Genomic DNA, 144,179 nt, shown 5'->3' on the forward strand with positions numbered 1-144,179 from the left:
AGGAGGAGAAAGAGGACATGGTGAAGGAGGAGGGAGAGGACATGATGAAGAAATAGGTCGAGGAGGGAGAGGAAGAGGAGGAGGCAGAAGAGTAGGGAAAGAAGGAGGACGTGGTGAAGGAGGAGGAAGAGGACATGGTAAAGGAGGAGGGAGGGGACATGATGAAAAAATAGGTCGAGGAGGAGGAGGGAGAGGAATAGGATGAGGGAGAGGAGGAGGGAAAGGAGGAGGACATGGTGAAGGAGTAGGAAGAGGAGGAGGACGTGGTGAAGAGGAGGAGGGAGATGAAGGGCAAGGTGACAAGCAGTCTCAGATGAAATTCAAGCCACTTTAGTTGACCATGTCCTGGTCCATGACTATGAGGGAAGCGGAGAAACGAGTAAAGCCTAATTTGAGTCGCTTCACAGTTGCCTCCATCTTCAGAGCCTTCAGGGAAGAAAACAGATAGATGTACTTACAGTAAGACTGCTCTGTACAGTAACTTTAGTGTGCATACACTGTTGGACTATGCTACTGGAATAAAGAAATGCATCAAATTGCCTTCCATACAGATCAACATATCAGTAGATGAATGCAAGGGGTGGATCAGGTAAGAGGATTTTACCCTTGATGTTTGGCTAGGACCAATATAGTCTGTGATGTCCCACTAAACACAGGACGTCGAATAGACGTGCAGATCGTGTCTATATTGGGTCCGTCGGTCCATGACCAATTCTGGACATCTATTCGACGTCCAAACTAGGTCCACTATTTGGACGTCCAACCATGACCCTACTTGGACGTCATATTTACGGGCAACATTTGACGTTTAAACTGGGTAATTTTTTGGACGTCATTTGGACGTCATATTTACGGGCAACATTTGACGTTTAAACTGGGTAATTTTTTGGACGTCATTTGGACGTCATATTTACGGGCAACATTTGACGTTTGAACTGGGTAATTCTTTGGAGGTCATTTGGACGTCTATGACAGGCCTATGTCTGTATTGCATGATTAGGCCTATAAAATTTTTTTTATTTACAAATATCAGCATTATTGTACCAACATGATTAATACTTACGAATAGTCTATATTATTTTATACAGTACTGTGTTTTCTGCTTTCTTTATTTATATACAAATTCATCTAAATGTACAATTAAAAATCTGTAATTAAATGCGTAGTTCGTTATATTACAATATATGATCATACTAACAATTTAACATGAAAAAATTCTCACCTGTTCTCATAATGTTGCGTTCGTGTTATGAATGCAATAAGTGTGCCTTATATACAAAATTAACATATGGCCTCGTGGCTGAGTGGTTAGCGAGATTGGCTTGTAATCCAGAGATCGGTGGTTCAAAACCCGCGGCCGGCAGGAAATGACTGAAGCGTTCGGTGTTGCAATGGATGGATGAAGTGCAGAGACAATCATTTCTTTTCGCTTTTTTCATGTCTTTTTTCCTTACACGGAGGTCCTACGGATGTAAACATTTAGACGTGCAGAAGACGTCGCAAAAAAGACGTCGTCTGGCGTTACAAAACAACCCCTTTTATGTACCGAATTCGGACGTCCAAAAATTCCATGAAAAAGACGTCATTCTGACGTCACTTTGCGCAGTGGGGTGGATGAGATTCTCTGGCCTGACCCAGAACTAAACGGGATGTTGAGGCAAAATAATAAAAAACATTACAGTTGTGCTGTGTATAGCACATTAATGAATAAAACATTTTATTAGCAAAGGCATACATTGATTGTGTCTTTTTGGTCATGTGAAAAGGTTTATGAGGGGGAGAACCACAAGCAACTTACCAGTTTTGGATATATTGTTTTGAATTGATTGCACCAGTGTGTAATACTATGTTGTAGTGTGTGGGTTTTTGAAAGCTTGTGTGTGTTGTCTGAGGGAAAAGTTTGGTATTTCAGTAAGAGTGAATGGTTTTGAGTGTAGAGCTTCATTTTGACCTGAAAATATGATGTTTGGAGTATTGTGTGAGACTTTATGGAATTGTCTTTACTGTTTTGAGAATATGAGGCATAGTTTCAAGAATTGTGTAAAAATGTTAGGTATAATGAAGATGTAAATTTTGCAGTAATTGTTGAACTGTAGAATAGTGGGTTAAGCAAAGGACATTGTATAGAAGTGTTGCACACTTCTTGCACACAGCAGGCTTTCAAAAAAAAGTCAGCAAAAAATGGGGGGCCTGTGCCCCAGTAGAGCTTTATATCTAGCAATGCCCATGAATATATGCATGTGCTATGTATGTATGTATGTATGTATGATTTAACAATTTATACTTTCCAAATTAACAACTGTGCATGGGATATAGCCTAAAGAAAATATTGAAGACAAAAATCTGCATTACACAAATAACAGTTTTATTGAAACTGCAGAGACCTTCCTTTCATTTTCTACGTTTGTCAGTACTCTACTCAGCACCCACTGCTTCAACCAGAATGCGTGCCAAAGGCGATGGAGCATAATCCCTTGAGTAGGAAGCTGAGATTCAGGCACGAGGAGAGGACAGGACACGTAAGAGACACTAGCAACAAGGAGGCTGATAGGTCCTGACCTATAGTCCTAACTCATACTCCTAATCAGTAGGTGGCGGTACTGCACCTAAAAGTTGTTTGCTAATCACCAGTAAAACTCGAGAAGGAGACTGATCGTTGGCATGCTCTCAACCCAGGAAAAACTTCAAGCTTTACAAGGTACATAGTTTTCAGAGGTGGTGCTTTCCAGTTTTGATTGCATCTCTTCCAGGAGAGATTTTTGTGAACCAGAGGGGAATGAGTGAGAAGGGAGAGAGTTATCATTGTTGTTTTGTTCCACAGATGCTGTTTTAAACCAGTTTCCACGGCCAAAGCTGATGTTAGAAAATCCATCAATAGTAGAATATTCAAGCTAAGACACCAGGTGAAGTGCAAAAGCATGGTAATAGAAGTCATTTAAATCAGTGAAGAGCCAAGATGGACTCCTAATCAGGATAAAGGCCTGTTCTTTTGGCAATTTATTTCTTTGCTTTTCCATGTTGCCAAAGCTCCTTGAAAGTTTGTTTATTATTTATTTATCTATTTTTGTTTGTGCATTTTGTTTATATTGTATTTTTAACTGTATAACGGCACTGCTGAAGTTTGAAATAAATATTGGTAATTTAAATTGCTTTAATTTATATTTTGTATATTTTTTGTTTAATGTAACTCTTTTAACATGTAATTTATGTAAATGTAATGCAAGAAATTTATGTAATGTAAAGCAAATCACATTGTCTGACCATGTGCAAAACCTCTTGTGGTTGTAATAGTTCCCTTTCAGTCGGTCACTACGACGTCACGTCGTGACCGACGAATTGGGAACCGCTTCGCGGGTGACCTATCTACTTCGAGAACTATCAGAAACGCCAATGAACTTGGCATGCAGGTATTTGCATAATGCCGGCGCCGCCCCGCCAGGTGCGTATACAAGGCGCAGGTGCATAATACCAAATCAGCTTTATTGCTTCGAAGCCGGCAGGCATCTGCTCTCGAGAAGCTGTTTAAACTGATCTTCGTAGATCCTGTCTCTAAGAGGGAAAAGAAAAAATCTCAGCTTGCTGAAGTTGGTTGGGCAAAGACACCTCAGCGGAGGCTCGCAGTGTTTTCTCCACCCTTTCTCTCTCTCTCTCTGTCTCTTTTTTTAGGACTTGAGTTCGAGTGAGTGCGTTTGCCTCTCCCTGTGTGTTTCACCAGCTCGCACAAAAGAGTGATTTCCCTGAAAGAGCAGCACGTTTGAGCTTTGTGTCTTTTTAAAGACAGCCACTCATTCGTGTCACGGTCGGGGTCGTCTTTTTAAAGATGGATTTCCGTCCGTGCTCCGTTTCTGGATGCGGTGTGTTCATCGCCCCCCAGGATGGCCACAAGCGTTGTCTTTCGTGTCTGGGGCTCCAGCACACAGAAGCAGCGTTGCGTGATAGCTCATGCTCCGTCTGCGAGGGCATGACTATGGCGGATTTGCGGAGACGGGTGTCGTTCCTCCGGCAACGGCCCCCGCCTTCCAAGTCTGATACTGCTAAGGGCGCAGTTACCACACTTGCGAAGGATGATCTCCGTATAACGGTGCTGGGTCGGTCTGCTGGTTCGTCCAGCAGCTCCCAGCGCCCTGATCCGTTGCCAGCGGAGGTCCCGATGGAGACGAGCGGCCCGTGTTCTACGGTGTCCTCGCGCTCTGTCGAGCCTCCACCTGATGCGATGTCCACCGTAACGTCGGAGGGGGGGTTGTCAGCCTCAAACGTCGATCCGGATCCGCTCCCGCCTTCGGGCCAGGTTGCGGGTCCTGCGTTCGACCCTGAGATGGCAGCCATGCTCGCTCGGGCGGCGGAGGCGGTCGGCTTGGAGTGGACTAAACCTCCCCCACCTGAACCGTCCCGCCTCGATGATTGGTTCTTCGGGGGTGCCAGGGCTTCTCAGTCCCTGTCCGGTGATGCTTACAAGGCTTGTGGGGAGGCAGCCTCTGCCCTGCATGCCATGGCATTGCTGCAGGTTCACCAGGCTAAGGCTCTGAGGGACCTGCACGCGGGAGGTCACGACTCGGCGGAGTTCTCTGAACTGCGTGCGGCTACGGATCTGACGCTTCGTGCGACCAAGGTCACCGCACACGCCGTCGGGTGTGCGATGTCTACCCTGGTAGTCCAGGAACGCCATCTCTGGCTGTGTCTGGCGGACATGAAGGACGCCGATAAAACCCGGCTCCTGAAAGCTCCGGTTTCCCAGACCGGCCTGTTCGGCGAGACGGTCGAGGAGTTTGCGCAGCAATTCTCCGCGGCCAAGAAGCAGACTGAGGCCATCGCTCAGATCATGCCACGTCGGAAGCGTCCTGCGCCTGCCCCGTCCACGTCGGCGCCTCAGCCTGCTCCTCGCCGAAGGCGTCCTGCGGCAGCCGCCTCCGTTCCTCCCCGGGGCTCTTCTAAGAAGTGAGGAACCGGTCGTCAGCAGCCCGCCCCGCCCGCTTCAAAGGGTTGAAAAAGAAGATCAAAGCGGCCCTGAGACGGGCGACCTAGAGATGGAGGAGATCGCTCTTCGGGAGATGGTGAAGGCACCACTCCCCCCACCGGAGGAGGGCCGGTTGGGGAATCTTTTGTTTCATTTTTCTGTTCCGCCGACTTTTCAGTCGGCACCCACAAATTCACAAAAAGAGCGAATTCCACTTCCATCTCTAGGTCTTCAGATGAGCGCCGGAGACACGAGCTCTCCAACTTCTCAGGCGGTAGGAGACAGCTACGGGCTCATAACCCATCGTCTCCCTCCTCCGTCGCCAGAGGGTGCATCGAGTGGTGTGAGGTGTCTTCAGCAGAGCCTCCCTTACTCAACCACCCAGCAACGGACTCAGGTGAGTGTTATCACACACAACACTGCTGTCGGTGCGGCCGTTACGCACACACCGGCGATCACCTCCGTTGCGCCTGCCGCGGGTACACCGATCGTGCCTTTAGTCCCACTCGCACGGTATCTGGGGGCGTGGGAACAGCTTCCCAGCCCGTCGCGTTGGCTTTTACGCACGATTCGTCTCGGCTATGCGATCCAATTTGCCAGGCGTCCCCCCAAATTCTCTGGCGTTCGTTTCACTACGGTGAGAGCTGCCGATGCCCACGTCCTCCGTGCGGAGATCGCTGTCTTATTGGCGAAAGACGCGATCCAGCCGGTCCCTCCAGCCGAGATGAGGTCGGGGTTTTACAGCCCTTACTTTATTGTACCCAAGAAAAGCGGCGGCTTGCGACCGATCCTGGACCTGCGTTCGCTGAACCGTGCACTTCACAGAATGCCGTTCAAAATGCTGATGCCCAAACGCATATTTCCATGCATTCGTCCAAACGATTCGTTCGCATCTATCGACCTGAAGGACGCGTACTTCCACGTATCGATTCTCCCCCGGCACAGGCCGTTTCTCCGCTTTGCGCTCGAGGGGCGAGCATACCAGTACAAAGTCCTCCCATTCGGGCTCTCTCTGTCACCCCATGTATTCACCAAGTAGTGGAGGGGGCTTTAAAACCCCTGAGAGAGAAAGGTGTGCGCATTCTCGCGTATTTGGACGATTGGCTAATAATAGCTCAAACACGTCAGACGCTGTGCGATCACAGAGATTTAACTTTAAAACACCTCGCTCGTTTGGGTCTTCGGGTCAACTGGGAAAAGAGCAAGCTTTGCCCCGTGCAGAGAATCTCTTTTCTCGGTATGGAACTGGACTCGATCGATTTGACAGCTCGTCTAACAGAATCGCGTGTACAGTCGATTCTGACATGCCTGAATACATTCAAGAGCAAGAGCGCGGTCCCGCTGAAACAATTTCAGAAGCTTTTGGGGCATATGGCAGCAGCCGCAGCTGTAACTCCGCTCGGACTGCTTCATATGCGACCGCTTCAGCATTGGCTTCACGATCGAGTCCCGAGGAGAGCGTGGCTGCGCGGCATTCACTGTGTTATCATTACACCTGCGTGTCGTCGCACTTTCACTCCGTGGTTAGACCGTGCGTTTCTCCGAGCCGGTGTGCCTCTGAGACAGGTCTCCAGGCATGCGATAGTATGCACAGATGCTTCAGACACGGGGTGGGGGGCCACGTACGATGGGCTTGCGGCTTCGGGGGTCTGGATGACACCCCAGCTGCATTGGCACATAAACTGCCGGGAAATGTGGGCTGTATATCTTGCGCTCGTCCGTTTCAGCAACGAGTTACGGGGCAAAGATGTATTAGTTCGAACAGACAACACTGCGACCGTGGCGTACATCAATCGTCAAGGCGGTTTACGCTCGCGTCACCTGTCGCATCTCGCCCGTCACCTCCTCACTTGGAGTCAGAAGAATGTGAGGTCTCTTCGTGCCATTTACATCCCGGGCACGCTCAATGTAGAGGCGGATGCACTCTCTCGGGCTGCGCGTCCCGGCGAATGGCGGCTCCACCCCATTGCGGTTCAGCAGATTTGGAGACGTTTCGGCAAAGTGCAGATAGATCTGTTTGCTTCCCCAGAGACGACCCATTGTCGCCTGTTCTATTCACTAGCCGACGACTCGCTCGGCGTGGATGCATTGGCACACAGCTGGCCGCGAAACATGCGCAACTACGCGTTCCCTCCGGTGAGCCTCATTGCGCAAACCCTATGCAAAATCCGGGAGGACGAGGAGAGCGTGCTGTTGGTGGCACCGTATTGGACAACCAGGAGTTGGTTTCCAGAACTCTCTCTCCTCGCGACAGCCCCTCCGTGGAAGATTCCCCTGAGGAAGGACCTTCTTTCTCAACAAGAGGGCACATTATGGCACCCGCGTGGTGAACCTCCAAGCCCTGCCTTTGGAGGAGGCAGACCCAGCCATGGCTTTGTTATGCCCTGTTTGTGCACTACGTGTGTATATAGACAGGACGCAAAGTTTTAGGACCTCAGATCAGCTCTTTGTGTGTTATGGTGGTCAGCAGAAAGGAAAAGCTGTCACCAAGCAGAGGATGTCCCATTGGATTGTGGATACTATAGCCCTTGTTTTGGTAGGGATTCCCAATTCGACGGTCACGACGTGACGTCGTAGTGACCGACTGAAAGGGAACGTCTCGGTTACGTATGTAACCCTCGTTCCCTGAAGGAAGGGAACGGAGACGTCATGTCCCGTCGCCACAGTTTGCTGTTCCATTGCTGTTTTCAGGCCGGGCACTGTTGCTCGGCTTCTCAGCAATAATATAGCTGATTTGGTATTATGCACCTGCGCCTTATATACGCACCTGGCGGGGCGGCGCCGGCATTATGCAAATACCTGCATGCCAAGTTCATTGGCGTTTCTGATAGTTCTCAAAGTAGATAGGTTACAAGCGGTTCCCAATTCGTCGGTCACGACGTGATGTCTCCGTTCCCTTCCTTCAGGGAACGAGGGTTACATACTTAACCGAGACGGTCTGTTTAGCTCTCTACCTCAAATTGGTTTTAGTATGTGTGCCTGATTCAAAGAAAATAAAGGTGGCTTTTGATAGATTATCCATTAGTCTGTGTTAATATGTGGTATAAATGTGTGTACATATTTTTATGTATATATTTCTATATAATTTTAAAATATTTAAAATACATTCTACCATATAGTAAACATGCATGTGCCACTATATCTGTACATATATTGTTAATACATTTTTGCATATCAATCGGAATACAATATGGCGGATATTTATGAATATAATATTGCATATATTTTGAGATATATATAAACACATATATTATATTCACGTGCAATATATTAAAAGCGACAATTATTTATATCTATCAATATACTCCAATAAATTACATATAGAATATATCAACATATTACTCATGTATTTTACAATATACTGCAATATATTGCATACATTTAGAATATATTTATCAACATATAACGCCATATATTGTCAATATATACCACAATATATTACATACATTTAGAATATATGTATCAACATATTACTCCATATATTGCCAATATATACTGCAATATATTACATGCATTTAGAATATATGTATTAATATATTACATACATTTAGAATATATTTATCAACATATTACTCCATATATTGCCAATATATTCTGTAATATATTACATACATTTAGAATATATGTATCAATATATGACATACATTAAGAATATATGTATCAATATATTACATACATTAAGAAAATATGTATCAACATATTAATCCATATATTGGCAATATATACTGCAATATATTACATACATTTAGAATATATGTATCAACATATTACTCCATATATTACCAATATATACTGCAATATATTACATACATTTAGAATATATGTATCAATATATTACATACATTTAGAATATGTGTATAAATATATTACATACGTTTAGAATATATGTATCAACATATTACTACATATATTTCCAATATATTATGGGATATATTAAATTGTATAATGAGATGTATTTACTCAATATCTGAAAACGGCAATAATTGCAGTATTGTATAATATATTGCAATATATCACTTACATATATATAATATATTCTTATATAATATATCATGATATATATTACTATGTAAATTTCACAATATATGGAAACACGTGAAATATATTGTCATGTAATATATTGAGAAATATATTTTTGCTGCATAAGGGTTATTACCTCAACGTAGACGAATTAATACATATCTATCTTTTTTCAATGCGTGCACTGTACAGCGCGTCGTGAATGTGTTAGCATTTAGCCTAGACCCATTCATTCCTATGGTACCAAGCAGGGAAGCCACCAAACACTTCCGTGTTTTCCCTATTTAAAGACTGTTACATGAGGAGTTAGTAAGTATGGTGCCACAAAATAAAACTTTTTTTTGGTACCATAGGAATGAATGGGGCTAGGCTAAATGCTAACACATTCACAACACGCTGTACAGTGCACGCATTGAAAAAAGATAGGTATGTATTAATTCGTCTAGATCGAGGTAATAACATCGAGGTTTAATATGGCAAAAGGGTAGACTATTCCTTTAAGTTTGTTAGCCTTGTTTCTATGAAACTTGCTATGCTTATACAACAATAATTCAGTTTTAACTAAACAAACACGAGATCTGTTAAGGTTAAAGGTCAGGCAGGTTTTAGTTTGTGTTTTCTGTTCATAGTCCAGTAGTGTAATTAGATTCTCTTAAGTGTGTTTTCACATTTATGTAAGTTGCGCTATTTAGAATATTTATATTTTATTTGTATATTATTCTTAATGTTTTATATTATTTTGCTTTCTGCTTTTTTTACATTTTTATGTTTTTTTATTTTATGTATTTGTATTTTACACATTTATCCGTTTAGTGTATATTTATTTAAGTTCTGATATTTTGTGCAGAATTGTGTTCACTGTCCTTTGGCAATGTTGGGGGTAAATATTGTTGATTGTTGTCTGTTTTTATTCTAATGAAGAATTTCTGCAATTGAGAAGTATATATTTTTCTTTCACCTATGTTGTTTTAATAAAATAAAAATAAAACTGTTTGTGCAGAATTATTTTTTTTTTTTTGGGGAGGGGCTCTCGCAAGGGGGTGTAATTCCATGTAGAATCGCCACTGTTGACAACTAAGGTAATGTAATGAATCTACCTGTTAATGCAACAAACTTCGAGAACCATTGCCGCCACTCTCCAGAGAGCCGCCACAGATTGTGAAAGATTGTCCTGCAGAGTGGTCAGGAAAACACGAAGTGGATTACTGCAATCAGTGGATCTTTAGCTGTATGGTAATAGATGGGGCGGAGGGGTAGTGCCTGTAGCCACTGGGCCACCGCCCTGTGCATGGCCCTACAGACGCTGGGGAAAAACATGTATGCTTAAAAGGGAAACGAAAAGTGTTTCATATGTTCCATGTGCATTGAGTGATTTAGATCAAATCTAAGCTGTAGTTTAGTCATAGAGGCTGATCACATGGATGTGGCTTTTATATAACATTTATATACATTATTTGTATTTATAGAATTTACACTTCACACAAAATATTTTAAAACAGATAATGAAAGTGTGCAGAAGCGGAAGAGGAAATGTGGTCAAGAAAAAAATCAGGAAACAGAACAGCTAAGATCATAAACAACTTACAAAGAATGGAAATGGTTGCACTTTGGTAAATAAAAAACTTTAAGATTGCATTGTTTTGTATTCAGTTGTTTTGTAATTGTTATCTGACTTAGGCAAGGCAAGGCAAGTTTATTTGTGTAGTACATTTCATACACAGGGGTCATTCAAAGTGCTTTACATAGAAATGAGAAAACAAAAAAATCAAAGATACATAAATTTAAAATAGCAATTAAAAGAAAATAAATGTGATTTTAATAAAAACTGTTTAAATGTGTGAAAAAGAATAAAACAGGAATAAAAGTATAAAATAAGAATAAAATCAAGAGAAATAAAAATAATTAAAATAGTGCACATAAAATATAGTGCAATCAGTTCGGACGCGGCATAGTGCTCATTCAATAAATGCATAGCTAAACAGATGGGTTTTGAGTCTGGATTTGAATGTGATTACTGTTGGAGCACATCTGATCTCTTCTGGAAGCTGGTTCCAGCTGCGACTGGCATAATAGCTAAAAGTTGACCCTCCTTGCTTTGAGTGAACCCTTGGCATTGAGGTCCTAGTCCACTGAGTGATTTATATACCATTAGTAATACTTTAAAATCAATCCCAAATGAAACTGGGAGCCAGTGCAGCCACCCGAGGACCGGTGTGACACGTTACATTAAAGTATTTTAGATTCCCCTGGCAGCCCATCAAAAGTGCTGTACCACAACTAAAATGTTTTATTCTTGGAATGTCTTTATTATTCATTTCTTTTTTTGAAGAATATTCTTTGTTCATATGGTAATGATTTTAAAATCATTTTTCTCAGCAAGAAACAACTGTTATGACACGACAGACATACATCGATGCACGTGTTTTAACAGAGGAAGTAGTAGACTTCCTACATTCTTCGCAATAGAATGGCCTTACATATCTTATTTTTTTTTACTGTCGTTCTCTTCAGCAAAGGTACTGAAAACTATGATTCTATTCTTATAAAAATTCTAACAGATTAATTACTACTTTTGGGGAGAAAATTTTTACTGTACATTACGCTTTTCAGCCTTTAAAATGATATCTGCTTTTTGGTTTCCTGAGATGTGCCTTTGAAAGGAAGAAGCTAATGTTGTTTCACTGCATGAAAAGTACGATCTTCGTCAGTTAACAGCACTGTAAATTGCCATAGAATTGTCGGGAACTGCTAAAAACTGACATGGAATAGGCTTGGGGGTTGACATTCCCATGCTTCCTATCACATTGGCCTGAACCTTTTTATATGAAAATGACCAGAGTAGTGGGGGACTCACTGATCAAGAGTGGGGAAATTACCCCAATGTAAATAAAATGTCTTATTTTATTTTTAAACTTTTTGAGGTCTTTTATTTAAATTTGATTATCAAGAAAAGCATTTGACTATATTTTAAAATCTAAAACAAACGAATTCTGTGCCACTAGATCTAATGAAGAGTTTTAATGGGGTTTATAATATGTCTTTCCCTCTGTCTGTGATCAAATTTAATAAGAAATTTATTTTCAAATATATCCAATCTGAGACAAATGTAGTGAACGCACATGCGTGACATAAGCAGTTATTTTTATGGGGAGTTATATGCAAGTTGTCCACCATATTGGAATGTTCTAAGGCAGTATATAAATTAGTGTTGCAAAGTCTGTGATGTTCCTGTGGAATTGGATTAGACAGGGTGGCCAACCCTCACGCATTCAGCATGAGACTCATGCAACTGACCACATTCTCACACTCTCACGCCACACATCCTGACCAGAATGTCATGGCTGGGTCCTGATCTATCACGGCTTATTAAGTCAGAAACTGATTAATGGGCATTTCGTACATACATGGCCGTAGCCAGGGTTTGAAATTTACCGAGGTCCAGGGTGGGGTGTTAAGAGTTAACAAATGCTATCCCAGGTGAAAAAAGTGCACTTAAATATTATACACTTTTTAAGTACACTTAGTAAATGTACTATTTTCGTGCACTCATTTTGTGGCTTATATATCACATTTGTTTTTGGTACTCCTTAAAATTAAGTTAAGAACATCTAAGTGTTATTTTGAGATATCATTTATTTCAATAAAAATCTAGTTGGTACTGCTATTCTTACTTTTTCAGGTAAAGTGAAGTACTGCTCAAGTAGAACTTTACTTTTAATAAGTATATATGTAGCATTACTTTACATAACTTACAAATGTACTTACTAGTATATAAGTGGTTTAAGTACATTGAAGCATACTTTATTTTTTACCTGGGATCTAAAATAGTTTGTCTTAGCCTTAGCTTTGAGTACACACTCTGTTTTGGGCGATGGACTGGGACTGCTGGATTATTTATTACTTTTCATGCGGCAATGTTAATTTTTGTAATCATTTTAATAAGCAATATTATATAACAAAAACGTTACAAGATTTTAAACAAGAAAATGTTTAGTCCTCTTATTGTTTTCAGCATGAGTTTGTTAAAGGTTAACTTCTAAATTAAATGAAATAACAATTCTTAATGCTTATGTTTTGTTGAGATTAGCTTTACCGTTTTACGCTACGTGTTTTAACATTTGGAATATTTTATTTAAACCCAATTCTTCTACATCTTTGTACCAGAGTTATTTACTGTTTTTCGATAGTGTTGTTGATACTGTTGATACTCTTACTGACACAATTATGATGATTATGATGATTAATGTTTTATATTATTTACAATGATGATTACTGCTTTTATCTTACCGAATGTAGTATCAGCAATAACCTGCTCGCGCTGAATGATGCATCTTATTTGATAACTTTCAGTTTCCATGTTGCCAGATATTAGTACGAAAAACAAGCAAAAATATTTGGCCTTAAAAAACAAAGTTTGTCCAAACCTTTTATTTCAGAAATAAATCAGAGAAATCGCTAATATTAACCTACACCTAACAATCACTTTATAGATAATGTCAAAGTGTCACATTAATTGCTAAAACACTACGTCTAAAGAGGATTTTTACCAATAGGATCTGGCAACACTGCAAATTCTGTAACTTACCCGCGCTGTCGCAGCTTAAGCCAATCTTCGTTATTTTACACTAAACTATACAGTAAAGTGTCCAAACTTAATTATATATGCAGATTCGTTTTGAAAAACTAATTAGTCATTTAGAGAACTTCAAATTTTATTTTTTATATGAAAAAATTACAGAGGTCCGGACCTCTGTGATCTCATAGCTGGCTACGTATGGAGCGAGATATGCGTCTTTATTACATGCGATAAATTAAATGATCTGAGAGAAATAAAACAATTTGAAAGAAAAAGTTATCACATTGATAGCAAAGAAGCATTTCATGAGAAAAAAAAAGAATATTTGAGAGAAAAAGTTTTCATACCAATAGCAAAAAATAATAATATTTGAGACTAAAAAAAAAGTTTTGAGAGAAAGTATTTTCTCATGATAGAACATAAAAAATATAAATTGGAAATTTTTAAAATTATTTCTGAGAAAAAAAATCTCTCAAGTATATGTTTTTTGCTATTAGTGTGAAAACAAAGGTAAACCTAGCATGATGGCTAATTAGCGATTAGCAAGCTAATAATATAATACACATTCATTCATTAATAAGAGTACCATTTCATTTTTTAATGTTTAATCTTCAGTGCTGTGAACTTGCTCAGCCAGCTATCCATCGAGTTGTGTGTCATCATCTTACTCAAACATTAGAGTGTCCGTGCTCAACTAAAAGCAGAGATGGCATCTATCTAGGTGAACCGAACAACGGTGTAATGATTCAGTTCGATTCCCAAGACAAGACGATGCTTACCCCACTGGCCAATAGAAACGTGGCCCCGCCCATGACACAATTTTCACAGAGAAAGCAAAATCCTGAGAGCAAGAAATTGCATCGAGAGCAAAGAAAAGCGTTTTGATAGAAACACTTTTTTTTAGAGAAAATGTTTTCACACTAATAGCAAAAAACATATACTTGAGATTTTTTTCTCAGAAATAATTTTAAAAATTTCAAATTTATATTTTTGATGTTCTATCATGAGAAAATACTTTCTCTCAAAACTTTTTTTTAGTCTCAAATATTATTATTTTTTGCTATTGGTATGAAAACTTTTTCTCTCAAATATTAAATAATAAATAAATATTTTTTTTCTCATGAAATGCTTCTTTGCTATCAGTGTGATAACTTTTTCTTTCAAATAGTTTTATTTCTCTCAGATCATTTAATCAATGTAATAAAGACGCATATCTCGCTCCATAGCTACGGCCATGGGTATGCGGTAAGCGGCAGAATCCCCACATGACTGGCGCTTTTCTCGGCTGTAATTGTAATTGAGACATTAAGACCTATCAGACGAACACATACAAAACACTTTTGTGACTGAAAAAGAGTGGCTAAAATTGATGTAAATCTGAATTTATGACAAAATGAGCAGTAAGATATAACTAACTATTCTTAGCTTTTAAAACTCACAGCTCCTGGATTATGTTTCTTTAATATGACTATTAATATTTTTCTTTCTTCAGAGTGCATGACTGAGACCTTGTTTGTGCAGATGGGAACATCTATCCAACTGAATATATCCAAATTAACAGCAGAAAATAACACACTTTTATGGTCAAAAGATAAGTTAAATGTAGTCAGATATGAAAAGCCTAAAGATCCAAAAATTCCAGATTTATACAAGAATAAAGTGGTTTTCAATTCTACAAACCTATCTCTAACACTGATGAACATGCAGAAGAATGACAGTGGACCCTATAAAGCAACAGCAAGAGGAGACTCAGACATAGTTGTTGCTGAATACATTGTGTCTGTTATAGGTAAGTCTGATTGTGTGGGTTTGGCGTAAAATAGCTGAAAATACTAAATAGTTTGAAGTTAAAAATGTATTGTTCATGTGGGGCTATGGACAGTTTTTTTTTAATTTGCCTTGAAAAAATACCAAGTGAATAGGTATCACATGGGAATATTGTTGATGTCTGTTAAGTTTTGATTGCAGATTACAATCTTGTAAATATTTCAGATTTAATGATAATAATAGGGTAAGGATACTCTGATGTGTCCAATATTTTGTTATCATTGTGTGTACCAGATGGTGTGGATGCTCCTGACCTGACTGTCATCTCTAACTGGTCCAGCAGTGACTCCTGTACTGTAAACTTCACATGTAGAGCTTATGACCTTACACTTAACTCTAGCTATCAAAACAACAGATGCTCTGAAGGGAAGAAAACATCACTTGGAATCTCCACTCTCATCCTGAATTGTACAGAGGATACCATCATCTGTAACCATAGCAACCCTGTTAGCTGGAAGATTGAAACACAGAAGGTTAAACAATGTCCCTCACATAAAAGTAAATGTCCTACAAACTAACTAATGCACAAACACACAATCTATTATTATCTTTTATGTTATATGATTTCTTCTGATATTTTATGTGAACAATATGAGCACACATGAATGCTGTTTTTTTTCTAATTAAAACTTTTATATGGCAGAGAGATGGCACACCATTCCCTGGGTTCTATTACTTTGCATTGCGGTGTGTCTCCTATTCCTTTTCTACAGGAAAAGAGAGGTATGTCGATCTAATCTCACATTTACTGATGTAAGCTATTACCTTTACCACATTTTTATTTGTTCATGGTCTCTGTGAAGGTAAAACATACTACTATGTTTTGAAAATGTCAACATGGGGCTACTTGTCACACTAGGACATTGTTGCAATGACTGCTCGAAATCTCTATTTTGTAACTTTAAGGTTAAAAGTAAAAAGAGCAGTCACAACATAATTTCTCTAGCAGAGGATTTGATGGTTTCAAAAGCATGTTTCGAAGCCCTCAAGAAAGAGACATTTTTCTGAGTTCTATATTCAATGGGGCCAGACTAAATGCTAACACATTCACGACACGCTGTACAGTGCATGCATTGAAAAAAGATAGATATGTATTAATTCGTCTAAGTTGAGCTTATAACATAGTTTAATATGGCAAAAGGGTAGACTATTCCTTTAATACGTACTAACCAGCAGAGTTCTGGTAAACGTGGGTTCGTTCAGACGTGAATGCGATGCGCATTGCGTCTCTGCCTGTCGGATAATTTTTTTCTTTTTTAAACCTTCAGCTGTCTCTAACCAGTAATCAGACACTGAGTGTCTGCCACGTTTTTGCTGTATTTCATAAAAAATAAAGGTAGTAATTAAAGTTAGTGTTATAAATATTACAAATTAATTATTAAGCTACACACACACACACACACACACACACACACACACACACACACACACACACACACACACACACTCTCTCTCTCGTCAGTTTTTTTTAAGTCAGCTGGCTCTAACCAGTTTTTTTTACTTCACACACTGAGTGTCTGACACTTTTTTTTGCTGTATTTCATAAAAAAATAAAGGTAGTAAGTTAAAGTTAGTGTTATAAATATTACAAAATAATTAAGCTACACACACTCTCCCTCTCTCTTCCTTTCTCTGCCAGTCATCTGAGTTTTTTCATTTTAACCATCAGCTGGCTCTAACCAGTTTTTTTTGTGTGTCTGACACTTTTTGCTGTATTTCATAAAATATAAAGGTAGTAGTGGTATAAATAATACATAATATTACAAATTAAGCTACACACACAAACAAACACTCTCTCTCTCCCTCTTATGATCAGTGATACAGAAATATAACAATTTCTGATCAACCCATATATTAATTGCATGCTTAAAATAACATACCGGTTAAAGCCCCGCCCATTTCAAGACAACCCCCCTACTTCCGGGTTAGGCCACACCCACTCCGAGTACAGATACAGATAATTCATATGGTTTACAGATACAGATAATGCTGTACTCGCTCATCCATAGGTCTCAGCATAACACACAAACTCAGCCTGAGGGTATATCAGGCTCAACTTTTTTGTTATAACATGCGCAGAAGGCAAACCGACTAAAACAACAGCAAGACCTCAGGGACAACCTTTATGCACATTTTAATAGTATTAAATACACCACATTTTTTAACCCAAATTAATTTGTTAAAGACTACTTTTTTACTAAAATCTGACTAAAACCTTTTTGCGTTTTCATAGACTAAAACTTGACTAAAACCTTTTTATGTTTTCGTCGACTAAAACTTGACTAAACCTATTGGGGTGGTTTCCCGGACAGGGATTAGACTAGTCCTAGACTTAAACACTTTTAAGAACTCTCCAAACTGAAAACAACTTGCACTTACATATCTTAAAATACATCAGTGCCCTTTGTTTTACCTTAAAATGCACACAGGTAATGTTTTTTGTAAGGCATGTTTGTTTAAACTAGTTATATTTCCTAATTAAACTAAGGCCTAGTCCTGGATTAAGCTAATCCCGGTCCGGGAAACCGCCCCATTAAGTTTATAAGTGACTACAATGTGACTAAAACTAAAAAGCATTTTCATCCAAAAGACTAAGCCTAAAACTAAAAGGGCTGCCAAAAACAACACTGTATGCTCTTTGTCCACAGTGCTGAAAATTTGGCTTTAGCACTACAATATACAGACATTGATTCTATATAGACCAGTTCAAATGATGTGAACAACACTGGCCCAGAAACACTTCCTGTTACAGTTTGTGACCGTTTTTGTGACCGTTTTTTTTATTTCACATATATCATTACCTTTAAGATGTTTGTTTTACTTCAGTTAATTCAGTTCTGTATGTTCTGTTGGTTTATTTTATCCCAACGTTTATCTAGTGTTAAAAAAACTGAAACAGGAAGTGCTTCTGGACCAGTGTTGTTTACATCTTTTGAAATGGTCTATAAGATGCCAGCCATTTATTAACCTCATTGTTCACAATTTGATTAAAGGACAAGTTGGGTATTTTACACTTAAAGCCCTGTTTTCAGATTGTTTATGATGAAATAGAACGGTTTTGACTGAAATTTTGACATATGCGGCTGCCCCGAGAATTTTCGGGTGTTTGTTGTTTCACCTCCCACCTCTACAATGGGTGTATAGTGGCACTGGAACAATCCTTCCTAAAATGCATTAAACTTTTGTTTACAAAGATGTGAAACTCGGCGAGTGGTCAGGGGTGTTCACTAGGGGTGGAACGGTACATGTATTCGTTTCGAACCGAATCAGTACGGGGGTCACGGTTCGGTGCATGAATTTAAACGGAGAATAAAAAAAAAACTTTCGTGCAAAATAATTAATGTAATGCGGAACTACTGTTAGATACGCGGGTTCTTTAGGACAGCTAATCTGTAGCCCGGCTTTAGCTCTGAAGCTCTGATTGGGGCCGATGCAGCCGAGCTTCGCCTATGCATGTGCTCTGTCAGAGCCCGTCAACATTCTCTGGCACTCTGCAGTTTTTTGTCAGATTGACGGACGGTCTAGTGAGTGAGTCAAATAGCAGCGACAGCGAGTATGGCAAATGGTGGTGAGGATCCGCCAGCCTCTTTAAGATCGCAAGTTTGGGAAAACTTAATTTTTCCAGTTAGTTACAGTAGCACAGGCGAGAGAGTGGTGGAAAAGACGAGGACTGTGTGTCTGCGTTTTCAGCAGTTGTTGGGTATGTGAATTACGTCTAATCAGGTCTCTCAAGTCTCACGCATTCACCATGAGACACACGCATTTCAGTTAGTTCAGGCCACACCTTGTATTTCTCACGCGGAGATGTAAGAGATAAATTGTCCTGCTATATACAATTAATGGACGAAGCGCAGGCAAATGCAGGGCAGTTCTGTCGAGTTCAGCTGCTTTCAGTTTTTAAGCGTGCTCAACTTTACGCAGCGCCATCAGCGTCAGAGTACCGCGAGAAATCTTGCGTAGGAGGCTGATTTCAAAACGCTCTCGCGTTACTCTGACGTCATCCAGTTGTCGTTTCTTGCAGCTCCTCATGAAGTCGTACACACCTATTAATGCATGCTACAAGCCTACATTTTTTGTTCTTTAGTACATTAATATGAAATAAATGTGCTAAAATGTAATTTAAAAATATATTTAGGTAACTTGTAATACATTAGAAACGCATCTTTGTATGAAAGATGAGTACAAGTTTATACATTTTTGTTATATGATATAGTATGTTAAATGCATTTCAGTTCATATTCATGACATCTCACAAAAACACAGATAAGGACACCTATGTTTTTAAGATTATCTTAAGTACAAAAAAAAATTGCCTTCTGCATTGTTGTTTTGCTTTTCCCTCCACTGTACCGAAAGTGAATCGAACCGTGACGTCTGAACCGAGGTACGAACCGAACCGGGACTTCTGTGTACCGTTCCACCCCTAGTGTTCACTGATAAGCTCGCACAAAAATCGCTGCAAAGGATGCTTTCCAACAGCTGTTTTAGCATTCGTTGTAAACTTGTGGATCTATTTTTCAAAACGCCTCACACCTCCGCTGAGAGCTTGAATAATAATAAACACTCCAGCCCAGTTGGTGGGGATAATCCGCCTTTGTCAATAGCAAGAATAGAAACAACGTTCCCCGTGCGGAGTAATACCGTACCTCACACAGCACATCTAATACATGTCAATGGAGTTTGCAAAAACTACGATAAAACCTGTTGGAATGCGTCTTTTGCAGCATTTTTTTTGTGTGAGCATATCAGTGAACACCCCTGACCACTCGGTGAGTTTCATGTCTTTGTAAATGAAAGTTTAATGCATTTTAGGAAGGATTGTTCCTGTGCACCTATAAACCCATTATAGAGGTGGGAGGTGATACAAGAAACACCCGAAAATTCTCGAGCCAGCATCATATGTCCATATTTCAGTCAAAACCGTTCTATTTCATCATAAACAATCTGAAAACAGGGCTTTAAGTGTAAGATACTGAACTGGTCCTAGCTGTGTGGGCTGTGCATTTATGGTGGGGAGGCAGTACACATAGCTTGTGCTGCGCATCATCATTGTCTGTGTTAAAGGATTAGTCCATTTTCTTAAAAAAATCCAGATAATTTACTCACCACCATGTCATCCAAAATGTTGATGTCTTTCTTTGTTCAGTCAAGAAGAAATTATGTTTTTTGAGGAAAACATTCCAGGTTTTTTTTTTTTTTCATTTTAATGGACCCCAACACTTAACAGTTTTAATGCAGTTTAAAATTGGAGTTTCAAAGGACTCTAAATGGTCCCAAACGAGGCATAAGGGTCTTATCTAGTGAAACGATTATCATTTTTGGCAATAAAAATATGCACTTTTAAAGCAACACTATGTAGTTTCCATGTAAAAATGACTTACAGCTCCCCCATGTGGTTGAAAAGCGCAACAGTGCCTGGTAGACACTCTTCTGCAGGCAGGGGGAGGGGCGGGGCTGTGTGCTCTACCCTCCACCACCACTTTCAGAGTGTGCTTGTAGCAGCTAGGAGGTTCCTCGGGTTGCAGCAACAGTACAATTTGTCCAGTTAAAAGTTGTTCTATCACTGAAATAATTTTAGAGACATTATTTAAAGGTAAAAAAACTACATAGTGTTGCTTTAAACCACAACTTCTCATCTTCTCATCTATTTTTCTTATTCTATATAAAAAATCTTTTTTATTCTTGCCAAAAATGACCATCATTTCACTAGATAAGACCCTTATGCCTCATTTGGGATTGTTAAATGTCCTTTTTAAATGTAAAAAATGTCCTCTAGCCCTGTTGCAATTGTGTCGTACAGTATGTGTGTCGACCCCTGAATCTTTTACAAGCTATTGCTGCCTACTTTTGTTTTGAGATATCTGCATCAATCAAATGAACAGTCACGCCCCAAAAAACGTTGTTGTTGGCACTTCATATTGCTGCTGTTGCTGATAAATACTTGTAGACTTGGAATTAAGCCTTTTCCCCTTATTATTTGATTCGCGGGTCCGGACACCAATTGTCTTGCCAAGAACAAATCTTTAATATATATATGTCAGGAGAGAAACCAGTAAAGATGTTCTATTTATGACAGCCTATACATTTCTTTAATTCTCCTTCCTTTCACCCCGTCATCCCTTAGTTTCTCTGGGGTGGTACAGTAAGGTTTGAGCTTTTATAGTTATACCCCGTCAAGGTCACTGAGGTCTGGGGATCAGCTTCGACTGATCGTGCCCAGGACCAGATTGAAGACCAGAGGTGATCGTTCTTTTACAGCAGTTGCTCCCAAATTATGGAATGAGCTACCACCGCACATTAAAGCTGCCCCTACTCTCCACACTTTTAAATCTCGTTTAAAAACGTATTTTTATTCCCTGGCATTCCTTGCACTATGAAAGCTATTGTGGTTTTTGTTGTCATTGTCATTGTTGGTGTTATTTTATTATTTTAGTTGTATTTGAATTGTAAAGCACTTTGGTACCCTTGTGGTTGTTTAAACTGTGCTCTATAAATAAAGTTGGATTGGATTGGATTGGATTTATACATCACAGAAAGACTTCCTTGTAAGGTAGAAAAACATGTTGCTTAAGCATCTCAAATATAGAACATATATGTCATGCTAACACATGGCACAGTCCACTCCTATATTAAGATACTATTCTTAGTGTATACTTTTGTGGTGCTTTGCAAACTGTACACATCTGACATGTCATTTTCAATATGCGTATTACCCTCTTTCAATCCCCTGACATGTGATCCATACTATCTATAGTCTCGTGCATTCAAACACATGCATTTAAAACTTCATAAGATAACACAACTGATTATGAATATAAAGAATAATAATACAGATACATAATATATAATAATAAAATCATATCAAAATAATAAATTTTAATAAAAGAATAAATTTAATAATAAAAGACTAAATTTTAAGTCTTCATACTGTTGTGCTTCGATTGTTTTCTTCAGGTTGTTTTCCATGTGAGCATATACCTTATCCAATTTCTTGGCAAATGTCTGTCTGGCAAGACATTAAGAAAAGATACAAAGACATTAACATGCTGTTTATTCAGTGGAACAATTTACATTAAAATTTCAATTTTACAAACTCAAGATTATATACACATTTGACCGGGTGTTTGTAGGAAAAGTAATTGATCTAAAATTTTTACATTTATAGTATAATAGGGTTTTAAGGGATATTTTTGTCTGCAATAATCTGGCAATTTAGCTTACCTTGTCATTAACCATACTCACATGCACCCTCATTATGCAACTAAAATAAAATGTTTGCAATATTGTGACTATACTTTACCTCATGTAAACACAATACTTCAATAAAAAATTATGCGATTAAGCTAATAATCGCGGCAAGTATAATTGTATTAAAACAAGTGGCATACGCCGTTTTTAATCACAGTATGCGGCCATGTAAACACTTTAAAGTGCACCTATTTCATAGCTAAAAACAAAATTGTTTTGTGTATTTTTGCTCAAAATTTTGTGTTTTTGAAGAAACCTGCTGCTTCCTCAAATCCATTCCACTTGAATTTAGAGGTCCATATATTTAATCTCCATTTCGTGTTTTTGTAAATTTTACTACTTTCACCTGCTGCACTCCATGCTGCGAGACAACAAGGTAAACTAAGCTATAAAAGCAATTATTTAATAAAAAGTCACCTGAAGTCAAGAAAGTAGCCTTGACTCCAGTAAATGTTTTGGACCCACCCACACTTTCCAACACCCATGAATAAACATATTCAAACTGACAGGATCACAAATTTGACACCTCATGAAATGCTTATAGGTAGGCCAATGCCTTTACCTTATTTGATAGGAATCTTCAAATTGAACTGAGAACATACATGAGACAATTGGCTGAACCAGTTTAATCCGCTTACCCGCTTCCTATCCCTACCGTATCTACATGTTTACATATATTAATTTCTCCCAAGGTTTTTGTCCTTCTAGGAGTTTTTCCCACCGGGTTTTTTTTTCCTATGGGGTTTTTAGTCCCAGGGAGAGTCAGCCAACTTTGGCTTAGCTTAGCACTTTACTGTATATGTAACAATATTAATACGCTTGCTTGTACGGTTTAACCTTAGCCGCTATGTTCTACTGCTTATATTATCTATTGATTTTCTGTGTTCTCCTTTACATCTTCTCATGTAAAGCTGCTTTGCAACAATTAACACTTGTGAAAAGCGCTATATAAATAAAATTGAATTGAATTGAATTAATTGCTTCACATGATGCTATATATTCACAGGAGACAGGAAGTCCAGGCACACATAGGAGACCATCAGAAAGAGATTCTAAAAATATTGTGCCTGCTAAAATGGACCCTGCACCTGGTCCTGTGGAAAAACAAATTGCAACAGAGGATAGAGCGAATGGCTGCAGTAAAGAACTACATGTCCAGGATCTCAGTGGGAAGGGTGATAAACGTTCCAGCACATCTCAGGAGGAAACTGAGACACATTTTGATGAACCTGCTTCAGAATCTGACACTGACAGAGGGATATCATCAGAGCAAACACTGTCTGCAGACTCCTCAGCACTCACTGATCCAGCCACTGAAGAATGCAAGGAGGACTCACCAAAGTATGAGAAACATTGCAGTCCATAATGAATGCTATAGATGTTTTCATCGGACCCATGTGCGTTGCTGTTGTCTGGACAGAACTTAACTTCCGGTCTATGTTTATTTAATGGTCTGACTAATGGCTAACCTGAACTGAAATCGATAATTATGACCCATGTATTGTATATGTATTTTTTACTTTTTCTAAAAATATACCCATGTGACTTACTCAGCAGAATTTTGTTGGCTACAGATAATGGAAGTACCGTAGCTCTGGTCCTTTTAGACCTCAGCTCAGCTTTTGACATGGTTGATAATACTATCCTTATCTCTCAACTGGAAAATCTTTTAGGCTTTCATGGTACTGTTTTGAAGTGGTTCCAGTCTCTTTTAACCTATAAATATACTTCCTCAACTGCATGCCTCTCCTGTGGTGTTCCACAGGGATCCATCCTGGCTCCAACACTGTTCTCTTTAGACTTGCTGCCATTGGGTTCCATTTTTTCCAGATACAGAGTATTATTTCATTTATATGAAATAGGCATCTTCAAATGGTACAAAATGCTGAGGCCAGACTTTTAGCTGGTAATCGGAAATGTTATCATATTTCTTCAATTTTAATTTCTCTGCATTGTTTACCAGTGAAACTGCAAATAGAATATAAAATTCTAGTATTTGTTTTTAAAGCTTTACACAGCTTTGCACCAACATATCTTTCTGATATTTTACATTACCATAATCCTCTTAGGTCCCTTAGTTCAGGCACTTTTGGATTGCTCTCTGTTCGTAGATCGAGGTTAAATCATTGTGGAAACTGAGCTTTTAAAATAGTAGGCCCTAAACTTTGGAATAGCCTCCCAATATCGATCTGAATGGTGTCATAATTTTCTTCTTTTAAATCAAAACTTAAAACAAATTGTCTGAGTTCTTAACGTATTATTTTACTGTTCTATCTGTAATGTTTGTAATGTGTGTATTTTTACTTGATCATTCTAATTTGTACAAAACTTTGGTCAACCCTGGGTTCTTTTTAAAGGTGACATAGAATGATTGAACAGAGTATTTATCCTTGTTCTGTGATGTGACATGTAGACAATTTTTTTTGTTTGGGTCTGTAATGCCTTAGAAGCTTCCTAAAAACCTCTCTCAGATAGCTCTATTAGGGTGGGGGATTTTAAACAAGTGGTTTTGTACCTATTTGGCTCCCCCTACTGGCTTAACTTGCAATCTCATTACTGATTGGCTGACTTTGCTGCCACTCAAAAAATGTAGCCAATTATTTTAAAGGGGAAGGGCAGGGAGATGCCTGTGATGTCATAAGCATCAGTTTTTCAGATTGGGCCGTTTTCTGGCTGACATTTCTAAAAGAGAAATTTCTATGAGACTGAGATGTTTAGCATGTCTAGAACTTTTTGTATGTTTGTGAATGTGGGTAGAGTACCATTATTTAACAAAGACAAGGTAAAAATGGTTTTTCAATTTCTTTCCCCTTTAAATGTGCTTTTATAAATAAATGTTATGGTACTGTATTATTGCAAATTCTTAATGTAATGTAAAATTACTGCTATCAAAATTCTTTTTGGAAAGGCATGTCTAGTTTATAGTCTTTTACGATTGCTATGACAGATTTTTCAATACTAATCTATTTTGTTTCTATTTGGCCACATTTTCTTGTGAAAAGCATCTTGTGAAGAATATTTTGCCATATCTTATCCACCCCTGACAGTGTTCAGTTGTGATATCTGGGAATGCACCACCTATTGCATCCAGGTGGGGCTGGAGGAAAACCTTCCCCTTGTCCTGGTGGTCTTCCGTTGACTTGTGCAGACATATATCTTTGTGTTGCTCATATTGTTCCTTTTCCAAACAAGATTGACCTAAAGAGGTCCTCCTTTACTCTATTGTATACCATAGTCATGCAATTGAAAGAACCTGAGTGTGTTTCCTAGGTGGGAATCAGCAGTGATTTATATATTTGCATTGGTTCAATCAGCTGTTTTTCTCAATGTAATAAAATACAGGGTATATTTGTGTTTGAATTCATCATATGAATAGCTGTTTGTTTGGACTAGTCAGGTTTAGCACATAATGTTATCTTTTATTTTTGTCTTGTTTGAGCTTGTGTGTAAAAGAAGTTCAAGCATTTTAAATTTGTGTTACCGGTAATTATATGCATTTTGTGTTAAAGCAACAAGAAATGTGTTAATAGTATAGGTTACACAGGCAGATGTAATGCTAACTATGTTAAGAGTTTTGGAAACTTGTTAAAAGTATTGTAAAAAGTAAGTCATAGCAATCGTAAAAAACTGTAATATCAAGTCTTCCGTTTATCATATTAATTGACTAAACGTCTCATAGTCGAAAGAAAGTATATAATAGTATAAAACAGTATAAACCAATATATAAAGTGATATTCTAATGCAAGCACCCTAAACCGAAGCGACATTGGTTTAAAAATAGGAAAAAGCAGTTGAGGAAAATTCGTGATAATATTACGAAAAAAGAATCCAAAAATTACGTGAATATATCATGAAATGAAACTACAAGCACTACAAACATGAATGACAATACAAATCTTCAAAATAAGAGACTCAAAGATAGGACTGGGACAGTTCTCCTATTTCTATGATTTATTTCCGTGTAAAGCTGAATTGAAATGTAACATTGTAACAAGTGCTATATAAATAAAATCAATCTAATCTTAAACGTTGAAGTTCATATTCTTCTAATCAGTATGCTTTCTGTTTTGGAGCTCTCGACAAGAATGTTAAACTAGCATTAAGAAAGTTGTTGACTTTTTGCCTGCAAGTTCAGCCAGGAAGTGATGTTTGGTTTCTGTAGTGCTGCAGAGTTGAAGTGAGAAGATTTCATGCTTTTTTTAAACTGTGATTTCACCTGCAGCTCACAGTCTGAGTCATATCCGGACTGAAGTGAGAAGTACACAACTCAAGAAAGGATGTAACGGTCAACTTTATTTTAACAACATACTAAAAATTAGACTGTTAAAAGCATTACATTACATTAATACTAGGGATGCACCGATATGGAAATTTTGGCCGATACCGATAACCGATAACTCTTTAAATTTGGGGGCCGATAACCGATATTTATAGGCCGATAATTATTCATATTATTTTCACAATGAAAAATTTGCAGACCGCGGACATCTTGTCTTTCCGCTAGACTAGCATACTCTTCTTAAGCCCGCAACACGTGTCATCTTTGTGCTATGTCACAGAAAGCACCAATCAAAACTCCACATGGCCAGCAATGAGCAAGTGAAGTGGTTCAACAAACCAAAATAATCCATAATTTATCGGCTTTCATTTATCCCCCTAATTTTGCTATCAGACCGATAACCGATAATATTAAAATAAGCAGTTATCGACCGATAACGATATGTCGGCCGATATATAGTGCATCCCTAATTAATACCATACACTAAAACAAGGTTAAATGTTAAAAATCCTAGCATATTAAAAGTCGTTAGACTCACGTAAAAAGTGTCCACCAGTGTATATATATAAGAAGTGTTTTGTCCAAAGTCCTTGTTATGTGTCTGGGAAGGTAAATCCACAAAAACAGAACTAAGCTAACCTAACAATGTGCAGTCTTGCCAACTATTTTGAATGGAAAGTAACTAAAGCAACTGAAAAGTAGTTAAATGTTGCTAGAATGTGTCATCACAAAATAAGCATATCAGCGACATCATTTGGTATTTGCATTCTGATTAGATTAACACTTCAGTAGGAGTTTTGTGCAACAAACCTCTGTATTCTGCAAAACACCACTTCCGTTTCAAGACTTTCACATGTGCTTTATTAAAAATGGATGTTTAACTCAAGATGCTATCAAAGAAGCTACGAAAGATAAGCATGACTATAACTGATGTCCATCACATGTCTGTTTAATTGTTTTTTTCTCACTAACATGTGGATACTAAAACAGAATAAATGCAACAACAAACAGTGTCATCTGAATGTATGACTGCTAAACTCACTGTACAAAGAGCAGATGCAGAAAGACAAAGCAAGACTTCACACTCGCAGGGCAAAATGTCAATAGATTTGTCTACAGCTCATCCAAAAAGTCCCTAGATTTGTCGTTTGCCATTTTCTCGTACAAAAGTCACCGAAGGGGTCTGAAAAGTTGCTAAATGTAGCAACAAACTCAACAAGCTGGCAACACTGATAAAGTGCTTCTGTTGCTTCCTTTTACTGTATTCTTGCTCAGACATCCCAAGTCTCCCGGATATTGATAGCGACTCCCTGATGCCCGCAAATTAGTTACAACCTCCAGGAATCTTGAGCGAGTCAGCAAGAACAACAACTCCTTAGACCTGTTTAAAGTTGCAATGGTATATAAATAAAAAAGTTTACATAAATAATATAAGCAGCTCATATAAATGGTAAAAGTGATCTACATATTTTAATATAATTAACAAATAATTGTGTAAGACTTTACAATAAGGTTCATTAATTTTACTTCATTAGTTAACATGAACTAACAATGCATTTTTTATCTAACGTTAACCAAGATTAACAAATACGGTAACAAATATACTGCTCATGGTTAGTTCATGTTAGTTAATACATTAACTAATGTTAACAAATGAGGCATTACTGTAAAGTGTTACCATATAATATAGAATGTAATATTATGCTTTTATATCTTGAAATTTCATATTGCGCTTTAGGATACCTCCCTGAAATGACATTTTGCAGGTTGGGATATCTACTTGCTGCTTCCATTTCCTGTCATGTGACTACTCACATGGACCAGATAAAATAAAAGACATTAGTTTTCTAAACAACGTTTGAGTTTCAACGTGTCCCCCACGACGTCTCTGATTTTATATACAGATTCGGACGGGATTAAAATCCTCAGGCTATTCCAGAGATGGGAGTGTCTGTTTCATGCGTTTGGGCATTGCAGAATATCACTTGGTCTGGATACGCGTGTGTGTAATGTTATTTTGCTTTAAATGTAAAATTATTACAGAACATGAAAATTATAAACAAATCAAAATAACTTATACAAATCCTGTGTGTTTAATATAACTGGCTGCTTATAATAAACCCAAAGAAATAATGAGTAATAACAATTTATTATCTTTATTAATTACCATTACTATTCCGGAGTTGAACAAAATAAGGTTGAGTTTACCTTATAAGTTAGTGATGTTACAGTGGCCAGTCTTAACAGTGTATGATATTCAGCTCGACTTGATTTAATTATTTTATTTCGCTGAATGGAAAAAAGCATCCATATCTGAATGAAAGGGACTCAGGAAGTACAATATACGGCCATCAAACCTTACGGCAGATCACGTTGGCCAAAACACGACAAGATCCGCGTTTTCAGAAGATATTGCAGGCAAAAGCCCTATTCGGACGGGATTAGTTGTACAGGGGGGACTTCTCAGAGGTCCTCTGTGTTTTTAATCCCGTCCGAATTGGCCATGTCTGTGTTTTTCTCTGACGACCTCCGTAAAAATTCCAAAGCAATTTACCTACTGTTTTTCGCCAAACTCAGAGGTCCTCTGAGAAATGTAATCCCGTCCCGTCTGTGGTTGCCCGCAATATCTTTTGAAAACGCGGTTCTTGTTTTGGCCAACGTGATCTGCCGTAAGGTCTTACTTACGCACGTATATTGTATTTCCAGAGTCCCATTCATTCAGATATGGATGTTTTTTCCCATTCGGCGATATAAAATAATTAAATCAAGAGGAGAATCAAACACTGTTAAGACTGGCCACTATAATATCAGTAACGTTATGAGGTAAGAAACTCCGTTCAAAGTTGTTCAATTCCGAAATGGTAATGTTAATTACAACCTGATCTCACAAATTTCCGTGGCATAGTCACGGAATTTTGTGCTCATTTTTCCGTGGCATTCTCACGGATTGGTTACTCAACTGTTTTGTCCTATTTTCTTACCATTGTCGCTTCGGTTTAGGGTTAGATTTACATAAAATGACATCCCTACCCAAACCCAACTCTAACCCCAATGCCAGGTGACAATTGATTAAAGTTTAGAAAATATAAAAGAATACATCAGAAAAAATTGTATAAACCAATACTTACAGTGAAAAAGTAACGCAAGCACCAAATCTAACCCTAAACCGAAGCGAAAATGGTTTGAAAATAGGAAAAAGCAGTTGAGTAACCAATCCGTGAGAATGCCACGTAAAAGAAAGTCCGTGGCAGGGCCACGGAAATATGCGGAGATCCGTGAGAATGTCACGGAAAAATGAGCACAAAATTCCGTGACTATCCCACGGAACTTTGTGAGATCATGTTGGTTAATTAATAAAGATATTACATTGTTATTTATCATTATTTCTTTGTGTTTATTATAAGCAGACAGTTATATAAAACATGTAAACTAATGTTTCTTTAGTAGGATTTGTGAATTTCATTTTGATTTGTTAAAATTAAATCAATAAATTACATGTTCTGTAATAATTTTACATTTAAAGCAAAATATTAAACATTACAAACACGCTTATCCAGAGCACGTGCTCTTCTGCAACGTCCAAACGCATGAAACAGACACTCCCATCTCTGGAATTGCCGTCCGAATCGGTACATAAAATCACAGACGTCGTAGGGGACACGTTGAAACTCAAACAAACTAATCCCGTCCGAATAGTGCTAAACACAGACATTTGCATCCAGACGGGATTAAATTTCTCAGAGGACCTCTTGAGTTCGGCGAAAAACAGTAGGTAAATTGCTCTGGAATTTTCACGGGGGTCATTAGAGAAAAACACAGACATGGCAGATTCGGACGGGATTAAAAACACAGAGGACCTCTGAGAAGCACAATTTTCTCAGAGGTCCCCCTGTAAAACTAATCCCATCCAAATAGGGCTTAAGATAGTTAATTTCGTCTTTTTTAGCAAATGTCTGTCAATTAGCTTATTTAACCTTTAACGCAGGGCGTCACAGTGGCTCACAGCAGGTTAGAGCGGATAAATTAGGAACATCTAATCAAAGAACACTTACATAACATCACTTCCTGATTACGTACACGTATTACATATCACAACAATGTGTAGATCAACCCGTTCTCACTATGAATAGCCATAGATGGAATTAAGAATGCATAAATAATAAATATAACCTTCAATGCATATCTCAGAATGTTGGTACTGCATAAGTTTAACATTGCATATTTTTGACCTCTTTTTACTTACATATAACTACTGAGAAAGTTTAAAGATCAATTCTAAATTAACAATCTGAGTCGTTAAAGACCCAAATATATAATAATGTTTTTATTGAAACATTCATGCATTAAGGGTTATTACTTCATTTTAAAAATATATTATTAAACGTATACTACATCAACAGATCTATGATGTACTTGGTGGGAGGGGGTGAATGTGGTTTTAGCTGCACAGCTTCCTCTTAAATCAAGCCACTGGTGGACGACACAAAGACTATTCATGTCAATGACCGGCAATGGCTTTAGCAGTCATAATCTTCACTGCTCTTTTGGTCACCAACAAAGGTACTATAGTACTGTATATGCAGTAAATGTTTTGTATTTTATTGCTTATTAAATTTTCTATTGTACAGTTGTAATGGTAACTATTAATGAATGCACCATGAACTAACATGAATAACTGTATTGACATTCATTTACATTAACAATACTTAAAACATGCTGAAAACTTTATTGTTCATGTTAGTTAATGCATTTATTAATGTTTACTAATACAACCTTTGTAAAGTGTTACTGTTGTTTTGTATGCTGGGGTTTATATTTGCCTAAACAAAAAGCACAAATAATTGTTATTATAAACAAAAGCCCCCCTTTATGGTTCAGCCATTTTTAAGTGTTAAGTGCAAGTTAATTTATTATCTCATATTTACCTTGTAAAAACAAATGAAAATGGTTGCAACCCCTTACCACAGCAGTATTTGATGTCTGCTAATGGCTGTAACTGGACTTTAACGAGAGACTAAAATCTATATTAACCCTCTGGGGTCTGACCATTTTGGGACACTGGCAGAGGTTGTGACATGCTCTTACATTTGGTCTTTTTTCAGTTGCTTTAAAACATATTAATGGCAAGTGTCTCATTTAGCAAACTGGGCTAAAATATTATATGAGCTACATGTATGTACATGTTTGTATTTTTGAGAGAAAAATGTTTATGCGTGGTTTTTAAAAAAGCTAGTAGTCTAGAGTTTTTTCTTTAAAATGATGTGAAAATCATTCTGCCTACTCATTCACATAAAACAATATATTGATTTAGAAATTGTAAGACACTTTTTGTTTAGAGGGGCCGTATGCGAGAAGGATTGATTGACAGCTGAGGAAACAAAAGACTTGCATAAAGAGCTGCATAATGAGCCTTTAGGCAGGAATGTGAGAGGAAATTACAGTAAAGAATGTGAGGAGGACAAATAAATGTATACATGTTTGTTTGAGGTTTATTAAGAAGTTAACAATATTATCAAAATAGAAATGAAGGTCAGTGGGACATTTTCAGTTTATTTGGAAACAAATGAAGAGTTTCGTTGCAAAACGAGATAAATCAATTTTTTAACATTTTTGTCAGAACATGTTTATTATTATGTTATCATGTTATTATTTGGTTTTATGGTGGTACTTAGCTGTATTTTTTAAGTTATGAAGGTTTAAATCAAAACAAACCAACTGCAGTTGCATTGAAATTAATTGGAATGCAGAACCTAAATCAAAACAAACCAACTGCAGTTGCATTGAAATTAATTGGAATGCAGAACCAAAAAACGAGATTTCTGAACAATTAACAAAACGGTGGTTATCTCATTTTGCAACGAAACTCTTCAAATGCTATTCAAAAACTTAACTTGTATAAACTAAGATAATTGATACACAACAGAGCTGTAAACTTCATGTGGCTCATGTTACCATATAACTTTATGTCCAAAAAGTGTTTTCCACTTCATAGTTTTGTACTGATGAGAGAGATGCAGACCTGTAAAAGATTTATAAACAGCTGTTAGCATAAATTGTCCACAACATACCCTTACATACATAACTGAAGAGTAAATATCACTGATAGAGAATTTTAGAAAAAAAGAGAAGGGACACTATCGGGAGAAACTAAATGCTACTTCCAAAAAACTTTATTTAGACAAATAAACAACCTGATTGCGGCAGGCAAACCACGCGATCCGGTGTCTTTTCATTAGCTCTTCCATCGGCTTCCCTTGTTGTTTTTTCCAAGTATGAAAGCTGAAAAAACGTATTCCGTTGTTCAGTTTCCTCCCTAAACGATCGTGTGACCTGCTATGGCAATCCAAACACAACCTCCAACACACACAAACTCAAATACGGAATAGGACGCGATCCTGCAAATATGGTGGAGTACCCATAATGCAGGGGTGTCCTGCAGAGTTTAGCTAAAACTTCCCTCAACACACCTGCCTCAAAGTATCTAGTCTGCCTAGTAAGACCTTGATTAGCTGGATCAGGTGTGTTTGATTAGGGTTGGAATAAAACTCTGCAGAGACACCGGCCCTCCAGGAGCAGGAGTGGACACCCCTGCCATAATGCAACAAGGCATGACGACACCTCCACATTCCCTATAATATATATCTTTGTTATATATTTTATGTATTTTTTTCCTTGTTCATTATTATTGCGTACGTGTGGTCTAAGTTGTTCTTACATTTTTGCATACATTTGAAATAAATTTCAGTATGAAAGTTTTAGTTGAATCATGATTTGTAAGTTAAAACATCCATATTCACATTTTATGAACAAATTTGTGCGTACACATGATTAGTGAATGAAACCCAATGTTTGTTGTTGCACTCTCTTAGATTGATGAAGTTTTAGATGATTAACTCGAGAGTGGCCTACTTTAGCTGATCTTCACCCTAGTTTTCAGGTACAAACTGTGATTAAAGTAATCAAATATAAATTAACCCTACATAGTTTTTAATGTACTGAATAAATATAATCAGGGTTTACATTTAACAACAGCCAACCTTCCAAATGTGGGTAAAAATCATTTTTGCAGGTAACGTCAAATCTATTTGGCAGGTTACTTTATATAAGTTATGTTCAATCGTTAATTTCCTTGTAAAGCTCATGTAAGCCAAATCTGCACAGTTTTAGCGCAAAATCAAATCACCACTGCGTCACAACAGATATTTATAGGCTACAAGCTGAAACAACAGTATGAAAAACATTTTTATTCTGCTTCATACAGACAAAAACAAAGTAAAAAAGACAGTTGCTAATACAGCATTAAGATTAAATAGAAAATCTATTTAGTATATAAATATATAAGTAATGGAATTTATTCAAGGCTTTATTTGATGTTCATTGTACTGTGTTGATTTACTTCCCTAAAAGAAAGTTTTGGTAAAAAGGACAAAAATATTAACACTTTACAATAAGGTTCATTAGTTAACATTAGTTATTGTATTAACTAACATGAACAAACCATGAGCAATACATTTGTTACAGTATTTATTAATCTTTGTTAATATGAGTTAATATAAATAAAGTTTTTAATTGTTTGTTCATGTTAGTGCATTAACTAATGTTATCAAGATTTTAATAAAGTATTAGTAATTGTTGAAATTAACATTAACAAAGATTAATAAATGTTTTATAAGTGTAGTTCACAATTGTAGTTAACTAATGTTAACTTATGAACCAGTGTTACCATAAATGTTTATATATAAAGATCCAACATATTTAATCTGGTTATTTTCTTTCTTTCTTTTTTTGACTAGTAGAAGATTAGAATTGCTGTTATCTTAAAAATGTATCAGCCAATTTAGCTGTTGAGTGAAAAAGTAAATTTCGCACCCTGAATGTAATACAGACAATCATTAGTTTGCCTAAATTTAAAGTTTACAAAATAAACAAGATACAAAAGTGCCACTTTATCGAGTGTCTTCCTGCACTTGAATATTTAAATCGGCAAACCTCAAAAACACATGATACGATAAGCCTACAGTATATTTCTCAACTGTCCCGAGCCTTTGTTTATGTTGGCCACAGCTTACTCTAAAAAGAAACGGTGCCAAATAGCACTAAACGTGATTTACTGGCTCGTAATCATAGGGGAACTATATTGTGCTATGTAGAACCATATGTGGTAATATAGTGATGCTATATCAACCCTGTATGGTTCTTCATAATCATAGGTGCTATATAGCACTAAAAATGGTTCCCCTATATGATAACAAACTTTTAGTGCTATTTTAGTGATATTTAGCACCAAATTCTTTGACATCTATTTTAAATAGTTACTGTACTTCTAATTTTGAGTGTAGTACTAATTTTATATTAATGTTTCACAACTTATTTGTTTTAAGGTAGACTTATTTAAGCAATTGTTGGACTCAAAAAATCTATCAAGGTACATAAGAGGGAATACCAAACATTAATTTTGCATTAAGATTTGCTTTAACAATCAAAGGAAAGACAGGTGTGAAATTTATTTTCATTTGTCTTTTCTATTTGGGTTATGGTCACCACACTGCCCTACAAAGCCAAAACACAGTAAATACACATTTGGTCAAAATTGAGTTAAGGGTTGAAATGGGCTTTGTGAGATCTGTTGTGTCTTGTGACAAAGTCTCCTGGTTCAATTTTGTCCCATTTCAGAGAAACGTGTGTGCCAAAATTGCATGCAGTAACATGTTTGACTGGCTGGTGTAAAAACTTTAAGGGCATTTTTCTCAGTTTCAGTGTTTGCGTAGTTACTGCACTTAGCCTTTGGAGGGCAGTATAGTTATGTGTTACTATTATTGTGACTGGGTAAAGCATTTGCTACTGTGGATCATGCAGTTTGAGAATCAAATATTCTCATCTTCATACAAATTAGCATATATATATATATATATATATATATATATATATATATATATATATATATATATATATATATATATATATATATATATATATATATATACACCATTTAATGAAGTTTATTTAACAAAGTTCAGCAGGACCATGTTCTGTTACCCAACCAATCAGGTCTCTACATATGGCTGTCCTTCACTAAATTCCCATGACAATTTTTTTTTGCAGCATCCCTCCTCTACCCCATCACCTCAGGGGGGAGCACTCTGAGTTCGTGCTAACATTCTGAGCTCGCAGCCCTCCCCTCAGACAGCATGCTGAATATGCTTTATTTCATGTTTCATTACATGTTAATGTGAACTCGTAAATCATTTAATTTTGGAAAAAAATTAGTTTTTAGAAAAATAAAGTTCTTGTAGGGTGCTTTAGGTAAACCAGTGACATGTAAACCTTTACCTGTGTATTTATGTGTATTGGTGTGTATTTGGGATATAACTCTTCAACATTTTTGTGTATCTTTTCAGTGTTCAGTATTGAAAACTCTGTGTTTGTAAAGACGGGAGGTTCTATTCAACTGGAGACACGGACACAAGAAATACCAGACTATTATGAATTAATCTGGAAATTTGGTGAAACAAAAAATATAGTGACATATAAAGACGGGGAAATCAAGTGCACAGTTCACAATTCTTACAAGAACAGAGTTCAGTTCGATACTGAAACATACTCTCTTACATTGATGAACATGCAGAAGACAGACAGTGGAGTCTACACATTGATAGCAAGTGGGACAGAAGATATAGCCGTTTGTACTTACAACATTTCTGTTATGGGTAAGTCTGATCTATTTGCTTGAGCTATCAAATGTTGAGACTGTCTTCCAAAAACATAGACCTCATTTAGTTTGTGCAAAGAGCTTATCATGGTGTAGTTTTGTGTTGAGTGCACCCATCAGCTTAATATAACCTGTGGATTCATTTCAAGGTACTCTGCCTTATGCGTCAGATTAGACTGATTTAATTTTCTTCATTTATGTAATGTGGAAATTGTTTTATAAACATCCATGGTTTTAAAGATATTTTGGCATCTACCCCAGCCCTACCCTGAACACAACCATTTCTCAACCATATACAGCACAATATGGAAATAAAAGTACAGTCACATGTATTTATTGCATAAATTGACCAAAAAACAGTATAAAAGTATTACAAACAACTTGCATTGCAAATCTTGCCAACTGAATAATATCACCTTAGGCTTGTTCTACTTCATGCAGCGCCCGAAAAACTTACAGGAAGATGTTGTCAAAGTAAAGCAAGAAATATTTTACCTTCATACCTTTATGGCAGGGTGGGAATTCCTGCTCCTGGAGGGCCACAGTCCTGCAAAGTTTTGCTCTAACCCAAATCAAACACATCTGAAAATCTAATTAAAGGCAGGATTACTTGGAAATGGCATTCAGGTGTGTTAGATCAGGTTTGGAACTTTGCAGGACAGTTGCCCTCCAGGGCCAGAAATACCCACCCCTGCCCTAATGGTACTTTGATGTCATCCGCCTGTCGGTTTTTGTGGCGCTTCATAAAGTCGAACAAGCCTTTATATGAAGGACTCTGTCTCCTTCAAATATAAAATGTAACATAAGAGCATCACGACTGCCAATAGTGGTTCACATTCCAAGCTGACGTAAAGATGCTATCCATCACAGGACACATGAGAGCCAATGCTATTTCACAATCAAAAATTACGTATCATTGCTTCTTTGAGGCGGCAGAATGAGTGCACACACCAGATCTGAGATTTACAGCAGATGGTGATCGCTTTTGATACTTGTCCACATATAAATCGATCGTGTGACCTTATTAATTTTATTTCATTAATGTATAAAACTAAAATAATCCTGGCTGTTTAAATTGAAAATCATATCCCAATACATGTTATCATCGCAAAATTGTACACCAATATAAATTTTCATATCCAAATATGTTAAGATTCACCTGCTGCCAGTATAGGCAGTAACACACCACTGGAGTAATGATGTACCATGAGGCTGAGGATCCATTTGCAGTCTTTATTGTCTCTCAATGTAAAACAGAACAAGTTATACACCAACAACACAATTCAAGGGACAGGCAAACTCATAGTCGTATAACAGGCAGGAAATAATCGTAATAATGGATAAACAGATCAAAGTCACAAACCAGAATATAAACAGACAGGGAACCGCTCAGTAAAGACAGCCGTGACAAATCAAGACTTCGCACTGAAAGAAGTGGAGTATTTAAAGAGTTCATGATAGGATACACGTGGAGTGTAATCAGTCCCGGTATGTGGAATCATGGGAAATGAAGTCCGAAATGAGCATTAAAACTCGGGGGATGGCTCCCTCTGGTGGTGATCAGGGGACGAGGCGGTTGCCTCATTCATCAAAATTGGGTCGTATTTGGATTGGAGGATAGGTTGAAAATGTTTCACTGCATGATTCAATACTGATGGTTGTATTTATTATATTACAAATGGAACCCATACCTGTTAATATGGCCCTCTATTATACATTGTGATCTTGAAATTTATACAGAAAATAATTACACTGAAAGAAAAAGATTAATTCAATTTGGTTGCAATCATTTTACTTAAGCTACATTTAGACAAAAAAATAGTAAAATAAAATAAATTAAAACTTTTGTTTAAATGTAGCTTAAATACATTGTTTGCAACCACTTACCCTAAAAAATTGAGTAAATTGAACTAATAATTTTTTCAGTGTATGCATTCAGTTCACTATTTAGCAGAAGAAAATTATGCAAATAAACCAGGCATTACAAACTTATTTGCCTGGATTTGTTTTGTGTGTTTGTGTGTGTGGATATGTTTCAGATGGTGTGGATGCTCCTGATCTGACTGTCATCTCTAACTGGTCCAGCAGTGACTCCTGTACTGTAAACTTCACATGTAGAGCTCATAACCTCACACTTCACTCCACTTATGATAACAACAGCTGTTCTGTGGGGGTAGATTCACTTGAAATCTTCACTCTCATCCTAAATTGTACAGAGGATTCAATCATCTGTAACCACAGCAACCCTGTTAGCTGGAAGATTGAAACACAGGAGGTTAAACAACTCTGTCCCCAATACTATAGTAAATATATAATCTTTAACACAATTTCAACCATGCAAATGTCAATTTTTTAACAAATTTAATAACTTTTTATCTGATTAACAAATGGTTTAGTACTCTTAAACGTAATATGACAGGACACATTTTCACTTTCATTTTGCATTTTTCATTCTGCAGAAAACCACAAACAACAAACAGGTTCTTTTAAAATACCTTGGTTTGTATACCCCTGCATTTTGGGTGCATTACTGATCTTTGGGCTTGTTTACTTATTTTTTCGCAACAAAAATAAAGGTATGTCCCGCATGCTACACAGGGTGAACTTGCACATAAAAACTAAAAAGTGTCAATCAATTCAAACATTAAAAAAAACTGTTATTTAAAGATTAGCTTAAAACCGAAATACAACAGACTCAACTACAGCGCCATTGCTACATCTCCGACACAATGTACTGTATGGCGCAAAAGTCTGTTGTTTGTGAAACACTTCCTGCTGTTCGTTGGTGACATTGTGACTGTGATGTACCTTTCCCACATTTATCTGATTAGACCCCATGACCAAACATACAGCTCAAGTTGTATCAAAATCTCTTGATGTATGATGGTCCTAAAATTAATAATTAGTATTTACTCAAGCTTTGCCTTGCCTATACATTATTATGCCTGTAATTAATGTAAATTGTAGTATTTTATACTATGCTTTTTGTTTTATGTTTTTTAGGTCTGAAACAACTTGACAATACAATTTATGCAGAAGTTGAGGTAAATTTTAAGGGGCTGTTTCCCGGACAGGGTTTATATTAATTTAGGACTAGGACTTAGTTACAATAGGACATTTAAGTTGTTTTAGAAACATAAATGTACAAAAAATACATAATGTACAAAAACATTACTGGCATCTTAACAAAGACCACAATGACCAACCTCTGAACAGAATGCAAGGTCACATATAGCTCGTGTTATAATAAATAATTAAAGTACCCAGATAATCTCACCTTTCAGCAAAACTTTAAAGTGCAGATCAATGCCCAAATCTAACATAAAGGTATCTCTCTCATTTATTTTGTTTTTGTTCCTTCATGTGGCGATTAGCACCTTATTTTTTTAATTCTTTTTTATCTGCCTTATATCAGCTCTGGTCCATAACTATTTTCTCTCATTGTGCTAACGGTCATGACTCTCATGTGTCAGGTGGTCTTGTTATTCTTGAGCACGTTTCAGCCCTGGTCTAGTTTAGTCTGTGAATTACCACCCTGCAAGTCAGCTTTCTTCTGCCTGTCTGCCCTACTTGGTGCTAACCTTCTGCCTAGTTACTGATTTGCTAGTCTTTTTTCTCCCCAGGGTTTTGGCTTACCCTGCCAACTGCTTGGCTATGACTGGCTATTACTGCTAACGTCAGATAATCTAATTCTGAGATTCAATCTTTCACGTGACATTACTCAGTCAATATTTAAGATATTAAGATTATTTTGACAGAATGTTTTTTTTTTTTACATTATGTAGGATGATTTTATGTAGAAAACATAAATCACAAAAAAATAATGACTTAAGATGTTTTTACAGACTGGATAACTTTTAGGATGTATGGGTTGTGCCCTTATAAGGTTATAGGGAGAGGCCTCATCATTAATTTCAAACATTATTCATGGCAACATAAACAGCTACAGACATCTCTCCATCCTTCACCCTAACTCCTAATAAATTGACTGATCCATTTCTGTCGTCCAGAAAGTTAGCTTAGTCTTGATGGAAGTTAAGAATTACAATCAAATGTGAAGTCACACTTAAGCATTTTCTGGTAGTCTAAATGTTATTTTATTTAAAATCACCAAAAAACACATTCTTACCCCCAAAGGCATCTGGACCCTTTAATGATAGCCCCCCCCCACATATACATATGCAAATTGGTGTAGTGGTGTCTGGCGTCGTGCCATCTAATAAAAAAGTGTATATTCTCCATATACCTGCCTATACCCTACACTAGACCATTGCATAAGCCAACCACGTGCCCTTACACATTTACAAGTGTAAGGCTGCAGTCACACCAAAAGCGTTTATGGCAGTTGCAGGCGCCTTTTTTGAATGATATTCTATGGGCAGGGCGCGTTTGCGCGCTGTTTATGCGCGCCGAGCGCCTTGCGGTTTTTTGCCGCCTGCCGCGCACGCGTTTTTGAAGGAGCGCTGAGAGCGGAGAAGCGCCTGACGTCATTTGCGTCTTCCATTGTCCAATCGAATCAGGGGAGAGGCGGGCCTTACGTTGTGGTGAGGGAAGTTTACAGTTGCTTTGAAGAACCGGACTCCACTCGCTCACTCTCTCCTTCGTGTTTGTGCACCTCTCATCCTCAAACAAGGTCAGAGCAAGCGTCCTCTTTTTAAAGTTTCTGCTAATATGACAGTTAACAGCAAAAGAGCGTTCACGCGTCAATATTTGATTGACAAGACAGCTGACTCGGTGGTTGCTTAGCAATATGAAAATTTGCGAATCAAGTCAAAACATTTGAGTCGGATGCCCCAGAAGCACGAGACGGCTATTTTGGAATGAACTACTATATTTTAATTCATGACGAAATTTGCAAAGAAACGCCGCAGGGTGTAACGAACTAAACTACATATTCTTCATTAAAAATATACTTGAGTAAGAGTAAAAATACTCACTTTTAAATGTACTCTAAAGAATACACAATTTCCAAAATCTAACTCAAGTAAATGTGATGAAGTAAATAACGTCTTCCCCCCTTGTTGTTACCCAACTATGGGTTGTAACAACCCACCATTGGGTAATTTTCAAATAGTGCATTCATACATAAGCTATACACATATAAAGAATTAAAACAATAAGTCTGTAAATAAATTCAAATGTAAGCAAAGTTTGCTGTACTCTAAGCTACTTCTGTATTTTTAAGCATTACTATTTTAAAGTTTTATTTTAAGTTTAAATGTCTCATCTCTTTCAAAATATATTTATCAACTTGTTATTGTTAAATAAGTGCATAACTTCAAGAACAGTTTGTCTTCAAATTTTCAGAGTCGACAAATGCAAAGTGGCAAGAAAGAATGTCATGTATATGAACTTCCAGAAATGGTAAGAATAACAGCAACGACTGAACTGAGAGAAGATGATTCAGTTTCAGACATTACATTTTCAGTTAGTTACATGGACATATTTCCCTAATTTGGGTTTTGTGGAAACTGTCCTCCAAAAATAATGACCTCATAGTTTGTGCAGCCACCTTTTTACTATGTCAAGGTACATGTGAGGAATAAAATCCCCTCCAGGGGCCTGTTGCTTTTATAACCTGTGGTTACGTTTTAATGTTGTCAGATTACACGTATTTAATTTTCTGCATTTGTAAATGTTGAAATAGTTTCATATACATTTTTGGTTTTGAAGATATTTCGTAGCATCTAATCCCCACCCTTAGCCTAAACCCAACCAGTTTTCAACCATATAAACACACCACGCAGGTAAAAGTTCAGTCACAGGTATTTATTGCATAAATTGACCACAAAGGAACAAGAGTATTAAAGTATTAAAAACATGTCACGTTGCGAACTGAAGCCATACGATCACTTTATATGAAGAGATCCGTGAATGCAACGCACAGTCAGATCTCATTCAAACATAAACCGGAACATTAGAGCATGACGCAGTCTGGCACTACAGCCAATCACGCTTCACATTCTTTAATTTATAATAATTTTTTGATGCAATAATGGTATTTCACAATCAACGATGGCGTATTATCGCTACTTCTGGCAGCAGTTTTAGAGCCAGTGTACACGCATCTGATATTTACAGCAGATGATGTTAACTTTTTCATCAGATTTTTCATATAAGTTGATCGCTTGACCTCGGTACTCGTATATATGTCCTTGGTACAATGTCAATGTTTTTTGTCAGTAATGTGCCTGAAAGGCTATTTTTGTGATTTTTCTCCTGTGATACTGAACAGTATTTTTCCCCAGACTAAGTATTATATGTTCACAGATGTGCCCAACGGTGCAAAGAGGTAATAATAAACCCCAGACCACATACAGCACAGTGGGACAACACCGAAAGCCTCACAAGAAAACACGGAAGCCCTCACAAGATGTTCCCACGGATAACATTCTTTCCATTTATTCTGTGGTGTCTAAATTGCCAGATGTTTAACCTGTGGATTGATATATTTTAAAGTACTGTTGCATGCTTTGTTTAATAAAAGCAGATGTTGAGTTTGTCTATATACAGTCAAAGACAAAATTATTAGCCCCTTTGATAAATATGAGCAAAGAAACCTGGGAAAATAAATCTGCAATCTTTCTCGTTAATATATATATATATATATATATATATATATATATATATATATATATATATATATATATATATATATATATATATATATATATATATATAATCAAATGTTTCATTGATGAAAAATATTTGAATGTGGGGGGGGGGGATTATATCATAATAAAATGTTTTTTTTTTCTAATACACGTTGGCCACAATTATTAGTATTGAAAGACTGACGAAACATGGACCTTTTTGGCAACATCTTTACAACATCTTTAATTCTTTTCTGGGGGAAAGAATTGTAAACCTAACTGAAGTCAATGGGACAGACAGAAGCCTTCCAGTTTTCATCGAAAATATCTTAGAATGCGTTCTGAAGACAATCGAACCCCATTCACACAGACCTCTGGTCCCAGAAAATACCCGTAAAATTGCCAGACAAGCATCTGTGTGAACAAAAACTCGTTCCGTTAATCTTCTGGGATCGTTGCCGGAAAGAGGACCTAGTAAGATATGCGGGTAACCCTCTGTGTGAACAAGAAGCCGCAATTAGAATGCCGTAATGGGCGTGTCAAAGTCATCATCACAACACAAGTTATGGTTCAGCTCCTTACAATGAGAGATAACATGCATATAAACATTCACCACGAGAAATGTTGCAAACTAGATTGAAGCAGTTATCAAGAAATTATATATGAGACGCATAAACAATGACGCACGTGCCGTAGTAAGGAGAAGAAAGTTGGTTCAACTCTTTAAAATGAGGGATTTACAACATTCGCTACGAGAAATGTCAGCAAACTGGACTGAAGCAGATATCAGGTAAGTTAGCTCGTTACTTACTGCGTTGAAACGGAGATCATTCAGCAGCATAAAAGAATATCGCGTCACATGCTCATTTCAGCTTATAATAAACAAAAATGCCCATGCGTCATCCCAACAAGATATATCGTTCAGCTCCTCAAAATGCGGGTTTTAAATGCATATAAACAATCACGATGAGAAATGTCTGAAAACTGTATCAAAGCAGAAATCAGGGAGCTCTTCAAAATATCCACTCAGAAGCTGAGATCATTCACCAGCATAGAATTGTGCATTCACACGCTCCTTTATCATAAACAAAAATGCACGCAAGTTTTTTCTGGAGAGAGAAATAATAAATAAAATGCAAACTTCAGACGCTGCGTAGAAAAGAGGGCAGGACTTTCAACAGGTCACGTGTCTTTCCGGGACCGTCACATGCCGGGTAAACTTGGCAGTGTGAATGAAAAAAAATCTAACTATTCCGGAAAAATCCAGGATGCATATAACATGTATTTTACGGAATTTCTGTGTGAAAAGGGCTTCGGAGGACTTGGTGGTTTAGAACGACACATGCCAAATTATCATTTTGGGGTGAACTAGCCCTTTAAGTCACTACTTGAGTAAACTCTTTTTTTATAAATTTGCTTATTGCCTAATCGGTTCAACTTTTTGGTTTAAGTTGACATTATTCAGTAAATTAAGTTTACTGAGCTATATCACCCAAAAGTTTAGTAAACTTAAAAAACATGCGCAGCAAGCCTTGAAAATTAAAGTTAAGTCATCTTTTTATTTTTTAAAGTGTGCATAGGTTAGGTTAGGTCAAGGAACTGGGTTGGCTGTGGTAGTATTGTTTGTTGATTTTGATGCTTGTTTTGAACCAATGTCTTGATGAAAGATTTAATCACGACCCATTATAAGATTTCTAGCAGAGCAAATCAGGTTTTGATCTTTCTGTCAGTTGGTATTTGATATATGTAACGTGGGCTGCTTACACAAAGCGAAAGAGAAGAGAAACCATGTGCAAAGAGGTTTTATTAAATAATCCCAGAAGGGCAGGCAAACAAATCCAAAACAGTAGTCAAATATCCAGGCAAGGGTCGAGGCAGGCAGCAAACAATCAGAATCCAATATTACAGGCACGGGTCGAAAACAGAAAGACACAGAACAGAATAACAGGATAAATGCTCAGTATGCAGACAGCCTAACAATACTTCGCCCGGGAATGTACAGATTAACCGGTTTATTGGAGAACAGACAGGAAGTACAAAGTGAAGTGAGACATGACAAGATTTCAAAATAAAAGCCCCATGAGGCAGTGCATCTTAATAAGATATCCAGAACCTCTGGTATAAGAGTAGGTCCACAACAATGAAGATTCTGAGGTATATTTCACTTTAGGCACTTTTTAATCCATGTCTGCACCGAAACCATATAGTGTTCCTGCTGCCAAAAATACTTTTTCGTTTCATATGGCCGCACCACCCAGTCCTGTTTTCCAGTATGACAAATTACTATGTTGGAGTTTGATTTTGCATGAGAGCAGAGGATTTGTAAGATCCCCATTCACTTCCGTAGTAGGAAAACATAATACTATGGAAGTGAATGGTGCTCACAAACTCAAAGCTCATATTATTCCCTGCTTATTTTATTTGTGTTTATTATAATGTGCCATATGAATACAGACTAACAGGGCACAAACACCAGTCATTCACTGTATAGAAGAAAGATGCTATATAAGGGAATGATGCTTTCAGCTACTATCATCTTGCCTAACATCTCCTTTAGTTTTCTATGGAAGATAAGAGGGTCATACGTATGTAGAATAACATGAAGATGAATAACTGATGACAAAGTTGTCATATGTTTTTTTACTTTGAGATCACATGCGTGTGGCTAAAGCAGGAGTCTGGTTTCTGTGTACTCTAGTGTAGTTTTACTTCTGTTTTTTATTTTTATCCTTCATTAACTCTGTTTACCTTGTCATACAGACTTATACACAGAAACTGTTGAGCATGAGTGGGAAGTTTATCTTTCAAATAAAACAGATGCTTCCCCCTGAGCCTCATTGATCATGTGATTCATGTCAGTCTTACCCTGTATTATAACTTGTAATATGTAGCATGCATTCAGTGTGAAATTGTGCAAAAGGTGTTCAAGAGGAAGGATGTGGTTCAGAGATTAAGTGTTACCAGCAACGTTTAAAGTGTTTGACTGCAAACAACTGTATGTTCTTTTATTATAACAACACATGTCATTAAATAACTTTGGGGAATTTTGATGTAAATGTACACAGTGAGATAAATGTAACACACACACCTAATGTAATGTATCATTATTTTCAGAGCACAAAGGGCTTTCAGTGGAATAAATCTTTCCATTAGCATTGGTCTTTCCTTTATTTGATGAATATGTCTCATTATTTCCGTCTTGTAAATTAAAGATCAGTGAGGCTGAACTGAAGTTCACAGGTTTGACACATCTTCTCCTTTACTAGTAAGTTGAGCCATTTCACTTTAAGAATGGCATCATCAGCTCATCATCTATTTCCCATCCTTCATACTCTTCCTTATTTCAAACACATGTAATAAACTATAATCATTGTACTATCAATAAATTATTGATCGTATTAACAGTGCTGACTGAACAATGCAATAGGATGTCTTATTCTACATTTTGTATTGATCAATCTATGATGTGTGTTAGCAGTGTAATATCAGTGTAAATGTTTTACTTTGCAATCCTTTTTGCTGCATATAATTTTATTAGATTTGTAAATTAAATGTCAATATGTTTCTTACTACTCCCTTTATTATCTCTTAAACTTGCTCTTATTTTTGCTTTCTTTTGTTTTCTCCAAATTCTGCGGGTTATTTTGTACCCAATACTAGGGTAAATATTGGACCGAACACATGTTGTGTTAATAAATAAACCTACAGTGTGCTGGGTTGTTTTAACTCATAAATAAACCCAGCATAGGTTTATTTATAACACAAAATGTGTTCTTTACCCAGCATTGGGTTAAAAATAACTCTGCAGAATAAGTGTATAAATTGTTTTTTTAATAGATGTTAAATTGAAACAGTAGAAATGTTTTTGTAACTAAATGTTTCTTATATAAAATGAACTGATAAAAACTAAAGGTTAAATATGCATTGCTGCATGTTGACCGTGTATGTCCGTGTTAAATGGGACATAATCTATTGAAATAGACAGATAATAACTAAGGTCTAGTCCTGCATTACTCTAAACCTGTCTGGGAAACCGCACCAGAATGTTTTTAAAAAACAACAACAGGCTGAAGGGGATTGCACACCGGCCACACAGCTCAGCGTCGCGCAGTGCCGCGTCGAGTCGCGTCTAGGACAACTCGGAGGTATTGTACAGGGTTCCCACGCGTCCTGGAAAACCTGGAAAACCTGGAAAATGAAAGACCAATTTTCCAGTACTGGAAAACACATAAAAAATGGGGGGAAACGTCAAATGTCCTGGAAACGCTTGCGTTGTCCTGGAAAATTATTTTCCCTCCTGGTAGGATGAACGCAAACGGGTTAAAAATGTTATGCATGAATGTCTGTTTTGACCTGCCTTTAACGTGTAATATTGGGCTGGAGCGTTTGTCTGCTTTCATTTCCGCATGTAGCCAGCACACCGCCCCACGTAACACAAACCTGCCAATGTACGCGTTTGCGTAGCAAGTGCGCAATTTGACAACATAGTACGCTGGTAGGACTTGCCCCTCTAAACTACGGACATGTGAGTTCTGTGGCAAATATGCACGTGCCGTACTCCTGTCTGACAACACGATTCAGCAGCGTGGTGAAGCAGTTTCAGCTAATCATTGTAGAAAAGCAGAGAATAACAAGTCTACTGAACCTACAACGTAACATTCCCGTCCCTCTCCTCCTCCCCTCTTCCTCAGCACCGCTCTACTCAATGGCACTGCTCTGCCTCACTCTCTGTACCCCGTTCCCCATTTGCTGCAGTTAAAAAGGTAATGTGTGTGTGTGTGTGTGTGTGTGCGCGCGTGCGCGTGCGTACGTGTGTGTGCGTATGTGTGTGTACGTGTGTGTGTACCTGCCAGCTTTTGGTAAATGTGAACCGTTACATGTAAGGATTCACTGTGAAAGCATTCGAGTCGAAGTCTAAGTGAAAAAATAATGTGTTGTGTACAGTAAGTATAATACATAAAATATAGGGGTGTGACGAGATCTCGTGCGATTAAATATGTATCGCGAAATTAATTATGTCACGAGATTTCTCGGGGAGGTCAAATGCTTGCCGTTTCTTAAACAAAATGCTGCATCCAGAGGTTGCATTTGTAGACTGCATACGTCATAAATTAAATGCATTATATTCTGTCTTTTACTGCGTTTGCTTTTTAAATCTTGCTCAATAATAACAGTGACTGTATCATTTCTACTGTAAAGAATTGGACTAATATTAAAGATTTAAATGGATTTAAACGTTGTTTGGCTAAAAGCATCCATTTAAAATTAAAGTAACTGAAGTGGGTAATTTACCGCCCCCTGTAGGCATTTGTTATAGTACATAATTCTGTTTTTTTAGGCTATATAAATGTGTTTACTAGTTTTGATACTTTATTTGGACGAATTATTATTGCATTGTCATTATTATGTAATGTTAAAGGTTATTATAAAGGTTATTATTTTATTACCAAAAATATCAAATTACTTCATTATCATTGTCAATTTGTCTGATTACTGGCGTGAAGGCCGTATTCCCAGAGGCCTACGCATAAAGAAATTCCCTTCATTTGGCTTAGAAGATCTAGAGTTTAAATCCAAGTGGGAGGCTATCTTAAATAAATGCTCATTGGACCTGATTCTGTTGATCATTGAGCATAGCAAAAAAGAGAAAGAAGCAATTCAAGAAAAACTTAGTGAGATTAAGTCACAAATCACTGGTATTAGTGATGACCAGCAAAAGTTACCTTTTGAAAACAAACTAAAAGATGATCTTGAGAAACTTACAGATTGGGTGAGACAACAGAAAATCAAAAAGTTTAAAAGAGACGAAAATGACTACAAAGAAGGAAAAGTCTACCGGTGGTCTCAACAAAACCATCGTGGAACACAAAGACAAAGATCTGTATCCTTCAATCTCACTAGCAGTGATGAAGAATCTACTTCTTTCTCTAATGCATCTTCTCGGGCTTCTTCTTTTGATTTTTTGGACGAGTGCCCAACACCAGGGAGATCCATTATAAGAAAAAAACAAGGAGGGGCAGGAGGAGAACAAGGATCAAGACAAATCCAACAACCACAGCGGATTCTCAGGGACCGGAACAGAAAGAAACGGTAATTAATCTATCCAAAACACCGTTATCTCCTGATTGTGTCAGTGTGTTGTCAAAAGGACTTTCTTTTTCCCCTACTTACCACACAAATGAATTCAATACCAAAGTGGATTTATTTCGATTTTATCGCAGTCTCCACCTTAAAGCTTGGTACCATCATTATAGCCAAAGAAGTGTTTCTACTGTCCAAAGCTCCCCTTTCAGACCTAAATCACATTTTATGCCCCCAGTTTCTAATCCTACACTGACGGCTTTTACAAAAAAGGTGGATTATGAAATTGAAGAATTGTTTAAGATATCTGTTCAAAAAACTAGGGAGAATCTGACTAAATCTGAAAAGTTGGCTATTGACTATTTAGCTAACAATGAGTGTATAATTATTAAACCAGCTGATAAAGGAGGAGCAGTTGTGGTTCTGGACAAAGAGCAATATGTTGAAGAAGCTTTACGACAATTGAACAACTTGGAGTTTTATGAAAAATTGTCTTCCAATCCAATTGACAGCACCAAAGAGAGATCAAAGGAAATGTTGTCCACCGCCAAGGAGGCCGGATGGATCCCAAAACAAGAACATGATTTCCTATTGGTTGCTCATCCTCGAATACCTACATTCTACATGCTTCCAAAAGTGCATAAGTCTCTTGAATCTCCTCCGGGGAGGCCTATTATATCTTCCAATGGGTCACTTACAGAACCAGCCTCTCAATTCATAGACTTTCATATCAAACCTCTTGCTCAACAGCTCCCTTCTTACATACAGGACACCACTCATGTATTAAAGATCTTAAATGATATGATAGTTTCTGATGACTCTTTTTTAGTCACTATGGATGTAGAGTCTTTGTGTGCTGGCATTGCTCATGATGATGGACTTAAAGCTTTACGTTACTTCTTAAGAAACAGACCTACAGATTCCTCACCTCCTTCAGATTTCATTATCCAACTCACTGAATGGACATTGAAAAACAATATATTTCTGTTCCAGGACCATTTATATATTCAGGTACGTGGTACTGCTATGGGGGCATGTTTTGCCCCCAATTATGCTAACCTTTTCTTAGGTCTATGGGAGAAGGATTTTATCCAGGGTAATATCTACAGTGATAAGATAAAATGGTGGGGGAGATATATTGACGATGTACTTCTGATTTGGACTGGTTCTTATGATGAATTGTTATTGTTCTATGATTTTTTGAATAACAATGATAGGAATGCAAAACTGTCCATGGAACACTCGAAAACCATGATCAACCTCCCAGACCCAACCATCTCCAAAGGCCAGGACGGCCAGCTCCACACCACAGTGTTTCGCAAAGAAACAGATAGAAATACTATCTTACGAGCGGATAGCTTCCATCCAGTTTGGCTTAAACACAACACACCGCCTGGCCAACTCCAACGTCCCAGACGCATCCGCGACGAAAACCAAGAGCACGAAAAGCAGGCCAAGACCACGACAAATCGTTCCACACAGAGGGGCCACAAAACAGAGGCAGCACAGACCGCCAACAAAAAAGCTCACTCTTCCTCAAGATCAGATCTGCCCAGAAAAAAGAAAAAAGAATCATCCGGTCAAGAGCAAGTTTATTTTGTTACTAAATACAGCAGTCTAGCCAATCCAATAAAACGTATAATTTTGTCGAACTGGAATCTATTGAAAAGTGACCCTATCCTTAGAGAAGTTTTTCGTGCGCCCCCCAAAATTAGTTTTAGGAGGGCCCCTACTCTTCGAGACAAACTAGTATCTAGTCATCTCAGCGTGAGCAAAAAGACCACTTGGCTTCACAGGGAGATATTGGGTACGTACAAATGTGGATTTTGCAACCAATGTTCAAACATTAAAGAGTGTAAACAGTTCATTGATTTTAAAACTAATAAGACATATAACATACAATCATTCATTAATTGCAATACCACTTTTGTAGTCTACCGTTTATCTTGTACATGTGGTTGCTTTTACATAGGCCGAACAAAGAGGCGTCTTAAAGACAGAATTTCAGAACATAAGAATGCTATTAAAAAGGCAAATTTTGATTACCCAATGGCCAAACACTTTTACAGTGCACATAATAGCAACCCAGATGGTTTAATGGTTGAAGGTCTAGAGACAATTAAAAAGAACATTAGGGGTGGTGATAGATTAAGAGTACTATTACAAAGAGAAACTTTTTATATATATAATTTGCAGGCTATGACATACCCAGGACTCAATGATGAAATTGACTTTAGTCCCTTTTTGTAATTTTTTTTTTTTTTTTTTTTTTGTGTCTTTACTCTTGTGTAATTGCCATCTAGTGGTCTTTTCTTGCAATGTTTTACATATGGGAATTCATTACCTTTGTGATGTCATTCAGGTGTTTGTGATTAGCTGACTTTTTAAGTGAAGATTGTTTGCTTGATCAGTATACCCTGAAGAAGGCTATCTGTGCCGCTACGCGTGGGTTACTGCCATTTAATGTTATAGCCATATTTAAATAAAGGCTTTTTACCTTTTGATATATGAAGAGTGCCTTGGATTCCCCTTTTTTTCACGTTTAGTATACCCTACACCAAAGAGCACCTAACTAATTTTTCCCAAACTAAAAAATTTTTTCAGCTATTTTTGAGCACTTTGGATTTTTTCTGATTACTTCATTATCAATTAGCAAAATAATTGTTAGGGACAGTCCTAGATTAGTTAAAACATTTCAAAATAATGTGATTTCAGTTTCCCATTCATTTATTTTATCATTGAGAATTTCTTAAAAATAAAGTGACATTGCTTTGTTTTATATTGACCTTTTTGCACCGCAGTATAGGATTTGAGTTTGATATTTATAGTTTTGATTTATTTTTGCAGTGATTTTCATTTTTACTTGAAGAATGCAGGGGCCCGTACCATAAAAATGGTTAAACAAACTCAGGGTTACAGGATTAGTTTCAGGTTGACAAAACCAAGCCAATGTGCAGGCCTTGTTGGTAAAAGCTATTTTCATGGTACCCAAAACCCAGGATTTGCACAAACTAATCCTAAACAAAGCTGGCTAACCAACTAAACCAGCTTCATGGTATAGGCCCCAGGTGTCAGATGCACTAAGTCAACTGTAAGTAAACAGTAAACAGATAAAGTAAAGGAAATTGTTTTGGTGATTTATTGAACATAAAATATTTTGTTGAGAAAGTACAAGAGAGACAGACTGAGATGAATAAACATTTTAAGCAATCTGGTTAAATGTACAAAATATAAGGTACAATTGTAGAAAATAGCAAAGCTTCTCCAAAGCTTGGGATATATGATATACTTCAGATCCATTTCATACACCAGTAGGCTAAATGGATTTTGCATTTAAACATATTTAGCTTTACAAAAGGTCTATCCATTTCAGCAATATAATTGACAAAACAGTTACAAAGATAGGATAAATCGAAATAATTTAGAGTCAAAAACACATAACTCATCAGTTTATGATATACCAGATGCGTAATGTGCCTTGGTGCGAGCAGATGCAATTAATTTAGAAGTCCGATAATAGTTAATATTTTCTAACGTTAGTGACTGATTGCGAATACAGCTTGACTGTGAGAGTTTGGATTTTTAAACTGATATCAGCAATGATGATATGATACTATCACTACTACCCAGCCTTAGTTGTGATAACTTGACTCACACTGTAGCAGCTGAAAATGTCCTGAAAATGTCCTGGAAACGTCCTGGAAAATCTTTTCAAGAAAAGAGTGAGAACCCTGATTGTAAACCGGAAGTGCACATTAAATAGTGCGAGCTTCGTCAGATAGCATCTACTTCAAAATGCAAAATATATGTTAGCAGCCAATGTTAATCGTTAATGATTTGGGACAAATATGATGTTAATGTTAAACTATGTGAGTGGCGCTGTGTGGCGTGACAGGGATTTGAACCACTTTCTTGAGTCAGGGGCAACCTGGCGGCGCCGGTGTGCGTATACTCATAGAAAACAATGTGTTCAATTTTTTTAGAAAGGTGCGGCGCTGAGCTGCGCGACTGATGTGCGATCCCCTTAACAGAATAGGGCGGTTTTTCAGACAGCTGCTTAAGCTAGTCTCCTACCAAAATGCTTTTTTGAGATATCTTAACTTAAAACAGCTGGAACTAACATACCTTAACATATATATCATATAACATATTTTGCCATTGTTTTGTAACAAGATTCACACCAGTAATGTTTTTGTAAAGTATGCTTGTAAAAACGAAATCTCCTAATATAACTAAGGCCTGGTCCTGGCTTAAAGTGACAATATGTCGTTTTTTAAGTATTTTATTAGTCAAAATTAGAGATCGACCGATACTCATTTTTTTAAACCGATGCCGATAACAAGTATTTGGATGCTTATGTGCCCGATAACCGATATGTTGCACCGATTTTTATTTACTGTTATACTTCTGTTTTTGACATAATAATTACTACAACACTACTGGACTGAACAAACCCTTATAATAATAATCATCATCACAATCCCTCCCTCTTTGCATACAAAGTAGGGAAGACCGGGGCTGGTTGTCTCACGGGTTGGTTGTCACACTGCTTATTCCAGACATACTACATGGCGCTGTGGTACAATTTTGATATCAATTTGTTAGCCTTTAATAGCTTACTCATTTGCACTGGAAATTTTGCTGAGCAGACAGAAAACATTGAGGTTAGGAGACAATTTTTTATTTTTATGGGTCAGAGTAAATTTTCATGTTGGTGTTGTTTTTGTGTTGAGATCTTGTAGGATATTAGTCATTCAAAAACAAAACATTCATTAAAAAGCTAAAAGTAGTAGCTTTATTTTGAGTCATCTTTTAGCGATCAATTTAAAGCCGTGTAGCAGCTAGCTTATAATGTTTGTCAAGAAGTCAGTTGGGGATGGTTGTCACATAGCTTGCGGGGTTGGTTGTCACATAAGAATATTTGACATGTAGACCTTTTAAGACTGTTTGTCTGATTGATTGTTTGTTTGTTTTTGTTTGCTTTTAAAATAAAATAAAGCATTAAATAAAGAGGTTTTAACACTAAAAATTATTTTATTTTATTTCTCAACACAGTAGACAATAGGCTTTATGCCCAGCTGCACTAATTCCTGAACTTCAGCCAGCTTCTTGTTTCCTGTCTGCCATTATTGGACAAACTGATTAATCCAGGTGTGCCTGACCTCAGTAGTCACAACAACAATAATCAGACACACCTGGATTAATCAGTTTGTCCAATAATGGCAGACAGAAAACAAGGAGCTGGCTGAAGTTCATAGTGCAGCTGGGCATAAAGCCTATTCAAGTAACTGATCACCCACTTTAATCCCATTGTTTAAACTTAAGGGGCATTAATAACAACTATCATAGGGGTGAATTTATATTAAAACTTATTTGCCGTTTCTAGCTTAAAAAACTAAAAAGTTACACATTATCTTTTCAGATCCCAATTTATCACTGAAATGCTATTGAATCACTATAGGGACAACCAACCCCATACCCTGTGACAACCAACCCTGTGATGGGGTTGGTTGTCACATTGTGTCAGAGTGTTTTTGATGGTTAATTACTTCCTGTTACAATACATTCGAAAAGTAAAAAGTATACACATTTAAAGCCAAGACTCCAAAGTTTCATTTCATGTAGGAATTACTGCTGAAAGATTTTTTGAAGATGAGCAATTCATGCATGAGTAAAAATTGTGACAACCAACCCCGGTCTCCTCTAATAAATAGAGGGGTCTGAAAGAGTGAAGAATAATATTAATTTAATGAATAATGTAGAAACTATATTCCCAATACATGGACCATTCCAAACACCCCTATCATAGAGAAAAGTATAGCGGAGTTGGCTGCTTGTTATACATAGTTTATAGAGTAAAACAGGTGGATTAAGTGCCTTTTTGGAATATAATATCGTTGTTTTGACCAGCAACCTGTAGCCTTCAGCAATCCAACCAGTAGTTAGCAAAGAAATTTTACAAATAATATCACTGACTGGAATACTACATTCAGGAAAGTAACAAACAAAATGGTTTATATATCACTGAATTTCTTAACTGGTAATGTTATTTGATGTCAGAATAATTAATATTTAGTTGTTTTAGCTTATGAAATGGCTGTAGACAGCGCTGTTTATCTATGCATTTACTCATGCATTAACTGTATCAAACTGTGACCGCTTGCGGAGGTAATAAATAATTAATTAATATCCACAGACATTTATTTAGATATTTTAGAAAAAATAATGTTTATATGGTAAATGTTAATATAACTTAGGGTAAATCATGTTAAAAGTGGTAGCTGTGCTTTAGCCTTCAATCCTGGTAAGTGATCAGCAATATGAACGTGATTTTACGATGCTAATGATAAGCATAAATAACAGAAAAACAAATTTAATTTAGCGTTTTTAATTGCACAAAGCAGTAATTCATGGCTGTTTTATTCATGCAAAACTACGTCGTTATTGGGACCGGATTTTATGGATCAGCCAGCGTGACTGTGAGTTCGTCTCTATTCTTGGACAAGCTGCATACATTGCTTTTAATATCAACTTATTTAACATAACATACATTAATGCACAAATAAGATGTGTTATAAATGCCTCATATGCAAAGTAAGTATACTCAAAGACCTTTTAATGAAGTCGCGTCACTACGCCGTCATATTTGCTGTGCACGCTGCTGCTGCTGTGAGATCCTCTCCTCAGATGCGTCCAGCGTGCAATTCTCAATTATCTCGTTTATCGGTCAATCCAATATAACAAAACCGATATCTGATAATCGGAAAATGCTCAAATACCGGGGAAAATATCGGAAAACAAATATATCGGTCGATCTCTAGTCAAAATCAATGTCTTTATTCATAAATATGTCCTCATTGGTGTCAAATGAACTCTACCGATGATCAGATTTTCTTTGTAAGCTTAGAATTTCTTCTCTTTATTTACATTGAATGGGTAAGTCCAAGAAGGATTCCATGTCGTTTCGCTGTATTGATAAACTATAATAGCAGAGAGGGACAAAAAGCACTAACCTACCGCAAGAACTTTTGACCCACTTGTGTGTTATTTTCATCCCAGCTGACAGGGTCAAAAGTAATAATGTACTACTTATGTTCAAAGTGAACTTCCTGGGCCTGTTGAAGTGGACACAACGGTCATTAGCACAATTCCTCCCACTTCTGACTCACAGCCTGTAAGAAGTCTTTGTTTTCAAACTTAAATAATTTACTACTGACTTTTTAAACCATGATTCAAACAAGAGTTTTGTGCAGTGCAGAGTAGCACTTGTTGTTTGTCATTTCTACGATCACAAATGCAGACATGGTTTTAATGTTTTAGTATTCTTATCTTACAAATCTGTTAAATTCTGCTCAAGCCGCGCTGGTAAAGTTAATCGATCAGCTTGCGCATCTGCATTGTCTGGATCAGATTCGGCTCATATTAATAAGATAGTAAAGACGATATTAACTCTTTCCCCGCCAGCGTTTTTAAAAAAAGTTGCTAGCAGCGCAATAATTTTTCATGATTTTCACAAACGTTTAATACCTTCCAGAAAATTTCTTTAAATATATAAACAAAAAATATATCAAATGAAAAAACCAACCTTCTGCTTTCAAACAAAAAAAAAACTGGTTCATTCTACCTTCATTAGTTCTCTTTTTGTCACCTCTCAAATATGTGTAGGTTTCTTCAAAAACACCCAATTTTGAGCAAAAAGCTGAGATAATTGCATTTTTGTGAAGGACTTTTAATAGAGATCAGATGCAGAGCGATCTTTAAAACATACACAGAGTTCTTTCTCTTTCACGTGAGACGTTACTTCAAGGTTGTTTAAGTTGCGGAAGTACGCCACCTAGTGGATTATAGCGGTATTGCAGAAATTTTCGTCATTGGCAGGGAAGCATTTTCTCTTAATTGACAAGTTATCTTGTCAATGGCGGGGAAAGAGTTATCTCATGTCAGACTTGCATTGTGAGCTAATCTTCCAGACATGGTAAGGAGCGTTACATTTCCAGCTAACGTCAGGGGTATTCAGGCCAATCACAATGTCATAACTCGTAAGCTGACCAATCAGATAAGACTGCACTTTTCAGAACGAAGAGCTTTATACAAAATCCATGCATTTCAGGGAGGCATGGCTTAGAGGAGAAACAATGTACGATATGTTGAAAATAATGTATTATTAATCATAAATATTACGTAAATATTAATATTTTTAACCATAAACCACACAAACACATTGTATTTGACCAAATACAATAAATAACGTTGTTTTTAGCAATTTAATAGGTGCTCTTAAATTATCCTCAGACTTTTACTAAAAACAATAAACTGTGTGGTTTTAAAGATTTGTTCATAGGTTGTGGTAAGCCTATTCAACACTATCTCATGGCTATTTTACAAGGTGGCTAATTCGTATTAATTCATACGACCACATTTGTACAATTCAGTGATGTTACGTTCGTGAACGAATCGTTCTTTTTAAACTAATCTTTTAGGTGAACGAATCGTTCTCGTTCACGCCATTCATTGACTCATATTTCTCGTTCCCTGAAATTTCCCTCCCTTCTTGAGGAGCACGGACAAATGAAGCGTGGCTTTCTTTCCGCCTTCAAAGAGTGACAAAACTACGAGCCAATGGCAATCGAGTATAAGCTGTGGCCGAGCATATGATTGGCTCAACGTACTGAATGAATACACCCTTCACTGACCGCGGCGCTGTTTTGAGTCTGAACGAACGAGAGAGAGAGTGAGAGAGAGATCACGTTCTTAAACAAACTGAATGACTGGTACAAGTTACAACCTAATGAATGAGAGAGATCATATAGAAAGCGAGTGCAACGTAAACAATCTTGTAAAAGAATCATGTGGTTTTATTTTAATAAAGTTATAGTAACCATGTTTAGGCGGACTATTTACATTAATACAAATGATAAGCAAGGTAATTACTGTTGAAAAATTTGGTATTTCTGTTTAATATAGTTTTATATATCTATATAGTTTAATCCACCCTTTCACTGAACTTAAATCAGTCATCTGCGTCTGAACGAAGTCTTGAACGACATGACCGAAATTATATGATTCGTGAACGAGGATCTGATGACTGACTGAACCAGAAGAGGCATGCACGGGAGTCTTTATTTACAACAAATCCAGATTAGATGTACTATAAATGTACGTGGGTCTTAAAGGAATAGTCTACTCATTTTCAATATTAAAATATGTTATTACCTTAACTAAGAACTGTTGAATCATCGCTCTGTCATCTGTGTGTGTGCACGTAAGCGCTGGAGCGCGCTGCGACGCTACGATAGCATTTAGCTTAGCCCCATTCATTCAATGGTAACTATATTTTATGGCGTAATAGCACGTTTGGGAGTACTTCGACTCGGCGCAGTAACACCCTCCCTCTCCCATTATGAGAGTGAGAAGGGGAGCGGACTTTTCAGGCGAGTCGAAGTACTCCCAAAAGTGCTATTACGCCATAAAATATAGTTCCTCTTTTAAATCCGCTTAGAAAAGCACTGCGTTTTATTTTGTACCACCAAACTTGCTCGTATAACTACTCGTCTTAAATAGGAAAAACGTTGATGTGTTTGGTCACTTCTAACTTTATCTCTAAATGGTACCATTGAATGAATGGGGCTAAGCTAAATGCTATCGTAGCGTCGCAGCGCGCTCCAGCGCTTACGTGCACACACACAGATGACAGAGGGATGATTCAACAGTTCTTAGTTAAGGTAATAACATATTTTAATATTGAAAATGAGTAGACTATTCCTTTAATATATTCTGTAGCTTGATAAAATTATGCTTAGTATTTCACAATTTGAGCTTTATTAAAAACTGAGTTTTTGCAAAAAGTCTTTCATTGTCTTATAACACATAATGACACACATCTTCGCCACCTATTGTCGTATTTATGTAAAATTAAGAAATGGTCACTGAACGAATCAGTGAACGAGTCTGAACGAATCATTTTGGTGAACGAACTGAAAATGAACGAGTCACCTAAATGAACGAAAATTTCCATCACTAGATTTGCTTTTCCCCTGTGATGTTGTTTTTTATTATAATGATGTTTTTGTACGGTTCACCTTTCTGTGATTTCTGTTCTTCTATCATGTAAAGCTATTCAGAAACAATGCAACATTGTGGAAACACTGTACAAATACATTTGTTGACAATCAAAAATAGCTTAAACAAATGTACGTGAACTGTCATGAGACATATGTGTTCATTGAATTGAAGTCAGGAAGTTTGGATTAACCTTCTGTATGACATGAGAGCCCAATCAAATGCCAAAAAAGCTCCTTGCTACATGCAGAATAAGAATTTTACTGAACTGTATATCCAAACAGCTTTATAACAGATGTCCACTAGATGGAGATCTTCTATTCCCAGAAATCCTGATTGAAAAGTTAAGTAATAGGTTTATATCTAGTCTCTATCGTTCCCAACGGGCATCTGCCCTGCAAATGACATGTAAGAGTGTAATACCCCCCACCAGACCCCCCCCCATTTCAGCATTGCTGAGTTCAGGGATGCCATCGGGCACTAGGCTGAGTTCAGGGAAGTGAGTGTGTCGGACAATAAGTTCTGTAGACTCAGAGAAGATTTCAGGACAGAGTTAAAAGAAGAGTATGCGGCTCTTCACAAGAGTCTGGAGGAAGAGCGTGCACCTTGTAGGCACTTGGAGAGCGAGCACGTACCTCTTAAGGAGAGGAGGACCAGCGCGCACACCTCGCAGAGACTTGGGGAGTGAGCATGCACCTCTTGAGGATGAGGAGAGTGAGTACAGGACTCTCTACGATCAGGTGAGCAAGCATGACATTTACATTTGCGATGATCCGGTGAGGTGAAGGACACAATGGCGACGAGATCATATAAACAAATAAACTTTAATAATAAAATAATAAACAGTATTTCCAAACACAAACGTAACATTAAACAATAACGTACAGTAAAAGGGAACACAGGCAGAGTGTATAAAGAAAAGCTGTTAAGGGTAATGGCTGGCAGGTGAAGATGATAGACAATGACGATAGGTGAAGGAGAGTGGAGGATCATGGCAAATGGAGTCTGTGGGTAGATGACATGGGAAAACAAAGGGAAACAGGCAAACTGGACTGTGACAGACATATAAAGACATCTAATCAGCAGCCCAGTTGTTGTTTTTTATTTGACATTTGGCTAGCCCAATAACATCTTTAAAAAAACTTTTCAGGCTCTTTGAGAGCATGCAGCGTTAGTGTGCATCTGTTAAAAAGTAAGAGACGATGGAGAAGCGAGTGGACCTGCGGTAAGCAGAGCTGCTTTTAAAACAGTGTCATTAGTGTAGATATCATCTTGAGAAAAGTCAGTCAACAACACAAGTCATAGACCAAAAGCTGTTTGCAAAATGGTGGTGATAACACTGCAATAAAATACAGTGTGAGCAGAATTATTAGGTAGGTAACTCGAAATTTTGAACACCTTTTACCAAAACCAAATTAATCTTAATAATTATCATTAATTTTGTATATAATCCTTTATAAGTAATATTAATATATTAATATTAATGATTGCTGGAGGAAAAAAATATTATTAAGGTGTGCAGAATTATTAGGCACATTTTCTTTTACAGCTAAAATGGGCTAAAAAATCCATTATTAAATGTCCGTTGGAGAACATCATGCTATAGAAATTGCAAAATTGAGGTGTGACCATTAGACAAGAAATCCTGTTTGTAGCAGGGTCACATAAAATGGGATGAAAGGATATATACAAACATTAATGGTAGCTATTAAGATTGATGTGGTTTGGAATTGCTAAATCAAAATATGGATGCACCTAATAAATCTGCACACACTGGAATTACACTCGTGGCTCCTGACAATAGCAACAATATAAACACACGCACACACACACTGGTGAGATGGACAGCAATGCTGAGAGCAGCAGCTAAAGTGGTACTAAGAAATATGAAGAAGTGGAAATATAAAGCTTATCAGTTTAAACTTTAGGACCCTCATGCACTGTAAAAAAATTCTGTAGAAATTACAGTATTACTGGCAACTAGCTGCCAGTTTCTTACTGTAGATTTTACATTTATGTTATTTACTGGCAACAGTTTGTTCAAAGTTAAATGAACATGAAACATTTTCAGTCTTTATCTTCTACAGTAAGTTACTGGCAACCAGCTGCATAATTACAGCTAATTTTTTACAGTGTGTGTTTCATCGGACGCACGTGATACACGTCTGGATCCGAACTTTACTTCCGGTTTCCTTTTTTTAATGGTCTGACTAGTTGCTAAACTCATCTCTTGAACAAATGCCTCGTCGAAAATAACACATGTTTTGGTGTCCTGGACCTATGTAATCTATGTGTTGTTTTTTTGCTTGTTATATAAATAAACTACTTTAAAGTACTTTTTTGTTATTTATTATTAGCGGAGTTTACCGGAAGTTACATGCGAACCGCGACAGCCGTTTGTTTATGTTGTTACTGCTGAAACCGTATATACAGGAGAACGTGAAAACGAACCAGATGAAGGGCATATATAATTCTCGCACTGGTGACTTTTTTTAATCATAAAATAACTATTAAAGTTCATCTTGCATATTAAAGGAATATTCCATTTTCTTAAAAGAAAAATCCAGATAATTTACTCACCACCATGTCATCCAGGGTGTTGACGTCTTTCTTTGTTCAGTCGAGAAGAAATTGTGTTTTTTGGGGAAAGCATTGCAGGGTTTTTCTCATTTTGATGGACTTTAATGGACACCAACACTTAACACTTAACTCAACACGTAACAGTTTTTTTTCAACGGAGTTTCAAATGATTATAAACGATCCCAAACGAGGCATAAGGGTCTTATCTAGCAAAACGATTGTCATTTTTGACAAGGGGAATAGATGTGCACTTTTGGACCACAGCTTTTTGTCTAGGTCCGGTCCAGCGCGACCTAACGTAAATGCGTCGTGACGTAGAGAGGTCACGTGTTACATATATAAAACGCACATTTGCGGACCATTTTAAACAATAAACTGCCACAAAGACATTAATTAGTATCATTCCACATACAACAACGTCAGAAACGGTCCTCTTTCAACACACTTGTAAACACTGGGGCGGAGTTTCGCGTTCGTCCTCTGTGACCTCTTGACATCATGACGTATTGCGTAAGGTCACGCTGACGCTTTAGGACCGGATCTAGACAAGAAATTGTGGTTTAAAAGTGTATATTTGTTATTTATATTGTCAAAAATGACAATCGTAACGCTAGATAAGACCCTTATGCCTCGTTTGGGATTGTTTATAGTCCTTTGAAACTCTGTTGGAAAAAACATTTACGTGTTGAGTTAAGTGTTAAGTGTTGGTGTCCATTAAAGTGCATTAAAATGAGAAAAATCCTGCAATGTTTTCTCAAAAAAACATAATTTCTTCTGGACTGAACAAAGAAAGACATCAACATTTTGGATGACAGGGTGGTGAGTAAATTATTTGGGTTTTTCTTTTAAGAAAATTGAACATTCCTTTAATACTGACGTATTGTGAACACTTAGATTAATACAAAACAGCCAGTATATCTATACAACCTACCTGTATGGTATCTTTTCTAAAGATTACGATATGGGAAGCCGGATTGTACTTGATTGTACTGTCCTGTAAAAATTTTCCTTACCTACTTATTTTTCATGTGTAGGCCACTGTAAACGGAAACAACACTTTTGTAAAAATGAACAATGCACAAACACGAGCCATGACTCTAAACAAAACAACAACGATGATGCGAAGTGATAGTTAGCATGCATAAATACTGAGATGGCTCATGATAATCATGGCACATTAGATTAGACTTTAATTCTTTCTTATGAATAATGCTCGAAAACTAGTGACGTGCATCTGTAATCTGCAACCATGACAGCAAATAAACACACCAAAAAACAAAATGGTCCCAAAATAGAGCAGAAATAACCAGTTTTCACTTTGTAATACAATTTGTGACGGTTATGACTGTTTTAAGCGATGTGCAAAATATTTATATATCTGTTAACATCTCAAAAAATGTGTTGTTGACCTTCATGACCCACTTATTATTCCACCGTTTTCATCAAAAATTGGAAGTGAAGGGTTTAGTTGACAAGAGGAAATTAGTTTAACATATTAATGTATTATTCATTTATTATTGGAATGGAACTCTGACAAGTGAACAAACAAAAAGGTGCTAAATTAGAGAAAAACTGAGTGGGTGCAATATCCTTGGTCTTAAAAAGTGAGTGGGTCTATTCCCACCCACATATGATGTTTCCGACACCCATGCCCACAGGTACGTGCTGCATGCAGGACACTTTTTCACACAATACACACTTTTAATGTGAACATTTCCAGTAGGCTATAATACAATGTAAAAGCATTATTAAGGATTTTGCTATTTTGTTATAACCTCAGATTGTAAGTAAACCTTGTATATTACTTTATTTGTTTATTATTATAATGTGTCATAAAAACACTGACCAACCCAAAGGACATTTTAGATATTGACCATTAATTTTATTGTATGGGAGAAAGATCCAATACAACTGAATGATGATTGACGCTGATGCTATTATTCTGCTTAAAGGCAGAGTGCACGATATCTGAAAACGCTTTGGAAAAGAGTCGTACCGACTACCAAAACACACTTGTAGCCAATCAGCAGTAAGGTGCGTGTCTACTTACTGACATCATTGCCTGGGTTGCGTATGTGTGGGGCGGGTCTATCAAAAGAAGATCATCTATCTATCAAGATTCTATTGGGGTAGGGGCGTGTTTGTTTAGGTGATTTCAAATGTCAACATTTGATTTCAGAGATCATGCACCCCGCCTTTAACATCTCCTCTTGTCTTCTATAAGAATGTCACAACATAAGGAGAAGTAACTGATGGCAGAATTGTCATATTTTGGGTCATCTGTTCTTATAAGATCATATGTGTGATGAAGGATTCAGTTTGGTTTCTGTGCATTCCAGTGTAGTTTTTGCTTTTGTTTTAATTTTTCATCATCCATCATAAATTCTGTTTAGTGCTTAACTATTCACACAGAAACAGTTGAGTATGAGTGGGACGTTGATCTTTGCTTTAACTGACTCAGATGGAAAGTTTTTTAAATTCTGTTTTTAAACTAATGTTTCCCCTTAAGAACCATGTGACAGTTTCCACGAAAATTATTTACCCTTTTTAAAGCCTGTATTATATCTATAGTGTCATATCATATGCCAAAAGCATATGCTGATGGTTATAAGGCTGTGCAGTTTTCAGAAGGTGTTAAAAGAGTTTGTTTGGTGAAGTTTGTGTAGCTTTAAAGCGGAAGGATGTGGTTTACACATGACTTCTCTTACCATTTACCAGCAGTACTTGTTTAAAATGTTTGACTGCAACTACACTGTATCTCCTTTATTTTAATACATGATTCTAACACATGTAATTAAACTTCATTTGGATATTTGAATATAAAAGTATACAGCACGATAAAATGCACATTTACTATTTATTTATCTATGAATTTGGAAATTAAGTTAAAAAAAATTAAATATATAATTATTTAAAGAGGACAAATGGCTTACAGTTATCCTCACTGACACAGGGAAAACATGGAAACCTCACAAAAGGCCACCTGACCAAGCCGAGGCTTCTTGCTGAGGCAAGTCTGTGGTGAGATTGTTGGGGAGTCACATTCTGACACCATTTCCTCTTTAAATATTTTAACGAAGTCCCCTATAGGAAGTTCCACATCACAGAACTGTCGATCAGCCATTTCACAGTAACATTTGTATTCTTTTAGCAATGGCAGTATGGCATTTATTAATGTCCTTCATACTTCTTATCTTCAACCCAGGTAATAAACTATCATTATATTTTTGATTAATTATTATTGATAATCTTTACAGTGATGACTGCATAACACTATAGGAGGTTTCATGTGGCTTATAACATGGTCTTAACTAGTCTATACTGAAAGCTATTTGTTAAACTGACCACTGTCTTATAAAAGAGTAATCCGAGTATTCATAGCCACAGCTGTTTACTTAATGTCATTTTGTACTGATGTAATAGCAGTAGAATTTGATTGTTTATATGATTATAGCCGTATTAATCTAATGTTGCCAACAAAGCAATAATTCAAGCTGGTTGGCTTACCTGCATTTACACAATGACACACTGTAAAAAATTATTTGCTGTCTTAATTTTTTTGTTAAATCAACTCTTGAATCACATTTACATTTGGAAGTCATTTTAACTTACTATTATTTATCTTGACGAGATGAGTTGTTCAGGGTTCCCGCGGGGTCTTAAAAGTCTTAAAAAGTCTAAAATTCAGAAAGTTAAATTTAAGGCCATAAAAAGTCTTAAAAAACGGCCAGATTTTCATCCTAGGTCTTAAATTTAATTAACCCAAGTCTTAAATTTCTTACCTCCTGTTTATTTCCAAAAAACGCAAAAAATAAAATAGTAATTGAAAATGCTGTAGAACTTATCAGTAACGGAGGAAGAAAGTGTTTGATGGGCGGACCTCTAAAAAGAAATGTTCTGCACTTGGTGCGTCAATGAATCGCACTTCAATCCAGTTTTTAATCATTATTTTTTTAAGAGGATACAAATGTAGGCTATTATAATCCATGCGATTCATGCCATAAGCTATATTTCAGGTGTTGTGATCTGTATACTGTAGGTTTGACGAGAAACAAACCTTAAATGCAGTTTTGTATAAGCAAAAATGTTTCTGTGTTAATTTAAGCAACTAGCCCGTGGCTTACATAAGCATTTGCCAGGTTCTGAAAAAGAGGACCCAGAAGCGAAAAAATCAACACTGCTTTATTAAAAATCAACTTAAACAGTCAGGCCGTCGAGTCACGAGCCACCAACAACGAGTCAACTTTAGTGTTACACAGTTTTCACTTAGGAAGCTTTTGTTTACCTCACTGCTCCATGCGCGTTTACTCCATTGACTTTAACCTGCTAATCTTGATGAGGTATGCAGCCTACAAATGCGACCTCTGGAGGCTACAGCCTTCGGATTTAGAAACTGCCTTGTTTGAAACACACAAAAACCACAAACAGCTTTTTAATGGTAAATTTCATTTTCATTAAATTATTGTGTAATTAGAGAGGCCAATAAATGCGTATTTATTTTTATTTATTTATTTATATTTATGCATTTAACGTATGGGTGGACAAAGTGTAAAACATGTTAACAAGGCACATATCAGCAGCTGACCAAACTGATCTTCCAATATTAGTGGATTTTATTTGTCAAAAAACAAACAAAAAAAATGATATAATAAAAATAAAAAAATAATGTTTTGAGAACTTCTGAGATCATTGTGTCGCGTTGGTCTTAAATTTCACTCATAATGGTCTTAAAAAGGTCTTAAAAAGTTTTAAATTTGACTTAGTGAAACCTGCAGCAACCCTGTGTTATAACTTACAAAATATAGTTATAAAAAGTCAACTTCATTTTATAAGTTGTTAATAGTACGTTGACATGACTTGTAAATCTGAGTTGATTCAACAAACAAATGTAAAGGAAGCTTTTACATGAGAATTTTTTTCAGTGCATAGTTAATTAATAGTCTTTGATCCAAGCTTTGATCAGACATGGGATACGATCGAAGAGTTTTTATGCTTTTATTTATATACACAGTACAGGCGCCTTTGAGCAAGGCACCTTACCCTAATTGCTCACTGGGCGCTGGAATAGCTGCCCACTGCTCCGGGTGCGTGTGTGTGTTCACGACTTGCAGTGCGTGTGTTCACTACTCACTGGGATGGGTTAAATGCAGAGGTCACATTTCGAGTATGCATTGCATACTTTACAAGCTTGTCACTTTCACTTTTTCATAAATACATAAGTGCTCGAGCTATCTATTGTAAATAACCCCTAAATTGCACTGGGTGCAGGGGGTGCTCATGGGAGTTGTAATTTGTGGTGCAGCATTGCACTTTGTTTATTACTTTACATTACTTTTTAAGAAAACTACAATTATGGTTAATGATGTGTGACCATGCCTGTAAAAGTCTTTTTTTGTTATTTGTTGTTTTCTACATAAAATCATTCTACGTAATGTAATATTCTGTGAAAATATAACTTGAAGATTGAAATCAATATGAAATTAAACTTTGAATCTCCATATTCATCCTGGATTTTTACAGAGAGAGTCGGTATTTGTTATGCACTATGTAAGCCGCGATCACTGGTGCTTGCCTCATCCTTACCGTTACTGCTACTGTTAAATGTTAAGCATATTCCTCACTACTTTTGTTTGTCTGACATCAGCATCCCAGGAATCCCGGTGCAACCTTCGCACTTGACAGCGCGACGTGCTTTAACTTACATTTTTAAACACCTCACTGAGGCATTTTTTTGTTAGACCTCTACTGTTTTGTTCAGTCAGTCACCTATTTTAATTGCATGTGCATTTCATTTTATTTAAACCTCCATTAAATTAATCCATAAATGAGATTTAAATCTGGGTTTAAAGGTATGGTGCAATTGGACTAAAGTTAATCTTAACTTAAATCCATGATCAAAATTATGGGCTAAATGTAAACCTCGTTTTTTTTTAAGCAAGGTTTAAAGTTTGGTGCAAAAAAATTATTACATAAATCCTTACAAACTAGGCAGTTCAAAATTAAACATTATGCAAGCGGCAATATGATCCTTTAATTTTTTTTTAAATGTTTTCTCACTTTTTCACTTTCATGCCACTTTCATTTCTTTCGGGATAAACAATTGAATCGAAATTCTTGTAAATCCAGTCTGCAGTGCATAGCCCCTAAATTTAGCAATCAGCTGGACATTATATAGCCTACTTAACATTTAACATACAACATTCAACAACACTTTTACATTTATTTACATGCATTTGAGAATCTAAATATTTAGCAGTCTTTTTCTGCAATCATATAAGTCAGTGTCAAGTCACTTGATGTGTAGTCATGGACGAATGAAAGTCATTCAAAGATTACAGCAATGTTAAACATAATGGCCCTCATTTATCATTCTTGCTTAGAAACGGGCGTATATGTTGGCGTAAGATTATGCTTACACTGCTCTCACCGCCTGATTTATGAAGCTGTGCATACCTCTGAAATTCAGGTGTAAGCAATACCTGCCCTTCATAAATGCGGCGGCTGAAAACGATCGTCATTAGAATAACATGCCCATATAAATTCAACTCTCCGCCTCCCCCACGCCCTCATTTTACGACATTAGGGACTTTAAGCAACAACCTCTGGTGGAACGGGAACGGCATTCTGGCGTTGTATTGCGCATGCGCGAATTTAACTGCTACTTTGTGACGTTCTACTGTAACGGTCTACTACGGGAGAACAGCTGGTTTGCCGTAGTCGCTACAACGTGAGAGATTTTGTTAATAAATGTTATGTTTAATGGCATATGACATTGTAATTGCATCAGTTTATGATTGTACCACAAGTCTTTTATATAATATGTGTTAAAATGTTTTAAATTTAAGCTAATTTTTAAAGATTTTTAAGTATTCAATGTTTTCAAGTATTGCTTAAATCTAGGTTTTTAGACTTATTTACATCATACAATAGTAAAAACTCCTCTTCTGACAAAAGATTGTCATTTAATGCCAAAACCAACCCTTCTCTTGCTTTTTTAAATGACATTTTTTAGTTTTTCAGTAAATGAATTAATGCCGCGTTGCGCTGTCCTGTTTACGGTTGCTTAGTGATTTTTACGTTCCTGGCTACGGCGGTGTGACAGCATACTTCCGGTCTCCGTAGCCGTTCCATTCCCAGCTGTTGCTTAAAGTCCTTAATGACACATGGAAGACGGCAAAGAAGACAAACCGGGGAAGTGGAAAGAAACAAAATTGTTTTATTTGGGAGTTTAAAGAGCGGGATTAAAGACACATTAATAATTGCATGACATTTTGTAATATTTGTATTATTATTTTTATTATTAATGACGCTTAACTGATATTTAGAATAATAATTATTTATTATTATTATTATTATTATTATTTACTGTTGCCTACATCTAAATTCTATGTCTGCTTAATGGTTCAGTTAAGTTTTTTAAAAATAATATTTTAAAATGATGTAGTAACTTTTGTAGTGTGTTTATGTATTTACATACAGTTGTTTGTTAGCTAAGATCCAGTTTGATACGGAGCTCCGGATATAATTCAAATTAACAATTTGTTTCCACGACATCCACATGTTTTACTAGGCTAATTCATAATTTGAAGTAATAATAATTGTAATAGTAATTACGAAATATTATAATAATTAATTCCAAGGAACAAACTGTTGAATATTGGGAACTAATTTTATATTTATGGCCATACTTTAGACTAAATAAGAAAAAGAAGTGTCCATAATGTAGCATAAAAGATAATTCGTGGCCATGATTTTGTCCGCATATCATCATGATCGGATTTATGGCTCCATTCAACACAAGCATTTTACCTTACCTATTCATGTGTAGCTATTTATTTATCATCGAATGGTATGTAACTATAGCCTGACGTTGTCATACTCAATTCTAGTCAGAATTTGAGTCTGATACCGCTCCATTGAGCTAAAATTATGAGGCGTGTCGCAACCGAAAAATGCATCTGCACTCAATTGGATAGACATACGACAAATCAGAGCAACGGAGTGTGTGACTTATGTTGAAATGGCGTCTTTAGCAGCCTGACCGAACTGCTAGTAATTTCACTACAATGATACTAACATCATTGTAATTATACTAAGTCTGAGTTAGCGAATGTACATCAACACCTACTATGTTTACAACATTTCATTTATATCACAACATTAAGTATTTACTAAGTCATAGAGTAAGACTATCTCTTACCATTTGTACGTTAGGTGAACTTCATCCACGACGATAGCTACCCATTACGTTGGCTTCAAAAATATCGGAGCCTAGCATGTCCCTCCACTTATTCAGCAGTCAGGATTCCAGGCTTCCGAAAAGAAGCTGGCAACGACCGCTAATTATATCCATCACGTCGTGCACGCCGAGTTGCATCGCCATGAGACCCATTTCAGTTGCTTCTTTAACTTTGTCCTCCATAGGAAGGACGGCGAAAACATAAACAAATGCCTTGATCGCGTTTCTCTGTTCCTCTTTTTAAATCAATGCTCTGTCGATATTTTTTAGAACAGACTCAATGTCAGAATCCACACATCTGAATTCACCAGCGGCAGCCATTTCATTGTAAACAGATTGAACACGCGCTCTTTGGTGACGTGGTTGATACGTTACTGTTGATCATCTGTCCATCATCGTAAAAAGCCCGCCCTCACAATTTGATTCGTCGGCCGGTTTTGGTATTCGCATAGTAGCTCCTCAACGGTGAATCCCCAGACCGATCTTCCCCGTTTTTCGAATAGTGGTGGGCGGGGCTAAGATCGGCTGGCACCCAGGCTAATGTAACTAGCTTACCTTTTGATGCATTATTACCATGTTTTCGTAGCACATTCTTGTGCTTTCTTGCAATGTGCCGCTTTAGATTCCAGGATGAGTATTTGCTAACTTTTACAGTCTCTCCGCACTTTCTTTCAATGTTTTCTTCCTGTCCAATCTTAACTTTGATTTTTACTTTACATTTATGTATAAGGTTTGAATTCCATAACTTATTGCTAGACGTTTTTTACAGATTCTCGAACTAGCAAATTATCAAAGGGCGTTCTGGATTAAACGAGCGGTCCTGAGTGAGCGGAATTTTCGGAAAAAGGCGCTCTGATGGTATTACCGCACCGCTCAACGCTCCGATCCGCTCACGTGCTCTGCCCTGAAACGGCTCGCAACTTAAGGAATACATATGCATACAAATCAAATGCTTTGTTAAAGTCACACAAATTAAACATTGAAGTTCATGTTGCAAAAAAAAAAAACACTGAAGTTTATAATTACTATGTTGTTGTTGTTTTTTTAACAGTGGGTCATAATATATCATATATTATTTTAGTTTGTCAGTGCGTTTTGTTGTGTTAGGAATTTTTTTCTGTACATTTCCTAACTCAAAACGTGCGTACACCATCTCCTGAGCAGGCGTAGGATTTGAGCGTGCCGTACGCCAACGTCCATATTGATAAATCTCAAAGTCACCGTGGTTTTGGGTGTACGCTGGAAATTTGGTGTACGCACTTTTGATAAATGAGGGCCATTGTACCTGCCTTCTTGATATAAATTAGTATAAATTTGAAATGATTATTAATACTGATCAGGGGCGTCGGACTGGGGGTAAAACCAGTACTGATTACCAGGGCCCCAATGGGAGAGAGGGCCCTTGAAAAGTCGGGAATATATTTTATTTTACCTGGATATTTCCTAATTAAATTTCATAATGAATGTCCGATGAAATGTATATGATGATATATTTTCAAAGAAAAGTGAGCACAAACTAGAACACGAAATCTGTAGTGCTAAACTGTTTAAATATCCCTGCGATTATTAATGCTAAAAATGAACTGAGGCAACCCATTGAAAAAGCAGAACATACACTTTCAGATGATCATTTGGTTATAGGCTAAATGCAATTTGAGGTGAAAGGCTAAATAAAAAAACGGTATACTAACAATGCTGTTTGCATAAAACACTGTTATAATAGCCTAATTTGAAACATGTATCATTTTAAATGAATAGGCTATAATATCTAACCTTTTTATTATGAATGGAGCTTTTTGTTAATGTAAAAAACTAAAATGGCATATTTAAGATTTAATTTATGCCTTGAAGTAATAAAGCATAATAAAAATAAATGTTCTAATGGGCTAAATGTAAACCTCCTTTTTTTAAGACATTTAAAATGTCTTGTTCATTCAGCAAAAAATATGACTAAATCAAGTTTGTTTGGTTATCATACAGTTTGTTCATGTAGTGATTAGAAAACTAAAATGGAAAAATGGGGGGGGGCATCAGGACTGCCTATGCATAGGGCCTGGGACCTTGTGCTATGCCCCTGATACTGATACACTAATTTGGGCAAAGAGCACTAACAAGCTCAAAGTTGATGACTCGCCTGTCTTGACTCGGGACTTGACTCAAAACTTGAATGCAAAGACTTAAGACTTCCTTGTGACTTACAAAACAATGACTTTGTTCCACCTCTGGTTGCCGGTTTGAGTCTCAGGACTGGCGTGTTCTGACTGTGATTCCTTTGAGCAAGGCACCTTACCCTAATTCAGTGTTTCTCAAACTTTTTCTGCAATTCCCCACTTTAGAGGTAGGGAAGGGTTTCGAGCCCCACCTGTCCCCAATCGCCCCAACAAAATTTTAATCAAGTAGGCTTTAAGTTTAACTCTTGAAATTTGTATTACATTAAACACTTTCAATAAAGAAAAAAACATGCAAATTTATTATCATTTTGCATGAAATAAGACTTTGTTGAAAAGTTAATAATAACAATGCAATGCTGTTTGTCTTAGTTTTCTCTGCTTGTGCCGAATCTTCAGTTTTCTTTTCATTATGTGTCACAAACTTATTTATTGTTAACTTTTATAACGCTACCGCCTATAATGCCTCTCCACGTTGAAGTTTTGTTCTGCTTTAATTAACATTCAGACATTAATTTATTCTTGTAGGCTCGTTTCGTGTGACATTTTCTTCACAGTCTGATGTTGTTTTAGGTTAGGTTTATATTTTAATGTGTTGTTTTGAGTGTATGGTCAATAAATAAAGAAATTAATGGGCACAAAAATGACAAAATTTGCTCCCATTTGTCACGCCCCACTTGTAATGTTTCTATTCCCCACCAGTGGGGCCCGCCCCACAGTTTGAGAAACACTGCCCTAATTGCTCACTGGGCGCTGGAATAGCTGCCCACTGTCACGGTCCTGTCAGACATCCGTGCTAGATGTAGGTCTGAGTGCATCTGACAGGACCGTGGCAGTATCATGTTCGGTGTGGGGACATGTGGGATCACATTCTGTGTGTGGCTTCCACATGTTCCCGGTGTCTTGTTGCTGTCGTGATCTTGCCAGACCTTAGTATAGGTTCAGGTCTATGTTCTGTGGGCAAGGTCAGGGCAGCATTGTGTGTACGTGGGAACACGTGTGTTTCACATTATATCTGTGTGACACGTGTTCCCAGTGTTTTGTGGCTGTCATGGTCTTGCCTGACCTTGGTTATTATCCAGAGGGCAGGACCAGGGCAGCATTGTTTTATGTGGGAATACGTGTGTTTTCACATCATGTATGTGTAGCACGTATTCCCAGTGTCTTGTCACTTTTACCCTACTCCCTTATGTAATCATGTCTTAAGTGATTAATTATGTTCACCTGTTCCCCATTGATGTGCTGTCTATTTAATGCCCTCGTGTTCTCTGTGTGGTGTGCGTGCGTTATTGTAGTTACTGGGTTGATGTTCCCCAGTTTCCCATCCGAGTTATTCTCGTGTTCTGTTTTATTTGTGTTCCATCACAGTGTTTTTGTTCCTTTCTGTTTGACCCCCTCGTGGGTGTTTCTGTTTGTAAATAAATCATAGTTATATTTTCATACATCTTTTGCATTTGGGTTCTTCTTTTATTTTCCACATCCGGTCGTTAACCGAACGTGACACCCACTGCTCCGGATGCGTGTGTGTTCACGACTTGCAGTGAGTATGTTCACTACTCACTGGGATGGGTTAAATGCAGAGGTCACATTTCGAGTATGCATTGCATACTTTACAAGCTTGTCACTTTTACATTTTCATAAATACATAAGTGCTCAAGCTATCTAGGGTAAATATTCCCTAAATTGCACTGGGTGCAGGAAGTGCTCATGGGAGTTGTAGTTTGTGGTGCTGCATTGCGTATTAATTATTTTACATGACTTTTTAAGAAAACTACAATTTATGTTAATGATATATGTGATATATGTGAAAACAGAAAAAGGTTGATGATGATTTCTGGTTCCCAGAATGCTTTGCATGAGGCTGTTATTTTATAGTTTTATTCTCTAAAGATAAAGATTTGTTCATGTTTGATGTTCATTTAACTTTGATCAAACTGTTGCCAATAAATTTGATAAAAATAAACCTATAGTAAGTTACTGGCAAACTGCATAACTACAGCAAATATTTAACGTGTACTGTACTCCTTATCCGTATTTGTCTCTCTTCTCAGGGTCCAGAGCTGAAGACACTGTGTTTGTGAAGACAGGAGCTTCTGTTCATTTGATTATACAGAGAGATAAACTAACTGATGAGATTGATGAGATATTCTGGCAGAATGAAAAATCAGACACTATAATGAAATATTACAATGAATTTAAAAGAGTAAAATATTACAATGACTACAAGGACAGCGTGGATTTTAATACTGAAAGTTTCTCTCTAACACTGAAGAACATGAAAAAGACAGACAGTGGAGTTTACAGAGCTAAAATAACTGGAACATCAAATAGAGATGTTGCAGTACACAGAGTATCTGTTATAGGTGAGTGTGAGAGCTGATTAATGACATAACATGTAGATTTGTTAGGGGTTTGCAGTCTTACAGCATTTAGTATTCAGTACCATACAATGCAATGCAATGCAACATAATACAAGCCTTCATTTATGCTGATATTGTTGTTTTTATCATCACTGGTTATTTGTTGTGTGGTGATGTTTAAACCTCAGCTTAATTTTATTCATTTAATGACAATTAATTTGTAATACATTATATATAATGTAAACATAGCTTCACTTCTATTAATGAAAAGCTGCTTTGAAACAATTACCAATTGTGAAAAGTGCTATACAGTGGCGAAGCTACGGGTGGGCCTGGCCGGGCCTGGGCCCGCCCACTTTGAGTTGTGGCCCATCCAATCAGAAGGCCATTTTCCAGATAAATGTGTAAATAATTTAACAAAAATAAATAATAGTACTACGAATAGACGTCTTATCACACTATAATTTCATATATGTAATAAAATTATAAATATAAATAAAATATAAAATATAAGTGCAAGTTTGCATGTTCAGGCAGTTTCGCAGTTTTCTTTTACCCTATTGGTGCACACGCTTGTCAACATGAAACGTTGAATATGATTCTTCAGTCATTGTTAGTTCCGCCTACGCGCGATTGAACTGAATTTGAAAATAGCGAGTCGCAAATCATCGCGTTTAACAGCCTTTCCACGATGACATCTGCTGTTGTCTGTTTACTTTTCGAGACAGAGACTATACATCACTCATGGAAATGTTGGATTACTGAGGACATCTTTTCAAACGTCGTCAAAATGAAACGGGCACTTATTACTTTGATAATGACGTCATGCTGTGTCAAAGACTGTCACCACATACTGTATAAAAAACATATAACGTTACGCTCATCGATGATAAAATGCTCGTCTGGGAAATGTATTTCTGCTTTTCTTTGCGCGAAGGGAATTATGATCAAAGATATTGGACTTTGTTATTATGATCGAGACTTTCTCCATCCTTAACCAGAAGTCTCAGACTAATACAGTAGGACATCTAAAGGTGAGTTTAGACATTTTCGTAATGTTTATAGTGGTGTCATTACTATTTACAGTTTATAGTCAGGAGTATTAAGTTACTCCAGTCAACTATTTAAGGGAGCAGGGCAGACTCTGTGTTGTGTCATAGGCTGTATGATTTACTGTTGTTGGAATAAAATGTACACTTAAATGACAACACATGCAATTTTGTATTGCGCCATGTTGTTTGATGGCCATTTTCTCATTAAATAACAATCTCTCAAACGAGTTCTTTAGTAAAATCAAATCACTAACGTTACCTGTTGAATTTGTCGTATCCTATGACGCTTTCAGGTCATGCATTTTGCTGACGGCAAATCTTTGTTCGGAACTATGTTCATGTAACGTAAATAACGTAAAAACTAATTCCTTTACTAATTCAGTTTATATTGAGTTCTGTGTTTTCAAGTGGATTAATAATTTGGTGTGGCACTACCCATAGACTGTATAAAACAGGCACAGCCCCCCCTGCCCATATACTGTAGACAAGCTACTGTTGGTTATTTATAAGTTGTTTTATAATTTTGGCTTAGGTAGCGTGCACACCAACGTTTTTAAACGCGGCTGAAAACGCCTGGAGGACGCCAAATACCAGCCGTTTTTTCAGCCACGCTTTGGTTGCTGTGATACTTGAGCTGTGAGCCAGTTGGTTGTTGTGATATTTGTCCCGCCCTTCGTCCACTGTGATTAAACGGCCGTGTGAGAACTTACATTGACGAGCTGAGCTTTTTCAATAAATAGACAGCTGCTGGCTGTTTTGAAAAAACGCCATGCTTCCATTGGGAAAAAACATACGCCCACCACGGGCGTAAAAACTTTGTTGTGCACGCCCCCAGTTTATGTACATTCTATGCTTTGCCCACCCTGTTTTATAAAGGCCCACCCACTTAAACATTCTGGCTTCGCCACTGGTGCTATATAAATAAAATTGAATTGAATTGAACTTCATACAACTTCTTTCCACAAAAAATCCTGTGTATTTCTGTTAGTGGATACATAAGGTTCTTCTGCAGTTACATATTCTGCGTCGTGTATCTTTGTGTGTTTATATTATTGCATGTGTGTTTCAGATGCAGTGAAGACTCCTGAGCTGACTGTCATCTCTAACTTTCCCAGCAGTGACTCCTGTACTGTAAACTTTATATGTAGAGCTCATGACCTCACACTTAACTCCACTAATAAAAATGGTAACTGCTATCCAGAGAAAGTGACACCAGATGAGAAGTTCACTCTCATCCTGATCTGTAGTAATGAAACCATCATCTGTAACCATAGCAACCCTGTCAGCTGGGAAACAGACAGAAAAGACATTAAACAGCTTTGTAAATGTAAATATTTGCTTACTAGACAACACACATGTACACACAGCACAATGCTTTAATAAAGATGCAACAATAGCAGAAATCTAGCAGAGATTTCACAGATCCCAAGGTTTACTAAACTTTTAAGTGACTATAGTTTGATTTTAATGTCGTTACAGTTCAACCAGTTCAACAACAAAACAATTCCAGCTTGAAGAAGAAGTTTCTGGTGGGGGTGCCGGTGGGGGCAGTGGGGGGGGTGTCGCTGGTTGTGGTTTTTGTTATTTTTGTCCGCCGCTGTAAAAGAAATACAGGTATATATTATTTTGTTCATTCAACATTGAAACTTCAAACTAAAAAAACTATAAACTTAAAGTGTAAATTGAAGAACCTCTAGGCACTCATTCCTTATAATATACACATTTATATTTAGGAATTTGGCAAACACATTTATCTAATCAACTTGATAACAATACAATAATAACAACAATACTTGATAACAACACAAAGATTGTGAGAACTGAACCCACGACTTTTGTGCAGACCTTGTTGGACCTTGTTAGTATCTTACACTATCAGTTGAGCTACAGGGAGATTTTGCATTTACAACTTTTCGTTATAAAAGGCTTAATGGAGAAACTTGTGGTTTTCGGTTGATTTTTAATATAATGCAGAAACTCGTGGGATTATTTTCAAGAAACTAACGAAGATATTAAATGAGAATAAAGAATAACACTCTGAAAATGAAATTAATAAACTCAAAAGGCAAAAATTTCAAATTTCAAAAATTTCATTCTTTTTTAACAGTTTTTAAGTATCTGTTTGAGCAAATCAAATCAGAGTTTTCGTTTACGCTTTCAGAATTTGAATTTAAGCAAACCTGTGTGAGCGGGACTTAAACATGCTTTACTCGCATTGGCTAGTGAGATTTGGATTGACAGCTCCCTGATCAGGAAGTTTTAGACTGCAGCAGAGCAGATTTTGGACAGCAATCTGGATACAATTTTTGTATAGTTCTATGCAGTAATGACATTAAAATGTAAATAATCTGTAGGGTAATAAAAAGGTATTTGTTGTTTCAACAACCATGACATGTTATGATAACTTTTACTTAAAATACATGGACATTTACACAACATTTTAAAATGCATGATTTATGCAACAGAAAAATATAAATTATATATAAAATAAGAATGCACAATAAAATGTAATTGTATTTCTGTGGTAAAGCAACTCCATTTAAAATTTTTCTAATACTCTTATTTATAATGTGCATCAGTACACTATGACCTGGTTTCACAGACAAGACTTAGCTAAAGCCAGAACTAGGCCTTAGTTAAATTAAGATGTTTAAGGATCTTTTTTAAACATGCCTTGGAAAAGACGTTTGTATCTTGAGACAAATCAATGGCAGATCTGTCAGTCCAAATTATTTTCAGATAAGACAGCTCAAACATGTGTTTTAGTCTAGGACTAGACTTAAGCCTTGTCTGTGAAACTAGGGGTTATGCACAATTCTAGTACGGTCTACTACATGAGCATTATAAGTTAAATGTTTAACTGGTGTTAAAGTAAAAATTGTAAACTGTAAACTCATATAGTTGTGTAAATAGTTCGTGCAATTTTGACCTAAAATATAAAGTTGAATTTACTTAAATAGCATGATGAAAAAATGTCGCATATATATATTTTAAGTAAACCCAACACATAATTTTTTACAGTGTACATTCTAAACATCTTAGGTACCAAACCGAGCCCTAATACAGTCTATGCTGAAGTTAATGCTGAGGTAAGCTTTAATTTACTCCTCATAATTCATCCTGTAAATATTACAGATAATACCTGTTGTCATAGCTATTTTTTATTAATTTAGGTGTGGAAACAAATCTTTAGCGTCAACTAATCATGTTTCTTTCTCTGTGTATTGTCTGTTATTTGTATGTACATGCTCTTTATGTTTTGGTGACAATCGTGATTGTCTGTCTGTGATTGTACTGTGTTATCCAGATGTGTTCCTGTCTGTTTTTATATATAATAAGCCACATTTATTGTCTGTTCATTGTATGTTATTAGTGTTTAGTCAGTCAAAGTCTAGTTTAATGTCATATTCTAGTCTAGTCTAGTTTAGTGTTTATCCGGTTCTGTCTATATTGTCTTGTATTTGTCTTCTCATTTTTGTTCAGTAAATTGTTCAGTGTTCTATCCGTGTCTGCGCTTGGGTTCACCTGCTTTCCCATTCCTGACAGTTTTGTATTGCTTGTGTTTAAAGTGATATTTGACCCCAAAATGAAAATTTATTTCATAATTTATTCATCCTCATGTTGTTTTAATCTTGTATGAGTTTCTTCATTCCGTTAAACACTAAATATTTTATGATAAACGATGCTAACCACACAGTTTATGGTACCCATTGACTTCCATAGTAGAAAAATGGTGCATACCATCATTAATCAAAATATATCTTGCCGAATATGTAAATGTAGTTCTTATGCAACTTTATTTACTCTTTATGCACAGTTAGCAAGGTGTGTTTTATGTTGTCTTGTAGTTTGTTTTTCTTTTCTTTTTTATTCCTATATTTGTTTGTAGTGTGTTATGTGTATGATTGTGTATATTGCAGCTTTGAGTCTAAAACAAATTTCCTGAAAAGGACAATATACTCTACTCTACTCTACTCATCAACTGCATTATCTTGTGTTGTCTGTGTTGCGTCTTGGTCCTGGAGAAACATTTTTTTGTTTTACTGTGTACAAGCTCTGTGTGTCTGAAATGATAGTAAAAGCAACTCTCATGCCTCTATTAACATGTCATGTTCAAAGCAAGGTCATAAAAGCGTAAACACCTTAATACATGCTTATGCCATAACATTTCTAAATTTACAAAAAAGTAGCATTACAGAAAATGTTAAATTAAGTAAACATGTCAAAAGTATTTATTTTTAGAAATTATTATTGTAGGGCAAAACTGTAAAACTCTACATGATGCTTTTATTGTGGAAACAGAAAAAAGTGTCACCTAACATAATTTGTCAGTTTTTAATGAATAATAATTAATATCTGTGAATCTATTTATGGATTATCAAACACATTATTTCATATTGCGTTTAAATACACACATTTATTATGACACGTATTGCTTGCATTATTGTGAATATTGTCATTGCTGAATGAAAGAGCCACACAGCTGTGACTATATATTTACTGTATAGTTCAGACAAAATGTGTTTGTCTGAAAGATGGTGGACATACAGTATGTATCTCTGATGACTTGTGGATCAGTAAATCATGGGGTAGTTTTCATTTTTAGACGAACTATTGCTTTATATCTTCAGTAGTTAATAATGTGATAAATAATCTAAATAAGATCCACTTTCTAGCACCAGCAAAGATGATGATAATGCAAAATAGTATATTAATGTTTACTCTCAGATCAAAAATGTAATCTGATATTTTAGTATATATAAACTCTCAATGTACTATCAATATAAATCAGATTGGCTGTGGTGTGAAAAAAACAGTAGATGCACAGCTTAAACATAACTGTTTTTTTTTTCAGAGCCAACAAATGGAAACGATCAAAAGTGACTTTAATCCATATGATGTTCCAGATCGGGTAAGAATAATTTATTATACACTTTTGCTTATTAAGATTGAAAATACTCTTAGGGGTGGTTTCCCGGACAAGGATTAGCAAAAACCAAAGGGCACTGATGTATTTTAAGATATGTCAGTGCAAGTTATTTTCAGTTTGGTAAGCTCTTACTTTTGTTTTAGTCTAGGACTAGTCTAATCCATTTCCGGAAATCCACCCCTTAGAGTCCAGTGGAGTTACAAACATTTAAAGTACAGTGTTTGATGAATTATCAGTGTAGATCAGGGCTATTCAATTCCAGTCCTGGAGGGCCAGTGTCCTACAGAGTTTTGTTCCAACCCTAATCGAACACACCTGCCTGCCATTTTTAAAAAATCCTAACTTATTAGAGTGTGTTCGTTTATTGTGCTTTTCCATTGCATAGTACCCCACGGTACCCGTTACTTTTTTTCGTACCACCTCGGTTGGAGTTCCAAGCGACCCAAGCTGATACCAAACGTGACGCGAAAACACTGTAGATCCCTGATTGGTCTGAAAGAAACGTTACTAACAGTGTCATTACTATAGACCAGTTCAAATGATGTAAACAACACTGGTCCAGAAACACTTCCTGTTACAGTTTGTGACAGTTATTTTTTTATTTCACATATATTATTATCTTTGAGATGTTTGTTTAACTTCAGTTAATTCAGGTTTATATGTTCTGTTGGTTTATTTTATCCCAACGTTTATCTAGTGTTAAAATACGGAAACAGGAAGTGCTTCTGGACCAGTGTTGTTTACATCTTTTGAAATGGTCTATAATGTAGATTAGCTTTACCTGTGCTAGTTTAGCTTGCGCTGTCTCGAGCAAACATGTTGTCATCTGTGCTCTGCTATAAGTTCCCAAACACCCTTTTAGTGATGAAAAACATCCACGTTGAAATCAGGGACACCATAACAGTTTTTTCCAGACTTGCAGTTTGTGGCGGAACATTCGCGACGAGCACGTCAGCATTATATGCTTAAATGCAACTTCAGTGAGGCTCAGCAGAGCGCCGTCGGCTGACGCCGCGGGTGTTTGAACAGAAACTGTCATGTGATACAGAGGTTGTGATAAAAGCGATGTGCAAACATCTATTTGTGGTGGCCAATTTAAATTTTGTGGCGGGCTGAGAAATAAATAACTGTATAGGAATGTACAACGACGCTCTCCTCTCACTTGTATGATGTCACAGCAGTAGGCAGTGCAAATATAACGACACGCCCAAAATTCCTCCCACTGCGAAGTTATACTAAACTCAATGGAAAAGCTAACCACGCCAAAGTGAGCTGACCTGACCCAAACTAAACTAAACCGTGGGGTACTATGCAATGAAAAAGCGCCATTAGATTTAGAGCTAAACCCTGTAGGACATCAGCCCTCCAGGACCAGAATTGAATAGCCCTGGTGTAGATTATTAAAGATTACTAGAGGTTGTGCTCAGTCTGTGTTTACAATTCCAGATAAAAATCATTTAAGCAAGTAACACTCTTTATGTTGAGTCTAATTTTACATTGTTTCAGCAAGTTGTTAAGTGTGTCCCCAGCATTAGAATAAATGATCAACAGTGGTGACCAGTGACTTCTTTTTCAAGGGTGAAAGATGCAAAGCTCGTCACAACATGTATTTAGCCCTGTCGTGTGTGTGGCTCGTCATTTCAAAATATGTGTTCTGTGTGTCATGTAAACTTACTGTATGTGCATCTAACATGATGTCAAAATAAGTGCCTGCTGCAGAAGCTTCGAAGAGGTTTGTGATGAAAGAGACGCTGGCGTTTGGTCACTTAATATCATGTGTAATCAGAGTTTAGTGTTAAGTGAGTGTCTTGTGAGTATTTTGTGAACATGAGCGTCTCTTTTATCAAAAACCCTTTTGATGCATGTACAGCAGGCACTTATTTTGACAAGAAGCATGATGCACATGGTCACATGACGCAATGAAACATATTTTGAATTCATGCCCCTTCAGACGAGAAGTCACCAGTCGCCACTGTCAGCTAAGTATTTCAGGAAAACATTTCATAAATATGAATCTCTTTTATCAGATTCTGCACCAGACACAAGAGACAAAAGAAGATAAACAAACCACCACAATCTACCACACCGTGGGGCAACACCTTCAGCCTGAAGTCACAGCTGTAACAGACCATACAATTTATTCACAAGTGTGCAAACAACCACCTAAGAGATCAGACACCACTTCATCCAACTGTACCTGAGATCAAACTGAAAACAATGGCTGGCTTTCATGGAGACGATACACAAGGTCATTTGTTCAGGTTCATAAACACAACTTTTAACCAGAATATACAGAAATGTACTTTAATTTTATTAATGCACCCATGAGATATATTAATTGGCCTAAAAAGTGTGTGATGGCTATATGGCTATGCTCTGGGTGCACTTAAATAAGGAACTTGTAAATTTCAAGTTAAGTTAATAGAAAATGTTTATGTAAAAATGCAAGCAGATCTTTTAGCAGCATATGCCTACTCCATAAATCTGTTAACAATGTGTTCAAGTATTGAGTTATTTAGTGATTATTCAATTATTCAATTAGTATTAAAAATAAACTCTTGCACCTTGATGGCTTACACCTGTCATAGTCTGCGTCCAAAAGCTTAGGCAGCTGACTTGTTGCCTCACTGCCTCATGAGGCGATGAGAATTACATTCAGACAGACTTCATAGGCAGTGTCATGGAATTCTGTTTGAAATATAAACAGAGAGCGCCTTTGTGATAACTTGTCCCATATTTGAAAACTACAATACTAATTTCTTGCTAGAAATGCAATTATAAGGTGTAAAAGGTGAAAATATATCTATTTACACACATTTTATCACATTTTATTTTTCTGAACTCGACCTTCATAGCAGTATTCCAAGGCATGATGGCATGTCTGAATCAAATATTAGGTTTACTTCCTGTCTCCTGAGATACATTCATTTTCCTGTCCCACAATTCTATGAGTAGGCATGTACAGTGAATGTGATTGGTCGAGTCTGGTCGAATTCTAAAAAATAAAATGGTCGCCAAGGAAGCAGCTGGAGCACAAATTTAGTGTAAATAAATTAGGCCTATATTTAAATTTTTTACACATTTTAATTGCATTTCTAGCAAGAAATTGTTGTCGTGGTTTTCAAATATGATTAGTTATCACAAAGGCAGCAAGGCAAAAAGTGAGCTTTCTAAGCGTTCGGATGCATCCCTTGTCTTGCCCCTGTGTTTATTTATCATTAGTACTTTGTATATATATGTCATTGCCTTAGTTCAGTCGTGTCTGGTCTTGTTAATGTTATGTGTATTTTCAATGTCCATCAATGGTAAATGTGTACAGCCTGTCATTATGTTTGTTGTTTTTAATTATTATTTAAGTTTATGATTTTTGGAATTTTCTCGTCTCCTCGTCCATCTCCAATCACATACGGTGACAACACCTTTCCATCATTCATTTAATCCTTCTCCCGTGCTCTTAGAGGACATTGCTGAAAAATCATTCTGTATAGACGGTTTCATCGGACGCACGTGATACACGTCTGGATCCTAACCTTACTTCCGGTTTCGTTTTTTTTAAGGTCTGACTAGTTGCTAAATTGATCTCTTGAACAAATGCCTCGTCGAAAATAACAAATGTTTTGGTTTCCTATGTAATCTATGTGTTGTTTTTTTGCTTGTTATATAAATAAACTACGTTTAAAGGAGTTCGTTGTTATTTATTATTAGCGGAGTTTACCGGAAGTTACGTGAAGCCGCTTGTTTATGTTGTTACTGCTGAAACGGTCTATACACAGTGTTGTATTTCTGAATGGTGTGAGGCCGGATTAAGCATATTTGAAGTGAATGTATTTAATGAACATATAATACATGCTGACTAATAGCATTCTGTCAATACCATTATCTTATTTTTGACAGCATTTAGTGGCTTTTGTATCTGAGCTCTTCATATTTTGTCTGACTCTGCTGAAATCTGCTGTTATTCATTCAGATTACAAAAGGATGTGTTGATTATTATCACATAGTTTTTTGGTATGCTATTTACACATCCTGTCATTTTAACACATTGCAAAAGTGACAAGCTTGTCAAGTATGCAACACATACTCGAAATGTGACTGAAATGCTTTTAACCCATCTCAATGAGTAGGGAACACACGCACTGCAAGGGACCAAGCATTTAGTCTGTTGTCACTAAAATAACACAAATTATGTTGTTTTTAACACAACTATTTTTAGAGTATAACATTTAGATTATGCTAAATCGCACAGACTGTGACTGCACTGTAAACAAAAGCTGTTGAAATGACAGTATTAGAACTAGCTGCCAGTAACTTACTGTAGATTTTACATTTATGTTAGTTAATGGCAACAGTTTGTTCAAAGTTAAATGAAAATTACAACTTTTAGTCTTTATCTTCAACTGTAAGTTACAGGCAACCAGCTGCATAATTACAGTTAAGTTTTCTATGCACATGAAAAAAACTGTGACTGTATGTCATACTGTTTTAATGCACATGCAAAGACTGGAACAGTATTTCATATTTGTTTTTAAATGCACATGCAAAGATTGCAGCAGTATTTTATAATGTTTCTATATGTTTGTGTGTTTGTATTATTAAATAAAATTGTATTATTACATTTTATACATTTATAATGTGCAATTTGTGACGTTTTTGGAACTGATGATGTACAGTACTGATGAAAAGCGTGTCTAGTTTAATATGACACAGACCCGGATTGGCTAATCGGGAGCACCGGGAAAAACTCCCGGTGGGCCGCTCTGCTTTTTGGGCCAGAAGGGCAGGTGTGTTATCATGTCACTGGGTTGAAATATGAATGCTCTCAGCCCCATTCTTTTTAATAAAAATAGGCTACCTCAACATCACGCATTCTATGTGAATAATATTGTATTTTATCAAATATCTGAATAATTGACTTCAACACAATACTGTATAGAGGACTTAAAATATATATTAATTGAGAGATAAATAAACATTTAATTCACTTTAAATTGGCAGATCTACCACCAATACAACAATTAAAAGCTTCTTACTTACTAACATCAAATTCTCTTCATATAGACATGTCAAATCGATCTGAAAATCACCTTTGCTGCAACAGTGTACTCTAAGAAATACAATGGATACTTAAAAAAAAAAATGGATGAATAACATTGAGTAAAATTGCAGTGAGGGTGAAGTATAACACATACTCAGAATTTTTCCTCCCATATAAGTGCACACACACACAGTGGTGTATTAAGTAGGGGGAGGGGGTGACTGAGTACATAGGGCCCTGGCATGTGAGGGGCCCTCGACGATCATTTTATCATTATTATTAAAGTTATTATTATATCTGTGCGATCTGTGTGACAGTTCAGCTAGTCTGGTTATGCGCTACTTGTAGTTCTCCGCTCCTTTGACACGCTTTTAGGCGTAGACTCCTCCCACCACGAGTGCAGCATGCACCGATGCACACATTGGACATGATTTTATTGGTTTTCTAGTGAGTATGTGAACTCGGTGTATGGAACAGGGGAGTTTGTGAGTGTTCCGGTGTTGAGAAATGCATACTTGCGGCGCTGCTGCACATGATGTTGAACAAATAAATGGCTATCATAAAAGTAAGGAGAGGAAGAAGTGAGTCAGATACTCCACAACGTTGATCTGTTTTAGTCAGTGCTAGACAAAAAAATCATGCTTATATATGAGTACTGTGCAAAAGTTTTAGGCCACCATCACCAGCTTTGTTGTTTTAGCAGAGTTTTAATGTCAATCCATATTTATTTTTCACTCTTTTTTTAAGATACAAACAGAAAATACAGGAAATATGTACACAAAATTAAAAACAATTTTAAGAAATGTCATGTGTAGCAAAAATTTTTTTATACTAGTTACTATTTATTTTACATTATCATTAAAAATAATAAAGTTATATAGGTGCCCCAGCACAGTATCTTTGCATAGGGCCCACAATCATGTGCTACGCCCCTGCACACACATACAGTGGCAGCATTAATGAATGGTATCTAAAAATACCATTATAAAAAAATCTCTTTTTTAAATAACCACACTGCAACGTTCTGGAAATTTTATTTTATAGTTTAAAATCCCCCACAAATAACCATTATTCTGTATACGCTATTTGTAAAAATATAACCAAAAAGAATGTTCACAGACCGTTAAATAACCAAAAGGGAACCAAAAACTATTTTTAGGGGTGTAGAGAACAGCACACTATTGCCGGCTTATATACTGAGGTTTTACATAATAATACTTACAATATTTTAATATATAGTCAGTTGTGAACTAAAGTGGGCCGGTCTAAGGCATGAAACTCCAGGGCTGAAAATGAGGCCCACTTCGGCCCTGATGACACCTACTATTTATCATGGTAATTAAGTAAATCCACAACAGTCAAAGAAAAAATATATACAGCTTTACTAGATTATCTTATGTATTACACAACTTGCAATAATACCATAGTTTTCTGTTCTATAAAATGTATTTTTAGTCATTTTCTTTGGTTTCACATGAAGCAGCTGTAATGCAACATTGTAAAACATGTCACTTATAATTAAATTTGACTTTAAAAGAGGTTAAACAAATGTGTTTGAGCTGCCATGATTCAGTTGTGTTTTTTAATGTGAAGTCAGGAAGTTCAGTAACCCTTGAGATTGGTTGTCATTTAGATAGTAGAGCAAACCAGTGCCAAAAATAGCACCTTGCCACAAACAGCATTGAGTGTGCCTAACAACACATTAAAAACATTGTTTTTGTTTTGGAGTGTCTGTTTTTAACAGCTTTATGACATATGCCAACCAGATGGAGATCTTCTTTACCTACAGGACTTCTGATCAAAAAGTGAAGATATAGGTTTATATCTACAGTATAATGAGTTTATTCCTGAAAGTGACACCATGTAATTTTTCAACCTTCATAATAAATTTTCAAGACCCTTGTGATAGTACATCGACTTTAAATAGGTTGAATGACATGTCTACCATAGCCTGACGGGGTCTCTATCACTTTTACTCGTATTTTAAAACTTAGAGTTTCTGGTAGTAACCAGAGCACCAAAAAAAAAACTACAAAATTCGACTGCTTTACGGCATACGCCACTTCCTCCACACAATTTGTTTTTAACGTGAATTTTGACACAGTTTTAGTGTCACGGACCTATAACACGGGCGACCCGGGTTCGATTCCCCTTTAAGGCAATTTTTTTTATATAAACTCTTGATTCATACATAAATGCGATGTTCTTTATAAATGACGGCGATTATCTTGCTTATAGTTCCCTGTATTCAGATGCTGTGTTCACGTATTTACCTTTCTTTTACTGTGTCTATGGTATTTACATTACAATCCAGGATGCTATAGCAGTCAAACTTGCTCAAACTCACACAGTGCAAAACCAAACCCTATTCATTCACCAATCAGATCCGAGCGTTTCTCTCTTCTCTCTTCCTCATTTGCTGCGTTCCGCTGTCACTCGCGTGACGTATTACAAAGCGGCAGACTTCAGGCCTGCTTGGATCACATCGGTTTACTTGGATTTGGAGCGACAATTTTCACACAAAAGAGAGAAAAAACAAGCGCCATTGCGGAAAATCCTGGTGGCGAGGGAGAGATAGACGATGCAACAATATTTGTTTTGAAAAAGGCAAGGAAATATTTCTGGTCGTTTCTCAATTGGAAGGCTGCAGCCTCCGGAGGTCAAATATGCAGGCTGCATACGTCATCAAGCCTGGTTTATTAAGGTAAACTGAGCATTACATTCGCAAGTCATAAGCATACTGCAACAATTTACGATTAACTAAGTATAATAGTCAACTTTATAATTGTTAATATTCTGAAATAAGAGAGTCTTGATGACGTATGCAGCTTAGAAATACGACATCCGGAGGCTGCAGCCTTCAGATTGAGAAATGGCTTCTGCCACGACGAGTTCCTCATCAGAAAGTTGTAACATGACTGCGTTTCTCCCTGTTGTCTCAAAATGTTGATCGTTTAGGGTTTTAAATGTTTAGTTTTTAGTTTAGTTTTAAGGTTGGCCAGTTCCTTTCCTTTGCGACAGTGCTGCGGCGCTTGTGGCCTCTTGGGGCGCTAGGCGTGAAAAATACATGTCTAGCACCCCCTAGTGGCCAAAAAGTTCCATGGTGTGCCTTTAACCAGAGCAACCTTTCTGCCAGGTAGATTTCAAAGGATCTTTTAATAGCTTAAACATATTGTGTCTATCTACATTTTCATTAGTTTTAATTATTTTACTTTTGAAGATTGAAGAAATATTCAGTTTACCTTGACTTTGGACACAATGTTATACTTTTTCTACTGATCATCCTGTTAAAAAGTTGTTGTATTTTGGCTTCTGAAGCAACAAGGAATGTTTCTGTCTTAAGTTATAATTGTCTATGAGTTTTTCAGTGAAAATAAATGTGCTTAAAAATAATTTAGTAATATGTAAATATATAGAATTTATTTATATTATTTATATTATGGAATAAATGTATTTGATATGTATCGCCAATAACATTTTTTATTGTCTGTTTTTAACTGCATATTCTTACACTTTAAGGACCCTGATGTAAGTGTGAGATGTGTGGAGGAATGTGTGTATAAACAGGATGTGTGAAGGTGTTTAAAAGAAGTGAAGGGGAGGGTGTAGTGGAGAGAAACACAGCAAAAAAAAAAACTCTTCATAACTTTATAAAAAATAAATGAACACTTTTAAAGACCCAGATGAAGAATAAAAAACCTTCAGTCCAGATACACTAAAACATTAGTGAAACCTTTAAAAACTATGTATAAAAAGTTTGATATGTTTTATGTAAATAAAATTTAAAAGGTGGTAAAAAAGTCAAACAAATTCATTTTTCCAGAAGCCCATCTTATAGACTTTTGTAGCCATGAAATTAATTACATAACAATTCACTATCTGGTATGTTACAGTCTACAGTCCTCATGTTTAAACATTTGGTTTTAAACATGCTAAATGAAACCGACAGCTTAAGACCTCTGTGTTCCCCTGCGGTTTAAAAGTTGACGTGTCACATCGGATAAATATATAACTTCCTTAACTGAAATAACCCACAGCGAATACACACAATTTGTGTTTGTAACGATAGTGTCATGGTTGCTCATTTCGTTCTACATACAGCACAAGTAAACCAAGTCAATTTACTATAATACATTTATGACAAGAGTCTTTTTGGTAAAATGTATTATTTGAGAGAGATTAACTGTAAAGTAAAGAAGACACTGATGGTATTTGTGTAACTTCCTCAAATAGATTCCCGCTTTCTGTGTTTACTGTAGATCTACAGGTTTTGTTCAGAACTCAGCAGAAAGGCTTTTGCTCATTCTGTGCCCTATAGTCAAAAATACTATCTACAGTTTCATGTTTTTGTTACAATGAGACTTTAAAGTTTATACTAGAAGAGCGTTACTGCTATCCTTGGGCTGGAGTTTGTATGTATTTTGTATGTATTAATATTCCTTGTTCATATTTAAGCAATATCGCTCTATATCATCATGGCTGTGATTAGTAACCACTTGTGAATTCTTAATGAACAAAATGAAAAATTATTTTTGCCTGTTTTAACCTGTTGAAAAGCATCCTCACTCTGGCCCAAACCATGAAAAGGCCTACTTTCACTTTAAGGGTTGTTTTTACTAAACTATTTAGAGTATAAGTATAACTATGGTATGGACACTTTGAGCTTCATTTTCCAGGTTTCAAAATTATTTTAAGTTAAAAATTAAAAAGGTAGAGAGGCTGAAGTACATTGTAATAATTTTTAATAACATGTAATAACATCTTTTTTAATACTCAAAATCTTAATGATAAATATGTGTGTGAAACCTAGAAATGCAATGATGCCAAAGCCACAAGTCTAAAGAAGGTATGTTTCACATAGGCCCAAATTGAGGTTCTTGCAAGGGTTTTTGTAAGACTAGTGCCTTTTTAAGTGCCAGTCAGCCCCAAAATAAAAGTCATTTGTTTACATGCATACACGTTCGTTCTTATTATTATTTATCCTTATGTTAGTGTATAAAATGCAGTTTCCACATCAGGAAATATAACTTCACACAAAGATCTAAGTAAGAGATTCATTTTTTGCAGCGTAGTGTTACTGGGTCACAAAGTGTGGTTTTAAGATTAGTTCAGGCGATAATATATATGTATAATGTTTAAATGTGCAATCGATTAGTAAAGATAGCGCCTATTTGAACATTTGCTTTGAAAAAATCAGACGCATGAGTTCCAGCATAAGCAGCGGATGTCAGTGTTCACTTACCCGCTGACCACAGCCTCATCTTTGACACTCCTTCAATTTTCCGCTGGCTCTGATGTATCTGTGTCTTATGGTCAAAATGAGATTGGTCAAGATGATAATTAGTTTTCAATAGATCTAACCAACAGTCTTTGGTCTCATGACTCTATTATTTGTTTCTTTTATTCATATTAAATCTCATGTGTTGTTATAGTTTTGGGGGAGGTGAAAAGTTAATTTCTATAACTTAAATATGATTTTCTATTTAATCTTAACACTGCACTCAAGCAATATTTTACTTGACTTTGTTATTTTCAGTGCTACATGAAAAATAATAATTAAATGTTTTCTACTTAACCCGTTTAAAAAAAATCATAAAAAAGATTATGTTATGTTTTAGATAGGTAGTGTTCCGATGTAGTGAGCCATGCAGTGCCCTTACCAGTGCCTGAGCCCCTGTATACTGGCTTAATTCCAATGTCCAGATGCGTTATTGCTCCCTTTCCAGGGCACTTCGACATGGGGATGTGCGCTCCAGACAAAGAATGAATTGTTTTCATTGCATCCAAGTGTATTTTTATCGGCCACGCTATGAGACACAATCTCAACTCCCTCAAAAGTTAACACATCAATAGCTGTGATCTTCGAAGTAAATAAGGGCATAGGGACGATCAATTCATCCATTGATTCACGACCTAGGGAGCTAGGGAACTGATTGAGACAGAAAAAACAACATTTGTGCAACTGAATGTGACCAATCTGCTCTGTTGGCAGTTTTTTCCAGTCACATATGTGAGTGACCATACGTGTGGTACATTCTAAAATCACCAGTAGAGGAATGATACATAAACAATATGAAATGGTAAAGCGCTTACTGTTACTAGTAGTGTCACATCTTATGTGTTTCATGTGACAGGATCATGGCAGCGCTGTTGTCTTGTGTCTGTGTAGAGTGTCACGTGGCCTGTGTTTATGTTTTGTGTACCTCGTGCCCTCCTGTCTTGACCCCGCCCCCTTGTTTCTTTGTTAATTATTCATTATTAGTTTACTTCCTCCACCTCTGTGTCCTCGTTCCCTATTTTGGTTCTCCCCTATTAAATGCCATTTTGTCTGATGTCTTGTGCTGGATCATTGTGTGTCACCGTCAGGAGTCTGTCTTGTTTTGGCCTGTCTGTTATTATTTCATTCTTGCCTTGTTTACCCCCTCGAGGGAGTTTTTGTTATATAGGTTTTTGGTTAAGAGATGTCTGCAATTGGGCTCTGTCCTTCCATTCCTGACAAGTAGAATATATAATGGATATCAGCCAATCAGATTCCATTCAGATAAAATAGTGTATATTCCTTTTCTATGTTTGTTATTGCATTTTTAATTTTGTCTTTATGTAATGTGTCAAGTTCTTAGCCAGGTCTCCCCTTGAAATAGAGACATGTAGTCTCAAAAAATGTATTGGTTAATTAAAGGTTTTAAAGTATTGACAGTTTTTGAATTCTTTTCAGTGAACAACAAACATATCCGACTGCATTGGGACATTGAACAACTGTGAAATGTTTAAGCTTTTAAAGGGGGAAGTGAAACTGTACAATACATGTACACTATAGCAATAGTAAAGTATACATGTCATTTAACATAACAATACATTAACTATATTTTGGCCTTCAGAAAGGCACAATCTTAAAAATAAATTGTGCTTCACAATACCATAGAAGAACAATTATTGAATTAATGGTTCCAACATCCAAAGAACCTTTCTGTTTCACAAAAGGTTTTTTTCAGTGAATAAAGGTTCTTAGATTATAATAGGTATGAAAGAAATGGATTTTAAAGAATTTTTGACTAAATTATTCTTTGAGGAAACAGAAATGGTTATTTTATGGCATCACTGTGAAGAACCTTTTACCCTTCTTTATTTTTAAGAGGGTCACAGTTACAGGAAATCCTTTTTATCTTTGCATCTACCATTCTGTTGCACCACCTACATTAAAAATACTGATTAACAAATCTTAGATTAAAACTTCAACCTGCATTAAAACCTTCATCTTTAATTTATGTTGTCCGTCATGATGAATTTGCCAGTGTAAAACAGCAACACCATTGACGTTGTCATTCAATAAGGAAATAAACAGTGTAGGGGAGGGTGGGGCAAAGTGAGCCAGTACGTTGATCCAGCCCCTGTGTGGCTGCATCATAATGGCTGTTTTGTTAAAGCAGATTTATCCAGCCCTAAATATTTATACCATACATATTGGGTATAGGCTAATGTATAAAACCATGTGAATGATTTAGCTAAAGAATAGCCTGAATTACTATGGGCAGTTTTTCCCAAAATGTTGGCTGTGGGGCAAAGTGAACTTTATTCAAATGTATTTTTCTAACAAACTACTACATATTTACTGCCATCTCAACACAGCGGTGGCAATTCTGCAGCTTTATTTAGATGAATCAACTGAGCACTTTGTGGGATATCCTGGGTCATGGTGCTGAGGAACAGCCCTGTGTATGCAGGCAAGTTCATCCTCAGGGATGGTGCCCATACTATCTGCCTCATCACTCCATACACTCATCACCCCACAGTCTTGCTCTTCTTAATGGGGACCTTGTTGATCCAGAGGATGAGGAAGACCATGATCAAACAACTGCACAGAAATCAAGAATCAGGAAAGTGTTGTTATAACTCTATTTGAAATTACAACAGTTAAAATAAACTACAACTTAACATTTAAATAAAATGTTAAATTAATATCTGTCTACAGATGTTAAATAGATATTTATGTGTCTTTAACATGTATATGGTTCAGAACGTGTGTGTAAATGCACTTTAGAGACATACACTGTAAAAACTTTCTGTAGAAATTACAGTATTACTGGGTATTATTGGCGACTAGCTGCAAGTAACTTACTGTAGATTTTACATTTATGTTACTTACTGGCAACAGTTTGTTTAAAGTTAAATGAACATGTAATATTTTCAGTCTTTATCTTCTACAGTAAGTTACTGGCAACAAATTACAGCAATTTTTTTACAGTGTGTAAGCTTAATGGAGCTTCCCTGTTAGCTATAAATAATAAAAACGTGTTTTACAACAAAATCACAAAAATACTATAGTATATACTGCCTTTACAACTTTAACAATTTACAGTTTACTGTTCAGTAGTTCAACAAATGTGATTTTAACAGAATAAAGAGTGTTATTTGTTTGTGATAGTTACTTACATTTGAAAACACCCGAGTTGCATGGGAAAGCTGGGATAGATAAGTATCCATCGATGCTTGCTTCATAAATACAACCTTCAACCTTTTATATAAAGAACATACAGAAATTTTATTTTAACTTCATTAATTCAATCATGATAAATATTTATTGGAGTAAAAAGTGTCTGATGGCTATGCTTTAGGTTCACTTAAACAAGCATCATGTAGGGGAGAGCGGGGCTGGTTGGGTCAAGGGTTGGTTGGCACACAGTTTAATCCAATACACTAAAAGGCGCTGCCACAAAAATCTAACATTAAAATGACTCCCTTCTTGACCTGAACACACCTATTTACTAAAATCATTGAATGGTCACTAACTGTTGATGTGTGGATAGCTTTTATATTTTACAGTGTCAAAACCAAAAACAGTTTGCCACACTTAATAGATTTTAGAACTATGATAGATAGAAATATATAAAATGTAAGGATTTCAGTTAATAGGGATATGATCAACTTTATGTTGACATGAAATGTAAAAGTTTCTGATGAGTGATTCCAGTGGCGTACCGTGGGCTTTCAGTCAGGGCCTTCTGTAACGACCAACACCCTGCCCCCCAGATAAAAAAAACAACAACCGCACATGCTTTTGCCCTAACTGTCATATTAGCAGAAACTTTAAAAAGAGGGCGCTTGCTCTGACCTTGTTTGAGGGTGGGAGGTGCACAAACATGCAGGAGAGAGTGAGCGAGTGGAATCCGGTTCTTTAAAGCAATTGTAAACTTCCCTTACCACAACGTAAGGCTCGCCTCTTCCCTCATTTGATTGTACAATGGAAAGACGCGAATGACGTCGGGCGCTTCTCCCCTCTCAACACTCCTTCAAAAGTGCGTGCTGGTATTGCCCATATGATAAATAAATGTAAAATGTTTTTTAAATGTTTTTTTTCATACTATGTTTTTTTATCATACTTACTGTATATCAAATTCATTGACTAAATCCCCAACAGTCAAAGAAAATGTATAGCTTTAGATCATAATCTAATATAATAAGGACAGTAACATTTGCAATAAGTAAGAAATAATTAATGACGGGCTTATGAATTATTCGAAAATGATGCACACCCAAGGTGGTAATTATTAATTATTAAAATTATTAAAACCCATGGAACATTTCTCTAACAATCAGAAAAAGCATTCAACAGGTCCATGGTATATCTTATATATTATATTCTATATTATATTTTGTAATTTTCCAGTTTTTCTGTGGTTCTTCTTTCATGTAAAGCTGCTTTGAAACAATGCACTTTATAAATAAAATTTACTTGATATTTAAAAGGCAGTTAAACAACAATTGTTAAACAAATGTGTGTGGGCTGCCATGAGTAAGATGTGTTTTTTTAACTGAAGTCAGGAAGTTGGGTTTACGCTTTTGTATGACATGATAGTGGCTGTAGTTTAAATAGTAGGTCAATCCAATGCCAAAAATAACATCTTATCACAAACAGAATTGTTTTAATAATAATAATAATAACAACAATAAGTGATATTTACATAGCACCTTTCTCAAGCTCAAGGTCACTTTACATTGCAATGAAATAAAAAAATGTCACGACTGGCTTTTACACAAAAGAGGGAGAACCCAAACGCAGACGATATATATAAATAACTGAGAGTTTATTAAAGTAACAAACACAAAAACCCACGAGGTGGTAAAACAGAAGATAAATAAACACAGTGATGGGACACGAAACACAGGAACAAAACTCTGGAACCAAAATATAAGTCAGGAACACGGAAGACATGAACACACTGACTTACGACAACGAACGCGCACACGACAGAGAACGAGAGGGCATTATAAAGACACGACATCAATGGGGAACAGGTGAACATAATTAATTACGTAAGACACGAGTACATAAGGGAGTAGGGTGAAAGTGACAAGACACTGGGAACACGTGACACAAATACATAATGTAAAAACACGCATTCCCACACAGAACACAATGCTGCCATAATCTTGCCCTCTGAAATAAGACCTGAATCTACACAAAGGTCTGGCAAGACCGTGACAGCGACAAGACACTGGGAACACGTGGAAGCCACACACACAATATGACTCCACATGTCCCCACACAGAACATAGTACTGTCATGGTCTTGCCAGATACACTCAGACCTGAGTCTAGTACAAAAGGTCTGGCCAGCCCATGACAGTACTCCCTTCTTTAACACTCTGGGGTCGACGGTGGTGCGGGCGCCGCAAAGTCTTTATTTTTCAATCACTCCGCAAAGAGAGTTAGATAACTCTGCTGATTTTGGTCATACAGACATGATTTATACATCATTTAAAACGTTAAAGTGTCTAGTTTTTTTTCGGTCCACTCCCAATAAAAACAGAATGTTGTGCTTTTCGCAAAATTAAGAAAATAAACATGATGCGTGTTTTGTTCTCTCTCCCTCAGTGAAGTCCTTTCAGAAACACGTCAGAAAAATTAACTGTAACTTAAGGAATACTTGTCATATCAACAAAAGATACACATCTACATAATGCTTGGAATGTCTGCTTTTGGAAGATGTAAGTGAAATCGAAAACAAATATTGTAATTCGTTGTTAACTGTGTTAGAAGAGGGAGATGTACCGTCTTTCTCGTGTTCCTGCATTATCTATAATGAGCCACGCCCCGCTCCATTGAAGAGAAGAGCAGAGATCATCCATATTCATTAGTCAACCCCAGTCAATGGAGACTCCGTCTCTGTAGCCATTCAGTCAGTGGCCGTGCTGTGTTGAGTTTTAATCCAAGTGTTGGTGACATGACATCTACTTGTTTACTCAGACTGTAACTTAAGTTATCTCCAGACGCGAGTGTGTGTGCTTCATCAAACAGACGCGATCGACGTCCAAACGCACACACAAATAACTTACCTTATATTTGACGCGCTTTGTGGTATCATTATAAGATATGCGATTGTAAACATCACATCTACTTGTTTACTCGCGCCTAAAGTTATCTCCAAACAGACGCGAGTGCGTGTGCTTCGTCAGTGACGCGATGTCCAAACGCACACACAAACACGATGTCTCATATTTGACGCGCTTTGTGGTATTCTTATAAAAGGTGCCATTGCAAACATCACATCTACTTGTTTATTCGCGCATAAAGTTATCTCCAAAAAGACGCGAGTGTGTGCTTCGTCAGTGTGACGGGATCGAGGTCCAAACGCACACAAAAACACAAGATGCCTCATATTTGACGCGCTTTGTGGTAAAATTATAAAGTATGCTCTCTCGCCTGTAAATACAAGTTATCTCCAGGCGCTTATGTGGCCAGATGGCAGAGGGAAGGTATGAATTAAATAAACTTGAATAAATTAATTACCCCAAAGGGTTAATGCCTGACTACGCCACCCTGGGAATCTCACCCAAGGAATTTATTGAAACAATATGCACAGGTTCCCCACTCTGTGGCAAATAGGCAATGGAGACAGAGGTACTGGTATAAAAATATAATATTTATTGTATTTTGCAAAATCAGAAGAAATTTAAAATGGATTCACAAGATGCATAAAATGGGACCACAATCACACAAATGGTCCAGAAGGACGACACAAGGAGCTGCAGCCTCGGCTAAATGACCGGCCATACAGGCCTTTACTCTACGTACACTGCAAACTCACACCACTCCAAAAGCCCCAGTGCACACGGCAAATCACAGCACTCCGTGAGGAAACACCATCACCACCTAAAGAAAGACTTTAGCCCTGCTCTTCATCAAAGGTCTGCAGCTCCTGTAAAACAAAATAACACAGCACACAAACACACACACACACACTCAAACAGAAACGAAAAGGATTTACAAAATTCAGGCAGGCAACACAGCTGACACTTAATGACTGTCAAACACACAATAACAAAATTAACCAAATTAAATTGAATTAAAGAATAAAGAAACAAAACCAATTGTCACTGAAACAAACAGAAAGAAAACATATGCTCACGCCAGTACACTGGCAATAATACAAAACTTAACCCAAAACCACATGTAAATCAACTGAAAACATAACTGGACCATGTAGGTGCAAAAGCACTCCCACCGCATTAGCGGATTCACAAACGTGTCAAAATGGGATTCACGTTCACGAACGCGAATATTCAACCCGGAACAAGACAGCGGTGACGTCACTGCATACCCCTATCACTCTATAACATGGGGAAAACTAATCATGTTAATCAGTCGTCACAATACATTTCTGTAATAAACCCACATGAGTGAGACATACCGAATAACAGGCACAGGGACCCGGGAATCAGTGGAGGTGAAGATAATACTCCATAGTGGCAATGCAACGTTTTAGTTTCAGTTTAATCACTCAGCTGGTTGAGCTCAGGATACACGAGGAGAATAACTTGGCGTATACAGTCGTCATCCGCCCATACGCAGCATCGTATTGACTATGATAAAGGCATAAGTTACTAATGAAATGCAAGGCAGTCAACACGCCATTAGAACACAACGTTACCTGAATGTGATCGCATAAAACAGATGAGACACGCCGCCGTGAAGTCAAAGCCACAATATCTGCAGCCACGGAGATGTTTACAATTGCAGCAATCGTCCTGCACAGCTGCAGAAAACCGAAATGTATAATCCATGTTTTAAAGAGATGCACATAGCGGTAATAGTTTCACATACCCAAGATAACAACAGCCCTCAGTCCATATGCCGGAAGCGAAACGGGATACCGGGAAATGACGCTCGTCTGGGTCACACACACGTATGCTGTTTATATATGCGTAATCCAACCCCCTCTATCGGCCCCAGCCAATGAATAAACTAATACCCAATAATGACCTCCCGATCTCTACATGCCACAGTCCACCCCCAAGGTCTTGCATCGTCGCCCCGACGATCAACTTAATCCCATGGCCTAAAAATTGCTGAGGCTACAGTAGAAGCTGTATGGGCCTCCGACACTACCCTACCTACAGGCCGAGGCAGGCGGTAAACATTAGAGTGGTGGCCAGCGGTGGTGCGTCGCGGCCGTCGACTCTCATTCTCATCCCTAACAGACGGAACGCTTACCAACAAGTCTGCAGATAACTCACTGGCTTCCCTTACCCCTAAATCAGGCGCAACGGAAGATGTTGGCACAACTCCTGAAGGCGCTAACGAACCTGTGGAAGATGGTTCTACACAAGCAAGTTCAGCAGAATGTGATACTCCTGGTACCTGGTTTCCCCTTGGAATAACCAACAACCATTCTGGTTCAGACTCGTCCTCCTGCACACTCACTTGTTCCAGTGGAGGATTAACTTCAGAACCTTGATGGGTCTGATTACCCTCAAATACCAGTGACTCCCTCTGAACACATGCCTTTAATGAGGACCGGTGAACATGTTTAACCCTGTCTGGCTCACCCAGTGGTGCTACTGAATAGACAGCGCCGCTCGCCTTGGGTGTTTTCACTACCCGATATACAACAGAGCTCCACAAATCCTGAATTTTCTGACGACCCCTCTTAGCATAATCTCGGAGGTACACCAGCTGGCCTTCCTTTAACGGGACATCATGAACACCTTGATCATAATTGGCCTTACGGCGGTCCGCAGCCTGCCTTAACCGTTCACGAGCCCCCTCAAAAGCAACCTGAAGTCGGGCTTGGTGTTCCACCACCCAGTCATGTACAGTACCTGGTACCACCTCCTGGACCCTACCAAGGAGGAAATCCACAGGGAGCCGGGGTTCCTGCCCAAACATCAAGAAATAGGGCGTTTCACCGGTGGACTGGTGGGGAGTGGAATTATAACAGAACAACAGTTGTGGAAGACAAGACACCCAATCTCGTTTCTTTGACACTGGGAGGGTACCCAAGAGATTATGCAACGTACGGTTAAATCTCTCGCACTGACCGTTTCCCGCTGGGTGATAAGGTGTAGTGCGAGACTTTTGAATGTTATACAAGGCACACAGCTGTTGCATTAGACAAGACTCAAAATTGCGGCCCTGGTCGGAATGAATCCGACCAGGAACCCCAAACTTGTAAAACCACTCCACCACCAATGTTCCAACAACGGTCTCGGCCCTCTGGTCCCGAGTAGGGACAGCCATACTGTATTTGGTGAAGACGTCGGTCATCACCAATACATTTTCTATCCCGGTCCGAGACGGCTCAAGGACCGTGAAATCGATTGCCAAAATCTCGTTAGGCCTAGATGCCAGTAAATGACCCATGAAGCTCCGGGCAGCGGGCTGTGTGTCCTTAGCCACTTGGCATCGCTCGCACTCCCTACACCACTGAGCTACCTCCAAAGCCAAACTAGGCCAATAACAGCGCTGCCTGACTAGCTCCGTGGTGCGCTCAATTCCTTGATGGCCATGATCTTGATGCAGCGAGGTCAGCACCTCCATACGCAGTGCGCTCGGTAGCAATACCTGCAGGAACTCCTCCCCACCATTAGGACGGAGAACTCGACGACAGACTACCCCATCCTGTTCCACTAACCTATCCCACTGACGAAGGAGGGCCAAGGCTGGCTTTGACAGCAGTCTGCGCTCTTCCCCACTAGGGAACCTCTTACTTTCCCACAACCCCAGGACTTCACTAAACACAGGGTCAGTCCTCTGTAAAGACTGCATCTCCTCACCTGAATAACTGGGAAAAGACATCATAACAGCCTGAGTAACCGGAAGGACCACCCTATCTTCCAAAGCCTGATGTACCTCCACAGGCACACTAGTGCCCAAAGTCTCAATGCCCAAACCCCAATTAAGGGAGCATGGTGGGTTCTGTCGTGAGAGGGCATCTGCGTTCTTATTACTTCTCCCTGACCTATACCGGATCTCAAAATCAAAGGAGGCCAGTTGTGCAGCCCAGCGCTGCTCTGTAGCGCCAAGTTTAGCTGACGCCAAATGACTTAGGGGGTTGTTGTCTGTAAACACAACACATTTCTGCCCTAATAGGTATTCCCTAAATTTTTCAGTCATGGCCCACTTGAGCGCAAGAAACTCCAATTTCATTGAGCTGTAATTTGACATATTGCGCTCAGTGGGCCGAAGACTGCGACTGGCATAGGCAATGGGCCGCACCTGGCCTCCCTGCTCCTGGGAAAGGACAGCCCCCAGTCCTGCATGACTGGCATCCACTTCCAGGATAAAAGGCTGGGAGAAGTCTGCATATGCCAAAATGGGTGCTGATGTAAGTTTACTTTTCAGCCCCTCAAAACTCTGTTGGCACTGATCGGTCCATGCCGCCCTGAAGTCCTGGGAAGCTCGCTTTCTGGGCCTTACCTCTGCAAATTCAGCGACTAGCCGATGTAATGGAGCGGCAAATTTTGCAAAGCCCTCGACAAATCGACGATAGTAACTTGCGAACCCGAGAAAGGAACGCAACTCACCAACAGTCTCTGGTTGACGCCACTGTGACACTGCCTCCACTTTACTGGGGTCTGTAGACACCCCTTCAGAGGAGATCACATGCCCAAGGTATTTTACCGACTTCTGGAAAAACGAACATTTCTCCAACCTAGCCTTTAACCCCTCCCGTTCTAATCGACTCAAAACAACTTCCAACCGCATCAGATGTTGGGCCACAGATGACGAGAACACAACAATGTCATCAAGATATAACAGCAGCGATTGACCTTGCTGATCACCAAATAATCGTTGCATCAGCCGCTGAAAAGTGCTAGGGGCATTACAAAGCCCAAAGGGCATACGGTTGTACTCGAACAATCCGAAGGGGGTACAAAAAGCAGTCTTGGGTTGATCTCTCACAGCCATCGGGACTTGATTGTACCCGCTGGCTAAATCCATGGTGGAAAACCAGCGGGCCCCAGTTAGGGAATCTAAAGACTCCTCGATGCGTGGTAAAGGAAATGCATCCTTACGAGTCTTTGAATTCAACTGACGGTAGTCTACACACATGCGTAGACTACCGTCCTTTTTCTTCACCAACACTATTGGTGAGGCATAAGGGCTACTGCTCTCTTTGATCACTTGTGCCTCAAGCAGCTGATTTATATGGGCTTTAACAACCTCGTACTCTGAAGGAGGTATTCTTCGATAACGCTGTCTCACTGGGATATCGTCCACCAGAGGGATCTCATGGGTAATCAAATTGGTACACCCCAGATCGCCCTCGTGTGCAGAAAACACTGAATGATAGTTCCGAAGCAGTGCCTTAACCTGACTGACTTCCTCACAGCTGAGCATAGATAAGTCAATGGCTTCAATCTGATCTAATACTGCACTCACCTGAGAGCCCTGACCACTAGCAGAGAGCACTTGGGAGCCCTGGGCATCAGTGGCAGCAACAGACTGTACCTCTACCACCTCAGTGGGCAAGCTAACCACCAAGACACTATTCAGACTACCCAAAATGCTACGAGGGTAAAGCAACACATCCAGCGTCCCTACATTCACTACATGTACATAAACCGTACCATGAATGACTTTTATCAACTCAGGAGAGGCCAACAATCCAGAAGGCAAACCCTCCTCCAAGGGTTCGAAAAGCACAGTGGTATCTGCAAACTGCTTAGAACATGTTGCAGCCACTAACTTTATAGTACCACCAGGGATACGACATGCGCGACGGCCACGCACTCTAACCTTGCCCACACTACTCTCAATGGGCTGGGTACTAGCTTGCTGACAATGCTGAAGGGCCTGAACCATAATACTTGGGGCTTGTGAAACTGACGGCAAGCTGAATAAGGCGGGGCCATGCTGCCCAAAGAGCTCCTGGTAACAGCGCCGTAGGATATTCATCCCTAAAACTCCTGGGACTCTAGTGCACGGCCCACCCGGAGGATCCCTGACCACCAGGACCCCGCACTTTGGTACCAGCCTACCGCACAGCTCCACATCCAACTCAATATACCCGACGTATGGTATTGCAAGACCATTAGCGGCACGAAGTTGTAACCAGTGACATGTTTTCATCCCTCCCTGTCCCCACTGGTCGCTATACTCACGGAAACAGCTCTCTGTTATGGTGGACACCATCGATCCAGTGTCCACCAAACAGGGAACTGAAACACCCCCAAAAAGGGCAACGAGATGAGGGCAAGACGAAACTAACTGAGGCACGGAAGTAAAAATAGAGCCATCAAACTCCCCAACCGAACAGTGGCTCTGCAGTTCGGTGGGTACTAGTTTTCCGACCGCTGTACAGAATGAGCTGGTTCTTCCCGGGTTGCAGGCACAAACCTGGAAGAAGGCCTCGACCGAGGGGGAGCACGCTGTCCATCGCAGTCCCTAGCAAAATGACCTTCACGTTGGCATCGCCGACATATTACTGGACCACGACGAGGAGAGGCATTTCGGGACTGAAAGCTCTGTAATCGGGCAAGCCCTTGTGTAAGCTGACCTATTTGCTCTTGCTGCAACTTAAGCATCTCGCGCAATTCTGCAAATTCTGAACGTGAACTACTACTTTCAGCTTGTGGCTCCCCTTGTACCCCACACTGAAACCCATATGCTACCGGAAGTGATTGGCTCCTAGGTCTCGTTCCCCCGGGCATCCCTTCCCGTTCCCAACGTATCGCCTCACCCCGGACATCCAAAAAGGTACATAATGGCTGCCGGCGCACCAATTGTTTAAGTTCACGACGCAATGCCGGATCTAACACAAATTCAACAAATTGGTCGCGCAACAATATTTCTGCATTTGGCATGGCGGAGGACGACTGCTGCTTAACTTTCTCCTGGAGGCCCATCAGGGCAAGGGAGAACTCCAAAAGGGTCTCCCCCTCCCGCTGCCTCCGTGAGAAAAAGGCCTCTTGCAAAGCCACATATGACAACGAACAGCCATACAATTCACGTAGGGCCTCGACTATAAGAGTTGGATTACTTCTATCGGCATCAGAACGATGCCTAATTTCCTCCCGAGCCTCACCCTCTAAGTGATCGAACAAAAAGAACGCCTGGTCAGCCGTAGACAAGCAACGGGCCCGGATACAAGCCTGTGCCTCTTCGACCCATTCATCAATACCTATACCTGACGTTCCACTAAATTTTGGACATCTCCGGTCTCTAGGGACAAAAACAAACCTATCTGCTGATGCGGCACCAGCACCTGGCAAAGTAGGCCTAACCGCTGCTGCCGCATCGTTGCCCTGTGTGGTGTTACTCGCTAGAGAACTTACTGCAGGTTGGTCCTGCTTCAACCTCTCATTCTCCACTCTCAACTGAGTCACCAGATCCCGTAGCTCCTGCAATTCTCCCTCCATCTTGAACAGTAAGCAAACAATTAAATTGCCTGCAAAAATAAGATTTGAGAAAACAGTTAAACATATACCGCTGTCTTGTTCCTACATACACGTTACAAAAACAAATACACATACACACTAAACCCAAAACCCAATACCAATGTCTCCAAAACAAGAAAAACCACAAAAGCAGTACCCTGCCGACACTACGCCAGTTTGTGGCCAGATGGCAGAGGGAAGGTATGAATTAAATAAACTTGAATAAATTAATTACCCCAAAGGGTTAATGCCTGACTACGCCACCCTGGGAATCTCACCCAAGGAATTTATTGAAACAATATGCACAGGTTCCCCACTCTGTGGCAAATAGGCAATGGAGACAGAGGTACTGGTATAAAAATATAATATTTATTGTATTTTGCAAAATCAGAAGAAATTTAAAATGGATTCACAAGATGCATAAAATGGGACCACAATCACACAAATGGTCCAGAAGGACGACACAAGGAGCTGCAGCCTCGGCTAAATGACCGGCCATACAGGCCTTTACTCTACGTACACTGCAAACTCACACCACTCCAAAAGCCCCAGTGCACACGGCAAATCACAGCACTCCGTGAGGAAACACCATCACCACCTAAAGAAAGACTTTATTTAGCCCTGCTCTTCAATAAAGGTCTGCAGCTCCTGTAAAACAAAATAACACAGCACAAACACACACACACACTCAAACAGAAACAAAAAGGATTTACAAAATTCAGGCAGGCAACACAGCTGACACTTAATGCCTGTCAAACACACAATAACAAAATTAACCAAATTAAATTGAATTAAAGAATAAAGAAACAAAACCAATTGTCACTGAAACAAACAGAAAGAAAACATATGCTCACGCCAGTACACTGGCAATAATACAAAACTTAACCCAAAACCACAAGTAAATCAACTGAAAACATAACTGGACCATGTAAGTGCAAAAGCACTCCCACCGCATTAGCGGATTCACCAACGTATCAAAATGGGATTCACGTTCACGAACGCGAATATTCAACCCGGAACAAGACAGCGGTGACGTCACTGCATACCCCTATCACTCTATAACATGGGGAAAACTAATCATGTTAATCAGTCGTCACAATACATTTCTGTAATAAACCCACATGAGTGAGACATACCGAATAACAGGCACAGGGACCCGGGAATCAGTGGAGGTGAAGATAATACTCCATAGTGGCAATGCAACGTTTTAGTTTCAGTTTAATCACTCAGCTGGTTGAGCTCAGGATACACGAGGAGAATAACTTGGCGTATACAGTCGTCATCCGCCCATACGCAGCATCGTATTGACTATGATAAAGGCATAAGTTACTAATGAAATGCAAGGCAGTCAACACGCCATTAGAACACAACGTTACCTGAATGTGATCGCATAAAACAGATGAGACACGCCGCCGTGAAGTCAAAGCCACAATATCTGCAGCCACGGAGATGTTTACAATTGCAGCAATCGTCCTGCACAGCTGCAGAAAACCGAAATGTATAATCCATGTTTTAAAGAGATGCACATAGCGGTAATAGTTTCACATACCCAAGATAACAACAGCCCTCAGTCCATATGCCGGAAGCGAAACGGGATACCGGGAAATGACGCTCGTCTGGGTCACACACACGTATGCTGTTTATATATGCGTAATCCAATCCCCTCTATCGGCCCCAACCAATGAATAAACTAATACCCAATAATGACCTCCCGATCTCTACATGCCACACTTATGTTTTCTTTGTGCTTCCGTCAGACGCGGTTGACGGCCAAACGCACACACAAACACACAATGCCTCATATTTGACGCACTTTTGTATTAAGACGGATCTAAACACATCTAAAACCTTGTTTGTTCGCGTATATCTCTACACGGTAAGTTTATTTAACGCAGGATCACGCATGGGAAGGCATTTCTTTTGTGTTGCTTTCACAAACAAACACGTAACAAGGCGTCGTCTTACTGCCTATGCAGCTCATTATGCAAGTGTTTTGTTCTTCAGCTGTCAATCACAGATTATTCAAGAGCTTCCAGCCTCCTTGCATATTGCCTTCCTAACCAAAAAGTGACTTTGAAATTGTAAATCAATATTATTGTCTTATGTAAATGAGTAAGCAGAATGATTTTCACATCATTTTAAAGAAAAAACTCTAGACTACTAGATCCTGTTTTGAAAAGTCTTGGGAAAACATGTTTAGTATGAGTTTTTTTGACTTATATCAGTCACTTAAAAATTTAGCTTTTTCAAAAACCACGCATAAACATTTTTCTCTCAAAAATACAAACATGTACATACATGTTGATCATATAATATAGTAGCCCAGATTGTGCTGAACACAGTGTTATAAGACTTTTGCAATTATTATGTTTTTAAGCAACTGAAAAAAGCATAAATGTCAGTGCATGTCAAAACTTCTCTAGGGCCCTAAAAACCCCTTAGACCCCAGAGGGTTAAAGGTGGATTCAAGACACCAAACAAACACAACATTAAACACGAGGAACGAGGGACTGCACGACAGAGAACACCCAAGAAACAATGACAATAAACAAAAGCGGAAGACAAACATATGTAACTAAAGGGTTCGGATGATTCAACAAAAATAACAAATCAGGGAGGGGGGGGTGGGGCAACAACAGGGTGTACAAAATGTCCGGGGTGAAAAGAATGAGTCCTAAAATTATGCTGCTGAGACGCTGAGGGATAGTGTGTCCGTGGCTGCGCAGTCGGCTGCGCCGGCAGGTGACGTGACTCCGGCTGCGCCGGCGGGTGACGTGACTCCGGCTGCGCCGGCGGGTGACGTGACTCCGGCTGCGCCGGCGGGTGACGTGACTCCGGCTGCGCCGGCGGCTGTGCCGGCGACTGATGAATTTCTGATAGCGCCGGTTGCAGCAGCTGCTCCGACGCCCCCTTCGTCCTCTTCCTCCTCCGTCTGGAGGCTGGGAGTGCTGCACGGATATCTGGTGCGGACGTGGTCTCCGACGCCGGGGAGACGGGAGTCGACCTCCCCAGTCTGATAGCCCCGGTCATAATGCCCCTCGGGCAGGATGTCGGTGAACTGGATATGACCGTGGCCGATCTCTGTCGGCGGTCGAGACAGTCCACCAAGTCCCAATAAGGCAGATGAAGTAGGTCCCCTCGCTCCCGAATCGGCAGAGGGTCGTTCATCCCGGCTACCAGGTAAGCACTGGCGAGAAACTCCGGGTAACACCCCTTACTGCTTTCTACCGCCCGGGCATAGTCTCTGAGGGGAAGCCCCTTCTGCGGTGGAAAGGGACCACTTCCAGAAAGCGTCTGATCCGAAATCGATCTCCACCACTCTGGGTCCGATGCACATTGCATAATTACTAGTCTGCTGGGTTCTGTTTGGCGCGTTCGTTATGTCACGACTGGCTTTTACACAAAAGAGGGAGAACCCAAACGCAGACGATATATATAAATAACTGAGAGTTTATTAAAGTAACAAACACAAAAACCCACGAGGGGGTAAAACAGAAGATAAATAAACACAGTGATGGGACACGAAACACAGGAACAAAACTCTGGAACCAAAATATAAGTCAGGAACACGGAAGACATGAACACACTGACTTACGACAACGAACGCGCACACGACAGAGAACGAGAGGGCATTATAAATGGGGAACAGGTGAACATAATTAATTACGTAAGACACGAGTACATAAGGGAGTAGGGTGAAAGTGACAAGACACTGGGAACACGTGACACAAATACATAATGTAAAAACACGCATTCCCACACAGAACACAATGCTGCCATAATCTTGCCCTCTGAAATAAGACCTGAATCTACACAAAGGTCTGGCAAGACCATGACAGCGACAAGACACTGAGAACACGTGGAAGCCACACACACAATATGACTCCACATGTCCCCACACAGAACATAGTACTGTCATGGTCTTGCCAGATACACTCAGACCGGAGTCTAGTACAAAAGGTCTGGCCAGCCCATGACAAAAAAAGAAGTAAAAAGGTAAGAGATAACAACAGTAGTCAAAAAATGACAGACAAAAATGACAAGCAAAAATAGTTGAAAAACAAAGCAAAATGAAGATTTGGTGCAGGGGTAATATGTAGATAGTAATGGGCCAAGGACAGATCCCTGGGGCACACCTTGCTTTAAGATGGGCAATGGGGGAACTAGAGTTATGCATCAAGGCATAAAACGGTCTGTTGGTAAGATATATATCAAGAAAGGGCACTACCAATGTTATATGTGACATATATGCCTATATATTTGTCTGCCCTCTAGGAGGCAGGAAAGTGTTTTTCTGTGCTTAAGCAGGTTCCGCACACTCATTGCTCTTGTTTGTTTTCCCCTTTTGGATTTCCTGACTAATTTCTCCTACATTGTATTTTGTATTGTTTTAATAAATTCCCCTAATTGACGAGCCTTTGTGTAATCCCTCTTTTGTGTTATGGCAGTGGCTGTAACAACCAAAGATAGATATCTGCATGTTGGCTACTAATGTTTACTAATAAAATGGTAAGACTTTACAATAAGGTTGTATGTTTAAAAAGTGCAGAAATATTCAATTAACCTTGACACAATATTATTGTTTTTCTTCTGATCATCCTGTTAAATATATTGTGATGAGGGGGATGTGGTTTAGCGAGGTTTGCAGCAGGAGAGAGATTTGGGGAAAGCAGTAGCCATTTCTCAATGTTAAGGATAGTTCCTTGGCAGGACTAGTCCTTACAAGTCACTTCCTTCAGAGGCTAGGCGAGGCTCCTTTTAAGCATTCGGAGAACACATTAAATGAAACAGGCTAGCAAGTGCATGTCATTGCGTCATTGAAAGGTGTGCTTTCGGTGCTGCGCGCATAGGATTGTGAGTGATTTCAGCTTGTGAAGAGCGCAAAGGATACACATATGCATCCTTTCCTGTATATGGGATATTTCTCGAACGTAGGACTCAGTCCTTGGCTGAAATTTCGAGGATCCTCGACATTGGAACAGTCCTTCAACGGACGTCGATGACGTAGCATCCTCGAAATTCTGGCTTCCGAGGATCCTTCCTTGACATTGAGAAACGGCTAGTGAGTAAGTGGGTTAATATAATAAGGTATATAATAAGGTTTGTACCTAATTATTCGGAACTCACCAGCTCCCTGACTGATCTCACTAAAAAGGAAACACCATATGCTGTCCAGTGGACGGAGCTGTGCCAACAGGCTTTTACCAAGGTGAAGGCTACTCTGTGTGGCGGACCGCTCTTACACTCTCCTAATTTCTCTATTCTTTTTTGTTGCAGACGGATGCGACGGACAAGAGGCTGGGTGTGGTGTTATACTGTATTTTTGAGAGAGATTCCTATGAGGAACTAATAAAGAGAAACCACGGCTTACCCACCGATTCCCGTCCTCTTCCTTCTACCCTAAACTACAAACACGTTACATACTGTATGTATTCTAACATGATGTAAAGACATGAATGATAAATGAAGTGTCTTCTGGAGCATTCGTGAATGTCTTTTGTTACATTTGTCTATGAGTCTTTTTTAGTAATATGTAATGAAATAAAATGTATTTATATTACGGTATAAATTTATTTGAAGTGTTGTATTTCATATATTGTCTTTTTAACCTGCATACTGTATTCTTACTCTTTAAGGACCCTCAATATAAGTGTGAAACATCTGGAGGATGAAGTCTATAAACAGGATGTGTGAAAGTGTTTAAAAAATAAGTGAAGGGGGTTGGGGGATGCGGTTGAGAGAAACACAGCAAAAGACCCTTGATGATTTTATAATAAATAAATGAACCCTCTTTACAGACCCAAATGAAGAATACAAACCCTTGAATAAACTATACTTTCACCTTAAGTTTAAAACCAAATAATTGACCATAAGTACTTTAGACTCCACAAATCAGACTGTAAATTAAGTAATTAATTAAAGTCTATAAGATGGGCTTTAGGAAAAAGAAATTTGTATTTTTACTTCATAAAACATATATATCAAATGTTTTATACACAGCTTTCTGAGCTCTTACCAAAACATGTTAAATGAAACTTATAGCGTATGACTTATGACTGCGGTTTAAAAAAGTTTTGACACATCAGAGAAGTACGATATATAACTTCCTTAAATGAAAGACCACAATACATCCAAACTGTGTTTGTTACGATGGCGTTGTGGCAGCTCTTAACATATTTTCTGCTTACATACAGCACAGGTAGGCCTACCAAACTCAGTCAATTTAATATGATTCGTTTATGATAAAATATTATTATTTAAATGGTTGGAAAATACACTATTGGGTAGTATTATGAGTTTAAAAGTAAGTATGATATAGGTCTTCCTCTTTTTTGTGAAATCTATTACTGTAATTGAGAGATTAACTTAAATGAACTGTAAAGTGAAGAAGACACTTATAGTATGTGTGTAATTTCCCCAAGATTGTCTCTGTGTTTACTATTCAGTTTAGGTTTTGTTCAGAAAACGCTAGAAAGGCTTTTGCTCATTCTGTGCCCTATAGTCATAAAATAACCTCTACAGCTCCATCATTTTGTTACCAAAGAGTTTAAAGTTTGTATGTTTTAATACTCCTTGTTTATACAACTGTATGTTTTTGTTCTATGTTTGTATGTTTTTGTTCTATGTTATTGCGTTTTTAGTTCTGTCTTTATGAAATGTGTCAAGTTCTTGGACAGGTCTCCCTTGAAATAGAGACATAGTCCCAAATGATTTATTAGTTAATTAAAGGTTAAAAAGTAAAGTATTGACAGATTTTATTTTGAATTCTTACAATGAACTATGAATATATAACAGACTGCATTGTCACATTGAAATGTTTATACGCTCTTAACTCATTCTAAGTGATTTTCACAAAAGTCACGAATCTCCACACGGGAGAGAGAGAGAGAGAGAGAGCAGGCTTAAATGAACACTTAGGCTTTATAAATACAGGACACAGAAACAAACGATCCACGAGGGGGTAATAGGATAATTAATGAGGAGACAGAAAGCACATGACCAGAATAAACAAAGCCAGTGATTTCACACAAAACATGGGCCTGACTACAGTATTTCTTGATTTTTAAAAAAAAAAAATTCTATATAATATGCAAAAAGCACTACTTTCCCTACTATATAGTATGGAAGTAGACGGTTTCGGATGCAGCGTGAGTTTTCCGTGTCAAAATGAGAGGTAGGTTAAACCAGAGACAGTGGGGTAACTCATCCCTGTTTCAGAAGGACAGGTAACTTATACTCAGAGTCTGTTTCTGGGGTAACTTACCTGGTCTGGAGCAGGTTTTATTCTGTAAACTCAGAGTTTCTTGTGGTCTCCTCCCCATTTTTGAATGAGTACCAGTGTTTCATCTCATTAGTCCATTCAGCACATTCATTGTGCACGTTTGAATTACGTACACTGTAAAACATTTTTAGCTGTCTTTAAGTTATAATCCAATTGCCAGTGCAAGTAATTGTATTACTACTTTATATATTTTATATATTACACAAAACATTCAACAAAAATTCAGTAAATTTAAATGACTTTTTGATAATTACAAAGCCAATTTGATATAGTTACTTATGCAGAGACAGTCTAAGACAGTGGTTCTCAAACTTTTTCAGCGTGCGGCCCCCCTTGTGTAAAGGGCATTTCTTCGCGCCCCCCCAAAATAAAATTTATGACAAATTTGTGCTAAAATGTAACATTTTTATTAAACAAAACATATAAAATGATTCAAAGTAGTGCTGTTGGTTAGTAGCCTTATATTTTTTTGGTTTAATTACACAGAATTCATGATAAATTAATGTATTTTATAAAATCTCAAAAAACTGGGGCCCCCTGGCACCATCTCGTGGCCCCCAGTTTGAGAAACACTGGTCTAAGAGACTAAAATGTCCTTTTATAGAGGATCCTGTAGATGATTGCATTGCATTAATTTGTAGGGAGTTACATTTATGTCGGGATAGGATTTTAAAACCCTGAGTGGATTTTTGTCATATCCACGTGCATTTATTTGAGCAGTATAATTTTTCTTTGCTATCATTTTTGATAGGCTATATTAATACTTATCCTTACGTGACTATCAGCCCTTGTGGCCGTGCTCTTACATCTTTACGTTTCTTATGAACTCACTCATCAGAGCCACTGGTCTAGTAGTGCTGTGCACAGTGGGCAGCCTTGACGTATTTTCGGCGACCTCAGTTCGAATACCAGCTTAGCATATTTCAGTTTTAATAATAAAAAAATTCGTAGCCTTTTATGCCAAAGTATTATGCCTAATTTCATTTTAGCTGCTGTCATGTTATTTTTATTCATGGGATTGCTTCTGCACAAAAATCAATATATAGGTTTAATAGCCTAACATACAGTGCTCAGTTTATTTACATCTGATATTTTAACACTACTGAAAAAATAAATGTATATATGCACTCGAGTAGCAAACTCTTTTCTTTAAAATACATGCTCGCAGTTGCTGAACACTTGCAGCAGTACTTTAAGTTTTAGTAATAAAGTATCCAGACCTCTTTGTCACATGCCGTTGCCATGGTGAATCGTAATACCGGAGCTCCATCTCTAACTCAGAGTCAGTTTACTCAGAGTTGCTTAAACTAACTAATTTCAGCTATTCTGAAACCAAAAACGCTTAGGTTACTCACATAACCCCGGTTCCCTGAAATAACGAGAATGAAGCATATGGGGGAAACTCCTGTTTACTCCGCGATTGAAGCCTTTTGGTTAACGTCTGTAGAAAATACAGACCAATGAAGCTCATTATTATTCGACCGAAGCGCGCAGCTGAATAACACTCGCTGCGTAGACGTTTGTAGCACGGCCAGAGACGCAATGCTTCATTCCCGTTATTTCAGGGAACCGGGGTTACGTGAGTAACCTAAGTGTTCCCTTTCAATACGGTTCACTTCGCATTGTGTCAGTTGCTGACGCTATGGGGGAACGTAATCCCATCCCGCCGTGCATACACAACGGACTGAGGTGCCCTTACCGGAGAGACACTGCATGTGGCCCTATACCCAGCGTGTACATAGCTCTAGCGAGCGTAAGTGTAAGCACCCTATATGAGACAGTAATAAGCATACAGTGAAGTTTCTAAACGCACCATGATGCATATATAACAGAACACGAGACGGCAGGTTCCCTGAGCACGCCGCAAGCTGTGCATGATTTATTAATAGATAGCCATGACGGTCAGCTCCCAGCGCACCGTGAAGGCATACAGAAACGCAGTCGCGTGAACATTAAGCCGATAAGACCTGTGCTTGTAAGGCAGGCACATCCAGGCTATAAAATCTGACAAATGTAGACGGGGAGGACCAGCCAGCCGCATTAAAAATGTCAAAGATAGAAATCCCCGTAGACCAAGCCCATGATAAAGCCATACCACGCGTGGAGTGAGCTTTTAAACCAACTGGACAATGTTCATTCAGGGAGGCGTAAGCCAGAGCAATGGCTTCCACGATCCATTTAGATAGCCTCTGTTTAGTGAGCGGCATACCTAAAGAGTAGTGCGCGAAGCTTACGAACAGCTGATCTGACTTGCGGTATGAGGCAGAACGGTCCATGTATATTCTTAACGCTCTGACGGGGCAGAGCGTGTTCGGGGTTTGTTCGCCATCTGCCGGCGGGAGGGCGAGAAGTGAAACCACCTGAACTGCAAATGGCGTGGTCAAGACCTTAGAAATGTATCCCGTTCTCTGTCTAAGGATCACTTTGCTATTATTAAGACCGAATTCCAGACACGATGGGTCAATTGAAAATGCGTGTAGATCGCCCACTCGTTTAACCGATGCCAACGCCAGGAGGAGAGCGGTTTTATACGAGGGAGCATGCAGGTCAGCCTACTCGAGGGGCTCAAAAGAGGGGACCGCACAGCGCTTTCAGAACTGTGGAAAAATCCCAAAACAGGACCGTGTTAGGTCGTGGTGGGTTTAGTCTGCGAGCGCCTCTGAGGAATTTAATGATGAGATCATGTTTTCCCACGGTGTGACCGGCGATAATGCCGTGATTCGCCGTTATCGCTGCCACACATACTTTAAGCTTCAAGGGCACGTGACCGCTGTCGAGCATTTCCTGTAGAAAGGAGAGAATATGCTCCACTTTACAGGTGTTTGGGTTTAAGTTTTTCGTCGTGCACCAATCAGAAAAAATAGACCACTTTTGAGCGTAAAGGCGCCTGGTAGATGGGGCCCTAGCTTCCGATAGAGTATTTAAACACCCGTTCAGAGACCAAACGTGTAGATTCCATAGCTCCGGCTGTGGATGCCATAGTGTCCCTCTCGCCTGAGATAGGAGGTCTTTCCTCAGCGGTATTGGCCATGGTGCTGATGTTTTCAGCTGCCATAGGTCGGGGAGCCATGGTTGATTGTGCCAAAACGGGGCGATCAGAATTATCGGGCATTTCGTCTCTCTTATCCTCTGAAGGACCTGTGGTAACAGAGCCACCGGAGGAAAAGCGTATAAAAGACACACATGTTTGCGACAGGGCATCGTGGTGTCTCAAGAAGAAGATCGGGCAATGCGCGTTCTCGTCGGATGCAAACAGATCGATCTCCGCTCGGCCGAAGACGGTCCATATTTTCACGATCGTCTGAGGATGCAGCCTCCATTCTCCCGGCGGCGGACCGCTGCGCGAGAGAATGCCTGCACCCGTATTGGCTACACCCGGTACATGAGTCGCTTTCAACAAACGTATGTTCATGTGAGCCCATAATAAAAGCCGTTTCGCCAGCCTGGATAGGGAGCAAGATTTCAGCCCTCCTTAGTGTTTTATGAAAAAGACCACTAGTCATAGTGTCCGACCGCACTAGAACGTGTTGATGTTGGAGTTTCGGTCGAAAGTGTCGTAGCGCTAGGATAACCACCCACATCTCGAGGTGGTTGATATGTAGCTGAGACAATTGGTTGTTCCACGTACCGAAGGCGAGTTCGCCGTCACAGTGCACGCCCCGTCGAACGCGTATCTTAGAAACGGCCTGTGACAAGGTGCTATAGGAATGTGAAAGTAAGCGTCTTTCAGATCCACTGATATGAACCAATGGCCCGGTCGAATTAACGCCATGATTCGTCTGGCTGTAAGCATTTCGAATGGCCGTTTGACAAGAGCGCGATTCAAAACGCGTAGATCCAATATCGGTCTGAGGCTGCCGTCTTTCTTTGGAACGAGAAAATAATGACTGTAAAAGCCTGATTCGCTTTGATCCGCTTTGACCGTCTCTTTCGCGTCTTTTAGTAATAAAGAATGCACCTCTTCCATGAGGATCTGCATGCGATCGTCTGGGACAGTGGTGTAGAGAACGGCGCGAAACCGGGGTGGTCTCCGAGCGAATTGAAGTGAATAACCGTGTTGGATCACGTTTAGAATACAGCCTGGCATACCGGGGGAGGATTGTCAAACGTGAAGTTTGATGGCGAGCGTCAATATGCTTATGGACGGTGAGCCATGTGTGTGTACAGCGGAGGAAATTTGCTCTTTTTGTGAAAAAGTAAACATTTGTTTTTCGCTGTTACAGCGAGGGTGTGTCCAGCGCCCGAGGGGACTGAAACACGCAGAACTTTCGAGGGCGGGCCGGCCGAAGCGGGACCAGAGCCTCTTTTTCTCCTCAGACTCTCTTCAGGGAGGCGGAACCTCCGGTTCAGCTCTCTGCTGGGGTTGAGCTGGTGCTGGCTTAGGGCGCTGAGCTGGCGGCGGTTTTGGGCGGCCGGTTTCAGATGCTGAGGCAGATCGTTTCGGTAGGAAATGCCGCATAGCCTGCAACAATTTCTGTGCCTCAGTGAAGCGCTGGGTAAACCCCTCCACAGCAGAGCCGAAGAGCCCCGACGGTGACACGGGCGAGTCAAGAAGGGCAACCCGATCCGTGTCCTTGATCTCCGTCAAGTTCAGCCACAGATGTCTCTCCAGAACAACCAGGCTAGCCATGGCTCTTCCCACAGCCTGAGTGGCGACTTTAGTAGCGCTGCCCAGGTCTTTAAAGGTTGACGGGTCAGGGCCTGCCTCGTCCATATAACGGAGGAGTTTCACCTGGTATACTTGCAGCACTGCCATCGTGTGGAGAGCAGATGCAGCGTGGCCATCGACGGCGTAAGATTTCGACTCCAGGGTGGATGTCAGACGGCAGGGCTTTGAAGGATTGTTCATCTTTGCCCTCCATCCACCGGCCCAGGACGGGCAGAGGTGGGCAGCGACAGACTCCTCGAGCGCCGCCAGCTTAGTGTAGCCGTGTTCGTCGGCGCCGTCCACTACAGAGAGGATGTGGGAGACGGCGCTCTGAGCTCGGGTGGAGTGGGGAGCTCGCCAGGATTTAGTGAGCTCCTGGTGAACCTCAGGGAAGAACGGCACCTGCCGCTGGCGGGATGGTTGACAGCCCAGGCTGCAGGAACCACTCATCCAGACGGCTGAGTTGAGGCTCTGACGGTGGCGACCACTGAATGATGAGCTCAGCTGTAGCTTGTGTCAAGATGCGGATGAGCTCGGAGTTGTGAGTAGTGTTGTTTTTGGCAGCCTGTTTTCATTTTAGTTTTAGTCTAGTCTTTGTGTCAAGCTGTCATTTTAGTTTTTATTAGTTTTAGTCACGTCATACTCTTTTTAGTCTAGTCAAGTTTTAGTCAACTAAAATTCTGGCCATTTTAGTCTTATTTTAGTCAGACCTATCCATGACTATTTTAGTCTAGTTTTAGTCAACGAAAACTGATGACATTTTAGTCTAGTTTTAGTCAGTGAAATTGTATTTTAGTCTCTTTTTAGTAATGCAATTCTAACCCATATAGTATAATGACCTAGTAGTATTATAGACAAAACAATATTTTCTTTTAGCCAAACCCATTTCAAACAAAAGTTATATTATTGTTACCTTATAGACCCAAGAATACATCCATTACAGATATGGAAGATGCCCTGATTTGAATAGATATTTATTTTACTATCCTCTGAGTGAGTGACTTGACTGTTCGTAAGAGTCTACATAAAAGTCTACATAATCAAAACAGAGGTAGTCTAAGCAAACACACACGGGCAAATGGGTCACACACAACTATAGTATGTGTGAGAATAGAAATATGCTATTGTTAACATTTATAATTGTATTTTGACAGCAGCACAAACTACAATCATACATATGTAATTATATATTATAGTTTATATTTCTGCATCTGTACCTGTGTAGCTAATGGACTTTGGCTTAATCTAATTTGACAAAGCTGATCTTAAATGTCAGTATAAATCCAAGCAATTTTGGAGAATTACTAAATGTTTTTCTTGTAAGTAAATTAAAAGTCAGCTTTAAGAAAACAGCAGATGTCTATAAAGAAAAGCAAAAGTTGGTATGTATGGTTATGTTCTCAATAATACAGGTGTTTGATTGATTTAATACTCAAGTATTCAGCTAAGTATGTTTTGTTCATTTAAAGAATAAATAGGTGTAGTTATTAAGCATATACAAAACAACGAATGTCTTTAGCATAGATATTATATTTACAATGTTTCAAAACGCAACGCAGCACAATGCCATTTAAAGGGACCATTTAAAATGTCCGCCAGAAAAAAAAATCAATTCATACTCCACACTCCAAACAGATGGGGGCAGTATACCTCCAGAAAGTGAATTGGTCTATTTTAATTTAGCAGCTGCTAATTTAGCAGCATATATCAAGTTTGATTTACATTAGCAACTTAGTAAGTTATCATAAGTCACCAAAAAAAAAAAACCATTCGCTCTCATTAACATTGCAATGCTTTCCGCTACGTTTCGTGCGTCCATTTGGTGTTCATTATCATCGAAGACATTTCAAGCTTCTTAGCTAATGTTACATTTTAGCATCAGCTTGGTAGATAACGGGTGAAAACCGGATCGGATCTGTGGGTAGAGCTAACTATTAAACGCTAACAGCTAAGGATGCGCGATAATTTGCATGCGATAGTCATTGCGCTTCTCGTCAGTGAAGCCGATTTCTTGATTAAAAGTGAATCGCCATCAGCTGCTTTCAGATGGAGCCACATTTACTGCACAAAGCCATAGTTCATGTACAAGCTGAGCATAGGTTATCCCAAGGCCTATTATAAGTGAACTTCTAGCAAAAGACTAACAGCATCTTACTTACCAATCAAAAAGAAATGTTGTCATTTCGGAGTCGAACCTCATTTCTTTCATGTCCATTAGTTGTCTCCAGCGATGAAAAGCAGTGTCAGTATTTACTCTGGTTCGGTTCCTTTATTTATCAGATTTTATTTGTGATTCTGAGCGCGTTTTTTCCCTGCAGCGAATAGTTGTGGTAGTGGTAAATGTCTCTTGCTTCAGCCATTCTTCCGCTCTCTTCCCTGAACTGAAATGCGTCTAAAAACCCTATTGCAAGGCATCAAGGCATGTCCGAATCCATGGCTGTCCGAATTGCATTTCTCTGAGCTACCTTCATGCATCTTAAGTCAACAAGTCAGCTGCCTTAGTTTTCGGACGCAGCGGTAGTAGAGGGCTGTATTTCCCACACATGCGACTTATTCGTGTATTGCAGTTTGGCTGGCGGTTATGTAGGTGGCCCGTATACCGCCTCCCATGGTCGAAACTGGTATTACGACACCTGCCGGGCTGTAGCTAGTAATTTAGCATGCTAATTCAGATTGATATTTCTGCAGCACTATACCTTGTCATTTTTTTAATGACATCTTTGCACTTATTTCTTCTCATTCTTTTAATGCGTGTAGCTCATTTTTAAAAATCTTTTACCTCAATTATTACAAATGGCACCTTTAAACAACTGTTACATGATATAAATTTGTACATTGTTATACTGGTGGTGTCAGCAATCAAAGCTATACATTTTAACAGGCTTGTTGAACTGACCTGAAAGTGATGCACGGGATTTATTTTGGACTTTTCTTTTACATTTGAAGCCAGAATGCTGCATCTTCCCGGTCGGAATCGCCGCGCGGCTACAGCTTTTCTAATGTAGTGGAAGCGTTTTGTGCAGCATTTAGTGGAAATTTGTTTATTTTCAACAGTGACTGCCATGAAGAGTCGTGTCCGTAAAAGGGAGAGGATCTTAGGTGCATGAGCAAGGCGTGTGGAACAACTCCGCTTGACCTCTGTAAACGCCCCCGTTTCTCCGCTTTCCGCACGTCTCGCGGTTGCCGCGTACACTGTATGAAATGCCTATTAACGTGCAAATGGAGGCATAGCCTGCCCCATGACCCAGGTCCTAGCCTGCCCCATGACCCAGGTCCTAGCCTGCCCCATGACCCAGGCCCGCATCTGCCCCATGATTCTGGACCATCCTGGCCACATGACCCAGGACCTCTCCTGAACTACCCTGCCATTGCCAAGAGGTCCTGGCCCGCCCGCCCACCCTCTATTTGGACTTTATTATGTGTATGTTGGGCTCCGGGAGTCGCCCTTTAGAGGGGGGGTTCTGTAATGGTTTTGTTCTGTGTTTTTCTTGTATTCTGTGTATTTTTGTATTTTTGACTTTTATTTTGACATCCTGTTCTGTTCTGGCTTTTATTTTGATATACATCATGCCATGTCAAAGTTCACACTTCCTGTCTGTATTTAAGCACTTCCTGTATAGCTGTTCCTGGCTGATTATTACATCGCCACATTCTGAGTATCTGCCTGTTTTTTGTATCTGTTTATCTGTTACCTGTATCTGTTCCTGTTCCTGTTTTTGACCTGTGCCTGTTATCTGGATTTTGCCTGTACTGCCGCCTGCCCTGACACATTGCCTGTATTTGGATTCTGATTTTGGATTAATCCTTTGGATTTGTTTGCTGGCCCTTTATGGGATTTTACAATAAACACCTTTTGCACATGGATTCTCATCTTCATTGCTTTCTTTAAAGCACCCGTTACAGTCTTATAGCTCCGGGTGACTGGTTACAGACAATATCAAGCGTTCCTTCATGTTGAATGAGTGACTCCTGATTGGTTAACGCCGCGCGATTCCGTCAAAGTTCACATTTTTTAACTCAGGCGTCAGCCGCAAATTCGCGTCAAATGCAAAATGCACAAAAAGCACCATCCGCGTAGGCGGAATCGTGTCTTCTGCGCCGCGCCAAATGCCTCATCCGCTCTGCGAGACCTCCAGACGCACGTGAACGCGTCTTGACGTTGAATTAACATTGAAATCAATCGCGCTTTACGCCTCTACCGCGGCTGGTGTAAACGCAGCATAAGGCTTTCCACCACTCTCGCCTTGTCAATGAGTGGTTTGTGGTACACCCTCATATGATGATGCTGTTCCTCCCAGCATATTCACCATTTTTGAATCCCATAGAGAAGTTCTTCAGTGCTTGGAGGGTGTTTATAATCACCATCCCTATGAGCAAATGCCCTTGCAATGACTGCTGCTGCCCAAGAAATAGGTGCAGAGCAGGCCTGGTGCCATGAGGAGGCAAAAGGGGGCATTGCCCCCTCAGATCTGATTTGTGCCCCCTCTGTTTCATTTTTGTATTCATGGCTACAAATAAAACATTCAACCTTTTGAGTTTAATAATAATTTAACCTTATCCCCATATGGGATGTAGAATGTTCAGTGACGTGACATTAATGCCAGATTCAAACGTCTTTTGCGTTGGTTGACGCTGAGCCAGACGGACGAGCTCAGCGCTTTCATATATTAAATTAACACTATGCAGTGTTTTCAACCTCATAATGTTTATTTTAGATTTCAAACATTTAAATACACATAAGCACTGCTAAAACAATAGCCTACATTTAGATTGTAAAATACATCGATGTCTGTGAAAGCAGCAATAAAAATATATTCAAATAAGATAATAATTTGCAAATAATAAATAAATATTATTTTCAAGCAATAATAATTTGCCGATGTGTGTTATACATATCAAATAAACATAGTGGAAGAAACTATTATGTTTCTACCTGTCAATCAGCTATTACAACAATAGAGAAACACAATACCGCACAAACATTATACGTTTTCATGTTTTTATCGAACACACCATGTAAACATTCATAGTGCAGGGTGGAAAAAGTATGTGAACCTTTGTGTTTAATAACTGGTTGACCCTCCTTTGGCAGCACTAACCTCAACCAAACGTTTCCTATAGTTGCAGATCAGACCTGCAACGGTCAGGAGAAATTTTGGACCATTCTTCTTTACAAAAGTGTTTCAGTTCAGCAATATTCTTGGGATGTCTGGTGTGAATCGCTCTCTTGAGGTCATGCCACAGCATCTCAATCGGGTTGAGGTCAGGACTCTGACTGGGCCACTCCAGAAGGCGTATTTTCTTCTGTTGAAGCCATTCTGTTGTTGATTTACTTCTATGCTTTGGGTCGTTGTCCTGTTGCATCGTCCATCCTCTGTTAAGCTTCAGTTGGCGGACAGATAGATGGTCTTAAGTTTTCCTGCAAAATGTCTTGATAAACTTTGGAATTCATTTTTCCATCGATGACGGTAATCCGTCCAGGGCCTGAGGCAGCAAAGCAGCCCCAAACCATGATGCCCCCTCCACCATATTTCACAGTTTGGATGAGGTTTTGATGTTGGTGTGCTGTGCTTTTGTTCTCCACACATAGCATTGTGTGTTCTTTCCAAACAACTCAATTTTGGTTTCATCTGTCCACAGAATGTTTTACCAGTAGTGCTGTGGAACATCCAAGTGCTCTTTTGCAAACTTCAAACGTGATGCAATGTTTTTTTTTTGGACAGCAGTGGCTTCCTCCGTGGTGTCCTCCCATGAAGTCCATTCTTGTTTAAAGGAATAGTCTACTCATTTTCAATAATAAACTGTGTTATTACCTTAACTAAGAAGAGTTGATACATCCCTATATCATCTGTGTGCGTGCACGTAAGCGCTGGAGCGCGCTGCGACACTTTGATAGCATTTAGCTTAGCCCCATTCCTTTAATGGTACCACTCAGAGATAAAGTTAGAAGTGACCAAACACATCAACGTTTTTCCTATTTAAGATGAGTAGTTATACGAGCAAGTTTGGTGGTACAAAATAAAACGTAGCGCTTTTCTAAGCGGATTTAAAAGAGGAACTATATTTTATGGCGTAATAGCACTTTTGTGAGTACTTTGACTCGCCTGAAAAGTCCGCTCCCCTTCTCCCTCTCATAATGGGAGAGGGTGTTACTGCGCCAAGTCGAAGTACTCCCAAAAGTGCTATTACGCCATAAAATATAGTTCCTCTTTTAAATCCGCTTAGAAAAGCGCTACGTTTTATTTTGAACGTATAATGTTTGTAGTAGTTTAAGCAGACTGTGTTTCTCTATTGTTGTGACTTAGATGAAGATCAGAACACATTTTATGACCAATTTATGAAGAAATCCAAGTAAGCCCAAAGGGTTCACATACTTTTTCTTTCAACTGTACATAACAGAGCGAGGCCAGAGACGAACCTGCTCTTAAACAGGAATTAATATATGGAATAATTGTGCAGCTTAAATAACTGTAAGAATAAATTTCCTTTAAATATAATTTTTGTAATATAAAGTTTTAAAAGATATGTTTTTTCCACTTTTATTGCTTTTTTAGACTTGTTAGTGCGGTTAACAACATGTTTGCCGCATTTACCTCAGAGTTTATTTCAGTAATATTGCTGTTTTTCTGATAATGATGATACAATTTACATGTCAATCCTGCCTCCTTCTCTCTCTATTTATTAATTTCATTATGCTGTTATGTTAAATATCTATGTGAATATTTATTGCCATATGAGACGTTCATTGCAGTTATATGAATACTCTCGTCTAATATTCAAATCATATGCGGAATAATGTGTGCATCTTTGAATAACTGTAAGAATACAGTTCCTTTGAATTTTTTTTGTTAAAGTTGTGAGAAATAATAATGTTGTATAATAATGTGAAGATATTTATTGCCATATGAGATGTTAATTGCCGTTGTATAGCCTACTCTCGTCTATAATATGGAAATCACATAGGAAATATGTAATGTGGTATCCTGCAAAGTTACCCTGTTAATTTTAATTTATATGTGGAGATAAATAAACCAAATCTGCTGATTTGATCCATTCATGTCCTGACTACCAGGCTAGAGATTTTAAACATCCTTAATCCACACTTACTAGTTATCAAATAATATCTCATGATCTATCATCATTACGCTGTTTAAAGCAACACCAAAGAGTTTTTTTTACCTTAAAATAACGCTTCCAAAACAGTTTCAGTCGTTCATCCACCCTAAACAGGATGAACAGCACTTTCACATTCGCTTTGCAGCCCTCTATCGGCCAAAACCGCACTAAAGAAGTTTCCAACCATCGGGTAGCGGTCCTGTAGTCCGAGTGAATACTACAAAAACTTGCTTTACGGCAGACCTACAATCCAATCAGAGCCAGCTATGCCTCAGTATTTATGACAGTGGGTAATGGACAATTACGCTTCTAAACTGTAGGGGGAGCAAAGAGCCAAAACTCTTTGGTGTTGCTTTAAATTTTGCTAGTCAGTTTCTGGTTACTTGTGCAGTTGCATATGAAGTGTTTTATGGAGCGCTGCATTTAAAAATCTGTCGTTCCAAAGCGAGATCTCAGTATGTATTATTTATTGATGGTATAAAGTTAAGCTCCCTCAACAATTTCACATGCCCCCTCAGTTATTTCATCCTGCAGCGGGGCCTGGTGCAAAGGAATGTCAAGGTTGGATAAGGCATGCAAGAAGATTTCTCCCTTTGTGCATTGCAAAGAGGATATTGAATGTGATGTGGATGAGGCCATGTGGCCCATCGTCAAGACAGAAGAGAATAGTGCACTGTAAAAAATACTTTGCTGCCTTAAATTTTTTTCATTTATAAGTCATTTCAACTTATTATTATTAATGTTGACTAGAGAGGAGTTGTTATAACTACAAATGAGTTGTTATAACTTATAAAATTAAGTTGACTTTTCTCAACTATATTTTATAAGTTGTGATAACTCATCTCTGTTGACATGACTTGTAAATCTGAGTTGATTTAACAAAAAATTTGAAGGCAGCAAAGTATTTTTTACACTGTGGCTATGTCTTATATTACAATAGATTTTACTGTGTTTTTGTTTACATGTATTCTCCATAATATTTACAGTATTTAATTTTTTAGATATGGTTTGACAATTGTTTTTGTCATGGAATCAATAAAAAATGCATCAAAGCATTTCTTAGTCTGGATCCAATTTTTGCCAAAAAGGCAAATTTGACACACAGCCTATATAGAAAGACAACAAATGGCACTGGCAATAGGCTACAATGACAAGCAATGGTTCACTGATTTTGTTCTCCACTGTGTAATGATCGACTGAAAGAGCTCATATACTTGTGAGCAAGTTGTGTTGTTTGAAGGCAAATTTTGCTTTTGTTGCGTGTTTTAAATGTTTTGGCGCAGTTAGAGTCTTTTGCAAACAAAATGTGTCATTTTGACCATGAGTGCCACTTTTTAGGGCTGTGTGTTAACTGTTTTAAAAATGTGGAGTTTAAGTTGATGGCTGCGTCAAAGCAATTAAGAAAAACTGTACTAATAAAACAAGGAACAGAGGGCAGAATCATGATAATTTCACAAAATGCCTTCCAGGAAATAAATATATCAAATTAAAGAACAGTCCCTCTTCAAACAAACAAACAAAACGAGAAAAAGGATCAGATACAGAACAATTATCAAAAAATACATGGAGTTTAAAATTAATTACATTTGTTTTTGGTTCAGTTTTTTATAAATTGGGTAAGTGAATCAGGGCTTTGAACCAGATTTTTTCCCAATTGATTTGTTCCGAACAGAAACAGTATTTTCTGTAAGTTTCTGGTTTTCGGTTCAACCTTAAAATTGACGTTCCTGAACCAGTTAGAACAAAAAATAAAGTTCCCGAACCAGTTAATAACGTTCCATGTCAGCTGTGGGACATACAAATAAGTAGGCTGATCATTAGGACATTAAAACTAAATTATTAGTTTACATAATTTTCCTTAGGTCTCTGTCTTATCATCAAACATTAAAAATGGCTACATTATGCAAGCAAATTCCAAACTGCGCTTCGGGAAGAAGATGCAATATAAACAGTCGCTCCACATTAAGTGAAAATTATGTTGTTTTTCAGTGCTTTATTCGCCAAATGTATTTTAATGGACTACACTATGATACACAATAACACAACTCTCTCTCAAGTTTATACATCAAGAGTTCTGATCTTTGAAGGGTGTCGTAATGTGCCCCGAGTGAGGCCAAGGGGAGGTGGTAGGAAGGCTTAGATCACACAAACTTCATTTCCAAGAGTTGTTTATTACAACGATATGACGCAGCATGGCGTGAAGTTTAACATACGACCCTCTGTCCTCAGGTGTACTGCCCAGACTGACTTAAAGGAACAGTATGTAGGATTGTGGCCAAAACTGGTATTGCAATCACAAAACTTGTGGCTAAAACTGGTACTGCAATCACACAGCTAATGGCCAATACACAATATGACAACATAAACATCAGTTGAGGGCTGCAACTCCACTTTTTAACTGACAATATCCTGGCCATACCACTGTTGTCAGTGTTATAAGTATTTGAAATGAAAATGAATTCTTAATGTCTAGTGACATATCAGGGCCATTTTATAATTAATTTATATACATTTCTTACATACTGTTCCTTTAAATAACCTAGGCCAATCTCACTAATTGATGAGCCCTACCAAATTCAGGGATCACTGTTGCAACATTTTACATACATAAACATAAAATGCACAATAGACAGCAAAATAAAGTACAATCTTTAACTACCCAACATTAAAATGTACTGCTATAAACAGCATCAAACAAGCATTGTCCATAAACCCAGACAAAAGGCAATATTCATTTTCCCCTAAACCACAAAATAGTTTGACCCGAATGAATAAATATGCGAGACAGTTGTCCCGCCCTCCCTAAGGCGGAGTCACAAAAACCAGGATGTAGTGAGTATGCCACATGCTATACAATAGCCATTGTTAATATACTCAGTTTTAAATAAATTGTGTTTAAACTCAAAATAGCTTCAGTGTGTTTCATTATATATTATTGGGAACTATTGCAGGTACTCAGCTTAGCATTAATCAATAATATGTGCACCTGTTAATGAACAACACATAGCAGATGTGCACTGCATGTTCTCAGATAGAATTAAGATAAGCACATAAAACACAACCCACAGAACCCAATGTTAATGATTATTTAAAAAAGAAGGTATGCATACACATAATGTGACATTCTACACCATGGGTAGAATGATAGTGATGACAACATACAACCCGTCACCACAAAGGGCATAGGTATTATCACGTTTGATTGAAGTTGGACCGAACACATTCAACCACTTGTGCGTCTGTGCGTACAGAAAATTGCTCACTTTAGTGCCTTTTTGGGGTGGTTTCCCGGACAGAGATTAGCTTAAGCCAGGACTAGGTCTTATCTTAATTATGAAATATAACTAGTTTTAACAAACATGCCTTACTAAAAATATTACTTGTGTGCATTTTAAGGCAAAACAAAGGGCACTGATGTATTCAGTTGTTTTCAGTTTGGACACCTCTTACATTTATTTTAGTCTAGGACTAGTCTAATCCCTGTCCAGGAAACCGCCCCTTTGTGGTTAAATTGTTTAAAATTAAGTGTTAACATTTGCAAACTTTTGAAACGCGTGCAAATGATCAACTTTCACCATATTAATATTTGTGTATTAATCCGCGAATTGCATGCGAGCCGAACTGTGGGTTGTGATCTATACAGATCACGGATCAACTGCGATCCGTTACACCACTTATTAGTATTAAAAAACAAACATCTTGAGATATTTGGTAGCCTACAATATTTCCCTCTTATGATTGAGCATTAGAGACTTGGGTTTGCTGGTGGCAAGCTTCTCATTTCTCCGTTGAGTCAACGACGACTGGAAGTGAACTTGACGAGTCATATTGCACATAAATTTGGTCAAAGAACGAAAAATAACGGTATTAACCGGTTATCATTATTTTAAATAAACATTTCTGTTCCGGAACATATCTTTTTTTGAAAGTTTCTGCTTTCGTTTCTGTTCCTTGCAAAACATCAAAAGTTTCTAGTCTCGTTCTGTGAACCGGTTCAAAGCCCTGAAGTGGATAATAGTGGAATTAAAGATTATCATAAAAACTCTTCAGGAAAGCGTCACTGGCAGGGAAATGTTTTCTCTTAATTGACAACATAACTCGTAAATGGTGGGAAAAGAATTAAAGGGGAAAGTGAAACTCTACATTTACACCACAGCAATACTAAAGTAGCGATACTACACTCTCAGAAATAAAGGTACAAAAGTTGTCACTGGGATGGTACTTTTTAAAAAGGTCCTAATTTATAAAATTTTGGTACAGAAATGTACTTTTGTGGAACAATTTTGTGACATCTAGGTACACAAGTGTATTTTTTGAAAATATACTCCCAAGTGACAACTTTTACCTTCTTGTACCTTTTTTCTGAGAGGGTATGTATATTTTTTGATGTGTGTTGGCCCAAAGGCCAAACATATAGTACATTTATTTTATGTATAACTAAATTAAATCATTTATTATAACTTTGCATACCCTTCTGTACACTGTAAAAAGTGAAAGTTTATCCTACTTTAAAAGAATACTTCAATTGGTAAGTTATTTCAACTTCAATTTACTTACTTTAAGTGAAAAGTGTAAGGGTTATTATGCTGCATGACATCACAGCCTATTGTAGTCCTGATCATAGTCTTTGTAGTTTGTTCATTGTTGCTCTGCTGTAATTGTGTATTCTGTATTTCCTCCTGTTGTGTATTTATTTTCCATGGACTTTTGTTTGTTTTTGTTTTGATTCAGCAGCTCATTGTCTGGTTTTCAATTATTGTTCATGCCATAGGTTATATGTTTTATATTTCTGACTTATAAAACTCTTATCTGCACATTGATCCTGCCTCTTTGGGTAGTATGTAGCAGCATGGTTATTTCTTGTTAACTGCATTGAGCTTTAGAAACAGTCTTGCAGATTTAGATTTTATTTGACATAATTTTAAGATAAAGGCTTACTACTATGGTTCAACTTATTAGTGTTTACATTCATTATTATAAGTGTGTGTATGCTGAAACTGGTATAATAAGCATTAAGAGAACAAGACAAACAAATATAAGAGAAGATAAAAAAATTATAGCAGTAAAAAAGTAATTTAAACAAAAGCTTGTTTTCGGTCTCCTCAGGGTTCAGTACTGAAGACATTGTGTTTGTGGAGACAGGAGCTTCTGTACAACTGAATATACAGACAGATAAACTACCTAAAGAGTTTGATGAGATAGCCTGGAAGAAAGACACATTACAGAATGTAGTGAAATATATTTATGAATCTAAAAGAGTAAAACCTAACCCGTCCTACAAGGACAGAGTGGATTTCAATACTGAAAGTTTCTCTCTAACACTGAAGAACATGAAGAAGACAGACAGTGGAGTTTATACAGCAACAGCAAGTGGGGATAATGAAACACATATTGCTGAACACAAAGTCTCTGTTATAGGTGAGTGTGATAAACTTCTTTCCTGAGTTTAATTTGAAAAATGTGCAGATACTATGGTTTACTGTTTGGTGCAAAATCTCAAAACAAAGGCCTAAAAATCCCATTAAAGCCTTTACTCTTTCCAATTTTAGTTTATAGCAGGTTTATTGCCCACTTCAAATGTGCTACAATTTGTTTACAGTTTTTAGTAATAAAAAAAATTATATTTATATAAAATACATAGTTTTTATTCTGTTTACCAGTATCCAGCTAAACGTTCATAAGACTAAATATGTGTACTTGTTTGTTTCAGATCCAGTTGAAGCTCCTGTCCTGACAGTAAACTCAAACTGGTCCAGCACAGGACTCTGTAACTTCACATGTAAAACAGACAGCATTACAATCAACTCTGTAATCAATAACAGTAGCAGCTGTTCAGAGGAAGTGACATCATCTGAAATCTATCATCTAAGTCTGAGATGCATTGATGACTTCATCATTTGTAATCATAGCAACCCTGTCAGTTGGAAGAATGACACAAAGACCATTGAACCAATCTGCATTGTTAGTCAAGGTAAATAATGTGTAGTCACTAGTCATATATATATTTTTATCAATACCAATATGAACAAAAATGCTTGTAAACATAACATTCTGCAAAAACTGATTATTTCTGATCTGCTCTGTTCTTTCAGATCTAGATAAAAGGACTGCTACTGTGATAGCTGCGAGCCTTCAATGGTTAATCCTCATTATTTGTATATCATTGGGTTTGTTTGGTACAGCGGTTGGCTTATGTTTCTACAAGAATAAAAAAGGCACATAACACCTTATCTTAAATTAATGTTTTGACACCTTAAAGGCGGAGTGCACAATGTTAGAAAAACGCTTTGTCGGGCCGATTACCAAAACACACTTGTAGCCAATCAGCAGTAAGGGGCCTGTCTACTAACCGACATCCTTGCCGGGGTTGCGTATGTGTGGGGTGGCTCTACCAAAAGAAGGTCCAGATTCTATTGGGGTAGGGCCGTGTATGTTTAGGTGATTTCAAATATCAACACTGGCTTTCAAACATTGTGCACTCCGCCTTTAAAGATTTTCATTACTTCTCTTAAGGACAGCTCTATTCATCATTATTACTTTCTTTCTACATGCCTCTGTGGATCTCTTACTATTTCTGCTGTATGTGTAGTTTTATTTATTTCTATAAACATACTGTAATATGGCTGATATTATTGTAAAGTCACAAATGCTGTTCATAGACATTAAATTGGAAAGGCATTGCATAGCCAATGAATTTCAGACAAGGAAAATAAGAAACTAAGCAAGTTTTGTACAGATAACAACAGCTGGTTAAAACAAGGCTACAATCTAAAATCTTGTAAATCTCTTATAGGTGCCCAGGATGATACAGTTTATGAAAAAATCGAGGTAAGCCTACAGTATCTCTTATAGTCTCTCTACTGTGTATACTGTATGAGAATTAAACACATTTTAGTCAAAGCAGCAGGATTATGACTAGATTGTATCTGCAGCAAAAAAACAAACCACAAAAGTCTCTGGAGATGTTAGATGTTGAATCAGTGAAAGTTCACACTGTGTATGATACTGTGGATAAGCAGCCTGATGTTACCATCCAGACCAAGCCCACTCCAGACTCTATTAATCAGGTAAAACAATTTAAAATAAAATTAGTATTTAAAATATATAAGAGGGTTCATTAAATTACACATTTTTTTGATGACACTGGTCAGATAAGGCTTTTTTATCATGTGACTGCTGAATTTAATACCATTGAATTTGAAAGGTCACATGGTATTACACAATTTTTCTTGTTATTTCAGAGCAATCCAGAGTCATCAAAGACTATCTACTGTGCCATTCAAAAGCACCCAACACCACCAGTTTCATCTGAAAGTGAAAAGACCATTTATGCTGTGGTTAATAAACACCCGACTGTGTGTGAAACTGTGTACTAACAATGACATTCAAAGGATCTACACAAGCGTACCGCACAAGCCCTGAAAAGTGAAGCCAAAACGTCTTGATCGCCCCCCAGTGACTGGTCCCAGTATAGGTCATAAGCCCCACCTCCCCCATGTTATTCAATGGGACTTGAGACCAACTAAACAATTTAATTACACTTCAATTATCTTTTTTCCGAAGCTGGTTTCTGTTATTTACTGTAGTTTTTATCACGCTGATGTAAATTCAAGTGTTTGTTTTCAGTTAGTCATTTAATGCTATAAAAACGGTGGTGTCACATCATGATTGACAGCTGTTATATTCGCATTCTGCGAGAGCGGGCCTTGATTTCGCAGCTTTACTTCCTGCTCACTACTGCGCAGGACTGATCCCGAAAACGCTACTGCGCAGACTCAAGACCCAAGATGTCAGCGACGTATTAGGACACTGACGGCTTCACTTTTCACCAATGGAAGAGAGCGAACGGGCGTCGTACATCTTTTTTTTTACAGTCTATGGATCTACAGATTAAATGACTTCTGAATCAGGTGTACTATTTTTGTCTGTGGTGTGGTCAACAGTTTTCAATTCTGTACTGTTTTGTACAATGTTTTGTCTATGTACTGTGTATGTACAGTAATTGTGCAGTGTTTTTATGAAATGTGTACATAAGCTTGTAGAAACTGCTATATAAAATCAACAACTTCTTTAATGTGCCATGTGATTACATTAATTTTGACATGTTTGCTTTTTAATATATCCCTGGATTGTTTCAATGTAATCTTAATTGGTGCATCTGTCTTTCTGACTTTTTCTGGGACAAAAAGTGAATCAATAAAAATACAAACAACTGTTTTTACATTTAAGAAAATAAAATAAAACCCCTCACTCATTTCATAGATTTCTATCTCAGATTTCTCAGCACCTGTGCAGTCACACTTCAAACCACTTCCTGGAGAGTATATACATCACATGCATGAGCAGTCTCGTTGTAAAGCTACATAATGTTATGCCCAAAATCATATTCATGTGTAGATCTGTGTGTTTAACATGACCTCTGCCTCTGATGTACCTAAATGCACCACAATTTTTCCTCTGGAATATACAAATCCTCCAGAAGAGAGAAACACTGCAGGACCATAACATGTACAACATTTTATACTTGCTTATACTTTTTCATACATTTTACTTTATACATACATGATTTTATACATACTGTTGATATTTAAAGGTTATAAACAAAGGAGGAAATATTTACAGCATGATTTAGGCGTATATGTAATTTATTTCATTTATAATTTGTAACTACTCCACATAAGATATAAAAGAAAGATTTAATACAAAATCTTTTATTCTTTTGGGGATTTGAAATTGATCACACATATCTTCTGGGACTGTTTCTAAATTTTGTATGTATTTGTGATGTATTGTATTAAATATGTATTAACTGCCACGAACACCAGAGATTTTGTATTTTTGAGAAATGTTCAAATCTCAGATCAGTACACTGTAAAAACTTTGTTGTCTTAAATAGGCTTTATGCCCAGCTGCACTACTTCCTGAACTTCAGCCAGCTCCTTGTTTCCCGTCTGCCATTATTAGACAAACATGATTAATCCAGGTGTGTCTGATTATTGTTGTTGTGACTACTGAGGTCAGACACACCTGCATTAATCAGTTTGTCCAATAATGGCAGACAGGAAACAAGGAGCTGGTTGAAGTTCAGGAAGTAGTGCAGCTGGGCATAAAGCCTATTGGATGTACTGTACAAGTCATTTAAACTTGCTGTTGTAAATCTTAACTAGTGATAAGTTTCAACTTATTAGTTAAAAAGTTTTCAATAGATTCTGATGATTTAAAGTATTGTGAAAACAAAAGCTGTCATGACTCTTAACTCTCTTGTCTGTCACATTAAGCTAGCCCCGGACATTTGACCTGCATTTACTGCAGAAGTTACTGTAGAAATGAGAAGTGACAAATTTATACTTCCTGAACAACAGCTCTGCTGTGACCACATGTGACAACACAGACTGCTTACACATTATAATACAAACACATACACATATAACGCACATATTTGGAAAAATTTAGCAGCTCTGGATTTCTATGCATAATAAATTCATTAAAAACACACTCCATAGTTTAGATCCTTCATAACCATCAAATAAGATTAAAGTATGCATTTATTTAATTAATTTCCATTTAATTTGCATTTAAAATTGATGTAGTTTTAATCACTGAAATACATTTAAACTTGTGCAGTGAAAAAATGTCAAACTTTTCAACAAACTTCCTGTTATTTCTATGCTCAGTATGTTGAACACTGCATTTTCATGTGAGTTTATATCAAAAGAGTATTCATGCTAGTGTTAACTTTGTATTGGTTTTTGTGCAGTTTAGTGTATGTATATCGTGTCAAGTTAAGTGTCAGTTTAGTGTTGGGTTCACCCTGTCCTATTTTGCCCCCTTGTGGGTTTTGTTTTTCTGTTTTTTGTTAAAAAGTATCTGTGTTGTTCATCTGCTGTCTGCGCTTTGGTTCATCCGCACCAAACACTCACAGAATGCACGTGTCAGAACTGAACCCAGCAGACAGTCCCATCATGCAGCGTGCACAGGACCCGAATGGTGAAGGCAAAAGCCCATTTCCACCTCAGGGGAGACTCTCCCTCCATGATTACACCTTGGCCATTGAGGGAAGCAAGGGGAGCTATCCCGACTTTCTGGCCAACGAATACCTGGTGGCCGGCCTCAACAATCCTTGGGAGCGGGAGAGTTTGGTTTCACTGCCCTATTGGGAGATGGTGGCTGTCTGGCTCATGGTCCCGATGTGAGAGGTTGTCCCCCCAGGCTAAGGTCAGCCCACTGCCTTCCATTCCTGAGGGACTGGTCGTCGGATTGTTGATGCCGGAGGGATCGGTGCTCTCTGGCTCAGCCCCTAGAATGTCTCTGTTCAGCCTGTCAACCTCCGGGGCAAACAGGATAGGAGGGTGTCGTGGGAGTCGATGTCCGAGGGGTCCTCCTCAGAGCCTGCCACACCTATCACAGTTCCTCCCTCTTCTGCCACAGCCTCTGCACCCCGGCCGAAAAAAAGCGAAAAAAAAAAGGGAGCATCGGCTTCACAGCCAGCTGCAGCAACCCCTGTCTCGACTCTGCAGCCAGTTGCAGCACCTCCTGTCTCTGCTTCACAGCCTGCTGCAATGTCTGTCTCGTCACTTCACCCAGCTGCAGCCTCCCCTGTCTCGGCTCTCCAGCCAGCGCAGCTCAACTGGACCTTGAAGCTATGACCTGAATGAGGACATGTTGAAATGTGTTCACTGCTCTTGGGGTCTCAGTTGGGCCTCGTCACATTTAATCACATGTACTTTAACAACTTTGGTCTTTGTACTCATGAAATTCTTCTTTTGTACACAAAGGGTCAACACACTCACTGAAACACATGACTGTGTGAATACACTTAACACTTTTGTTTAGTAATTGCTTACGTCATTGTCTATAGCTTCTTGAATTCTTGGACTTTACTAATATTTTTTACAAGATATTTATTATACAAGAACTGTATCAGCTTAAGGTATCAATACCAAAGAATGACAGACTGAATCTGGTGCATGTGCTTTTTTATTGTTATTACTCATAGGACTGGGCGTTCTGCTGCCACCTAGTGTTGTTTCATCACATCAACAATTTCTGTGCTTGTTTAAACCAAGAGTTTCATTGTCTGATTTTTATTCTTCCAAAATCTTTAAATCAGGCTGTTTTTGGTATACTCACTCAAAGTCAAATTCAATGTCTTCCTCAGATTCACTTTCATCTTTCAGGACACTTATTGAGAGGGAGTTCTTGCAGAAGGTGAGTTGCAATTTCTAACTGCAGGATGATATTTTGGATGTTTTCATTGCAGTATTAGTGCTCATATCTGCCCAATTGCCCAACTTCATCATTCAAAAAACAAACCAAAACGATTTATCTATTGAATGACAGTATGTATGGAAGCTGTGGCTATGAACCCATACCATGTGGTTCAGGGAGATCTCCATGCAAGTGATACAGACCATATTTAAGTTTCAATAACAAAACAAATTTATCAGAGAGATAGCAGGAACATTAAGAGTAGCCAGATCATCAATTTGGTACTTTCTGACTAAAAATATAACACACATTAATAATATTGTACATATAGGATAACAATTTGTGGATGATCGCATTATTCTCTCCATGATAAAGAAAAACCCCTTCACAACGTCCAGAGAAGTGAAAAATAAATCTGAATGCTTCTGTCTTCTGATACATCACAGAAAAACACCAGTGATCCAGTGCCTTAGGAACCATGAATGGAAATGCAATCCCACTGCCTGAACACTATTTTACTGAAGATGTTGTCTGCTGATATCATGAGATGTTCTTGGCCTTCTCCATCATTTTTTTTCTCATTAGTTTTATACCTGCTGATATTAGTTTAATCTCTCCAAATAAAACTTTTTGAAAGCTTGTCTGACTTTTTTGGAGTCTAATCTCCTCTTCCAATTCTTGTGGCTTTTGTATCTTGTGGTGAACCCTCTGTATTTCTCCTTGTAATATCTTCTCTGTATTGTTTTGATTGACAATGACATCTTTACCTCCTGTAGAGTGTTATTTGTCTGGACATTGTAAAGGGGGTTTTCTTTATCATGGAGAGGATAATGTGATCATCCATCACTGTTATCCTATATAGACATACAGGATTTTTATGTTGCTGAGCTCACCAGTGTGTTATTTTTTAGGTCATGATGTACCAGTTTGTTGATCTGGCCACTCTTAACGTTCCTGTTCTGGATGGGAGACCACCTGGGAAAACTGAGGTGTTAGTGATGGGGACACTATACTGTCAAAAAAAGCACATTAGTAAGCTGGTGTGTGGTGGGCGTTCTGGTGCAATACGGCTGCCGTGGCATCATCCAGGTGGGTGCTGCACATTGGTGGTGGTTGAGGAGATTCCCCTGTTCATATGTAAAGCGCTTTGAGTGCTGCAGAAAAGCGTTATATAAAATGTAATGAATTATTATTATTATGTATATTTACTAACACACACTTGTGAGTTATTGACCACAGCAAAAAATATATCTCTGTCTAAAAGATCAGCTTTTAAAATTACGTTTTTCTGAAAAATTTTACTTTCACACCTGCTCTCCCATACAGTTTGTAGGGGTGGTTTCCCGGACAGGGATTAGCTTAAACCAGGACTAGGCCTTAGTTTAATTATGAAATATAACTAGTTTTAACAAACATGCCTTCCTTTAAACATTACTTGTGTGCATTTTGAGTCAAAACAAAGGGCACTGATGTATTTTATGTTAGTGCAAGTTTTTTTCAGTTTGGACAGTTCTTATATTTATTTTAGTCTAGGACTAATCTAATCCTTGTCCGGGAAACCGCCCCATACAGAATAAAAAAAACATTGTGTCAGTGGAATTGTCCCCTTAAACAATGTATGTCTGAGTGTGTGTGCGCGCTTATGTGCCTGTGTATATATAGGCCTATATGTGATTTTATATATTTATATATATATATATATATATATATATATATATATATATATATATATATATATATATATATATATATATATATATATAAAATCTTATATACGTTGTGGTGAGTGAAGTTTACAGTTGCTTTAAAGAACCGGACTCCACTCACTCACTCTCTCCTGCATGTTTATGCATCTCTCACCCTCAAACAAGGTCAGAGCAAGCCTCCTCTTTTTAAAGTTTCTGCTAATATGACCGTAACAGCAAAAGAGCGCTCACGCTTCAATATTTGATTGACAAGACAGCTGACTCGGTGGTTGCTTAGCAATATGAAAAGCCGCGTCGCACTGCTCTTTTTTTTTAAAAGGCAATGCGTCGCGCCTTGCGTTTGCAAGTGTTTAAAGCGCTTTTGGTGTGACTGCCCCCTTACTGTTTACATCTTCAGCTGGACACTTCTGTTAAGGTGAAAGTCTTTGCAACAGAAAATGTAAGGCTAAACTTTCAGTATTTGAGCGATAGAAGTGTTGAACAACCGACATCTAATGATGCGACCTACAAAATGGTGGTCTAGATGGAAAATATGATATTTTCATTTTTTATATAATGTAATTTACAAGAATCAGTTATGGAGTGTACTGTACAACAAGCAGTTTACAACTGTTAACTTCCTGGGCCTGTTGTCGTGGACATGACTGTCATTCGCTTCTGACACAGCCTCGCAGCCTGTAAGTAGTCTTTGTTTTTAAACTTAAAGAATTTACTACTGACTTTTTAAACCATGATTCAAACAAGAGTTTTGTGCAGTGCAGAGTAGCGCTTTTTATTTGTCGTTTCTACAATCACAAATGCAGACATGGTTTTTATGTTTTTGTATCTTTACCTTACAAATCTGTTCTACTCAAGCTGTGCTGGTAAAGTTAATCGATCAGCTTCTGCATTTTCTGGATCAAATTCTGCTCATATTGATAAGGTAGTAAAGACAATGTTAACTCCTGTCAGCCTTGCATTGTGAGCTAATCTTCCAGACATTGTAAGGAGCGTCACATTTCTGCTGATGTCAGAGGTATTCAGGCCAATCACAATGTACTCGTAAGCTGACCAATCGGATCCATGCATTTCAGGGAGCCAGGGCTTAGAGGAGAAACAATGTACACATGTGGAAAATAATGTTTTTTTAACCATAAACAACACGAACCCATTGGTTTTTTGCTAAATACACAAAATACTACAAAATTACTAAAAACAATAAACTGTGTGGTTTTAAAGATTTGTTCATAGGTTGTGGTAAGCCTATTCAACACTATCTCATGGCTATTTTACGAGGTGGCTAATTTGTATTAATTCATACGACCACATTTGTAAAATTTTGTACAATTTGCTTTTGCACTATGTTGGTGTTTTTTATTATAATGATGTTTTTGAACGGTTCACCTTTCTGTGATTTCTGTTCTTCTAATGTAAGGTTTTGTCCTGTATTCTGTGTATTTTTGTTATTTGAACTTGTATTTTGTTATCCTGCTCTGTTCTGACTTTTATTTTGAAATACATCATGCCATGTCACAGTTCACACTTCCTGTTTGTTTTTGTATATAAGGGTGCGTTCACACGACAAAATTTCGGGAGTGACAACCGCATTGACTTACAGGTGTGAGTCTGGAAGTGTCCTGTTCACACAGCAAATTAACGACACAAATAGAACACTGCCTGTATGAACGAGCAACCGACCTCAAACCCGTATGCTAGTTACACGCGGCGCCTGTAACCATAGTGACGGACGAAAATATAAAAAAAGGATTATTTATGCAATGGGCAAAACTTTATTTATGTAATTAACAAAACATCTGGCTGGTGTAACGCTTACCATTGTGCCGAGAAAAATAAACAAGGGTGGTTCCTTATTAAAGTTTTAATTTCCAAAATGAATGAACATAAAATCAGCTTCAGCAAACTGCACGTTTTACCAAAGCAGATATATCCAATACAAAAGTAATCACAATGTTTGTGAAGCAAATCGATCCGTTTTTGCAAGAAATTGAACTTTATTTAAACCATTAACGCAGCCAAATAGGAAGTGCGCTTACGCTCCCGCTCTGTAGGTGGCGCAGAGGGTATGATTTACCAACCGCAGGCAAAACCAGCCTCTTAGCGCCACCTAAAGAGCGGAAGTGTAAAAAGCGCACTTTATATATTGCCACAGTTCTGTATGGACGCTAATAATGTTGTAAATAACGTTCAATATTCTGCAAAAACCGACCGATTTGCTTCACAAGCAGCAAAAAATGTCACCAGGAGTCATGGAGATTACTTTTGTATTTAATATATCTGCTTTTGACCTCTCAAACTGACGCATCTTTTACTTGCATTATATGAATGACAGATGTTTTTTTTTTGCTAAATATCTTTATAATCTTTATTGCTTCACTGAAGATAAAAGGTGAGTAAATAAACAGCTAATTTTTATATCCCTTTTATTATACACTTAACATTATATTAATCGTCCACTTTTAAAGTTTAAACTTTATATATCTCACTTACTGGGCTGCACGCAATTTTATGCGTAATGTAATATGTTCTGTGGCGTCTATGAAGGTAATATAATATCATATTAACCGTATGGAGCAATTCTGCTGCTTAGTTTACAGTCATTTTCATGCACTGTAACGTTATCTTAACACAAAGAGCCACGAATGACGTGACAGACAACTGGTTGTACAGTGCGATTCCGTTCAGACGGCACAGTTTCTCTGTAAATACGGTTGTGAAACCCGAAAAGTTGCGGGTGTGAAGTCGGTTATAGAATGCGGTTGTCAAACCCGTAAATAACCGAACTGCGTGTGAACGGAACCGTCTTAAGGACTCAAATACGGGTTTGACAACCGTATTATGGTACCGTGTGAACGCAGCCTATGTCACTTCCTGTTCACCTGTTCCTGGCTGATTATTACATCGCCCCATCCTGTCTGTATCTGCCTGTTACCTGTATCTGTTACCTGTTTATCTGTATCTGTTCCTGTTTTTTGACCTGTGCCTGTTATCTGGATTTTGCCTGTACTGCCGCCTGCCCTGACACATTGCCTGTATTTTGGATTACGTTTGTTGGTTTTGCCCTTACTGGATTTGTTTGCTGGCCCTTTTGGGATTTTACTCAATAAACACCTTTTGCACATGGATTCATCTTCTCATCGCTTTATTTAAAGCAACCTGTTACATCTATCATGTAGAGCTATTCAGAAACAATGCAACATTGTGAAAACACTAGTGCTGTGTTCAAAATATCGATACGACGATACATCGTCATGGACGCCTGCCGATGCACGCATCGATACAGCACCTTCCGTATCGATTCGGATGCACTTTTGAAAGTAACGTGACGAATCGTTGTTGATCCGTGATCCATATGGAAAAGACGCATGTGTCCCGCGAAGTACGTAGAGTTAAAGGTAGCAGGGTATACTTTCACTTTGCGTGTCTGTCTCGCTGGAGAGAGAGAGAGAGAGAGAGAGCGAGTACGCGGCTCACTATGCAGACACGTGCGCGCATATTTAAAATCAATGAGTTCAGTATGAAAGCGCAGATATTTTAGCTTATACTACTGCAAAGGGCTTTATTAGCCACTCTCTTATAAAACAGAAGAAATTCGAGAAGAAACACGACAAAGATTTGCATGTGAAATGTGTGCGTCTAGAGAAGAGATACAGAGCTACTTCAAACTATAACTGTCACATTAATTATCTGATTTCTATTAAATAGTATTATGTCTGACTGCATGTTTATAGATAAATTCATAGATATAGAATAATGAGAGACAAATAATGCGTAGAGTAAGTCACCATCTTTGTAAAACTGCTTTTAAAAAAACATAAGTTAAGTACTACCTCTGAGATTTTAAGTATTTCTATGAGTTACCCCAAAAGCTAATAAATGAATGTCAAATACACAACTGTTACATCACTGCTTATTCAATGTACAATAAACAGATAATATTAATAATAATATTAATAATAATAATGTTACCAAATTCTGAACAAAAAATGTAATTCAAAATAGTCTTGTATCGTGATGCGCATCGTATCGGGGCCCTTGTATCGGGATACGTATCGTATCGGGAAATTGTTGGCGATACACAGCCCTAGAAAACACTGTACAAAAATAGCACGTGTACGTGAATGTGTTCATTGAATTGAAGTCAGGAAGTTTTTAACCTTCAGTATGACATGAGAGACCAATCAAATGCCAAAAACGCTCCTTGCTGCATGCAGAATTGTTTTGTAAGGATTGTACTGAACTGTTTGTTCAAACAGCTTAATAACAGATGGCCACCAGATGGAGATCTTCTATTCCCAGAACTCCTGATTAAAAAGTTAAGTTATAGGTTTATATCTAGTCTCTATCGTTTTTTTCTTTCTTGTAGAAACATAAGCCTATAACGCCCATTAAAACTTACCAATAATATACAAATAAACAGAATAGACCAATGAACGCGTGTAGATCCCACATTAAACATTCTTGTTTCTAACTTTAAAAGAAGAGAGCAGAAATCATTAGTCTTTAAGAAACTGTGGCTTAAATGAATGTGCATAATCAATTCCTTATATAATTGCTTATTACATTATGTGTAAAATCAATATTTTATTCAAAAATATAACTACATCATGTCCATTATAACTTATTATATTTCAAGAAAATGATTACATTATGAATATTTTATTACATGAATAATGTAACACATTTTACATTACTGTATGTGCTATTATTTTCTTCTGTGCAGCAGGCCTGGATTAACACAGTGTAGTGCCCTAGGGTAACAACATTTGAAAAGTGCCCCCTCTCCCAAAAGTCTACTCATTTAGTGCTCCAGACTAACTTTTGTTATTGGTACTGTAGCCCCTGATTTTAGGGCACACGTTGAATCAGCCTGTAATGCAATTATTCACATTTTTCCCAAAATAACTGCATTACTGAAAAATATTTTCTAAATATTAAAGGGAAATTCCGCCTTGAAATGATCCTAGGGTTAATAACAAACGTGTACCGAGTTCGACCGTTCACTGGAGTTTGTTTTCATGCTAGTCTAACGTGACCAGTGTTATTGCTAACCGCAAATTAGCATGTTATGGTAGCCTAAAACCATAAAACCATAGATAAACCATAAAACTTAATCAAGATAAAACAAATCAGATTTAGTAAATAGTAGGGGAGACCGGGGCTGGTTGTCTCACGGGTTGGTTGTCACACTGCTTATTCCAGACATACTACATGGCACTGTGGTACAATTTTGATATCAATTTTTTAGCCTGTAATAGCTTACTCATTTGCACTTGCAATTTTGCTGAGCAGACACAAAACATTGAGGTAAGGAGACAATTTTTTATTTTTATGGGTCAGAGTAAATTTTCATGTTGGTGTTGTTTTTAGGTTGAGATCTTGTAGGATATTAGTCATTCAAAAACAAAACACTCATTAAAAAGCCAAAAGTAGTAGCTTTATTTTGAGTCATCTTTTAGCGATCAAGTTAAAGCCGTGTAGCAACTAGCTTAGCATGTTTGTCAAGAAGTCAGTTGGGGATGGTTGTCACATAGCTTGCGGGGTTGGTTGTCACATAAGAATATTGGACATGTAGACCTTTTAAGACTGTTTGTCTGTTTGTTTGTTTTTGTTTGCTGTTAAAATAAAATAAATAAAGCATTAAATAAAGATGTTTTAACACTAAAAATTATGTCATTGTATTTCTCAACACAGTAGGCTTTATGCCCAGCTGCACTACTTCCTAAACCTCAGCCAGCTTCTTGTTTCCTGTCTGCCATTATTGGACAAACTGATTATTAAGCCAAGTGTGCCTGACCTCAGTAGTCACAACAACAATAATCAGACACACATGGATTAATCAGTTTGTCTAATAATGGCAGACAGGAAACAAGGAGCTGGCTGAAGTTCATAGTGCAGCTGGGCATAAAGCCTATTCAAGTAACTGATCACCCACTTTAATCCCATTGTTTAAAGCATAACTAAACCCCTGGTCAGAGCCTGACTCCACTCACTGGCAATGTTTGAAAAATGCAAGAAAACTGGGCAGATCCCAACGGAGATAGAGGGGACGAACTTAAGTGTGTAGTGAGATCGTAACAAGGGCGTGGTGAGCTTGAATCTGCTTACGTCACGAGTTATTTTTTGGACCTAACATCCAATAGGAAAATTCAACTGCAGTAGCCACCGTTCAACCTGAAGAGGGCAGCACTCAGACGTTTTTACACCATATATTGTAGTATTGAAACACTTTATATACAAATGTCAAAAAACTTACTAAAATGAATGAACAGCACTAATAAAACATCGTTCTTACAGATCTTTAACTAAAAAAAGTTGGTTTAGGGTTTAGTTACTCTCAGTGGTGTAGTCTAGATTTTTGTAGTGAGTATACTGTGATTTTTCCCTTTCACCCTTATGCTCACTCGTCCCAGAGTGACACCCCATAAGCACCACCACACTTACAGATGCATACAGTATAGATCTTCATGTAATCGAGAGCATTCTGATAGTGTACTCATAAACACATATACTGAATGTGTTATCAACATGTCTGTTTATTATAAGGAAAAAAAAGACTTTTAACAGTCAATGGGTTTACAGCTGGGGAAACTGGATGGATTTTTAGTGTTAATCAACATCTAACTCAGGGCCAAAAGTTACTCAACTGTTAATTAAAATTAAATAAACTGTTTACAATCTTCAATCCGTGGCTAACACATGCATTGAAGGAGAAAAAAATATCCACTCTTTCAATAGCTATTATCTGACAACTATTGATAACATTACCATGTGTAATTTAATGGTGTAAATGTTTTTAATTAATACACATTTAAGATGACCATGAATTAACTCTAATTTGCATAGTCATTGAAATAAAAGCTTATTTTATGCATATAATACAAGCAGTGTCTAAAAATGAAAATAGGCTTTTACTTAATTATTATTACAAGACCATCATGTAGCCTAATATTAGACACCCAAACCAAAGTGAATAAAATGATCTTTAATTTGCATGTCTGAACTGAACATCAACGCAGACATGAATTTCCTCACAGAAGTTTAAGATCATATACATCTTGAACGTAGATATATAAATTAACACAGAGAAGGAAAGTTTAACAGTATGAAGCACAAGCAAACATGCTGAAAGCTAAAACCATCAGGATATAATTACGGGCTTATTTTATTGCATTTGGAGCCTTACCTCCAGATAAAGTATTAAACTGGACCGATGTTTTAAATGTTGTTTACTCACATGTCCGTTGTTAACTCTCCGGATTTTATATTGCAGCAGCTCGTTCACTTCACATGGATTGTTTGTTTACAGTGTCGCGTGAGCAGCTACACTGCAGGTTCGAGTTCATTTGGCGCTAAGCAGACCCTTTGGTGATGTCAAAGTACTGCGAGAGCGATTCAAAGCAGATTTCTCCATGTGATAAATGCAATCGCTCTCGCGGTACTTTGCTGTCACTGCCTGTGGGTTCTTCAGGTGCCACACCAGTCTGCTCCCCAGTCACTTTCGCGCCGCTATGATAATTTGATTTCATACGCGAATCGGATCGCGGAGTTCGGCAGGAATTCAAACACACCAAATATATAGCCTAATATATATGCAGTTCAACCCGCTAAAATAGCAAGTGTAGCATGCTACTGGTCAGTGCTTTACATCTGAATTATGACTAAAAGTTTGAAATGTCAGAAAACCATGCTGTTACGCATCCTCAAGCTATTTTTAGTGGGTATACGGAAATCCTTGACAATTTCTAGTGGGTATACGACGTATACCTGCGTATCACGTAGACTACACCACTGGTTACTCTTTAAACATAATGGGCATTGATGACAACTATCATAGGGGTGGTATTCATATT

The 144,179-nt window shown here is 38.0% G+C and overlaps 2 protein-coding genes and 1 long non-coding RNA gene across 3 annotated transcripts; all 3 read left to right on the forward strand.

Annotated features, from left to right (window-relative positions):
• Positions 1–11,370: 11,370 nt before the first annotated feature.
• Positions 11,371–16,558, forward strand: LOC141349086 (uncharacterized). The gene is made up of 4 exons (XM_073872289.1): positions 11,371–11,490; positions 15,043–15,339; positions 15,612–15,875; positions 16,021–16,558. The coding sequence occupies exons 1-4, from the start codon at positions 11,442–11,444 to the stop codon at positions 16,176–16,178; spliced, it is 768 nt and encodes a 255-aa protein (XP_073728390.1). The 5' UTR covers positions 11,371–11,441; the 3' UTR covers positions 16,179–16,558.
• Positions 16,559–31,377: 14,819 nt separating this feature from the next.
• On the forward strand, positions 31,378–43,205 carry LOC129441620 (SLAM family member 7). The gene is made up of 7 exons (XM_073872293.1): positions 31,378–31,464; positions 36,303–36,611; positions 38,653–38,916; positions 39,073–39,189; positions 39,617–39,657; positions 41,921–41,977; positions 42,884–43,205. The coding sequence occupies exons 1-7, from the start codon at positions 31,416–31,418 to the stop codon at positions 43,046–43,048; spliced, it is 1,002 nt and encodes a 333-aa protein (XP_073728394.1). The 5' UTR covers positions 31,378–31,415; the 3' UTR covers positions 43,049–43,205.
• A 35,442-nt stretch (positions 43,206–78,647) lies between these two features.
• On the forward strand, positions 78,648–83,171 carry LOC129441624 (uncharacterized). The gene is made up of 3 exons (XR_008643604.2): positions 78,648–78,834; positions 80,601–80,657; positions 82,703–83,171. It is a non-coding gene; the product is annotated as an uncharacterized lncRNA (long non-coding RNA).
• Positions 83,172–144,179: the final 61,008 nt, after the last annotated feature.

This window comes from Misgurnus anguillicaudatus, chromosome 2 (genome assembly GCF_027580225.2).
Source record: "Misgurnus anguillicaudatus chromosome 2, ASM2758022v2, whole genome shotgun sequence".
Classification (NCBI taxonomy): Eukaryota; Metazoa; Chordata; class Actinopteri; order Cypriniformes; family Cobitidae; genus Misgurnus; species Misgurnus anguillicaudatus.

Excerpts from the sequence above, each read along its gene's own strand:
- LOC141349086 (XM_073872289.1), top strand. The coding sequence starts at position 11,442 with ATGGCCTTACATATCTTATTTTTTTTTACTGTCGTTCTCTTCAGCAAA. Across the intron at positions 15,340-15,611 it reads ATACATTGTGTCTGTTATAG|ATGGTGTGGATGCTCCTGAC; the intron begins GTAAGTCTGATT and ends TGTGTGTACCAG. Across the intron at positions 15,876-16,020 it reads ACAATGTCCCTCACATAAAA|AGAGATGGCACACCATTCCC; the intron begins GTAAATGTCCTA and ends TTTATATGGCAG.
- LOC129441620 (XM_073872293.1), top strand. The coding sequence starts at position 31,416 with ATGGCTTTAGCAGTCATAATCTTCACTGCTCTTTTGGTCACCAACAAA. Across the intron at positions 36,612-38,652 it reads TTACAACATTTCTGTTATGG|ATGGTGTGGATGCTCCTGAT; the intron begins GTAAGTCTGATC and ends GATATGTTTCAG. Across the intron at positions 39,658-41,920 it reads CAATTTATGCAGAAGTTGAG|AGTCGACAAATGCAAAGTGG; the intron begins GTAAATTTTAAG and ends TCAAATTTTCAG.